The 144179-nt window shown below is 32.1% G+C and overlaps 1 long non-coding RNA gene and 1 pseudogene across 1 annotated transcript; both read left to right on the top strand.

The window, feature by feature from the left end:
• Window positions 1-38653: 38653 nt before the first annotated feature.
• On the top strand, window positions 38654-38791 carry LOC145285316 (U2 spliceosomal RNA; annotated as a pseudogene).
• Window positions 38792-61742: 22951 nt separating this feature from the next.
• Window positions 61743-120241, top strand: LOC145284992 (uncharacterized). The gene is made up of 3 exons (XR_013868923.1): window positions 61743-61857; window positions 117811-117897; window positions 119894-120241. It is a non-coding gene; the product is annotated as an uncharacterized LOC145284992 (long non-coding RNA).
• Window positions 120242-144179: the final 23938 nt, after the last annotated feature.

Genomic DNA, 144179 nt, shown 5'->3' with positions numbered 1-144179 from the left:
ATGTATCCCCTGTTCTCCCAAAAATTATCACTTTTTCTCATGTTTTTTCTTAGCTTCCCCTACCAACCTATTCTGTTGCCTCAACTTACTGGATCTGAATCCAGCTTAATCCATTCTATAATTCATATCCTCACCTGTTATAGCACTCATGAGTCCCACCTCTAAATAAGTAAGTGATGATATATTGATGATTATTTAATTATTAATAAATACCACCATTTAAGTTTGCTTTAATATTGGTTTAAATCAGACAGAATCTTTATTTTACTCTGCTATATTGAAATGCATCCTATAAATATACAGTATATAAGGTTACTGAAAGCAATGGAGAATTATTTAAATACGGCTGTTGATACAAATGATTAGTTAAATTTGAAAGGGACTTTTATTCTAATTTGATATTAAAGTGTTGTTTCAAAATGTTCTTTGAAAATGAAAACTTTCACACGAGGTTTGTTTTTTCTTCGTTTTTCTGTATTGATCAACATTCTCGTGTCATAAAATATTCCCTGCTGAGTTGCATGTCAACCAAAAGGCCATAGTTTTCATTACAAAGTTTGACGTCTGATTTTATTTTCGAAAACAAAAGTAAAATAAATGACAATAGAAAACGTTTAATAGAAAAATATGTATGAGACAATTGAAATTATTGCACTTTTCATGTTTATTCCTTGAAACTATTATATAAAAAGATGGACTCTCACCATTCAAGTTCATGATGAGTTTTATCACAAAAGAGAAAATAAAAGCAAAAGATGTTTTCAATTCATTCTTTTAGATTTTACTGAATTGATTTTTTTACATTTAAAACTTCAAAGATTATTTTTTGACGAAATTGAATTTAATCCGTCCATAAGAACTCTGTAAATTTTTATTCCAATTTTTTGGTTTTATTATTACATGGGATCAGATTTCTGAGGATAACATTTGAGACAACTAATTGCATAACATTACAGTACAGTAATCTATCTGTAAGGATTATCACTCTAATTCTGTTTTTTTTTTACAGATAAAAGGAAGATACAAATTCATGAAGATAAAAATAACTACACTAATTAGTTTTATTTGTAAAAACAAATGAATAAATAATACGAAAACATCATTCGTTAAATCCATACTGGTTTCAAATGGCATGTTTCAGGGATAAATTCGCTAAAAGATTTAATTAAAATAATTTGGAATGTGTCTTTTATAAACAATCATGGCTAAAAATGATATATTCTTTGTAAAGAAATTGTTTATTTATTTTCAAGTTTTTTGAAAAACATTTAAATTTTATATTCCTTATGGATATAATCTTCTTAATTTTCACTGAAAATTCCGCTCTCATCTCTCTTCAAATATTGATTAAGTTGCAAAACAACGGAAAAACAAAAGAAGCAAACTGCAAATCAACCTTAAATAAGTTTTAGAAAACAATAAAAAAAAGCAAGTACTTCAGATGTTTTGTGATTTTATTATGTCCATTAAAGAAATCGAAAATGATATTGTTTCGTTTTTTTCTTTCTTTTTTTTTTTTTTTTTGAGAAATATCATTTTTTAAAGTTCTGTTCTCCTTACGTTGTTGACATTCAGTGATCCCCAGTTTTGATGGAAAATAAAGATTCATTTTTTATCTTTGTTTTTTTTGTGGGGATCATCCTTCTTGTTATGGATTCCGTTATATTGTTTATATCATACTTTTATCCCCATATTCGTCTATTGTACTCTTCACTTTAAATTTCTCCTTCGGGAAGTTTCACGAGTGAGGTAATGGATATGATTGAAGACTATGGAAACTAAAATTAATTCACAATCAGATCTATTTCATTCACTGAAAAAGAATGTTTCCTCACTTCCTTCTCGTCCTTCCAATTATTTATATGGTGCAACGGATACTGATATAAATTATAGAACTAATGTTATCTACACTATTCAGAATGTTCATTTTTCTCCAACTTTGAATAAAGCTCATGGTAAATCGTTTCCAACAGATATTGTGTTTTGGCATTAAATAATTGCAAAAAGGGCTGATATGCCACAAAACTAAACCAGCACAAATGTTTTTCTGGTAAAGAAATTATATCACCTCCATTTTTACAACACCTTTTTGTCGCTTTTGTTGCCTTATTTCTTGTATTATCCTATCTAGAGACTGTCTCTTTTTCTCACTCTTTATCTCTTTATTTGTTGTATTGCTTTCTTTTTTATTTTCCCATCGGGTATCTATCTATTTATCTATTTATTTATCTATTTATTTATCTGTCTATTTATTTATTCTTATATTTCACTCTTTATTTCTGTTATCTTCCTTAGAGTGACATCTCGCATATCTACCTATTTTTTCTTTCTTGTATATCAAAACCAATAATCAATTTTCTTATACTTATATACATATAATTGTTTTTGACGTAGTTCACATCCAAAACAGTGATTTTCTTCTAAACTTACTCTCACCTATGTTAATGATGCAGACTTTGAAATCATATCTATGTGCCAAGTTTTATAATTGGAATGCGGTTGTCATTTTATTGTTTACAATCATAATATCTATGTAAGTACATGCAATAACGCCTACTACCAAGATAGAAGCAATACTTGCAAGAAAACCTTCATCAAATGATGATCCTGTGATTTCACGGCCACTTCACCTGGTTGTGATCCAGCCGTATCTCATAATACCTTCAAGCTTTTTAGGTTTGTTGCCAGAGAAAATAATCCATGTTGATCTTTCAGTTTGTTAATATCTCTTCCTTCACTTCTGCTAAGGTTAAACCATTTTCATCAATTATGCCATGCCTGAGTTGGCAACATATGCTTGGCACTCAATTTCAACAGGAAATGTATTAATCATTCAGCCATTTTGTACTCACTTTGTTGCTGACTTCCTGCTCATGAACTTATTAAATGACAAACTATTTACACGTTTCAAACTGTTTTGCTCATCTTTGTTGCTGCCATCTTCACAAAAATAATGGTGTTGGGAAAATGATATTCTACAGGGAATTCTATATTGGTGCGAGATCAATACCTAGTGGGGACACTTAAGATAAAGACTCACCTGATACGTGTATGTAAAAGACATGGAATGTGTGATTAGAGCAATCCTCCCTAGTGGATTAAATAAAGGGATTAGTTCGTAATTCTCAAACTGACTATGAGAGATAGCATACCTAAAGAGTACTATGATCATTCTTCTCTTTTGCATGTCTGTGAAGCATACAGTCACACAAGTTTCTGCCTCTTTACACAGTTCTTTGCACTGTTATTGTATTCTACAAGAGCTTTCGAACTGACACAGGCTAGGTCTACATCGTATGGTCCTCATATTTTGATCTGATATTCCCATTTTTAGGCAGTTACATGTCCTTCACTGGACCTATGTTGTTATTGAGACTTCCAATTATGATCATTATTTCGCTGTCTGATCCACAACTACTGTCAGATCTCTTCCTAAAATGTTTGGACATGATTCAGGATTTGAAACCAGAATCTCTTGCATGTGAGGCGAGCACTCTGCTACTTGAGCAATCATACCACACACAAGAAAGTCTATTAGCTAACACAGATCAAACAAACTATGGCGAAATCCAACATATGGAATGTACCTACTTCATCTCAAACAAGAAGTGTGGTCATCCAACTACGAGAACACAAGTAGGATTTTTACACTCGCTTTTTTCTTTACAAAGGAATCACCACTTATCAAGGCCAGAGGCCACTCGAGGATAAGGGTTAATAAGTGAATAAGTGTACAGTGGTCCAAGGGACAATATTATAGTAATCGTTGGGAATGTAAATTTGGTAAATTGGATTACTTAAGGGGGACAGCTCATCAAGAACGTGTTTATGTTGAACTTGAAGACGACCATATTGTAGTCAGCTGGAAAGCAGGCAAATGGAAGATAGTTCCACAGGTGTGCAGTTCTAAGAAAGAAGCTTTGTTTATGGAATCTATGTTTAGGTTTGGGCACAGATAAAGACTGGGTAAAATCATTGATAGTATTTTCAGCTAGACGAGTGTTTCTTGTGAATGTCTGGCGAGGGGGGACCATAGATTGGTGCTCAAGACAAGCACTTGCCATGAAAATAGCGATAAAGCAGAGACAGGCTCGCAACTTCTCTTCTCTGAGAAAGAGGTTGCAGGGAAGAGGAAAGGGCATCCCCCACTAGGCTACAAAGTCTATTTTGAACTCTGTCAAGGCAGGATAAGATTTTCCTAGCAGCTCCTACTCAGATGTGGCAACAATACTCCATCCTTGAACGTACCTGGCTCATAAGAGGTAGAGAATTGCATCAGTAGGTAGATATCTATTGGATCGATAGAAGGATCCCACCATTTTTCCAGCGACCTTGGCAGCGGATTTGATGTATGTGTTCCATTTCAGATCAGGAGTAAAGGTCAAGCCCAGAAGCTCGTCAAAACATGGAGCCTCCCGAAGACAAAAGCCATTCATTTCAATTATGGGGATCATAACATTGATGATGTAAAGATAGAAGCTTGGTTTTAGATATTAAACTTCTTAGTGAGTGTATTTTCACCGCAACAGCAGTGCCGACAGTGAAAACTTTGTTTGGGAAATTGGCCTTACCATGCTCATTTATATGAACACTGCTCAGCTTCTTCTGAGTATGAGCAAGTACTCTGACCATGAATGCATATTTCAGTGTCTGGATGGGAACTCTTTTGAACAGGCTGAAGAATTTCGCTAATGCAGTGTAGAACTCATCTACCAACTCGTCCGAGAGTAAAGTGTGTCTCTAAAACTGCTTGTTATCCTCGCATTGGTCATGCGCAAAAGTCTTGCGCATCTTTTATTTATGTCACATTAGTCTTATCTGCATCCGACAGTTGCTGGTAGATATCAAAGACACCCCTAATTAGTAGTAAGGCGATTATTTACTTGACCCTGTAAACTTGTAAGAATTTGCAAATCAGGTTCTTTCCAACCAGTCTATAATAGACGTCATAGTATAAATTTTAGGTCGAACCTTTCCTCAGCCGTAATGCCGAGATAGCTTGTATTGGAGGTTTCTGATCCATTGTCTTCTACTTCTTCCTTTCCTTTTGAAATGAACGATATGGTGGGATTTGCCTGACTCTGAAACCAAAATGGCACACACTTAGAAATTCACCATCTGTTGTTCCCTTGAAGCCCACATGTATGCAAATGAGTACAGGCCTCGCTTTCGGTCCAGTTAAGCACATGCAATGCCATTTCTGCATCTGCCACTATGACGTTTATCTCGTCACGCATTGTCTACAGTTTCAAATAATTGTTGTTAAATGTTTTCTCTAAAAAAGTTTATTGATAACATTTAAATATTTGTTACCTAGTTTACCTCTTAGTATTTGATTATATGGTAGAGTGAACCAAATGCTATTTCTATTCCATTTATTAGTATTATTTTTATTATCTTGTTTCATTTATTTAATTTTATTTTGGAGATGCCAACTATTTTTTAGAGCTGTACTATTATAGAGGGTGCTTAAATTCTTAAAAATGATTTTCATTTGTGGAGTTATGTGAAACTCAGATTCAAAAGAGCTAAACTTTTGTTTCTTTTAAAATATATCTATAATAGATACAGAGTGGTTGGATTTTGGGTGTATGTATACTCGCTGTTGTTAATCTTAGTATAAATCTCAATAAAATCAGATGTAAAAATTCATTCAACCTCATTGTTTTACTTCAAGGACTTCAGTGACTGCGATAGGGAAAGCAATGTTGAAATATGACTTACACAACTAAAAAGACTTTAATTTGTGAATTTAATTTGATGATTCAAATTTAGTAAAATTTACTTAATGTAATTTAATCATACTTTTTATCTAATTAGAATCATGGGTCAAATATTGTTCAGTGGATATTTTTAAATACATAAATCTGACTCTTTTAATCAATAAAGTATTATTCTTAACAGAAAAAAAAATCTGTTCGTATATTGAATAGCATAAAAGTAGTTTGTGGACAGACACACAAGCAATGTTTGTATTTTATATAGATTACTTCTTTCAGAATTGTGCAGAATTTTCGTGTTTGTCTTGTAGAAGGACATAAGTATTTCTAATTTAAGTAATGGCTTGGTTTCCTTGTGGTCAGATTTTTAAAAGTGACCAATCGTTGTATGGGCTTTGACTTATAACATATATAGTATGCAAGTATATATCATGAAGACAGAGCAACAATGGTGAGAGAGAGAGAGAGAGAAAGAGTGAGAGAGAGAGAGAGAAAGAGACAAACAGACAGACAGATAAAAAAAAGAAGCAATACTTCGAATTAGACCAACTGTGGTTGTCCATAAATAATATATAAGAATTGATGTATATGCCAGGCCTAACTGGCTGTTAAGCAAGCTCCCGTAGGCACACATGTTTCCGGTTAAAATACTATCACTTACGTTGCTAATCTACCTAACATAGTTTAAATATCATTACATATGTGCAGCTTGCTTCATGTTTATGATTATAATATTGCCTTAAGCTATGTAATCATAAGTTCCAGGTCTCAGTTAGTTTCAATCAAAATGAAGAACAGGCGTCAGTGTAAAGAAATGAGGGTAACTGTATGGGAAATTATTAGTCTTCAGAGCGTGAGGGTGGACTTCTCTCAAACTATTCCATCTATTTCGCTATTTCTGCAAAAGTCATAAAGAGTACGAAATCTTAAATAGTGGCTTTTTGGGGGGAAGAGGATGAGGAGATTCTGATTTGGTTTTGTCTGTTTATCTGATTTATAGTGGATCAATATTTTCGGACAATTTAATGACAAAACAATACATATTTATTAAACATAAACTGCTATTTTACCCATTACTGGAAGGGAATTGTGAGTTCAAACATTTTTCAGGGAAATTAGAAAGTACATACAAAAACCATATGATGCAATATAGACTCAAACCAATTATATAATCTCTCTTCAAAATTAAATCAATGAATTTAAATAAACTATGTCTTGTGTCAGATAAATTCTGGAGTACACGAATGTGTAGATATTAGAATGATCAGTAAAGAATAAATACCAATGTAGGATAAGAGAATGGTCGCAGGTTTGAGAAAGTGTTTGCTTTAAAGCGATAGAGAGAACCAATTTATGAGAAGCAGAAAGAGCAGTGGATTTAATATATGAACTCCAAGAAAGACCAAGAAGTTTTTGAGTCGATTTCTCATCGAGAGCGGATCAATCCATACGAATTTCAGGAAGAAAGGGAATGTAAATATGATTCAATATCGAAACCAGATTTTGACAACTGTTACTATTTTCTGTTTTAATTCTGAAATAAAATAAATGGATGGTAAGATATAGAAAAAAATAAGAAAAAAAGGTTTAGTTGTGTACCTTCAAACAGGAGTAAAATTAGACATAAAATCAGATTTCAATGCAAAGAAATGTAGCTTCCCTAAAAGGGGCACTCTGGAGTAAGGCAGAAATAAAAATGGCCTAAGTGTAGAAGAGTCACTCCTTCACTAACCAAGGATAGAAAATAACACATATTACACTTTGTTCATAGCCAAAAGGTCAAGGAAGTATATTAAACTGTTCTAAAAAGAGATATTTGTAATTTATAAACACTTATTCAAAATTAATTTCATTCTTTAAAGATCATCATCATCATCATCATCATCATCATCATCATCATCATCATCATTCGCTAATAATGATTCATGTGGAAACACTTAGTGAGTAAATCATAATAAATATGTATCCTATAATTATCAATATCATGATTCAAATTTATAAGGTCTAAAAACATTCTAACAATGTGATGTTTTATTTTAAAATATCACCCAAAACTGCTCAAGAAGTTTGCAGCAGGCTGGAAAAAGTCACTTGAAATAAAGACCACAAGTTGATAGAAATCAGTTCTTATTATTATCTTAAATCCGCAAAAAAAATAACAGATAATATAATGGAGAATTTGTCAACATTTTTATGGCTATACAAAGTACATATCTATTATTTAAAATCTTCAGTATTAGTATACAATTTTATATATCATCATCATCATCTGTTTAATTTCTGTTTTACATGCTAGCATGTGTTTGATGGCTTTTAGAGATTGATTTTCAAACTAATCTATCTCTGTCCAGATCTTGATTTATCTCACATTCTCTCAAGTCCATTCTCATGAAATCATCCCATGTTTTATTTAGCTTTCCCTACTAACTGATTGTTCTATATTTGCATCTGAAACCAAATGAATAGCAATACATTACATTGCAATATAAACTATTTCTACTCTATTTGTTAATATAGAATATCCATATTCGGTTTTGTTCACGACTTTTCAATCTATTTTTAATTATTCCATGTAAAAATATAATACCTATTGTCATTGATTAATTGTATAAAATTAGATAAACACAACTCACTATTTTATCCATGTTTGGAAGATAATCATGGTTCATGTTGCCTATATTTTTTAAATTAGTAAGATGCTGTAAGTACTGGGATGGGAATTGTTAATGAGTCTCACCAACCTTGTATTGGTATATACTGTGCAACGTGCTACTTTCGGTCATCAGCGAACTGTCACAAGGTCTATTTGCTAATTTAGACTATCACATACTTGTGATAATATAGTGGGATATGTGTGCATAGGGGTGGGTGGAGGTTACAAACGATTGGACACCTTCCCCACCCACTGAGCATTCCCCAACTCCCCAGTGTACCATTTAAAGAACCATGCTAGCACACTGTAGGAATGCGGATTCCATGCTCTTACAATGGATTATTATTGCCAGACACGATAATAGGATCATAATGCCTGTTTGTAGAAGTAAATCTTCAAGAAGACACCACTTTACTTCACCCCCCACTTACAAACAGGATTGTTTTGAGTTTTGAAAAAGAAAAATTTATAAAAGTCATTCATTCAAGAAAGAAAATTTCAAGAAGATTAGAATATTGATTTGTCATTTAAGTCTTATTCACAACATTTTTGAAGCCTTGAATAGAATATAAAATAGCAATAGAAAATAGTAGAAAAAAGAAAGGACAAGGAGAAAGGAGGTGAGGTAATAGATATCTTTAAAAAGAAGAAAATAAATAAGAATCTTACTTTTTCTAAAAAGTCCATCTAAAAATAAATATTTGAATATCATTTAAAATTTTAAGTATGAATGTGTTATCAACATGAGATTTATCATTGGCTGAATAGATGCCACCATAGCGTATGGAGTTGTCTATGTCAGGTTCAAATTCTGTTGGGTCTATTGTGGACACTAATAATGTTAGGAAAGATATGAACCTGCATCAACATCTATGGGTGCGATAGTATTTTGTATTCAAATTATTGTATATAAAAAATTGCTTGCAGTATGTATTGTGTTTTTACATTAGTAACCCCTCCCCAAGAGTTGATATGTCATAGAAGATATGAAACAAAACAAAATGTTTTATCAGTAAAATATATCAGCCAGAAATGATGATTACTGATTTACCTTTTCTTTTAGCTATTTTCGCCCTTTCAATAAACCTATGCTTAATCAATTCTAGAAAATGAAAGTGTGCACGATTGTTTTTTTAATGTATACTCGCGCGGACTTTAAAATCAACTCCTTAATCACACTTAAAATTGCAACTTGTATTCAATGAATCATATAAAAGTAAAATGTACAATAAGTGTTGATATGGAGTAAAACAAACATGCTAAACTAAATAAATAAGTTTAATAAAAAATATAATTATTTATATATACCAATTTTCCAAGGTTTCCTTGTGATATTCTTATTCTATTAATTTCATCCACAACATATGAAAGAAGAGTAACAGTTATGCAATCAACAATTTGACATATGATGGTACATATTAAGGTGGGGATAAAATGAACTATTATTATACTTAATCTGGATTTGTCATATGTACTGACATAAAATACATGCTAAAATACTCCTTATTTAGGGGATTAAGTTATGTTTAAAACAATAAAAATAATTTTATGTTGTTGCTTTATTTATATATTACTAAATAAGTAAATATTTCTATTTAAAATCCATTTATTATTATGCATCTAAAATTGAGAAAAGTTGACTTGAAAAGTGTCAACATTATGTGAATAACTGAAATCAGAACGACATAGTGACCGAATTTTACCTGATATCATAATTCACATAATGTTGACAATTTTCGTCGATTTTTCTCAATTTTAGATGCATAATACTCAATAGATTTTTAATGGAAATGATTGCTCATTTAGTAATATGTAACGAAAACAGCAACATAAAATTATTTTTGATGTATAGACAAATTTTTTGTTGCATCCGTCCATGGCTGTGACTTTTATATATTTCCTTTTAAATTTCATAGTTTTATTAACTTCGACTTCAAATGTATAAAGTTAAATATATATATATATATATATATATATATATATATATATATATATATATATATATATATATATATATATATATGTAGATAAAAAGAAGTTCTTAGAATCCGTTATATTTTTACTTTCAATTCTTGTAGGTATATTAACTTCCATTTGTAATGTTTGGCGTCGAATTGTACAAAGGACAAAATAATTGCAGCTTATTTTGTAAGCATTTTATTAATTACTACCATAAGTAGGTACATGGGTAGGTAGGTTGAGATAATCATGTTATTGGCATTATTAGTAATATATGTAAGCATTAAAACTGTGCAAATTGTGAGTGTCAGTAGATGCGGTTGTAGCCATAAGGCTTTGTTTTACAAGGATTTTCAATGATTTCTTATTAAAACAAATAATGAAATCACAGAGGATAATGAAAAGCACTTAACATTTAATGTTCACGCTTTAGAGTGGGAAGGGGGTGAGGAGAGTGAAGAAGAAGGAGATATAATAATAATAATAATAATAATAATAATAATAATAATAATAATAATAATAATAATAAATCGCATATGTAAAAGGAAATAAAGCTGTTAGCTTAATGCTAATGTAAAATTTGTAAAAGAAAAAAGTACGAACTACATCATCTCATAAGCCTTTAGGTTATTCTATGTTTCCAAACACCTATTAAAAATAATTTTCTTTTCGTTATTTTTGGAGAAAATGAAGAGAATGTATTCTTCAAAATAAATGGTAAAAATTAAAACTCAAAACAGCTCAATCTTCCTTTTTCCTTCTTCTTTCTACCATTTTTGCAATTCTGCGGTTTAGTTTTAATGCTTTCTTTTTGTTTGCAATATTGTCTAATTATTGGAATAATTAAGACATACAATTCATTTATTAGCTTGCATAAATGAAGGCCACTTAAGGCAATTATTATGGAAAAAAAACTAAATGACAAAAGCAGGAAATGTTTTGATTTTCATCAAGAAACATTTTTGTTTCACAATCTTTTTGTTATACAATCTTTTGTTTTTTATAATCAAGAATGTTTCATGAAATGATAGAAGAAAGAACGATTATTTCACAACAATCTAATGTTTTCTGCTGCGTATGCAATCTATTATTATAGAGAGCAAAGTTCATTATTAATCTTTTTAATCGCCATCTCATAAGATTTTAAGGACATTGGTTTCAGAAATGAATAATGTAAAAGGAAAATCTGTGTGCATTTCGAAAAATTCATAAAAGGGGCTCAATTCTAAATTTGCCATCCTACAAAAGTAGAATGTTGACTCGTTTGATGAATGTGAATGCTTGTTGGGAGCCTCACACATTCCCTTACTATTCGTGTTCGCGAATTACTTGTCAGCTCTTCAAGTGACATTACTCATTATCCATATATATAGCATGTTGGAAACAAATTTGACACGTTTTGTAAAGGAAAGAAAAGTGCCATATCTTGGTCAATAATCGACACATTCTCAAAATTTTAAATGCATCTGAAAAAAACTTTAAAAAGACGCTCTGAGTCTTCAACACAATCGCCAAGTCGAATCTGAATTTAGAACATGCAGCCTTTACTGATTCCTTCAAGAAACGCCCAAACTCCAGTTTAATCTTAGTAATCAACCTTGATATTGCAGTCGGTATGGTTGGTGTCTTTTCAACTGTTCTCCACACATTACAGTCCATGCGGTTGCAATTAAGAGGGAGCAGCAACATACATGCATGAAGTGGAGAATTTGTGGTGATATTAATTAATGATTTCTATAAACAAACACTAGAAGGAAGGTACTAATTTATAGTATTATTGTTTTATAAATAAATGATTTTCAAAGTAGTTTTAAAGAATTTCAGCATTTAACTTTTTTAAAATTATGATACGTATTTTATAAGTTATTATGAATGGAAAATATAAAAGTATTTAATGAAATATGAGTATTCTTAAAACTGTTCTCGAGATATCGAAGCACCTACGTTTGTAAGTTTTCTATTAACTGAAACATGTCTAAAACTCTTATTTTATATATTTCATGAATATGTCCTTCCATATTTGTTTTTAATAGCTTTTATTATCTCATTTATCAAGAGATGAATTTCCAATTTTAAAAACAATAAATATTTCTATAGAATAAAGTTTGATCAGTATGGAGGACGGCTCCATTACTAATTCTATTTTTATGCAAAAATTTGCTCACTCTAGAATCATGATATTGAGTGACCGGAAAAATAATATGATAAATGCTGTTAGGGGGTGAAGGAAGGTGAAGAGCAACAAAGCGCTCATTGGTCCATCAAGATCCTGAGATGTTAGAGTCAAGGATTTCAGAAATGAATAATGTAGAAGGAAAATCTGTGTGCATTTCGAAAAATTCATAAAAGGGGCTCAATTCTAAATTTGCCATCCTACAAAAGTAGAGTCAGTTGTTAAGGTAATTCAAAAGATGCACGTGATCAAACAAATATACAGGCATCCCCGAAAGATACGATTCCTCATGACCATCTGGAGATGGGAATGAACAGTTTAAAATCGTAGGAAATAATAAGAATAGCAGTTAATCGGTGGGGATTGTAATTCATATTTTTTTAATCTAAACATCTAGTTATCAATTCCTACACAAACAAATTTCAATGACGAATATGAAAGATAGAGATGATCCAATGTGCTGACAGAAAAGGATGGATGGATGGATGGATGGATGGATGGATGGATGATGATGATGATGATGATGATGATGATGATGATGATGATGATGATGATGATGATGATGATTGTCCTCTGAGTGATAGTGCTGGGGCCGCTGTGATGATGAATCCTAGCCGGAGTGGCGATTTGACAGTGAACTGTTGTTTTCGATGTAGTTTTGTAGAACTCTAGATGGCTGATTTGAGAGTAAGCTGCAGATGATGATGATGATAATAATGGGCAGTCATTTATGAGAGCTGTGGAGGGAGGAATTCGAGTTGCTGCTGATCAATGTCTTCGTCACAGTAGTGAAATGGGTCAGTAATAACTTGCAAAAGTTCATGGGGAAAAGTTGAGACAGAGACAGAGGAAACATTATATTGGATGTCGAGGTTTGACACCAGGGTCGCTATATGAGCGTCTTACACTGCCTTTAGAGTTGTTAATATTATGGCGCTTTGATTGGTTGACTTCAGCAACGATAGGTGTTGGTTTCTGTTACACAGGCTAAGATTTTCAAAGATCAAATATCCATTTTTCTTAGGAGTGCTGATTTATAAACAGGGATAATACGACAGTGTCATTTCAGAGATATCATATGAGAAAATAAATGAAATAGATAGTATTTTCTTACTGCGTAAACTGTAGATAGATAGATATTTTCTTACTGCGTAAACTGTAGCATTTTCGATGATTTACATAAGAAGGGATGCATCTTACTGAACTGTCATCTGGATTGAATAAAGATTACTTCTCATGAAATATTTTATTTCACTTATTATTTATATTGTATCTCATCTCATATATTTATCCTGTAATTTTTCTGATCAATAGATTTTGAATATGTGCAGAACAAAAGAAAAACAAACGAACTATTTCATCATCTAACACAATATTTTTGAGTAATCTGAATTTTCTGCAATCATTGCAATGTGTTCACATCAGCTGTTATAGGTCGTTCGACTATGAGAAGTGAGGAATGAATAACATCAGCATTTAAGGTTTGTTTTACACGCTGGCATGTGTTTGACAACTTTTAGAAATTGACTTCCTAACAAACCATTGAGTAACGAACAACACTTTCCCTAATTATTTGATCCTGATGTGTGTGACATTTTTTTCTTTTCTTTAAGCACAATGGGATCTTCAAAATAAATTATTTCTAATGCATGGCGGTCACCAAGATAATTGTAAGGACAGAGCTGAGGAGCATTCCGGAATAGTCCTTCCTGCAGTGATAGAAGCATGGCAGATAAGAATGGGGTAGTATATCATACTTAAGCATATATATACATATATATATATATATATATATATATATATATATATATATATATATATATATATATATATATATAATACTTAGTCATATATATAATACTTAACCAAATATATAATACTTAAGTAAGATGATTTTGAATGGGACAAACATTTGTTTGACATTTTGGATTTGTAGATCTCATTGAAATCAAACTTTTTTTTATTTTACAATATATTATTTGTATTTTATTCATTTCATCTGACTGTATACTTACGTTTAAACTTCCTCAAAATATGGTTAAAGTTAGTCGAAATCTTAAGAAATAAATTAAAAATAAAGACAAAATTATTTTTGGAATTTTCTAATTCATCCTAGAATTTGACTTACGCTTGTCAGAATTTTTGAAAAAGTGATTTACAGATCATTTGACTCAGAATGTAATCTTATATCTATAATATAAAGCTGAATGTCTGTATGTATCTGTGTGTGTGTCTGGTCACGAATAGGCTCCTATATGGTTGACTATTTTAAAAAACTGATTACATTTAATGATAGAAGATGTATCGAGACACAGGAATAGGTATGTTTGATCTGACAGAACGGTGGTTCATTAAAATTGTGGGGTCTGCGTTCGCGCCTGGTCCACAAAGTATGGAAATAAAAAATAGATAAACCCCATAATTTATTATACCATATCTGTTCCCGCTGAAACACTTATCACAATATTCTGTGGGTCTATATTAAAATACCTTGTTAAACTTTGGGACATATTTCCATTCTATGGAGGTCAGGTGCGAACGAACACCCCATAATTTTATTATAACATATTTCTTCAAACTGAAACATAATTATCAAAGTATACTTACGCAGATAGATATGAAGAGTCATTATTAAAGTTTGTGTCTATTTCCACTCTATGGAGGCCAGGCGAGAACGCAGACCCCACAATTTTATTATACCATCCCTATTTAAGTTAAAACATACTTAGCAAAGTATTCTTATGTACATCTATATAAAAAACACTTGTAAATGTTTTTTTTTAATTTTAAAATTTTTTATTTCCATACTTTGTGAACCAGGCACGAGCGCAGATCCACAATTTTAATGAACCACCGTTCTGCCAGATCAAACATACCCATTCCTGTGTCTGGTATATCTTCTATCATTATATGTAATCAGTTTTTAAAATAGTCAACCATATAAGAGCCTATTCGTGACCAGGCACACACACACACACACACACACACACACACACACACACACACACACACACACACACACACACACACACACACACACACACACAGCTTTATATATCTATCTATCTATCTATATATATATATATATATATATAAGTGAAAAAGGATCAAATTATACATACATATATATATATATATACATATATATATATATATATATATATATATATATATATATATATATATAGAGAGAGAGAGAGAGAGAGAGAGTAATCTACAGAGAGTTATTCCAATGTCTATCACTCATCATTGTTATATGTAGCAAGTGTACCACATTGGCTTAATATATAAATGGTTAATAATATCCAAGTGTGATCAAAAGTTGTGCCTAACCGTTCTTCGCAAACAAATTCGCTAGTGTCAGTAGAGAAAATTTTATCCTTATATGAAAAAGTAATGGCGCAAGTAAAAATATCCTATGGCCTAGGTGGTTACGATTACAGTTTTCAGTCACGGTGTGCAAATGGCTTGAAACTCTAATGAGTTGCAATAACAACAAAACTGCTGCTTGCAGATTGATATATATATATATATATATATATATATATATATATATATATATATATATATAGGGAGGCCAAAAAAGAAAGTTTTCAGTTACGAAACTATCGTTTATGTTCAAAGTGCAACCATCATAAAACATTCCTTAGAATGTAAACATAACTTGAATTTATACTTTTTGTCAGCAGAATGGAGCACCACCACATTGTGCGTTTAGAGTAATCGAGTTTTTATACAGCGTTGATTCGAAAGTAGTGGCAACATCGAATAGCCACCACGTTCACCTGAACTGACATTAATGGATTTCTTGCTTTGAGGATGGTGTTGTAAAGAACAAGGTCTATGAGGAGAAGCCTAAAACAGTAGATGAATTAAAAGATTGCCTTTTTGACGCATTCACAGAAACAGGTGAAAATCGTAATCTGTGCAGTACTGTATGTAAGTGTCCTGGAGAGATTGGAAAAGTGTTGCAATGTTGAAGGATGATATTTTGAGCATCTGAGAAGTGAAACAATTTATGTTTAATGCTAGAAACACACTGACGGCTTTAATATGTTTGCACGTAGAACGAATCTCTTGCTTTTCTAGCGTTAATTTTTTTTAATAAATAGTCTATGTGATAACTGCAAACGTACTTTTGAGCCAATATATATATATATATATATATATATATATATATATATATATATATATATATATATATATATATATATATAATCTCTTTATATACAAAGACATTATTGTTCCTGTTAGATTATTAGAATAATTTTTACTGCATGACTTTGGAACTTCAGAAAAATATACAAGAATTCCATAAGTCTGCTACAACTTTGAGATGCTATTTCTTTCTAAACAAAAGCATTAACGATTGACTGGCATTGACCCTTTGAAAATGCAAACCAATCTACATATTTGTGAACGATGACAATCAAACCTATACAAATACCTTTGTTGTATCATGCATCTTTAATTTTCGATATAATGTCAAATCCTTCACAAATTCTGCTTTCTAGAAATAATTACATTAAGTGAAGCCATTGTTGTTCTGGAGACAATATATGACACAGGATCATTTGAATAAATCCGAAGATGGTAACAAATTCCAAAATATAAAATTATCTCTGATCATCTCATGTGAGACGATGATAGAATTAAGATATAGAAATACATAAATACAATAATACGCATGTATATAAATAACTATATACATAAATATATATAGACATTTTGATTTTTAATGATAAAAGATAATATCTAGATGAAAAAATGGTATACAGAAATACATTTATTCAACTTTATATATATTCAAACGTATGTATATTTTATGTATGTAGGTACGTATTATGTGCGTGCGTCTTTTTTCTATCTCCCTAGCTTTCTCTTTGTACATCTTGTATCTTTATATATATATATATATATATATATATATATATATATATATATATATATATATTGTGTTCTATATATTGAATTATTTCTTACATAATATTTTCGGAATTTATATTCTTTATATTTATTTCCTTCTCCATTTCTCACACGCACTATAAATATAGATATCTGTGCATGTATGTTGGCACAATGCATGTATGGCAGTTTATTTTTAACAATGATGATAACATTAAATTAGATCATATGTGTGTGTGCATAAATTTCATTAATCCTTGCATTCTTGTAATTTTAATTCTCAAAGAATATGTTGACGACGATGATGATGATTCCATTGCCGACAAACATGTTCTGGGAAAAACAATGTCATTCTTTACAGATGTTAACACATTTAAGCTTTGTTATAAACTATAAAGCAAATAACAAAAATTATAAATATAACAATGCATTTGAAGTGGGGGGGGGGCAGCAAAAAATCACATGCGATGCTAAAGAATAATTTTTTATCAGTTTATTCATTTGGAATTCTCATGCATCTTCTTTCGAAAATAAACGATATTAGAAGAAACGCCATCTTTTTATGGAAATAATTGAGAAATTGAGAACAGGTTTTTCATAGACAAACTAACTATAAAGAAAGGTGAACTCAAGAGTTATGAGAATTGTTTAAGAAAATACCGAGAATAAAGTTAAATCTGAAAGAAAAGAAATTAAGAAAAGGCGGAATCGAAGAAAGAGAGTGCACAAAAAAAAAAAAATAATAAAAAAACAAACAGTTACATGCACCGTTATCAAATTATAGCAGACCCAATGTTAGCAAAAGTGGAGAATGGCGTATTCAGCTTGATTGGAGGATAAGTCAAACTGGTTAGTCTGATTATAATAACAGGGGTGAAAGCTGCTAAGATGCCTACTTTAGAAATGCGGATGTAGACATGAAAGCAGCGCTGATGAAACATATTTTGAAAAACAACACAATGTTTTATTAAAATTTGCTAGGAAACATTTTTAAGATATCTATTTATGTATATATGTGTGTGTGTATGTGTGTGTGTTCTTGAACATATAATAAGTACAATCAAAACGAAGTTGAAAAGTAAATTATATATAATGCCATTAACAATGTAATTTAAAGATTTTTAGTTGCTCTTCATGAACCCGACATTTTCCTTTTTTCTTAGTGATATTAATGTTAAGCACAAATAAGAAATTATATATATGCATGCATACATATATATATATATATATATATATATATATATATATATATATATATATATATATATATATATGGCTTCGTGCTCTTCAACTTTAGGAGTTGAAAAATAGGAGGTTTTAATTTTGGAACAACCCTCGTATGACAAAGTGCGCTCTAGACGACCCTGCACAGTTCATTGTTGGCAAAAGGATATTGAGAATGGTGGTAACTATATAGAAAAATAAATTTTGTAACGCAAAAGTTCACTCGTTTTAATAGTATCACTCCCGTCTTCGTAGCTTTTCAATTTTTTTAATTAAAGAAAAAAACAGGAAGCTTTACTTTTGCAACGACCCATGTATGTATTCAGGCTAATTAAAAACTAATTAAAAAATAACTTGAAAATATTATTTTTGGTGAAGGTACCCAATTTGAAAAAAGTGTCTGCTCATCGATACTCTTTTTGATAATATTTTTAAAATATATTTTATTATATATAAAATTTTCTGACTTGCATCGTTTGTAATGTTTTTTTTTACATGGTAGTCACCACTTATCAAGGCTCGGAAGCCACTCAGGGATAAGGGTTATCATATATACATTTTATAGCTTTGCATTATAAATACAAAATGGCTTGTTGTCTATGAATGGAATCTTTGATTACCTTAAATAATCAATTTCTGTAGGAAATGCATATAAAAGGTTTCTTTAGTTTTCTTAGAGAGTGGTATTTGAGGATTTTTTTCTCCGGAAGTCGTGCTGATGGTCCTCTGTTGAGCTATAAAGATAAAAGATCCTGATAATTGTATATTTATTCCAGGATATTTGTTTGTGTGTGTTTTCACGTTGCATTGAATCATTTTGAAATTCTGAAATAATAAAAAATGGTCGTTGGAATTTTAAATACGATTGTTTTCTTATATGTATGCTCTGTTGTTAAATGTCGACATTCATCAAGCTTTTACATTGAACAGTTCAAGTGAATTTTCATGAAATATATATATGAATATAAAATGGAGATGTACCAGTATGTCTATAATTACTGTACAGGGTGGAAAGATAAAATTGTGCGCCCTAAAAAAGACAACATGATTCCATTTCCATTTGAAGAAAACCAGTTTTTTTTTTTTGTTTTTTGTTTTTTTGGCAGGCCATCTACTAGTTGGCCAGTTGTGTGCAAATCACAAGAGCAATAGGAGCCTTCTATCATGTCTGAAAATGACACAATATTAAACGAGCGAAATCGGAGATGTGCCATTGTACAACTTATGTTTTCTACTAATCCAAGTTATGACAACATGACCATTGCCAGCACTCTCAAAATGCGTCGCTTGATTGCCATGAATAACAGGGACGTGCCCAGGGTGATGAAAAAAAGGTTTCCAGCCATGGTTATGGTCTTAGGGGAGGGCCACATCATGTCACCTCATATCAATGAAGTCGTCTTGAAAGTCAACACCAAAGTGTACCTGGATATGCTAATGAGTGTGGTGATCCCCTGGTGCAATCAGGTGGCCGTTGGCAGACCCTGGGTGTGGCAGCAGGACTCGCCGCTGGATTACAAGTCCAAAGAGACCCAGGCTTAGCTTCAGAAGAAGTGCTACGACTTTGTACCCTTCTCACTTCTCCCCCTCCTCTTCTCCCGACCTTAACCCATCAGATTACTTCTCTTGGTCATATGTCGAGAACATCACTAACGTGACCTCCCACAACACCAAAGCTATCCTGATCACTAGCATCCGCTGAGTATTTGCTGAGCTCCGGCTGGCACTTGTAGAAAAGGCATGATCCCTATTCCAGACCCATATCGAGGTGGTGATTGAGGCTGAAAATAGGGCTACATTGAATAAATGTCAGCTCAACTACATAATCAAGTTATCAGAATAATTTTTTAAAATAAAAATTTTTTAAAATAAAAATTTTTAAATAAAGCTGTAGTGTTATTTTTTTTAAGGCGACAACTTTATCATTTAAAGGGTCAATATAAGATTACACACTTTTAAAGGGTCAGTCAAATTACACACTTTTAAAGGGTCAGTCAGATTACACACTTTTAAAGGGTCAGTCAGATTACACACTTTTAAATGGCTACTATAAGTATTGATAATTGATAATCGAAAAATCCAGTTAAAGAACGAGCTGTTCGATTTTGACTCAAGTTAGCACTTGTATAAAGTTTAACATAACAAGTGCATTTGATAGTTTTTTTCACTGCACAAGAAAAAGGGCCAACATTAGGTTCTTTGATAAGACAGGGGCGTGTTCAAAATGAAGATTTCTGTTTAGAACATGACTAAACCATGATACTTGACTTTTGCATTTTAAACTTTGATTTATGCCATTATATAAAACTAATTTTATAAAAATCAACAGTAGGTTCTCTACAGTGCAATGTAGAATACAATGTATTGTTGATTCAGTCACTGCGGGAAGGCATGTAAAGTTTCTTATGGGTGCACTGCAGTGGATCCCCAAAGAGCAGGCATTCAATCTCTTTCTATTTCTCTCTCTCTCTCTCTCTCTCTCTCTCTCTATATATATATATATATATATATATATATATATATATATATATATATATATTAGTGTAGGGACGATTAGTTGGAGTTGGAATCGGGAATCAGAAAAATTTGGGGGCATTGGAATCAGTATTGGAATCGGAAAAATGTGCGCCTATTTTCTGATGCCAAAACCGATTCCTTTAATTATCTTTTTATTTGATTTTGGTTTAAGAAACATCTTCCACTGCTTGCAGTAATATTAAAATAATAAATATTTACCGATTTAAACTTCCAATAAGGCTAAAATCTCCAGATCATCCCCTCACGTGTGTTTTTACATTTGAGAAAATACATGCACATTTAAGATGTGTTTTTACACGAATCAAGACAAAATAACACTTTTATAGTTAAATATTTAGAGATTTATAAAGAATTGGAATCAGAATCCGTAATTGTATCAGAATCGGGAATTTAGTATGGAATCGGTAATTATATCCGGATTGGGAAAAATATCAGAATCGTCCCATCACTAATATATATATATATATATATATAATGGCGAACTTAGTGACGTGTTTAATGCTGCAACTGCAAGCGTTCAAATTTGTACACATTCAAATCCTGTCAGGGTTATTGCAAAACTTGTACCAGTACATCCGCCTCGAAAGTTATGAGCAGCTCTCAACCTACAGCTAAAGGGCGAACTATGAAGATAGCAGGACAAATAGATTAGAAGAAGGAAAACCTAAAACAACTAACTATGTTTCTGGTAGATATTTCATAGTTGCATTATTGATTTTACAAGACATTCTCTTTTACTCACCAGGAGTTCTCATATGTCATTCCTCATTAAAAATAACAAGCTGTATTGCATGAAAAAAGTGACAGCAAATATCCTGTTTTCAGTACTCTCTGCTTTTTTTCGATAACTGTTACACATCATTTTGCAACAGCTGTTTACCATTGATTTCTCACTAACAACGACCATTGGCATTCTCTGGAATTTGAGTGATGAGCACACCCAAAATTTCAGTAAACTCATTAGTTATCAGTTGACATTGAACTTCCGTCCCAGCCCAAGTAAGGTTTTCAGGGACCGATTTTTCGTGATTGCCCTGTCTAAGAATCTGGTGAAAAAGGGACTGAATTTCCTTTTTATTCCGGAAACCCTGTAGTAGTCATGATTGCTGGTTACTTGCTGATGTCATTCTTCTGAACTGTCTATAATTCAATATCTATCTATCTATCTATCTATCTCTAGATATATATATTTAAATATATGTATGTGTGTGTGCATGCATGCGTGCGTGCGTGCATGCGTGCGCATTTGTTCTTGTTCATATCTGGATGTATTTATGAAGGTGTCTATTCCTTTGTATACTATCATATATATGTTTAGATTAGTTTTTTAACAATGCACCAAAGATATATAATTTATCAATTATATATCTTTTCAGTCATTCATATCAATATATGGACAAAATCTATAGTTTATTTTTACTTTTATGCTTTCACAACAGTTTTTATCAAGCAAACCCACCTATTAGTATACTTTGAAATGTGCACCATTTATGCTTATTTCTACAGTTATATGCCTATAATTTTGAACCTGTTCAAATTTGTTCACTCTTACACGTATATATATATATATATATATATATATATATATATATACAGATTGTCATATACATATAACACATGTGGGCACACACACACATGTATATTTCAAAATTCATCCTTTTATATTTTCTATATAATTACGTAAATTTGTATATTCATTTGCATCTGAAATACCATCCTTCAATGTATATATATGTATACATCTATATTTATATATGTCTACATCCATGTATATATATATATATATATATATATATATATAAGCGTTTATAGATATATTTGTATATGCTTGCATATGTATAAGTAACTGCTTTGTATAAATATAAACTTTATAATGATGCTAAGAGAAGTAAAATCGGCCTCACAAATTGGTACCGTTTAATAATGATAAAGAATGGAAGCAAAATAATGGTGTCCATGCATTGTGCGAGCACTGATATTAAAGAAAAGTTCATATACATATTTACATCATCTGCTCCAAAGTAAATGTATGTACGTACATTAAATACTACCTACATGAGAAAGGCGTTAGCTTAGTTATCAGAATAAAAATTTATCAAGTCTCATAAAACTATGAGTCACAAAGGTTAATAATAGAGAGCGACAAGCAGTTAGTTTAGATTAGAGCCAATTTCTCGGTATATTCCGTCATGAATTGTACCTTGCAAAGGTGAGTGGAAATGTTAGGACCAGCATCAATCATGCTATTTAACTGAACGAAGAAGAATGGCTCCAAACTTAACAGATACCGAATGTTGCAAGGATATATTTAATGGGATTTCAACAAACAAATAAATAAAACAAACAAAATAAAATGAATAGACCCCCCCCCCCCAATATAAACAAAGAAAGGACAAAGCAAAAAAATCTATGATGAAATCCTGAGGGAAATCAGTTAGGAAATAAATAAATAGACAAATGAAACCAAAAGACATAAAGAAAAAAGATTGGAAAACGAACAAAAGAACTGTATATATATATATATATATATATATATATATATATATATATATATATATATATATATATATATATATATGTACATGAATTATAAGAACAAAAAGCATTGCTATCAGAATATTTTTGATGAGTGTAGCCATATTTCTAACGATAATGAAACTCCGCCCTGCTAACAAACAAACAAAAAAGAAATAAAATAAGATGGAGTAGAATGGGAAAAATGTTATCACCAAGAATTTGTGATAAAATAAGAATCTGCAATAAGGCTTATATTTATTTAAAATTGGTGACGACGGTGCAAGAAGACAGAAAGTGATCATTTCATGAAGTATACATGTACGCGATACAACATAAATATTAAGACTATTATTAGTGGCATTATCAAAATTATATGACCTAGAAAGATTATTATTTAAATAGTAAACATTAAAATAAAATTACCTACTCTTGACTTCAGTCGAAACTATATTTCAATATTTCAATTAGAGAGAGCACACAGCGTATTGATAAGAATATTTTCATACACATAACTCATCAATGGATGAATCATACATTTTTGATAAAGAGAGGCTTAATATTTTGAGGAAGCTTTTGCAAAAGAACATCATCGAAGAATATGAAATTGGTATTTCTAACCTTACAAGACTTATAATATTTAAAGTGTGGGGAATATTGCGTTTGGTAAAAATTAAGTTCAAGTTTTGTGCAAATAAAATGTTCAAATCTGACCAGTTAAGGAAATATATCAACCAGTTAAAAAAGTATGTTCTAATGTCAATATAAAATACCATAAAATATTGGCTGATGATTACATAACGGGAATAGTCTTACTTTAATAACAAACATTTTTAAATAGTTGATGCAATACTTTGAGATTGGGGTTACTAGGACTAAAAAATTATTAGTTCCATAGTAGATTGTATAGATGAAAGTTTATAGATTTTATTATACTTATTTATATACATACGATCACATACACATACACACATATATATATTAATATATATTCGCTCTCTGTCTCTGTCTGTCTTATTCTCTCTCTCTCTCTCTCTCTCTCTCTCTCTCTCTCTTCCATCTCTCAAACACACACACACACACACACACACACACACACACACACACATATATATATATATATATATATATATATATATATATATATATATATATATATATATATACAGTGGTGCCAAAAAGAAAGTCTGCGCTCGTCATTTTTTCAAAAACTGAAAATTTAAGCTAACTTGAATGTAACTGTTTCAACAACCAATACCTCATTTGATTTGCCTTTTATTCCTCTATAATTTTACCTGTTCATATTTGACTTTCGTAGTGTTCACGTCAATTTAAAAAATTAACTGAACTTAAATTGATTTGAAATCAAGAAGGCAAAAAGAAACCCCGCAGCAACAAATGAGTTTAAAACCAGCTTAAAATATCCACCTAAAGTAAGTAAAGCTTCATTATTTTTCCAAACTGTTTTTGTTTCTTTGTTTTTCGATATTTCGTCGATATTATTTAGTAAGAGTGTTTAGCAGAAAAGCCAACAAACGACTACACGAAAAAATAAATATACACGAAATAAATGTTACCATAGTCAATAAAAGTTCAGTTCATATCTTTTTTTGTTTTGAAATAGTTTTTAATGCTCTTTACTTGAAATAATTTCAGCGAACCGAAATTAAAACGAAATTTGAGGCGATAATTACTTATATGAATTTTTATATTCCTCAAGTACAAAATAACGGAAAACATTAAAATATGTTTATAAATATTCCTTACGTTGACGGAACTCTCTTAAATTGTTAACACAGAATGCTCAGGTGCCTCTCCTTCAAATTGGGAACGGGGCTGTCCATTTCAAAGTCGCTGCCATTTTGATTAATTTTTTTAAACCGGTTCGTGAATTAAAAATAATTTTTTTTTTTACAAACTACTTAAAAATACAAACCAATGAACTTTTCTACCATAAAAGTAACTTTTATTGACTATAGTAACATTTATTTCTTGTATATTTATGTTATTATATATATAACATTTTCTCTTTTTAAGGAAACATCATTTTGTTGGTCAATCTTGGCTACGAATGGAAACAAAGTTAATATAAAAAAATATATTTTCGCAAAAATTATCTTTACTTTCGTCATATTTTGCTTAGGGTAAAATTTTTGAGTATCAAAACCTATCTCTTTACAACTCTCTCCTTTTCATAACCTATCATACTTTCATCAATCACAGTCCATTTTTTGTAGGCTGTTTTTGAACCCAGTCAACGACGGGTACTTCTGCTAATATATACATATATATATATATATATATATATATATATATATATATATATATATATATATATATATCGGAAATAAACATACCAAATCACATATGCATTTACATCACACTCATGTTATTTTGTTAGTAGTAGAATTCGTTTTACACATATTTCTTTGAATGGTGAAAATTCATCAAAGAATTCATCAGAGACAGATTTATGTTTCTCAGAAAAAAAGGACGCAGTTGGAGATTTTTCAATTAAAAAAAAAAAAAATTTTAAATTTGGAAGGAACCATAAATCCTTAAAATTCATAAGGGTAAAGTTATTACTTGTTATATAATTTGTTAACACCCTATCTGGAGTTAAAAAAACACCCTTTGGAATCCTATATATATATATATATATATATATATATATATATATATATATATATATATATATATATGTTCGGCTCACCAGTGACTAGTAATTCTGCAAATTCTGATGTTCGTTTTTAAATGCAAGTCAATATAAGTCTTAATTATGGATATAGATGATTAAGGATGAACAATTTGTTTAAATATCTCAAGTGATCTTTGGCAATAAGTCCAGCCCATGACCGTCTTATAGCAGAAATCTTTGGAACAAACAGTACAACTAGCAAAGCTTGCTTGTCTGTGGTAATTGTTTTCTAGGAAATAGGACCTTGTTGATTTTAAAACCGAAGCAGATGGGACTCCTCAACCAGGTCTGTGGCAACCTATCTACAAGAGAGTAATTTTTTTGTAAATTATTTGACCAAAATAATTACTGGTCATTTGTTATTTGCATGACATCTAATCATAATCATGGAAGCTCATAGAATGATACCCGTGTTACATGAAAATTTTTCACTGCGAACAGTGTGTACAAAATAATAAAAAACTGAACTCTAAAATCGATTCAAAAAATTTATTGGTGAAACGTTAGAACCTTCTTGGATAGCAACTTGTTCACACGTTTGAGATTACGAACGGCAAACATTACAAAATAACTTCAATATGTGAATATTTACCTAACAACACTGTCAGAAACATGTGAGATAATCATCTTAGAAAGGTATTATCAGGTTTAATCATTTTATGGGTGGGCAAACCAAAAGTAGAATTGAGAGAGACTAGTATTGGTTTAATCATTTTATCATCATGAATTGTTCTTTTGGCATGAACAACCGAATTATGAAATTGGGAGTCCCTTGGTAAAAATTAAGTTCAAGTTTTGTGCAATATATGGATATATGGTCGATATGTGACAATCTCTCCTATCTATGCCCCAACCCTACGATTGCATGAATCTCTTTGTATTGAGCATACATATCTGTTGACGATATGTTGCAAGATGCAGTATTTTAATCAATAGTAGAATGACTGCAAGTAGTCTGAGTTTGTTTGAACTTTGTTTAGAACGTAAATTGACCATTTTCCATGAAAATACAAAGCTATTTATATATATATGATCACTTGCAATCTAAGTTTTAGTAATGTGTGCAGAGAGTGGTAGGTTGAACAAGTTAGGGCTGAAAATTTCAAGATGTGTAAAAATATTTCTATGAATGTAATAAAGGTGCTCATGTAAAGGTTTCTAGACTGAGATTTTAAGTCTTGATTGAATAACTGGATAAGCTTAACTTTGACAACACATAAGAGGTGAATTTTATTTAATGAAAGTTAATGAGGTTTAGTAGCATTATATATTGGTTTTAAACACTAAAGGGGACATAAAAGTGATACAAACTGTTCCGTTTGGGTAGTTAATTTTACCCGACCTGGGACGGGTATTATTCTAATTGTTTATAAAGATTACTACAAGATGATTTTGACACAAAATTACAAATTTGTGTTTACTAATTGAATACAATTAGCACAAAAGCTGACTCAGTACGTTGAATACAACAATCATGGAATTATCATAATAAAATACATAATAAAATACATAATAAAATACATAATAAAATACAATTAGTAATTTCAGGTGTGAATAGTTATATTAATATCTCAACAACAAAAAAATTATCAATGCACTTAATTTGTAGCTATAAATATTACAGTCTTACTAAGACCTGCAATACATTAGGATGGTTTTATTTTGAAAAGAGGAAGATTGTTATAATTTCATTATTTTATAATGCTAAATATAATGATCTATAATTATTTTTTTATTTGCGTTTCAGTATTGAGTCAACATTTACAGAATTTAACAGTTACTCGATGGTAAGAATTAATGAGACAGGATGATTGTTAGTCGAAAGGTGAGGTACATTATGAGAGTACATACGTTGATCAATGCTATAAAATGCATTTCATTATTTATGGTATGATTTATGACAAGACTTTGTTGAAGTTTGATTTGCAGATAAGCAACTTTTTTTTTTTTTTTTTTACAAGGTGATCACCACTTATGAAGACCGGGAAGCCACTCAGGGATAAGGGTTATTGTGAGTACAGTACGTTAGTGTGGAGATTTAAAGTGTTTACTTAAGGGGGCGGTTCATCAGGAATTTGTTTATGTTGGACTTGAAGACATTCAAGTTGTAGTCAGGAGGGAAGCAGGCAGACGTAACAGAGTTCAACAGACGTGCAGTTCTAAGAAAGAAGCTTTGTTCATGGAATCTACCTTTTGATTTAGGCATAGATAAAGAGTGGGGAAAGTTTTTGACAGTGGATTCAACTAAACGGGTGTTTTTCGTAAAAGATTCACGAGGGGGGACCAGAGATTGGAGTTCAGAAGAGCACCTGCCATGGAAATAACGATAAAACAAGGATAGGCATGCAACGTCTCTTCTGTGGGAGAGAAGTTTCAGGGAAAAGAAAAGGGCACCCCCACTAAGCCACAAAGTCTATTTTGTACTCTGTCAAGGCAGGATAGGCTGTTTTTAGCAGCTCCTGCCCAGATATGGCAGCAGTATTCCATCCTTGGACGTGCTTGGCTTTTATATAGATAGTGAATTGCATATGTAGTGAGATATCTTTTGGAGCGGTAGAAGGATCCCACCATCTTTCCAGCGACCTTGGCAACAGTGTTCCATTTCAGATCAGGAGTGAAGGTCAAGCCCAGAAGCTTGTCAAAACATGGGGCTTCTCCTAGACGAGAGCCATCCATTTCAATTGATGCCAGATGGGGATCAGAGCGTTGATGATGTAAAAATAGGTGTTTGGTTTTAGATGCATTAAAGGTAACCAGCCACATCTTCCCCCACTGAACCACTTGTTCGAGATCAGAGGAGAGAGAATCAGAGAGAGCTTTGTGATTTACAGCCTTTGATGTGTTGCCATAGATGGTCGTGTCATCAGCATAGATGTCAACGAATGATTTAAGTATGTGTTTTGGGAGATCATTGATGTAGATCAGGAAGAGAGTTGGGCCCAGGATGGACCCTTGAGGGACTCCAGCTTTAATACTGCAGACCTCTGATTTTTGTCCATCAGCCACTACTCTTATGAGCCTAATCGTAATCAGCAAAGAAGCACTCCTGTGGTAATGTCTTCCACAAGTGAAAAGCTTAATATGTGATAGTTTCTTGTCTTTGCTCATGAAGCAGTTATGGTTTTCTATCAAAAATATTATGCATGCAAGATGTACCATTCATTTGTTCTAAACACATTTCCCAATACTATCCAGATTTAATCTTTCTCTTAGATCATCAAAACTAAGCCTTTCATTTAACACTAACATGACAGATCCATCATATCATTCTCGCCAAATTTTTTTTCATGCAACGCATATCCTCAACTCTCACAGACCAGGTTTAACTTCCATATATCATCATACTGCATACACATTCCTGATAGAGCCTCTCCTTGGTCGACAACGGTATAATTTAAAAGCATACTGTCACTTGATCCTCGCTAATAAATATGCACCTCTTTATCAGGAGACAAAGCTCAATGGTAATATTAATAGAACCCCCCTCCTCCTCCAAAGACATGGCAATGATAGAAATACTGATGATAATAATAATCATATGGATTAAATTTTACCAAGACTTTCGTTAATCAAAGACTTTAAAATAATTCCCAAGGAGAAAATTAAAAAACAAAAGTTGGCAGTAAAAACGGTGTAAGTTGTGGGGTGGAATGGCGACAATAAAGCAGTGAAGCTGAGGGAAAAGCAATGAAAAAAGACCTAAAATGTTATTAAAAAATATAAAAGAAAACCTCGATGAAAACAGAGCAAAAGCATTAAAAAAAGAAGAAAATTGTGTAATGTGTTGGAGGCTATTTTTTCTCTGCAAGGCATTTATCCAAGTGAATATTTTCCCCCCATCTTTAATTCTCTCTCTACAACCTCCATTTTTCTTGTATTCATTTTTTCTGTTTTGCTTTTTTTTTTCTGTTTGCTTATTATTCGTCTTTGCCCGTTGTGTCTTGCATTACCTTTACCTCTGACCTAATTGGGAGTGGTGCTAAATTTGGTTTGCTGAACCCAGCGAGGCGCTCATCATCTCCTACCTCTGAGCAGAAGAGACGGACACCAGGACACAGTTAGGTCACATGGAAAACATGATATTTGTACATTAATTTATAGGACCAGCAATTGGCTTGATATTAGACAAGAGAGTGCAAAATGTCACCCGGTACCTCACCTTACATAGCATGGCTGTATGAAACCCAAAACCAATTACTTAAAAGAAAAAGAAATAAAAAGCAAATACATAAATAAAAAGGAACAAAAGATAAAAAGAAAGAGAAACTCCATAAAAAGAAACTGGATCTTCAAGAACATACAATTTGTTCCCTTCCAGGCAATGATAGGAATCTTTAGCTCTGTGAGCCAGGGCTGAAGAAAAAGTTGTAGAAACAGCTGAGTGATAGTGTGTAATTAGCAAAATACTTATCCGATGGCTTCTTGTGAGTAATTGAGGTGGTGTTGTATACAGCTACCGTTGCTGCTGCTGCTTCTGCCGCTTGCTCGGGCCTATCACGATTGTTAATTTGGGCCGGGCTGCTGTTCACCCTAATGAGTTTTTTTGCTATGTATCATTAGCTCTGATCACTTGGAGGAAGTCTTAGAGTATGAAAATGAGTTGTTAGGCCCCACGGCACTGGAAATAACAGGGAATACAATCAATATCAGCATCACCATCCTGTCATTCTCATCTGAAAATGTAGACAACTTTGTTTGCAGCAGTGAAAGCTGGCATTACCATTATCATAAGCATTAGCATAAGCATTACCATAAGCATTATCATAAGCATTACCATTATCATAAGCATTATAATAAGCATTATCATTATCATAAGCATTACCATTATCATAAGCATTATCATAAGCATTATCATTACCATAAGCATTATCATAAGCATTATCATTACCATAAGCATTATCATAAGCATTATCATAAGCATTACCATTATCATAAGCATTATCATTACCATAAGCATTATCATAAGCATTATCATAAGCATTATCATAAGCATTATCATTACCATAAGCATTATCATAAGCATTATCATTACCATAAGCATTATCATAAGCATTATCATAAGCATTACCATTATCATAAGCATTATCATTACCATAAGCATTATCATAAGCATTATCATAAGCATTATCATAAGCATTATCATTACCATAAGCATTATCATAAGCATTATCATAAGCATTACCATTATCATAAGCATTATCATTACCATAAGCATTATCATAAGCATTATCATAAGCATTATCATTGCCATAAACATTAGTATTTTTGAAAAGCAGAAAATATGGAACCAATGTCATCGTTACAAACACGGCGTCTTTCCTTGTTCAGAACCTTCTTTAACAGAAAGCAACGGCATTTGCAAAACGAAAATGGCCAGGTGAAAACTGCAGACATGGATGACACATGTATAAGGAGAGAAAAAAGTCACAAAGTGTTAAAAAATAAATTACCAAAAAAAGAATTTTACTTAAAATAAATAAGTTTTAAAAAGTAATTTTCATTTGAAATTAATTTAAAAAATGAAAGAGCCAAAAAAAAACTATATTTTAAAGAGAATAATCGAGTGAGTTGTGCAGAGATCAAGTAGAAGAAAGACAGGAACTGTAATTCCAAAAAAGATTTCTTGTTTAATCAAGACGAATAGTGTCAAGATCAAAATGCATAAAAATGTAAAGAGAATAATTATTAAAGAATAATTATTAAAGAATAATTATTAAAGAATAATTATTTTAATAATAATATAATTAACATTTTAATAATAATATAATTAACATTTTAATAATAATATAATTAATATTTTAATAATAATATAATTAATATTTCAATAATAATATAATTAATATTTTAATAATAATAATATAATTAATATTTTAATAATAATATAATTAATATTTTAATAATAATACAATTAATATTTTAATAATAATAATATAATTAATATGTTAATAATAATATAATTAATATTTTAATAATAATATAATTAATATTTTAATAATAATATAATTAATATTTTAATAATAATAATATAATTAATATTTTAATAATAATATAATTAATATTTTAATAATAATAATATAATTAATATTTTAATAATAATATAATTAATATTTTAATAATAATACAATTAATATTTTAATAATAATAATATAATTAACATTTTAATAATAATATAATTAATATTTTAATAATAATATAATTAATATTTTAATAATAATATAATTAATATTTCAATAATAATATAATTAATATTTTAATAATAATAATATAATTAATATTTTAATAATAATATAATTAATATTTTAATAATAATACAATTAATATTTTAATAATAATAATATAATTAATATTTTAATAATAATATAATTAATATTTTAATAATAATATAATTAATATGTTAATAATAATATAATTAATATTTTAATAATAATATAATTAATATTTAATAATAATATAATTAATATTAAAGAATAATTATTAAAGAGGTGAATGAAAACATAAGATATAAACCTGACGAGATAATGAGGATATGGTGTATTGATAATTTTGTTGCTTATTTAACTATGTTTATTGAATATGTTATACTATTGTTACATTTGAGTGTAAATAGTGAGAGTTGGGGCATACCTTTAGCAAGGGAAAACACAGTAAATTTGACAGAATTTTCTGTGCTGTAAAGATAAAGTGTATTTAAGAAGAGAAATGAATCTCAAGCAGAATATAATAAATACAAGCATGAAAATGATTTAATTATTCAATGATTATGAAATAAGTTGGCAAAAGATATTAAAATATTGAAGAATATTGGGTGAATTGATAAAAAGAAAATTCATAAATCCATTATTTTAAAGAATTACAAAATAATTTTATTACAATATCATTATATATATATATATATATATATATATATATATATATATATATATATATATATATATATATATATATATATATATGTTCATAAAATCCTGGATTTATTTTAGAATTCAAATTTGATTAACTTAAATTATTTTAATAATGCATGTTTGTTTTTAACATTTAACCATCAAGTTTATTTTCAGCAAAAGTTGTTCATTTTTTCATACAAATTCTGCTATTAATTTTGAAAACTGATGTAGAACTATGTGAGCTCCTTGTATCTCTTTCTAGTCTGTAAATATTTCAAAATTGTAACATAAAAAAATAATATTGAATATAATATTCAGAAAACAAAGTAAATGAAAGGATATGTTTTTAATTAAGCCTCAATCTAGATTTCATTTTAGATTCACATATGAATGTTATTTACTTACAAGAAGTTCTCACACAACGTATTGTTAGTGGTCGCTTACTGGTAACAACGGGCTATATTTCCTGAATGTTTGATTTACAAGTCTTTCTAAATGCCCAGTACTGTCCACTTCTCACAACAGCCGTTTACCATTGATTTCTCGATGATACAGGCTATTGTTTCCTCCTGCAACGTGATTGGCAGTTAGACTTCTCAATATTTAAGTGCCCTTTCATTATGTTTCTGAATAGTGCTCTCTCTCATCGGTATTTTTCATTCTGTCTAACTTTTCCTGTTTTTGTGGAACCAACCGTTGTTAATGTCACTGCGTTTATTTGTTTTTTGTTTTTTTTTTTTGGGGGGGGCGGGTCAGATTACGCAGTTTTTCTTATCAACTCTGGCAGTTTCAATTATCTTGATTTCTATAATTATTGAGTTTATCTGTGATTGGTTGATGTAATCTGGTTATGTGACAGGTTTGAGCACTCAAAAATGTGTCTTAATATTTCAGCTTTGTAATCCTCCCCTTGATTCTAATATCATCTAGTCTGCAATTATTGCTTATATTATTATTAATATTAAAGTTATTTTCATCACATTCCACCTTCCCTTTAGTTTCTTATAAGCTCCATGTATTTGTTTAGACTTTTGACTCTATCATCTTTTTCCTATGAATTTTGGAACTGAAATATACGATTCGGCAAGTTTTTTTGTTTTTTTCCTTCTTCTTGATTTATTGGTTGAATGCGTTTGTTTATTCAATTATACTTTTTATTTCACATATTTTTATAATGTATTGAGATTCTAGCAACGTTTAGATATTTTTCGAAAGTGAACATTTAATACCCACTTCAGATTTACTTCCTGATTACTTCTGGTGAATTAGTGTAGTCCACATTTATCTCTAAAGATTTCTTATTTCTGTTTGGCAAACTTTGAAACAAATGGCTTAGTAGGAATGCATGCTCAAACATAAAGTTTGATCAAAACATTTTGAATTTATACATTATTTACGTTATTGACATGTTTCTGGCTGTGTTCTTCATTGTGCTTGTAGCTATGTTCACAAAGTTTTGGATTTCGTACTTCATTAGGTGGATTTTGTCACCGAGAAATTTTGAATTGAATTTGTTATTAAATTGACTCATAGATTGATTTCACTTAGCATTCGACATTTATTAGTTATCTCTAACGGGGTAAAGGCTATTCGAAAATTGTCAGTTAGATGAAAAATTATATAAGCAGATTGAAAATAATGAATGGAATTGACAAACTTTGATTACTTAAGTAAATGTTGACACTGATTAAGGACGACAATGTTGTAGTTTGGAGGGAAGGAGTCTCATTTTAATGTGTTCTCCAGATGCATTTTATGTGTTTATGATTGATAGTAGATATAAATGACACAGAACATAGAACCTGAACAATATATACTAATGGGTTAAGTATAAGATCCAGTGCAAAATTCTCAGAGATTTATTTCACTATAACTTGAAGAAGGCTATCGAGTACAACTGGCGAAACGTTGTGCTCACAAAAACAATCAAGACGAGCAAACAATACAAATAATGTTCATTTATTTCATTCTATTATTTTCAAGATCTGAAACATTTAAACCTTGGAAAAGATTCAATTTTAATTCCTTCTTTTTTTATGTTTTAGAAGAGGTGAAGTATTTTTTAAGTTGCATTTTGGCCAAACAATGGAATGATCATGAGGATGATCATCATATTCAGATTTACATGTTGGCATATGTTGGACGGCTTCCAAGCTATCCTACTTCAATCCCAGTCACTCTCTCTCTCTCTCATATCCATTCTTATCGTTTCTTCCCATGTTTTCGTTGACCTTTCTCGGACAACTGACCCTTCAATCCCGACATCTACTATCTACAAACTATTACCCATTCTTTAAAAATGACCCTATCAACGAAGTTTCCTGTTTCTGCAGACAGATCTGTTGGACAACTTTTAGAAATTGACTTTTAAACTGACCTATCTCTGGTCAGGTATTTATTTATCTTTCTTTCTTTCAAATACATCATTATCACTTCCTCTCATGATTAGTTTATCCCTAGATAACACATTCTGTGAGCACAGCTGTTTTCTATCTACTAACCCAAAAACTGTAATCCATTCCTTGAATGTGGTCAAACTAAACCAATATTTAACAATTTGTATGTGTCTTTCCTCCTCCACAAAAAAGAAATGCATAAGTTTGTTGTGCAAATTCAAATGTTAAAATGTCTGACTCCTAGGCAATACTACATAATCCTGGCAGTATTCAAATATTTAAAAACCATCAAATAAATATTTTATTTTATTCTAATTCATAGCTTCGAAAATCTGAGAAAAATTAAAAGCTTTTCAATAAAAGAATAAGTAAAAAATAAATAAAAATATTTTTTAAAAAATCGAAAAGAATCTAAATGTTACACCTCAGTTGATTCATCCGGTGTGAGAAAGCTCACAGTTCATACCACTTAATCATCGTTAAGTCACTTTCGGTTTTAAAATTTTATTTTATTTTCTAATTTGCTTCAAGCAAATCTTGCTCTCTATCTTTATTCCATTGCTCTTATTTTTAATTTTATTTTCTTTTACTTCTTTAAGTCTTTCCTGTTTTTAATTCTATTTTCAGTCTGTTCACACATTTTTATCTGCCCTTATCTCACTGCTTCACAGTTTGTTAAAAAAATAAATAAAATCCCGGCTACTAAAAGAAAAAACCACAACAACCAATAATACAAAAGAAAAATCAATTAAATTAGCAATCTTCTAAACTTGAAACATTTTTTGTTGTTGTTGCGTTATATTTCTTTTAATTTTTTTGTTCTTTGCAAATCTTTTTGTGTCTTTATCTCAGGAGCTATTGTCATTCATCTATCATAAAACAATGAAAATGAAGTCAAACATTGATAGTAGCTAACCCTAGTGTACAATAATGAAATTAAAAGCATCTGCTCTAGTGCCCTGAGAACTTAATAGTTTCCTCATCACAGAGCCAACAAGGATCTTTAGTTACAAGAACAAAGGTAATTCTTGTTTGGCTTTTTTTGTTTTATAGATTTTCTTTCCTCAAACAAACCGGGTTGTCCTTTTTAACTCATTGATTGTCTGTATTTCATGGTTTCACAAAGATTTTATTAGCCAAATCAGGAGTTGTTTTGTTGTTTTGTTTTTTAAGGCTATAACTTCAAGCCAATTCTAAGGCCAGAATATTGATCTTATTACCTAACACTACATATCACTGATTTTCGGGGATCTAAGACGAGAATATCATCTGAGTTCATTTAAACATGACTTTTTCGGAATCTTTTTTTCCAGCAAGAATCCAATCAGATTGAGATAATTAATGGTGTCAAGTACTTTAAATGTTAAAAAAGACCTTATCAAAGGACTTGTGGTTAGGAACTATATACATATAGCAAAAGTTATATATTCAAATATACATATAATGTGAGATAAAACAAATTATGTGGTAAAACATAAAAGTGCTCAATATAAATAAATTACAGAGCTGATTATCGTCATATTAGGGTTTTTGATCACTCATGGAGGAGGAACAACTCCCTGGTTTCTTTTTACTTTGTTTTATTCCTGACTAAGTGTTGACAGGTAGGAACCTTTTGTCTGTTGAGACTGTCTTTCCACCAGGTTTCGAGCCTCCCTTTTGGTATTTATCATTACCCTTTGTCCATTCTGTCGCTCTAGATATTTAACTGCAGGTTTCAAAAGATGAGCTGCCCATCTTTGTCTAACTTAGTATTGTGGTGATAATTTCGTTTATTAAATTTCCATTTAATGCTGATAGTAGACTTTCTACTCATGATTATAATCACGTTTAAAAATACAGAAGACAGATTAATATTAAGAGTCTTATTCTAAAGTATAACCGAATTCAATGTGCATAATTCATGGTAGAGTTTAAATATGCATTGAAGCAGTTTCATTATTTGTGTGTGGATGGTGGTATATTAAATATTTCTTTGTTTATTTAAACTCTATTCAAGTTATTAATGCATTGTCTCTCACATTTTTAGTCGCATGCAAACGACTCTATAAGTCACTCCGTCGGTCTGTCGGTTCGTCGGTCTGTCTGTAACACTTTTGTGCTTGGCCTTTTTGGTTAAGATCAAAGGTCTGTTGTTAATAGATGCTGTTCTTAGCTTTTTAAGCTTTTTTTCGCCTTTTAGCCAAGATCAAAGTGTAGTATCTGTTCCGGCAGATACTGCACTTAAGATAATTTGTACCAGTCAATGGAGGGGAAACCCTCTATACTGGGACAATTATTATTTTTGGTAACCAGAGTGGCCCCTTTTAGGGGAGCTGGTTTTTACCTCACATTAAAAACGGCCTTGTGCCTAATTTGCTCAGTGGGGGAGCAAATAAATACCATCTGTTCCGGCAGATACTGCAAGCTATGACTAGCTATGACTAGCAAAGACCAGATGTGGGGGCAACCCCACATGCCTGACCTTTAACCAGCTCCCATTTCCCACCTCTCGGGAGCTGGTCCCCTTTTCCCTTCCCCCTCCCTTCACTCCTCACATTAAAAATTGGCTTTGTGCCTAATTTGCTCGGTGGGGGAGCAAATAAATACCATCTGTTCCGGCAGATGCTGCACTTAAGATGATTTGTACCAGTCAATGGAGGGGAAACCCTCTATACTGGGACAATTATTATTTTTGGTAACCAGAGTGCCCCCTTTTTGCCTACTTTTAGGGGAGCTGGTTTTTACCTCACATTAAAAACGGCCTTGTGCCTAATTTGCTCAGTGGGGGAGCAAATAAATACCATCTGTTCCGGCAGATACTGCAAGCAAAGACCATATGGGGGGAACCTCACATATAAGACTTTGGTAAATGTAGGGGCAACCCTTCATATCACTTGTCACTATCCAGCTCCCCTACTCCCCGGGGAGTTGGTCCCCATTTCCCCTTCACTCCTCACATTAAAAATCGGCCTTGTGCCTAATTTTCTCGGTGGGGGAGCAAATAAATACCCTTTTCTTGGCCTTTTGGCCAAGATCAAAGTGTAGTATCTATTCTTACTACATGCTGTACTTATGTTTGTAACTTTGTGATATAAAGTGGGGGATCACTTTTCTGTATTAATCTAATGTAAAATGATCACCCACTTTACAACTAGTCAGTCTCAAAGTCATTCAAGTCATTCTCCAGATCATTCAAGTTGTTTATGAAGGATTCCAGTTATCTTTTAAGCATTCAAGTCATTCTTAAGGTCATTCAATTCATCCTTAAGTTCATTAAAGTCATTCTAAGTCATTTACTTTTTATTTATTTAAGTCATTTCCATCTATTTTTCGTTTAGTTTATCTTTAAGAATTTCATGTCAATCCTACATTCACGCATTCATTCATTACACGAGAGCATGCAGCTAATAGCTATTGGCCTTGTTGGGTGAAACTGCAGTTAGTCAAGCACCTTATATACTTTTAAGTATCATTATCTATTATATAAAGGTCAGTTGCCTGTGTGCCTGTATATTTTTGTGCTTGTATGTCCTGCTAAAAGTCGAAAGACACACAAAGTTTGTATTTTCTTATATACTTTTAAACAAGATTACCTATATATATATATATATATATATATATATATATATATATATATATATATATATATGCGTTTTATTTTTTATTACCATATTTTTCTGTTAAGTTACATTATTGTTTCGGCTACACGACCGTTTTTTGGCCGTCATGTAAATTCCTCAGATTTTTACAGAAAAAATAACTTTTTTTTGTTGCCGAAACAATAATGTAACTTAACAGAAAAATATGGTAATGAAAAATAAAACGCATATTTGCTCTACAACAGTATTGAGCACTTTCTTCAGGTTTTTATTAATTACCATTTCTACTATATATATATATACAGGGTGTCCACAAAGTCTGGCTACATAATGTAGCGAGACTTTGTGGACACCCTGCATATATATATATATATATATATATATATATATATATATATATATATATATATAGAGAGAGAGAGAGAGAGAGAGAGAGAGAGAGATAGAGAGAGAGAGAAGGAGATAAAATATTCTTTTCAACATTTTATATTACAAAGACCTCTATCAGTTTATTAGACAAAAAAGAATCAAAGTGTCAGAATTTCTTCACAATTCAATTCACTGCACCAACGACTTGTGACTCAATTCACAGAATCACAACTCCTTTCAACACAATTTGCCCGCTAACTCCTTACAACTGAATCCCCTGCACCACAACTCCTTTAAAACAATTCTACATACCAACTATCCATAAATTAATTTGATGCATGTGCTATGAGTGATCTACCATGCTACTGCCAAATGAGTATCATCCTTATATTGCACCTGGATGAGTACATTCTCATACCACTAGTGGTATTCAGCGAGAGCATGCACACACTCTTCTCAGGCACTTCCACACATGCCCATTACACCCCTCGCTGATCTCAACATCACACAACTGGCAGTGAAGAAGGCCACTTCTGTCTGGTGCTCTATCTCAATGATATAATCTCAGGTACCTCTTCTGTGGCACTCTCCTCGGATATATCACTCAACACATCCTGTCCTGGTTCAATCAAATCTGAAGAATCTTCCTTCCCCAATCTTTCATACATCATCGGTGCTTCATCATCTGAGAAAATCGCATGGTCATTGATGGAATATTGGATGCACACCCTTTATGTGGCGCAGTATTAATAGTAACTGAGTATGAGCTATTAATTTTTGTCACTGTACTCTTGCTGAACTGTGTAGTATATTTTTTGCATAGATTCTTAACCCAGACAACATCTCCTGGCATATATGGATTGGAAACTGCCGTATTAGACATAAATTCTGCACCTATACTCTTAAAGTGAATCTTGTAAGTGTAAGTTGCATTAGCTGTTTTGTCATTTTTTGGCATGACATTGTGACAATATACTCCTCCAAAAATGATCACCGTCTTCTTGTAACAATCTGCTTGATCTTGTGATGGGACAGCTAGACTATCTTTCTTGATGGTATGTGGATGCATCGAAATTTTACATGTACACCTCACATTTGTGCAAATATGGAAAATCTATCTCTCTGCAAAACGCTTCACCATTATCCATAAGCAGCTCAACTGGTTGCTCCCATTCACAAACCACTATTCCCAACTGCTTGGCAAGGCCTTCCAAATAGCAAAATGGTTACGGCCACGCCAGGTATAGCCAATTTTCAAAATGGGTTACATCCATTGCAATTCTGCTCCAGTTTTCTGTGATGTCGAGCTTACAAGCCCTAATTACCGATTTTACTTTGGCTTTAGTTATCCCTGGATTGATCAACATCACAAAGTAGTGTTCTTTTTATACCAGGATGCTCACTGGACTAGTGGATGACCTGCATATGAGTAACATTCTTTCCTTCAACTACAATGCACACAGGTTATATCAACATATGGACTTCATGCAGCCACCGTTATGGTATCCTTGTGAACTGAATTTTCATGGTAACTGAACCGATCAGCTTACAAGGGTAGCACAACAATGCCTGCATGAAATCCAAATATTGACAGAACCTATGTGTGCTACAGCCGACTAGAAGAACGGAATGTGTCTCAGATATAGGCCATCCACTAATTCAGTGGGAAATCTGGTGTGAAGAGAACACTGTACTTTGTGAAGTTAACTAACCCATGGATAACTAAAGTTGAGATGAGATCAGTGATTCGTGTTTACAGTGAATGCCAGTCAACTGATCCAGCTCTGGTGCATTGAAAGCCTGGCAGGGAGTATCCAGACCCTGCACAAATTCAAGAAGAGTATGATCAGTTATCAGTTGGGATCCTAGCTCTTCTTCCGAATATGCACAAATTCAAGAAGAGTATGATCAGGAACAAGATGCACAAATTCAAGAAGAGTATGATCAGGAACAAGAGCTGTAACAGCTCTTGTTCCTGAATTTGTGCATATTCGGAAGAAGAGCTAGGATCCCATAATTGATTATTGGGAGCTAAACGAGTATGTTGAAATATACATAGCCAACGTTTTCTCACAAAAATTAATAGAATGGTGAGACCAAGGCTCAAATGTTGCTGTGAATGAGGGCGTGTGGTCTCTGGTGCAGGTTAAATAACATTTGGAGCAGTTTGGTTTGGACAGTAAGGTCCCAGAACAGCTGGGAATAGGCACATGTGCGTGTGTTGGGATTAGGTGTATTGAAGGAGTAGGGAAAACTGCCAGTAGTCCATAATAAATTTACCTGGCAAAATAGCTTATTACAAAAAAAAATAAAAAAACAAGTGGCAGAATTCTCCATAATTCAATTTGCTTGACCACTTCTTATAATGTAATTTGGCACACCAACTCCTCGTGACTAAATTTGTCTCATCACAACTTTTAACTTAATTCACCACATCTACTCTTCCTAACACAATTCACCACAAACACCTCATACCTCAATTTGTAACATCACAATTCCTCATAACTTAATTTAACACAATTCGCCACAACAATTCCTTATAACTCAATTTACCACACCATGAATCCTTTTAACAAAATTGTACACACAAACTCTTTATCATTTAATTCGCTGCATAATAACTTTTTAATGAAATTTGATGCACCAACTCCTTATAACTCAATTCACTCATATTCAATTCACTGCACCACAACTCCTTTTAATACAATTCTCTATTTTGACTCCAAATAAGTCTATAACTAAGATTGATGCACCACAACTCCTATTAATGCAATTGGCTACACCAACTCCTCATAACGCAATTCCCTGTACTAACTCTTTAATTCATTTCGCCACACCACAACTCCTTTTAATGATATATGTCATATCAACTTTCCATAAATTAATCCAGCACACCACAACTCTTTTTAATGCAATACACAGCAACAACTTCTCATAACTTAATTTGATGCATTACAACTTTTTTAGTGTGTAACTCGATTGACTGCACCACAATTTCATTTTAACGTAATTTTTTTGCACCAAATCTTTATAACTCAATTCACCAGAACACAACTCCTTTTAACACAATTTACTGCTCCAACTCCTTGCATCTCAATTTGCCGCATTACAACTTTTCTTAATGCAATTCAACACACCAACTCTTCATAGCTTAATTCACCACACCATAGCTCTTTTTAACAAAATTCTGCTGCACCAACTCGTCATAATTCAATTTGTTATACACACTACTAGAGAGTCATATTGTACTTGTACAAGTGCATTCTTGTACCCCAAGATGGGTTCATCGTGTGAATACATACACCGCTCTCAAGTACTTCTCAGGGGTCCATCCTGGGTCCAATCTCTTCCTGATCTACATCAATGATCTCCCAAAACACATACTTAAATCATTCAGTGACATCTATGCTGATGACACGACCATCTATGGCAACACATCAAAGGCCGTAAATGACAAAGTTCTCTTTAATTCTCTCTCCTCTGATCTTGAGCACGTGGTACAATGGGGGAAGAGGTAGCTGGTCACTTTTAATGCATCCAAAACCAAGCTTCTATCTTTACATCATCAACGCTCTGATCCCTATCTGGCATCAATTGAAGTGGATGGCTCTCGTCTTGGAGACGCTCCATGTTTTGACAAGCTTCTGGGTTTGACCTTTACTCCTGATCTGAAATGGAACACCTACATCAAATCTGTTGCCAGGGCTGCTGGGAAAATGGTGGGATCCTTCTACCGCTCCAGAAGATATCTCACTACTGATGCAATTCTCTATCTTTATAAAAGCCAAGTATGTCCAAGGACGGAGTACGGCTGCCACATCTGGGCAGGAGCTGCTAAAAACAGCCTATCCTGCCTTGACAGAGTACAAAATAGACTTCGTGGTTTAGTGGGAGATGCCCTTTTCTCTTCCCTGCAACCTCACTCCCACAAAAGAGACGTTGCAAGCCTGTCTTTGTTTTATCGCTATTTCCATGGCAGGTGCTCGTCTGAGCTCCAATCCCTCGTCCCCCCTCGCCAATCTTTCACGACAAACACCCATCTAGCTGAAACTACTGTCAATAATTTTCCCCACTCTTTATCTATGCCTAAATCCAAACGTAGATTCCATGAGCAAAGCTTCTTTCTTAGAACTGCACGCCAGTGGAACTCTCTGCCGCTTGCCTGTTTCCCACCTGACTACAACTTGGACGTCTTCAAGTCCAACATAAACAAACTCCTGACAAACCGCCCCCTTAAGTAAGACACTCTATAAAAAAAAACCAATACTAATGATTACTACAATACTATCTCATTGATTACTGTACACGCAATAACCCTTATCCCTGAGTGGCCTTCGGGCCTTGATAAGTGGTGACCCCCATGTAAAAAAAAAAAAAAAAACTTCTATGTATGTCTGTCAAAGTGTTTATGTTTTTTCAAATTACCAGATCAAAAATATGTAGAAATTCTCAAACATTGATGTTACTTGATTTTAGATTTTAGCTTTCCATCTTAATTTTCCAGAATTGACTTTCTGTAATGCTTTCCTAGCGTTATATTTTTTATGAATAAATGGTATTTATTTAAAAGAGATTGATTCTCTTTAGGTTTCGGAAAATTAAATTTTGCTTTAAAGAGTAGTTCGTATTTTTTTAGATTCGAAAGGTAGTTTCTATAGTTTTCACTTTAAACAATTTTTTAATCAGAAATCTAAATAATTGAATTTAAACTTTATTTAGAAAAGAGAATGAATAATTACATTTTGTATTGGCCATGTTAGTTTTCAACACCCTCCACTTCATTTTCAATATTAGTTAGCTATCAATATTTTCAGACACAAAAGTACATAATAAATATAAAATAATATTCAATTCATATTGAACATTTTAAATCCTTTCCTCTACATATGCATTTACTTTAAATTATTACTTTATTTTATAAATGTAATATTCATAAAAATGATCATGTAACTAAGAGTTTAACTACATATCCTTTCCTAGTTAATAAAGACTAACAGCATAAACTGAAACATATAAGAATAAACATTCTCACATATAAAGCTATCTTGCAGGTTTTCGAAGTCAGATTCAAATAGTAATTTATCTGTTATATTGATACTTGATACTTGATCCAAACTAGCTTATTTTTTCATTCTTCTTTCCATTATATAAATATGAATTTAATTTACTTTGAGTCACGTTGTTTCTTAAAAAGAAAGCTTTTAGAGTGTATATTTTTTCATATAATTACATTTTCATATAATTATACATTAAAGGGAAGTAAGCATGTCATGAATTATTTCCCTTGAATTCTGCAGAAATAAATATCTAAAAATACGTTTTCCATTTCTTCATAAACAAGTTCTTTAACTGGCTTATATAGCTAGTAGCTCAATAAAAAGAAATTTAAGTGAATAATATTATCAAATTGAAATATTTAATTTTATTTACTCTCACAAACGTAGCATATGTTACATGGTCGGTTAAATCTGGAGAATTATTTTTGGTGATCAGTATCATTCCTTGTTATTTCAGAATTCTTTCTATTTTGTAGTGTGCTAGGAGAAACCAAATATGGACGGAAGATACTATACTTTGATTTAAGTGATTAAATTCTACCTCTAATATTCGACAGTCTAATGTTACGTAGATGATGTATAAGAACTGTTTTGAATAAACTGGTTTTATTTTACTAATTTGGCTCACCTGAATCTGAGAAAAGTTCCTCTCTTGTTGAAAACCTCTACAATGTACAAGTCACACATCGGTTATTGTTACACATTTTACTGCAAGTTTTCTTGAAGAGAAGAATTTGTGTTAGACAGTTCTTCTTTATTTACAGTTGATTGCAAAAGGCAGCTAATCAAAGTGCTGGAGTATTTCATGCTTCTGTCAACATTAATCATTAAGCTGAGCAGATGTGTTATCATAGCTCATGAGAACTTCTGTTCAAAATTGATCCGAGAATCTTAAGCATGACCTCTCATGAATTTAGATTAAGTTACATGAGCCAAGTCTATTGTACAATAGTCTAATCATACTAGTAACTGCAAGGATTGACATTGTATCTGACGCCCATCAACCCTCTTTCCTATTCAAACGTAAACAAAAGAAAAAGAAATAATATTTTCAAATTGACTCATCTCAAAATATTGCTTTTTAATTAACGAGTAATATACGGAAAACAATCCTTTTCAAAAATTAATTATATTTATTTTCATTCCTTGCCAAAGATTGAAACTTTTCTAATTTGAAATCTTAAAAGCACAAGATCCATTCTAGTTTCACCTTCCATCAATAACATGGCATATGCAAAATCAATTTATTTTTAGTCAAAAGTCTTCTGTTCATTTTGGTTCCTATCGATTAGAACGTATGAAAAGAAAACTATTCCATAAGCGCTGTTTCTGACAAAGGGGAATAATTGTTGTTTGCTAGATCAGAATCTATCCATCTTAAACTTGACTTCCTTTTTTATCTTGATGTAATATTCTTTTTAGTTAGTTCTTTGCATCAAATGTCTTCATGCTTTATCTGGAACGATTTCCATAAAAAAAACTACACTTTTCATTTTAAAAAAGTAATCACCAGTCATCAAGGCTAGATTCTATTCGAGGTGAATATTGTCAGGGCATAAGTTCGTATACATGTAGAGACGGTTATAGATGGGAATATTTTGAAACTGATTTTTAAAGATGACTAAATTGCACGGACGCAGTCTCCTGATAATGTGTTCCAGAGAAATTCTTGTGAAGAAGTTTATGGAAATTTCACCCAATGTTAGGCATAGTAAGGAAAAAAGTTTTTCTCTGTTGTAGTAGAAGAACGAGTTCTTACTGTGAATGTCTTATATTGAGGAACCAGAGATTGGAGCTTAGTCAAGATCCTTCCATGGAAATAATCATAGAGAAAGAATTGGAAAGCATCTTCTATAATAAAAGGACCTAAAGGGACGAAAGATATCATCCTTCACTAGATTTTAAGTCGATTCTGAATTCTGCTTAGTTAACAATGCGTGCTCTCAGTGGAATCTTCCCAGATGTGGGTGGCATTTTTTTGTTTTTTTAGTGATAAAGTACTAAATTTTTCAATCAAATTTTGCTAAAGGGGAAATATTTCCTGATATTCTGTGAGATTTTCCTGCTTTCTCTATTGAAATGAGTTCGTATGAAAATTGTTATTTATGTTTACTTGATTCATTCATTTTTCCAAATTGAAACAATATATTTTTACATAAATATTTTTGCAAGAAGTGAATATATATATTGTGATTTTTGGTAACAGTGGAAAAGACAGGAAATACAGTGCCAGGCTAAACCTATATTACTGCAACCATAATTACTTTCTGATGATATGACATTTTATCTAGTTAAGAAATATGTTTGCATGTCAGAATTACATTAGAATTTGAATATGACATTTAAAAAATTCTGATTTCAACTGGGCTCATGTTCAAGATGTTAAATGATCTCAGTAGAATCACAGCAGTATAATGAAATTTTTAGTTGCAAATGTCACATTTATTTCAGATCAAATCTATGAGTGAAATAGTTATTTGTCTATTATAGTTAATTACTAAGAGTTTTCACACAGGTCATCATCCAAGATTTCTCTTTGAGAACAACCAATGGTGTTCCCTAGAGTTTGTTTCTCCAAGTCTCCCCAAGTTTCCAGTACTCAACACCTCTTTCAATAACCTTTGCAAATTATTTTGCATTATCACAATAGCTGTTTACCATTGGTTTCTCGTTGGTATCGACCATTGATTGTCACTGGAATCTGAGTGGCAATAGGCCTCCCCAAGGTCTCAGTCCTCATCACACTTATCCAGCGGAGGTCTGGTTAGTGCCCTCCCTCATCAGTCTCTCCACCCTCTTTGATCCTCCTCATTTATTTGGTGTGGCACCAGTTTATGGTGACACTAAAAAAAGGGGTTGTGGGCACGGGGAAGGGGGTAACTTACACTTTTGCAGTTTCAGTTTTCATAATTCTATGTGGTATTTCTTTATATTTTATCTCTGTGGCAGTTTCTATATGTGGATCATGCTTATTAGCCTCCACATTCAAGAGTTTCCCTTAATATTTTATTTCATTATTGTTATCCATTCTAGCTTCTCAGCAATCCTCTGATTCCAATCTCTCCCATTCTTTTTTTCAAAGTTTTTTGGTATTGTTCCTAGTGCTCCTACTATTATTGGTGTTATCTTAACTTTCTTCATCTTCCATATTATACCTTTGAGCTCTCTGCCCAGTTACGTGTATTTGCTCTGCTTCTCTGTCTTCTTCATCTATTATTATTATTATTATTATTATTATTATTATTATTATTATTATTATTATTATTACTATTATTATTACTATAAAATAACTAATTAAAAAAAACGACTATTCTTTTCAAATAGATATTGTATTACAACAAAAATAAATACAAAGTGTTGATATGCCGTAATAAATACAAACTAATTAATTTAATGCATTTTTTTCTCTCGCAAAAAACTCTGACAAAAACTGCTTAAATGTAAACACAAATTGTTCTTGATTTTCTTTATTTTCAAATATAAAACCTAATTTATGTCATTCAAAATGGGTGTGTAACTCTAGAATCACAGAATTATTACTAAGAAGCAAATCTTACTGTCGTTTTCGTCTATTTTTTCTGAAGTTCCTTTGAAGTTTCATAGCGAAGTTAATGCTGATGACTTCTTTACATTAACGCCAGCATTTCACTACTTTCTTCGCGTTTGATACAAATGTGAAGAAAGCGAAAGCAAAAAACGATGCAAGAAAATAGGAGACGCCTTGCACCATCAGCACCGGTTAATCTTCATCGTATTTTGGTGTTATTAATATCGATTAACATACATTTAAAATGGAAGCCCCGGGATGGAAAACACCCATAAAGCTGAGAGATAATTAGAGAAAGGGTGGATCATAATTGGGAGCCAAGAAAGAACACTCATAAGCTTTGTACAAACTAAACGTATTAATGTTAAAAAACAACAAAGTTTTAACATTTATCTTGTAAGGAGTATCAAAAGGGAGTATCAAAAAGCAATTTCAATTTTACTAAATATCGAATCGAAAGTAGTTACATAAAATGCAAAAAAAAGAGAAACTATATATATATATATATATATATATATATATATATATATATATAACATGTTTACATTTTTGTCTAGGTTGAACACAACGTCGGTCTCTGTTTTGTCAATCTTGCAAAATGTTGAGCATATTCTCCTTAGTAGTGTGTCATCCGTGGGTGAGTTTGGCAGCTATTAGTGAAGGATGCGAGAAAACTGCCGAAAGTATCCGGGTGTTGTGCAAAAAAGAAAACATGATCTTCATGTCTGGTTCTCTTTCACTTCAGTGGGGAATCCCAGAAGATAAATGTCGATTTTTTTTCTCTTTTCTGTTTCCAAATGCCAATCTAGTAGGATGTACATTACGATGCACAAACTCTCCTTCTGAAAAAAATATTGTTATCGATGTGAACTGATTAAATAACTATATGTTTGTGAATGTGAAGACGTTAAAGAAATGAAAAGGAGGTTATATAGAAACACGAGTAAAAATATAATGTGGATGAAAAGAAAGTGAACAAAACATTATCAAGATTAAGAATGGGATAAGGGATAGATAGAGGGAGATAAAGGGGGCAATGTGAGCGTATAAGTGACATAGAAGAGAATATCAAATAAAAACTATGTAGGTTTGTTCTCATAGAAAAAAGGAAAATATGAATGGTAAGACAGTAATAACGCAAAGAAGAAAACGAAAAAAAAAAAGAAAATGAAAATCAGGAACAGTGGGTTTTAAGTTGAAGAAAATGCGAATAATTTCTAATATAACTAAAATGGTTATGTCCGTTTTACCAACGGTATTATTTTGAAGCTAAATCAAATTTCTTGTCAGGTAATTAACACTTCGTTCACAAACCAAGATATTAATTGATTTTAAAAAGCTGAACTATATAAAAGTCTCTCCAAATTCTTTCAATGTTCTAAATTAAAAGAAATACATACGTGTAACCTTACTTAACTTTCTAGATTAATATATATATATATATATATATATATATATATATATATATATATATATATATGCACATATATTTGTGTGTATACATTAATGCATATGTAAATACACACACACATGCATATGTATACATATATCTTAGTCACCCTTCTAAAACCAGAAGTTGTACACACTCATAATGTTTTATTCAGATTTTTATGAAATACGTCTGACATGTGTTTCGTGGAAAAGCGCATGCCCACTAAACAACTCATCAAAGACAAGTATATGATATTTTAAAAAGCAGTTGGAACGATTTTTTCTTTGGAATGAAAAAGGGTTTGGTGGAGGAAAATGTAGATAAAAGGAAATGGAAATATTTGAAGTCTGCAAAAACATAAATTTATAAAAGACACTTACTTATTGTAGTGTTTATAGCCGCTTAACCCCTCCCCCAATACTTGAATTCATAGCACAAGTGGGGAAGCGGTCGAACAAACCCCTAGGAGATACTATTTCTAAAATATTCATAGTAAAATATATTAACTAAAATTATCAGCCAATCGAAAGTACTTAAAGCATAATTTACGAAACTATGATTTGGGTTTTTAAAAAAATATTATTCCTTTATTTTTGCTAAGGATGGAGCATCCTGTCAGATGCCAAATATTTACCTACTATCTCAAAGAGATTATTTTAAAATTCTAATCGCTCCTTTAAGCACAAGTATGTGTATCTCTTTTGCACTTGGCACACCAGGTATATTCGCCAGGTAGTTTTTGAAATATTTTTTTATTAACCCGGTTTCTATTATAACTAATTGAATGATAAAGACCTACCTAAGATTTCAATTTCTTTTTCACGTTGTAAATACGACAGCATATCCTAGTCTTCTCTTGTACTGACCGGTTTAGGTCAAAGTCATTAGGGACACTGACTTTAACTAGGGTTATTACTTTGTATCTCTTCATCTTCATCAAGTTTTATGTTTTCCATTTAGATATTCTTCCAAGCTCTGAGGGAATAATTGGCGCATTTGTCCAGGCCAAACTTATTCCGATATCTTTGGAGAAGGTACGTACAACCTGTAAGAGTCGATTAAAGTCAAAGTCTGAATTGGCATAAAGCTATATGTCACCAATGAAAGCAAGTAGTTGACTCTTTTGTTGTTTATAATGTCTTTCTACGTCACATTCTTCAAGGATTATACATGATAGATATTCTTAAAGATGGTTTCATTTCTAAAATGATGAGAATTATTGTATTATTTTAATATCAACATTACTGTGTGAGTTGTTTCTGCCACGTGTTTAAATATGGAGATCAGTAAAGATAAGCATTAATTAATATATATATATATATATATATATATATATATATATATATATATATATATATATATATATATATATACTAAAGTAAAGTGATAAAAAGATCTGATTTTCTTTTGACTATGTTTCTAAGAAGTAAAATTTTACTTCCAATCGATTTTACGACTTTCTATATGTTGCAATATTTTTTCATATGATTATAGGGCTATGATCTCTGAAAGTTGGGAGATTCTATTTATAAACGCTACCAATAGGAACTGACGAATCAAAGTAATTCACGTTCCGCTATCAACCAATCAGAAACCAGAATTGCTCTATAAAAATGAAATCTTTTAGCATTCCAGCACATAATGTTTTCCTATCAACACAGGAAGGATCTTTTGCTCTTTGTCTGCAAGATTATAAAGCCCGGAACCTGTACAGAACAGCTGCCCACTAAAAATTTCTCATCTCTAGGATTTGTATAGAAAAACTACCCATCGGAAACTCTTCTGAAATTAAGCATGGCTTTCAATTCAAGACTGTATTTAGTCCGATCGATACTTCATTTTAGAAGGGGCAGTGTTTCTTTGCATCAGTGTCACGCCACTAAAAACCATATTGACTTTTTTAAAAATTCTTTATTATTCTTTTTAAATAAATATGATAAAATACTTTCCTTTATATAGACATTGTACGTTCAGGCTGCCTTAAGGATCACTTGTGTTTTTTAGTCTGATTTTTGAGAGAGAGAGAGAGGGGGGGACATGGTGCAGCTTATTTTACTTACTGTGCAGTATATATGTAGTAGTAATGCTACAAACAATCTTAACTCGAAGAAACAGAAAGTGTTTTCTCTCGGCTTCTGGCACGTGAAAACCAGAAGAAAAACACGTAAGAGGTGTGACTTGTTCTAATGATAAGCCCACGTTAAGTGACGAGATTTAATGAGCATAAAAAGAACCAAACTTGAACGGTAAAAAAAACAGTATTTTGTTTATATCTGATTGGTGATTATCCATCAATTCATTTGTGTGTATAGAAACTTGACCACTGTCCGATAGGTTGATTCCACTTCGACAAAAGTTGTAAACCATACTGAATAGGCTAGATCGGCTAACAAATAACCAAATATGAATGGCAGGCAAATATATGACATTCGACTGTTTCTTGAATTTTATAGCATTTCACCCGATCACACAGTGTCTGAATCGTTGGAACTGGTGTGTGAAATGTATGGTGTTGACAACATTGAGCATGTTCTACTACTCAGGTTGAGAGGTGGGTTTCATTAGTTTATCGACAATTAACCTGTGACTAGAGGAAGGATTTAAAGCAGATGAAACAAACTCTTCTTGTTGCTTTTGCACCATATCCTTTTGTTACATTTGATAAGTTTGTATCTCATCATTTGTACCCTGAGGAAACTGTGAACAAATAATTGGGTGACTTACAGCACTGGCACGTCTAATTGAAGAAAATCCCTCTGACTGATGCCTTAGTTGCGCTTTCGTGTCAGTATTCCACAAAGCAAGAAGAGAACTCTCAGAGGCACACTGTTATCGATGCCAGCAACAAGGACATGTTGCATCGACGTGTACAGGAAACGAGACATGGAGCGAAAATCCAGCACTACTCTCTCCCCACATAAACTTAAAGGGATTAAAATGCAGTATTTTGCTTATGTCTGATTGGTTTATCAGTTTATTTGCGTGTATAGAAACTTGACCACTGTGCGATAGGTTGATTCCACTTCGACAAAAAATCTAAACCATACCTTACAATATATGGTTAAAATTACAAACTTTAGCTATAGCCCAGCAAAATGAAATAGATCTGAAAGCTTTACACTGGGGATCCCATTTCTGATTGCAGCTCTCGTATCTGCTTTTCAAAACGGGGGTAACAATGACAACAAATACATAGGGTTTTTTTCTATCAATTCGGTTCAATTATTAATTGAATTATTAATTTATTATTATTAAATTATTGATTTAAAACCAAATAATATTTACTAATCAAATTTATTTTTTTCATTTAGAAAAAATTTAACATTTTATGGTCTTTTTACACCATGAAAGTATCAGTAAAGTAATATCAGTAAGATTGTACTGTACGCCCCTCAATAATGAAGAATTCGGAACAAAACTGGTATATGTAAAACTGTACTATTACAAGAAAAGTTGTGAAGATATTGAAGCTAAATTTTTACTGTTAGCCTCAATGCTTAACACAACATCAGTATCCAGAAAATATCCAGAAAATACTCATTATTAAGTCAACAATTAATTTTAAGAAATCAATAGTTTAATGTCTATTTGATAGCCGAATTTCAAAGAGAAATAGCAACTTTTGCGTTGTAAGATATTTTAGTTTCAGAAGATAAGAGATATGTTATTCAAAACAAAACGGCAGTATCAATCCAGAGAAACTTTGAATTGTAAAAGCTGGCAGACGAAGACAAAGAATAGAGTTTCCAGTAAGTAGTCAAAGAAGTCTTGTACAAGCTGAAAGTGCAGAAATTCTAAAATTCTACATTTTTTTTAAAGGAATGTGTAGATTTCCTAAGTACTAAAGATTGTTTCTTGATCCCTTTTTTAAATAAAAAAGAATTGTTTAAATCCTTAATTGTCAATCTTGATTATTTTGTGATAATTTTTTTGTTAATATGTAACAGATATCGGGCCTTGTAGCAACCATTAAATATATAATACATAAGACTCCCTATGATTTCTCGATATAGTTTATCATCAATTATTTCAGATTATGAGTCTGTATTTTTATTTATATCATTTTCAACTGGTGTCGTGGGTTTCTTGAAATCTTGCATTCCAAACTTTAACAGGATTTTATCAATTTATCTCAATTTACTTATGAAATAGGAATTATTAAGTTGAATCAAAACTTAATAATTCCTATTTCATAAGTGAATTGTGTACCTAGAAACCATGATATCTGACGAAGATCAGCCATTTAGAACTTTTTATTTAATCCATTTGTAACAATTATAAACATTGCATCACAATTTGATGCAACTAAAGTGTCATTACCCCACAAGACTAAAATCAGTAATTTATTTTTTATAATTTTTAATGTATAAACAAGGGTCAATTGTTTGAATTGTTGTTCAATTAAATAATTACAAAATATTTGATTCCAATTTTTTCCACTTTGCTTAAAATTATGCAGTGATTTGTTAAACTTTCACACTCAATTTTATTTTTCTATTTTGAATCCCTTGGGTGGAGTAATATTTATTTTACAATCTATCGAGGCATTTAAATAAGCATTTTTACATCCATTAGATAGAGTTAAGGGTATACTGCAATGCGAGTTGCAATAAAATTCTGATTGCAGTTAAGTTTGTTATTGGCAAAATGGCTGAAGGATATTTTATCCCATAAAATTGAAAAAATCCTTTTGCAACAAAATCATGCTTTATACTGTTCAAGGCCTGGAATTGTGGCCTTTTTTGCAAAAACACATCGAGAAGAAATTACAGTTTTATCTTTTGGTGGAGGCATCAACTCATAGGTGTTATTTTCTGTTAAAGCGTCAATTTCATTTTTCATGGCCGCTTTCCACTGTTGACAAATTACTGAATTAATTGCATTAATGAAGCTTCATTAGCGTATTTTCCATGCAATAGCAATGATCTACTTGATAATTCCCGAAATTTTTGACCATTAAAAAATCTGTCCTTTTCCTATTTTTGGTTGGGTAACGTTCTAATGTTTTTTCGACTTTAACGTCAACATCAACATCAGCACTATCGTTGTAATTATTATCAGTATTTTTATCTGCGTCAACATCGACGTTGTTGTCGTTGCTTGATGCATAAAGTCCAGAAAATATTAATCCGTCTCCTTCATACAATGAACTTCGTTTTCGAAATTGAACGTGGCTGTAAATTTTACACAACAGATTCGTTTTATTGTATTTTTGTTTGAAAAAAATACTAAATAGGCAGGATTTCCTTTGTCATAGAAATATACGCTGTTTACTTTTAACAATTAATTTGCTTTCTTTTTTTATTTATAAATGCGAAGTGAGTTAAACAGAATATATGCATTCTTCTTAAATTTGTGTTTGCTTACCACAGAACGCTTCATATGGGCTTTTGAATAGTTCTTTTTATTAAAAGATCGGTTGCATATACATGCAGCCGCCATAATGCATACGTCCATAAGATTTTAAGAAGTTTATATTCCATAGTAGACATTTTGCAATTTCAAAAAGAATATGCCACGATCTTTCTTGTGGACCATGAGATTTTAAGGAGTTTAGATTCAATAAATAAACATCTTATCATTTCAAAAAGCGCCTGCCACGATCTTTCAGTGGTCCCATGAATGAGGCGCTGATTTAATACTGTAATTAATAAAAGTTTACGTCTCTTTTAAATAGTAAATTCCGTTCTATTGTCAGATCGAATTACACTTTACTGCATCGTAAGGGATGATATTGGCTAAGTATTTTTTAGTTGCTATCAGAGCATCAGATTCGTTCTTTAAGAAATAAACCAATATTAAACCGAAATAATTGTCTGCAAAATTCAATGCATACTTAAAGTTTTCTCTGTCTATCAGATCTACGGGACCGATCAAGTCAAAATGCATTGATGGGAGGATTTTGGTGACCTTTTTGTCTGGCTACTTGTTTTGATACGTTGCCACTTTTCCTTGTGAACTAACGTCACAGTTTGTGAAGTTTTTAGGTTTTGTTTTCATTCAGTCAAATTTGGCAAATGGTTTTTGATGGACTACACTTTTAAAGTAATATAATCTTCCAATTTCTTTAATATCGATTGCAGTTTACAGGATTTTTGTGTGACTTAATGTTGTTGACGTAGCCAGCTTTTGACAGAAGCACTCATTCACAAGTGTAACATTTCCGGCTCTGTGTGTTATGGTTAAAACCATCAATTAAACTTTTGTGAAGTTCTCACTTCAGATTGCTGTGGGCCTGCTTTCTTTTCTCTAGAGCATCATAACTTTCATCTACAAGTTTTTGCCACTTGACGAGTAAGTTGTTCCCACGTGTCGATGTCGATTTGCAGGACTGTCAAAGTGTTCTTTGTACAGTCCATGAACCTCTTCCTAGGCTTATGTTGATGGTGCTAGCCATTTTCCATCTCCCCATAAAAAATTTGTTTTGGCAGCCTACAATCTTTCATTTGAACCACATGGCCCACCCAACATATGTGAGATCTGATTACAAGGGTCTCAACACTAGAGAAACATGCTCTCAAAAGGACCTCAGTGTTTGCCGCTTTATGTTTAAGATACGTTTCAAGCATTTTTGGTGAAATCGTTCAAACCATTTAATGTATCTTTGATGCAATGTCCATGTCTTCAATAAATACAACAGTGTGGTTAGCACACATGTCTTGTAAATGCACATTATTGTCCTGTCTGTGATGTCACGGTTAGATCACATTCTATTCTCTAACTTTTCAAAAGCTACAGTGGCCTTCTGAATTCATTTGTGGATTTCAGTGTCAAGAGAGCCATCTCATCTACCAAGGCAGACATACGAATCGACCACTCCTAGCCTAGTACCACAGACCATGATGGTCGGTTCCATGCATGACTGGCCCGATGCAGGAGTGGACATTACCTTTGTTTTAGACTGATTTTCAGACCAAAAGCGATCCATTATATGCTGCCTATTAGCCTCAGTGTGTGACAAAAAACAGCAAAGTATGTTTATTAACAAAGACATAGTGCAGCTTGGTTCTGGCATTAAACTTTCTAAGATTAAAAATACGACCTAAAAAACTTTAAGATGACACCCTTATCACAATCCTGAAACGCATGAGCAAGTAGAGCAGCAAAAAATATAGAGAACAGAGTAGGGGCAGGAATATCACCTTGTTTGACACCATTGTCAACTGGGATTCCATCAGACAATTTTCCTTTAAAGGAGACTCGAGCTTTCATGTCCCTGTGCAGTTTGTTGACTATTCTAACAAAAGTTGGAGGACACTCTACTTTCTCTAAAATCAACCAGAGAGCATCCCTGCTGATGGTGCCATATGCACAAACACAAACACTTCATACAGCGGTATCTGTTGTTCAGTGCATTTCTCCTGGACTAGCCAGGCACAAAAAATCATATCCATAGTCCCTCTGCCAGACTTAAAACCACTTTGTGACTCTGGAATAGCATTAGGACAAACATCCTCCAGTAGCCTGTTTAATAGAAGTCGTGCAAGAACTTTCCCACCAGCTTGCAACAATGTGATCCCATGGTAGTGGTCACCAACATTCTACTGTCCTTTTCCCTTAAAGAAGGTCACCAAGACATCAATCCAGTCCTGTGGAACAGGAGCACCTACCCAGATCTCCTCACCAAAACCAAGGATAGCATCAGCAATATTCACACATTCTTAAGTTCTATCAGAAGACCATTCAAACCAAGTGCCTTGTCACTGCTAACTTGTGCTATAGCTAACTGCATCTCATACAGACTAGCCAAATGATCCATTCTGAATACGACACCACATTATGGTAGGCTATCAATTTCATAGCACCCACTCTTGAGGGATTGTGAAACACATTAGTAAAGTGTTCCTGCCATCTTTTCAAAATATTTTCTAGATTCCTAATGACAATAGAAATATCTTTTGACATTAGGGGAGATTTTTAAGAGGTAGGAGGACCAAATACTTGGTGCAGGAGTCCATAAAATTCCTTAGAATTCTTTGTGTCAAACGCCTTTTTGATCTGCTCTGTTATATTCATCCACCATTGGTTTTTCATTTTTTTTAGCTCACATTGCAATATGGCTTTTATCTCTCTGTATTGTTGCAAATTAATTGTATTATCAGAATGGTTTTCACAAAGTAAAGGTTCATAGATAGCCTGTTTATTCATCAGCAACAGATTAATTACAATATTGTTGTCATTGAACCAGCCCCTGTTCTTATTCCTTTTGAAGCCAAGAACTTCAGCACCAACAGAATAAACCTGAGTCTTGAAATACACCCATGTACCATCAAATGCAAGATTATAAAGCGTTTCCACCATACTCTTTTGAACTTCAGGCAACTTTAACTTGGCGACATCAATATGGCTAGACACCTTAGCACCACTATGACAAACTTTCTTACAGATTTATAGATTAAACTTTCCTCTCACCAACTTGTGATCGGTGTCACATTCAGCACTGTATATGACACCAACAGTTTATGCATCTCAAAGGTTGCATTTTCGAGTTATGATAAAGTCAATAAGGTGACCATGCCTTTAATGTGGATGTGTCCAAGTAGCTTTGTGCTTCAGTTTACAGTGAAAAAAAAAGTTACAGACAGTAAGATTAAATTCTGAACACAACTCTAATAGCTTAATGCCATTAGCATTTATGGTACCGATACTGCAGTGGTCAAGAGCATTCCAGATCTCATAGTCTTTCCCACACGAGCATTGAAATTACCAAGAATAACAATTTTTCATTAATTGGTGTAGATGCAACAATGGAGCGCAGAGACTCATAGAAACAGACGAGCTCATCTTCATTCACTTAAAGGGTTGGTGCATATACCGAAAGAATAGTGATGAATATGTTGTGTGAGAGAGAAACACGAAAGTTCATGATGCGGTCACAAATACTGGAAGAAAATTCCATATCAACCAAGGATTTTTTAATTGCAAAACCGACTCCACCATCTCTACAAACACCCTCCAGTTTATCAATTCAGAACAGAGTGTAACCTGATGATACCTCTGTCATTTGACTTTCTCCCAAGAGACGGGTTTCTGATAGAGCAGCCATATCTATATTAATTCTCCATAGTTCTGCAGTGACAAGCACTGTTCTGCACTCTGGACTGTTAGATGACCCTTTATCAAAGAAGAGTATGTACATTCACAACCGCATAAGTTGAGTTTTACTTCATTTTGAACATAAATCTTTGTTTTCTTCCTGCTTACATAAACCATTGAAAGCCACAGGAGACTAACCAGTAGCAGTATGACAGATAGTCTTTGGTGCACCTTTTCTAGCACTTTCCCGACAGATAAAAGATAAAAAGATATAAAATAATTTTTTAAAAAAGATAAAAAGAGAGATTCCAAGTAACATCTATACATCATTGTATTAAAGTGACAAGCGCTTGTAAGACACGAGTGCCACTCTCTGAGCCTCTGCAACAATAACCATTGCAAGATGACTGGTAATTGCTTTGGCTGCAGATTTTTCGTAAGAATTGTCCTCTCCTAAAAGGATTACCTTCAGCACGGCTTGTAGAAGCTCCTTCCACCCCCTGTCATTTGCCCATTTCTGAGACTTAGGTAACTGGGCACCAGCGCATAGTCCACACGCCGGTGGGTCATGAATGCCACAGTGAGTAGGGCCTAAGCTCCACTGGAGGTTTCTTATCCCAGTAGGTAGTGGGAGTCAAGTTTTCTAGCGCTGAACACTCTCCATTTACCAGAGATCCATTAGCAGAACTCACGACGTGCAGGTGGGAATGATTTGACTGCGAGAAGCTATATATGACGCTCGAGTATTTTTGTGCTGTTAACACATGCCAACACCAATCCTTGAGCTCCATATATATATATATATATATATATATATATATATATATATATATACATATATATACATATATATATATATATATATATATACACTTTTTATTTGTTTTATATAACCAATATAATAAACAATAGAGAATTGACTCTGTAACCACAAATACGAATCTGCATGAATCAAAATATGTGGTATTTAAGAGTATTTTATCAGAGGGCAACGCTAGGTAGCCTGCTATATACATATATATAGTAAAATTAGTGTTTAGGTGACAATATATATATATATATATATATATATATATATATATATATATATATATATATATATATATATATATATATATATATATATTGTCCCCTAAACACTAATTTTACTCGAATTTTTAAAAAACTGTTTAGACCGTTGATCTTTAACATTAATGAATTTGACTGCAACATAATTTACATTTAAGCAAACAAGATATTAATTATAGTTCATCTTATATTAAAATATTAAACACAAGCTAAATTAAAAAACCATATTAAAATGTTTAAAAATATATTTGAATTCAAAACAACTGCAAAAAGTTATACAAATTTTCATTTTCAATGTTTTTTTTATATCAATATGCATCAATTATATATATATATATATATATATATATATATATATATATATATATATATATATATATATATATATCAATAATCAATCAATATATATATATATATATTTATATGCATCAATATATATATATATATATGTATATATATATATTGAAGATATGCATATAATCATTGTGACAATTATATATAATATGTGTGTGTGTTTGAGTGTACACATAGATGTATACACAAAAGAGTTGTGATCATTTATCCCAAGTTTTATTATAGGCGTCTGTTCATTTTTTTTTTTAATTATCTTTTATTATTATTTACGTTTAGCTTTTAGATTTTATCACAAACTTACAAAAAATCGTTGGGAAGGAGAGAGAATGTTAATTTGCTGCCAATGTACTTTTTTTTCTTTGTTCCAGCCATAACTCATTTATTTCAGTGCTTTTGTGCTAATTATTTACATATTTTAATTGATCTTAACTTATTCAGCTTTCTAGTTAACCACATAACTTATTATCAGCTCTAACTTAATGAGAGAGAAGCAAAAGTAGAGAAGGAGAGACATGCAAAGAGATGAGGATACAGAGATCGTGAGAACATATAAAGTTTCAAGTTAAGGCATTTTTAGAAATACCTAAGATAAGAAAACGCATGAAAAGAAAGGTAAATTGATAAAATTTTTTTTTTTCGATTTTAATTTTACTTAAATCCAGATTACCCCATATTTAATTTTGAAATAGTGAAATATATATATATATATATATATATATATATATATATATATATATATATATATATATATTATTATTATTATTATTATTATTATTATTATTATTATTTATTTATTTATTTTACAACTCTTTTAACATCAAGCAAAAAACACAACAGCTATTTAAAGTGTATACCTAGGTAAATAATTAATTGGGGAGGAGTGAGTTTGGCTTCGTCTGATTTGTCTGTTTTATGGCATATACACCCCTTTTTTAGTTTAATATCCAAGAACATGGATCATGCTGGATCTATCTTTACTCCTCTTAAACCTGATGTGACTCTGCTCCCCCACAGTAAAAATATTCTTCTTTAATAAATAATCTATTAAGATGGATAGATGATATGTAAGGAAGTGACGAATTGTGAGAAAATGAAGAGAATCTAAAACATAAGAAAAGTAAAGGGATCCGTTTTTGTTTTTAACGAAGTAAGAAAATTTGAATAATAATAATAATAATAATAATAATAATAATAATAATAATATCTTGAGTTCCACTTTTGGGGAGCTAGTTTCCCCCCAAATTTAAAACCGACCTCATGTCTAACTCTGCCCTCGTAGAGAAGCAAGTAAACAAAAAAAAATTAATCAGAAGGGACATTTCCAGGGCATCTTATAATAAATTAGAAGAGAAATTTCCAGGGTATTTTGTAATTAAATCAGAAATAACTTTTTTCCAGTTACTTTTGTAATATCAAAACTTTGTTGCATTAAATATAGCACCTATTTACAATGCCTCCCCATGGGACAGATTTAGACACCAGGGTAGTTTTTTAACATGGAGAAAAGGAACAAAAAATTGTCTCAATCGTTAATTGGAATATTCGACTTTCCTTTAAAGGGGTGACAAGGTTTATTTGGAATATTCCACTTTCCTTTTTTAGGGATGCACAACATGATAACGATCGCAGCCAATACGGATGATGATGATGATGATGATGATGATGATGATGATGATGATGATGATGATGATAATAATAATAAGAAGAAGAAGAAGAAGAAGAAGAAGAAGAACGCTATTATCCAGTACAGTCCGTATTTCAGTTTCTTATTTAATAAATTGTTAGGTGAAAGTACAGAATAGTTTAAAGAATACCTTTCCCTTCCCATATTAAGAATGGCTTTCTAAATGTTATTATTTCAGCACGGTTCATATTTTGTATATTATTTTCCACCCCCTCCTTCTTAAAAATATATATGAATATGAAATAAATATGAGATCGTAAAATAAAAGATATATAGGCTTACAAATTCGAAGCCGCGAGTAACATTTACGTATTATTTCATTCTTTTTTTATTTAAAAAAAAAAAAGAGTTTGTGTTATCAGCTAGAATTTAAATCTAGCGTTACAGCCTAATATTGTGTTCTCTAATAAGTGTACGCATGCGTATGACCGCAAAAAATGTCTGCTCGGTGTTAATGTACATTTAACATGTAAATTTGCCGATGTCTGTACGCGTTATTCATGCATGTAAATAAAAATATTATTCGCTATAAACCATCCTTGGTGCATGAATATTATTTCCTGAAAATTTCAGTTATGTGACCAGTAGTTTATGAATTTACCTGTTAGATATTTACACACATATATGCATGTACTTATACAGAAGTAGTAAAACTACGCATCTAAAACAATAGCATGAGAGGGCGTGCAATAAGTAATGCCCCTGACCCACTTCCAGTTGTCTGATCTAGCTCAAATTTTGCATGTGCAATGATTTATATCTCTATGGGTTATGTGGCAAATTACAGCTCTGAACTAATTGTGGTTTCTGTTTTACAGGTGTTTGAACTGAGTTATGTGTGAAATGGAGCCTGTTGAATGTCGAGCAGTGATCCGGTTTTTGTATTTGAAAGGATGCACACCACAGGAAACTTTTGATGAAATGAAAGAAACTTATGGGTATAATGCCCCATCATATGACCTTGTAAAACGCTGGCATCGTGAATTCAAACATGGCCGGAAGTTGGTGGAAACAGCTCCCAGTTCTGGTCGCCTCCCTTCTGCCATTGATGAGGCATCTGTCCGTCAAGTTGAGGCTGCCATTTTGGAAGATCGGTGCATTACTATTCGCCAAATAGCCCAAGATGTCAAAATTAGTACAGGGTCTGTGGGAACTATCATTCATGACCATTTGCATATGCATAAGGTGTCTGCCAGATGGATTCTCAGGTTTCTCACACCATTCCAGAAGCGAGAACACGTTGTGTGCTCGAGGATAAATTTGGAGATGTGCCAAGATGAGTCCAAGTTTTTCAAAAGACTGATTACACAGGATGAAACCTGGGTTCATCACTATGATCCAGAGACCAAAGCCCGGTCAATGTGATGGAAGCACTTGGACTTACCACCTCCAAAGAAGGCAAGGTTGCAGCCCTCTGCTGGCAAGGTCATGCTCACAGTCTTCTGGGACCAGGACGGATGAGAGATTTCCTGGCAATTATAGGAGCCTATTATGCTTCACTTTTGAGAAAATTAAGGGAAGTTATCAAAATCAAGAGGCGGGTCAAGATCAGCAAAGGTACCCTCCTCCTGCAGGAAAACGCTCCGGTCCACAACTTGCATGTCACCAGATCAGAAGCACGGGCGTGTGATTATGAAATTATCCCCATCCTCCCTACTCTCCTGACCTTGCACCCTCTGACTTTCACCTCTTCCCAGCCATGAAGTTGTTTTTGAAAGGAAAGCGTTTCCCAGATAATGCAGCCTTGGTTTCTGAAGTCACGTCGTGGTTGTAGTACAAACTTGGGGTGTTCTACAAAAACGGTCTCCAGAGCTGCATCAAACAATGGGAGAAATGCATAACTCTGGGTGCTTCCTATGTAGAAAAAGACTAATAATTCTGCCAAGTTTCGTTACTCTACTTCTATGGGAAGTGGGTCAGGGGCATTACTTATTGCACGCCCATCATAGGTTTAAGAACCCTAAAATTCATACAAGAATTGTCTTTTAGAACCGATGGAATAACGAATATAATGGTGAGTAATAATTAGTTCTAACTGACAGTCTTCTGGGGGTTGAAAGTTCAATACTCAGTGCGGGCGATACTTAGAATACACTTACAAATCATTTAAGACTTCTATTCGACAATGGCTGTCAGAATAAGAGCAAACTAAACCTACAGATCAAATGAAGAGTTTTGTTTAAAATTTTGTAGATTCCTGGGTTTGATGGAGAGATTTTCGAGTTAAGCAAAATGCACCTGAAGAAGGTCGGAGGTTACATTGGCCAAAATATCATGAAAATAACATTCAAGATGAGAGCAGTAGTTCAAATAACCCAAATGATACACACAAAAATGATACACACAAAACTGATACACACAAAAAGTATATATATATAGTAAAAAAATTATATATATATATATATATATATATATAAATATATATATATATATATATATATATATATATATATATTTATATATCTTACAATGTTTTGCTTTATTTTGCAACTTTCCTATCCTCACATCTATTCTCACATCTGCAAATAAAATCCGCATCATCATCAGGTCATATGGCAATATTTGACATGAGTTTGCACGAGACATTTTAGATTTAGGTAAATCAATTCTTCAAAGTATGAAAACGTATAAGTCACAAATGGTTCTACAACATTAGAGCCTTAATTTCTTACCTGATTGCTGGTTAGCACATGAAATGTATCATTTCCCCAGGCATTTTGTGAATTCCTGATTTTGTCCTGAGCAAATTTGATTGGATTTATATTTGACACAGTAAAAAAAAAAAAATAGTTGAGTAGTGATTTTAGCCCAATGATATTTGAATCATTATTCAACAAGTGATTATGTTAAGAAGCCTATTAGTAAAACTTTCAGTGAACACTTTTTTATTGTTATTTCACCCCAAAAAAGGTACAGTGCCACTTAGACGTAGAGGGCTACTATTCGGGACATAATTTACAGGGATACTATGTAGGCAGTTGAGCAGTAAGATGTTTGTTTACATTACTTTTGAATTTCTATATGTCAGTACAGCCGAGAAGCAGTAACCTGGGATGGAATTCCGAAATCTAGCAATGCGAGGGAAGATACTATTAGACTAGAAGGTTTTCCAGTATCTAAGGATCTTTATTGTATATGGGTGGAATTTTTGTGCTTGTCGATTTATCGGTTTGTCAGTTGGTGTTTGTCGGGGATATTTACATCTAGGAAATTCAAGAGCTTGGAGTCTGTTGGAGCACATTCAATTAAAATGCTTGTAAAATAGGCACATGGATGCAACATTTTGTCGATGGGACAGAGGTTAGTTGACAGAGCGGGACCTATAAGGTTGGTGATTCTTTTTTGAACCCTATCTAGGAGAGAAAGACTAGTAGCAGATCCACTGGCCCAAATATGGCAACAATACTCTATACATGGCCTAATGATGGCCTTGTAGAAGTACAGAAGACTCTTAGGTGTAAGTAACTCTCTAGCATGGTAGAGAGAGCCCACCTTCTTTGCAGCAGTCTTGTCAATGCTCTCAATGTATCTTTTCTAATTCATGTTCCCTGTGAACATTAATCCGAAGAACTTTCAGGTAGTGTATCATTAGCCACGACTATAATTAGTTGAAAGGTTTATTGTAATTGTAAAGCGAAAAAAGCTTAATCTTGGCAGCATTGAATGTTACCATCTATTTCTGTCCCCATACCACTACAGATTGGAGGTCTTTCTCTAAGGTTTTAACCATTTCCTTAGAGCAATGTTACCATCAGCAAAACTTATTAAGAGATTAAAACTCTTGTTACCAGCACTTGTTGCACACAAATGTATTTTCAACAATTACAGCATGGCTTAAATACGAACTTAAATGATTAAGTGACTCCTGTAATAATTGCAGCTCAACCACAAATAGAAAGAAAATAGCGTTGCAACTCATTTTTCACTCAATAAACAGGAATGTGAAATGAAATTGGTGAATAGTTGTTAATAGCTTAAGTACCTGCCTATGCATGATGAAATATTAAAGGTTTGAATTGATTTGTCTTTTTAACAGCAGATCAACCCTTATGAGTCATTTAATGCAAAAGCAGAATACCTGTTGCAAACAATTCATAAATATGATTTTTTTACTTTGGGACTCATAACTTATCATGATCCAGAGGCCACTCTAAGATAAGGGTTAATGAGTATCGGGTAGACAGTAAGACAACATTGTGATGATCAGTAACAATAAAACGTGGGTAGGGTTTAATTATTTAGAATATCACAAGAACTTATTTACATTAAATTTGAAAACAACCATGTTATAGTCAGCTGAGAAGGAGCCCTGCAGTATTGTGTTTTAGTTCTAGGAAAGAAACTTCGCTCATGGAATTTTCATTTATAATTAGGCACAGATAAAGAGTAAGGGTAATTGTTGACAGTGGTTATAGTTGAACGAGTATTTGTTGCGAAAGTTTTACAAAGGATAGAGACCATAAATTGAAGCTCATTCGAGCACCTGTCATGAAAACAATGATAAAGCAAAGATGGACCCAAAACGACTCTTCTGTGAAAAAGAGGTGAAAAGGTTCTCGCTAATTAGATTTCAAAGACGGTTTAGTATTCTGTTAAAGCAAGAAAGGGTACTCTTGGCAGTTTTTCCTCAGATGCGGCAAAAATACTCCATCTTAGGACGTATTTGGCTCTTGTACGTTTTTTTACAAGGGAGTGATCGTTAGTAATGAGAATTGAGTAGAATTTGACTATTTAATTGGGCGGCTCAACAAAAACTTATTTATATTAGACTTGAAGACGACCGTGTTGTAGTTAGCAGGAAAACTGGACAGCTAAACAAAGTTACAAAGGCTCTAAAAAAGAAGCTTTGTTGATAAAATTTGCATTTAGCCTTTAGCACAAATAGAGAGTGAGAGAAATTGTTGGTAGTGGTTGTAGTTATACAAGGGGGACCATAGATTGAAACTCCGACTAACACTTGCCAGGAAAATGACAATAGAGCAGAGACAGGCTCTCAACGTCTCTTCTGTGGGAAAAACGTTGTAGGGAGGAGAAAAGGGTGTCACTTATCAGGCTTTGAAGCCGGTTCTGAACTCTGTAAAGGCAGGATAGAGTACTCAGAGCAACACCTCTCCAGATGTAGCAACAGTACTCTATCTTAGGACATATTTGGTTCTTATACAGGTAGAAGATTACATATTTTGGAACAATAGAATGACACAACCATTTTTTCAGCAACTTTGGCAACAGATTTGATATAAGTCAGGTCAGAAGTGAAGGTCAGGCCCAGAAGCTGGAAGCAGGGTGCTTCTTTGAGTCAAAAGCCATTCATATCAATTGGTGCCAAGTAAGGATCAGAGTATTAGTGATGAAAAGATTGAAGCTTGGTTTTGGATGCATAAAAATTAACCAGCTATCATTTTCTCCATTGCATCATGTGTTCAAGGTCAGAGGAGAGAGACTTGAAATATTGTGCTCGTTGCTGGCCCTTGAAGTGTTGCCATAAATGGTAGTGTCGTCTGTGTATATATCGATAGAATGAAAGGATGTGATTTAAGATAAGGAAGAGAGTTATGCCCAAGATGGATCCTTGAGGCATGTCAGCTTTCAGACTTTAGGCTTCAAACTTCTACACATCTACAACTACTTTTATAAACTTATTAAAGAAAAAGAATTCGAAGTTTGAGAAAACATTTCCAGATATTTCATAGATGGAAATCTTGTGTAGTAGATCTTTATGCCCAACCCTATGAAATGCCTTTGATATGTCAAGATAATGTGCTGTAGAGAGGAAACCCCCGTCGATAGAATCAGTGATCCTATGTGACATTACAGTCAGTACATCAATTGTAGATCTCACAGGACGGAAACCATATTGCTTGTCACTGAGTAGGTTATTTTTGCCGAGGTGATTGACAATTGTTCTATTTAACCCGGACTCAAGCAACTTACTCATGACAAACAGAATGTCTGTATTTAAATGCAGAAGACCAATCTCCAGTATTTTTAAATACTGAGCAGACTTATTAGGTTTTCCAAGATGTTGAGTGAGCATTTCTCCTTTACGTACTGATTGAATAACTTTGCAATGTCACTCAGATTATTTTTAGTGTCGGAAGTAAATTCGGGAGGTAGATGATTCTGATCACACGGGGTTGAGTTTGATGCAATGTTCTTGGGAAAGAGTTTGGTTTTATCAGATGCTGACGAAATCACCTGAGGCTCATTGATAATGGCTAGTACAGAGGATGCACATCTGTTCAAGACCTTGTTTGTTATTCACTCATGTGAACGAAGCCTCCTTCTACTTTGGACTAAAATGGTTGCGTTGGGACTGAGATACTTTCAGTGGCAACGGATCTGATGTAAGTCTTTCATTTCACGTTATAAGTGAAGATCGGTCCCAGATGTTTGTCAAAGCAAAATGCGTCTTCAAGGCAAGAGCCGTTCATTTCAATTAGGACTAAGAGGGGATTAGAGCGCAGGTGGTGAAAAGATAGATGTTTTGTTTTGGATGACTATTGATCGCAACTATTTATTAACTTGCAAATACAAAGTTATGGAAGGTTTGATCTACAACCAATTGTTGTAACACTCATTCTCTTAATATATTTCTGAATATTTCATCAATGCCATATTTATATGATGGAAACATTTATTTGATTTTAATTTTTCATAGGATTATTATACTTTTGAATTTAGTGATCATAGTTATCAATTTACTAACGAAAATATAGCTTGTCAGTCCTTAATTATATATATTTAACATATAAAGGTATTTTTTGAGATTATAAAAATTAAACTATATAGCATTTAAGCTGATATTGTCTTCTTTTACAATTAAAATTCTATTTCTATATATTTTATGTAAATATAGTTATATCTTGCTATGACATATTGCTGGAATAAATAAATAAATAAATATATATATATGTATATATATATATATATATATATATATATATATATATATATACATATATTCCTCATTATATATATATATATACATATATTCCTCATTATATATATATTCCTCATTATATATATATTCATCATAATATATATATATATATATATATATATATATATATATATATATATATATATATATATATATATATATATATATATATAATACTAGATACATTTAGTTTGCGATGACCTACACTTAATTCTTTGGCTTCATTAAAAGCGAATGTCTGTTTCCCTCTCAGTCGGTTAGGACAAAGAACCCTTTGAAAGTTCCTCTCACTTAATTCATTTGACATTCAGTAAATGTGTTAATGGCGCTAATTGTTATTTGTGGAAATGTTGTGGTCAAACTTGTAAATTTATCTCAGCAATAAGAGTCTGAGATTTCTGAATAAATTAGCAAGTCAATTCTAATCACTTTGACACTGGGCGATCCCAACAAGAATCAGAAATCTTGGGAAAAAATCTCTAGAGCGATACATAGTAAGTCTCTAAAATATTCTAAAACGTGATTATTAAAGAATCAGCTTACGGCAAATTATTTGTGTGAAAAGAGAAAGATATAGATAATATTTCCATATCTATAGAATGAACAGTGTGTCAAATTAATGGATCATTCGACCATAATATTTGAACAATAGAACAGACAATCTCATCATTATCAAGTATTCAACAAGTTACCAGTTATCTGCTGTCTATGTGAAACTCTCAGTGCTGAAATAATTTTTTAATTAAAAAATTTAATCAAAAAAAAGAATAATTTATTTTGTAACAGCTACTTCACTATCAGATAAAATAGAATATATATATGTATACATATATATATATATGTATACATATATATATATATACATATATATATATATATATATATATATATATATATATATATATATATATATATATATATACGTACAGCATAATCACGTTTACACACTGATTCCCATGATGGGTGACCATTTGGAAATTCTAGCGCTGTATGTGCTTCCGCTTATCTCTGCATTGTTTCCAGTCTTCCTGAACTTTCACTTGCCACTGGTATTCAACAACGTCGACTCAAAAGAGGTGTGGTTGGTGATTGCGCAACTCTTGCCACAAAAATTTCACGCACAGGCACCCTTACCGTGGGTATCCATAGTCTGTCAAGACTGAAGGAAGCCTTTCATATATATATATATATATATATATATATATACATATATATATATATATATATATATATATATATATATATGAGCAAACAGTTAATAAAATATGTTAAACACTTTGAAATGAGTTAAAAACATATTTAATCTGAAAAGGAAACACTAGATAAATGGATAGATCTTAATCCGCTGAGTTTCGAAGAAATACTCTCCTTCTATATATATATATATATATATATATATATATGTATATATATAAAGACTTCAGTTGAGTCCCGGTTTCGAATCTTGCTAGATCAGTCGTAGACGACGAAACACGTGTCACTGGATAATTGTATTTTAAAAAGAATATATATGCCGCTCCCCATATGGGTGTACCAAATTGGTTAAAGGGAAAATTATTCCCTACTCTCCTTTAGGTAAAAATGCACTTCTGTAAATAATTGAATTCATTTGCAAAAAAAAAAAAATAAATAAAATATATATATATATATATATATATATATATATATATATACACATGCATATATATATATATATATATATATATATATATATATATATATATATATATACCATAATAACATTGACACACCCGTTTTCGCCAGATCACTGAAGTTAGGCAACGAGAGCCTGGCCATTACCAGATGGGTGACCATTTGGAAAGGCTAGTCACTGTATGTACCGCGCTAAGACATAGAAATTTATAGGTTGATATCTGGAGGCATGTTAATTTACTGGGACAGATGCACCCCAGTCTTCATAAAGACATGCATCTAGGAGAAGAAAAAGCCCTGATGTTAAACATTAGGTCTTCTCTCTGCTTTATTTAGTGGCAGCCATTGTTCTGACAAAGATTAGCAGTTATACCAAAAATTATGGTTGATCTTGCACAAAGCCTTCACCAGTATAAAGAAATCATATGTGTGGATTTCTGAACCATTTGATTGTTGTGGCGGAGCTCATGTCAAAATCGACTGGAGGGTCCATCATATATATATATATATATATATATATATATATATATATATATATATATATATATATATATATATATATATATATATATATATATGTGTGTCTGTTTGTATTTATCTATCCATCAATCTATATATATTTTTTTATTTATACAAACATTATTGACAATATATATATATATATATATATATATATATATATATAGTAATTTATAAAAATATATATAGCAATTAAGCTTTTTATAACTTACTACCTAGCTCTACCTATGTATTGAGCACTGTTGAAGTAAATACTTAAAGTTTATGCATAAAATATTACTTTCGTATATTAATTTATGTGATTAAATGAAGTAGTCATATATATATATATATATGTTTGTATATATATATATATATATATATATATATATATATATATATATATATATATGTTTCAACTGTGATTTCTTTTGAAATCCATCTTTGTCAAACTAGTGGCCTGATGTTGCTAGATTTAATATTCGTATAGATAAAGAATAAAGATTCTTACTTATTAATGAGAAGATGATCGATTAGTAATCAAAGTGTTTGAAGTGCCTCCAGAGAGAAAGAGAATCCAAGTATGTTCTTTTAATTTTGACTTGGTTGATAGTACTTTTAAATTTAACACTATTTTACACTTTTTAAACTCAATTTCAACAGAAGAGGTTTACGTTACTTTTATGTTCAAGATGAAAAGTACTATCTGGACCATGCAATAGTTTCTGGTGGGGGCCTCTTGATGCCATACTAGTGAGTAATTGTTACGGCTTTACCTTATCATGTGCTACAAAAAAAAAAAAACGATTTCCTGTCTTTTTCTCTCCTGCTTTCCCTCTCTGTCCTGCTCTTACCAAGTCTGCGACCTGTTCCACAAATCCCAAATCCTCAACATAAATATCTAAAAAAAAAATCACGAATAAATCTAGAACTCCAACATAGACCCCTACTACTATGTCTCCTTCTCCAACATCAGGGGTCTACATTCCAACCTTCCAGAGGTTGAAACCCAATTACAGGAGACGAAACTGGACATATTCTTCCTAAGCGAAACTGGCATAGGGCCGACCACTTCCCTAGACGAGTTCATAATTAAAGGATACTCTAACTTAACATCTAAATATGACCCCCAAGATCGCCATAGGCATGGAATATGTGCCTACATTAAAGATGGCTTTCCGTGTGATAGGGATATCTTCAGTGAAGACACTAATTTACCTTATATGTGCTTCTGAATTGCACTTTCTTACACCAGTGCATTTATATTTGCTCTCTATCACCCCCCCCCACACACAACAGCAGAGTTACTCTCTTTAAGAGCATATCTGAGAAAATTGACCACATCCTGTCTGCTCATCCTTCGGTTAACATCCACATTTGTGGGGACTTCAATGTTCACAATTTGGAATGGCTGACCCACTCGAACAAGACAGATGATAAGGGGCGGGTTTTGTCATGATTTCGCCATTGCCTATGACCTCACCCAGATTGGTCACGAACCAACCCGTGTGCCCAATACTTCTGGTCAGTATGCTAGCCTTCTAGACCTTTTTCTCACAACTTCTTCTGAGCTATGTTCATATTCCATTCTGTCTCCTCTGGGATCTTCTGATCACTCGGTTTCATCAGTTAAGATAAAAATGAAATGCAATAAGTCTTCAGACGTACCTCTCCATTGTACTGTATATCGATACTCTACGGCTGACTGGGATAGCTTCCATACATTTATATCTGATCTACCCCTGCATTCCATGTTTAAAAAGGATGTGTCCTCCATAGTATCAAACCTGACCGAATGGTTAATTGTAGGCATAGACCGCTTCATTCCATCCAAAAAAAATTCCAACAAAAACCTAACAGCCAGCTATGGTTCTCCCCAGAATGTGCTGCTGCCATCACACACAGAAATCACTATTTCCATATCTACCAATATAATAGATGCATTGTGACTAAAGCTGCTTTCAGGACTGCCAGTAACCACTGTAAAAGACTAATAAAAAATGCAAGAGAGCTATACGCTCAGTCCGTTAAATCCAAAGTAGCTGAGCAACAGCTTGGTTCCCACCAGTTCTGGCAAATAGCAAACAGGATCCTGAACAGAAGCGTGTGTTCTATCCCAACCATCATCAATGGATCTGAGGTCATCTCGTCAGATAGGGCCAAACTATTTGCCAAGAACTTTGTAGCTAATTCTACAACTCTCCGCATTTCCTCCTATAACAGACAACATGCTACATACAAATATCTGTACGTGAGGTCACCAAGCTAATCAAGAACCTTGATTCCAGTAAAGCAACTGGCCCTGACGGCATTCCAGTTATAGTGCTGAAAAAGCTTCAACCAGAATTGCCCCCATACTTTCCAAACTGTTTAAGCGTTGCCTTAAGGAGAAGTGCTTCCCAACATCCTGGAAAACCTCATCAGTATGCCCTGTATTTAAGAATTCAGGTGATAAGTCGTCTCCCTCTCAGTACAGACCAATAAGTCTCCTGTGTGTTATGAGTAAGCTGCTGGAATCCATATTAAATAGAGAAATAGTCAACCACCTCAGCAGAAATAGCCTTCTTAGTGACATGCGATATGGTTTCTGTTCTGTAAGATCTACAGCTAATATCTCATAGGATTAGTGAATCTCTTGACAAAAGCTTCCTCTCTAGGGCAATTGCTCTTGACATATTAAAAGCCTTTAATAAGGTATGGCATAAGGGCCTACTTCACAAGATTTCCAGCTACGGTATTACTGGAAATATTCACTCTATCATTAAATCATTTCTCTCTGATAGGCTCATAAGAGTAGTGGTTGATGGGTAGAAATCAGAGACCCTCAATATTAATGCTGGAGTCCCTCAGGAGTCCATCCTGGGCCCAACTCTTTTCCTGATCTACATCAATGATCTCCCAAAACACATACTTAAATCATTCATTGACATCTATGCTGATGCCACGACCATCTATGGCAACACATCAAAAGCTGTAAATGACAAAGTTCTCTCTGATTCTCTTTTTTCTGATCTTGAGCGCATGGTACAGTGGGGGAAGAGATAGCTGGTTATTTTTAATGCATCTAAAACCAAGTTCCTATCTTTACATCATCAATGCTCTGGTCTCCATCTGGCATCAGTTGAAATGGATGGCTCTCGTCTAGGAGAAGCCCCATGTTTTGATAAGCTTCTGGGCTTGACCTTTACTCCTGACCTGAAATGGAACACGTACATCAAATCTGTTGCCAGGGATGCTGGGAAAATGGTGGGATCCTTCTACCGCTCTAGAAGATATCTCACTGCTGATACTATCTATATAAAAGCCAAGTACGTCCAAGGATGGAGTATTGCTACCACATCTGGGCAGGAGCTGCTAAAAACAGCCTATCCTGCCTTGACAGAGTACAAAATAGGCTTCATGGCTTAGTGGGGGATGCCTTTTCTCTTCCCTGCAACCTCTCTCCCATAGGAGAGACGTTGCGAGCCTGTCTTTGTTTTATCGTTATTTCCATGGCAAGTGCTCGTCTGAGCTCCAATACCTGGTTCCCCCTCGTCAATCTTTCACGAAAAACACCCATCTAGCTGAAACCACTGTCAAAAATTTTCCCCACTCTTTATCTGTGCCAAAACCAAAACGTAGATTCCATGAACAAACTTCTTTCTTAGAAGTGCACGCTTGCGGAACTCTGTTCTGTTTGCCTGTTTCCCACCTGACTACAACCTGGATGTCTTCAAGTCCAACATAAACAAATTCCTGATGACCCGCCCCCTTAAGTAAGACACTTTATCAAATCTCAACACTAACATACTGTACACGCAATAACCCTTATCCCGAGTGGCTTCCGGGCCTTGATAAGTGATGACCACCTTGTAAAAAAAAAAAATGCTATCCTTCTTCTAGTAAAATATATGTTAGATATGTATCATCTGGCATAGAAAAAGAAACATGATGAACGTATATTAATGTGATCTGATTGATCGAATGAATTACTGCACAGTTACAATCATGTTTCATCATAGATCTCTTTTTATTTATATATGATAGGATTTGTTCATCTATTCAACAAAAGCTATAAAAAAAAATTTAACACTATTTTACAATTTTTAAACTCAATTTCAACAGAAAAGTTTTACGCTACTTTTATGTTCAGGATTAATATCGAGATATAATTATACTAATGACTAATGACTAGAATCCTTATGCTAATTTTAATCAAAATCAATTATGTGTCTTTTATTTAAGCAGATATTTTAAATTTAAGGCTTAAGAAGTCTTAAGAACAAAATATAATTCAAGGAATGTTGCTTAATTGTTGTCTTATGACTCTGGATAGAATTCAAGTCTGATATTTACGAATTTTCAAATGGGAGATTGTGTCTATATTATGCCCCCCCTAAATTCATTCTTCTAAAATACTTTAGGGAATATTTATGTATTGATGTATAATACCTAATTTTTACCTGCTTTTCCAGTTGGTAATGTCGAAAAGTAAGTAAGGTTGTTGTCGTGAATTAAGCGATTATATTTTATCATAGACTTTCAGAAGATTTGCTTTCAGTATTTTATTATCTTCTATTTTAGTCTTCCATTTATAAAACCTTCCTGGAAAAAATCATAAAATTTCAATTCCAAACAAAAATTTATAAGTTTATCAATTTGTAAAAGAAACTTATAAAATATGAATATAAAAGAAATTTGTAAATTTATAAAAGAAATTTGTAAATTTATCAAATTTTAATTTATAATAGAAATTAATAAATTTATCAAATTTTTATTTATAATAGAAATTAATAAATTTATCAATTTTTTTATTTATAATAGAAATTTATTAATCTACTAAAGTAACTTACAATTTGTCAATTTCCAAAAGAAGTCTATAAAATTAAATTAATGAAATAATTTTATAACTTGAATGAAAGAAAATTATATAATTTAAATTTATAAAAGACTCATGGAAAACAATTTTTGATTTGTTTTTCATAAAATACTGTTGGATATAAATGAAAACAACAATATTATCTTTTAAGATTTTCTGTTTTATCTAAACAAAAAGCCTAGTGTGATAGAGTTAGTTTTTCACATACATAATCCGAAAGAGTCACCTGTTTAAACGCATCACAATGTTTTTCTGTTCCCCAAACAAAGTACCTGTCTCCTGATTTTCTTCACCTCTTCTTGAAGGTTATCCCCTGCAGAGTATGTGTCGTTCGTCACATCAACCTTTCATTTGTTGTTCTATTTCATTCCGAGGTGATTCGGACAGATTTTCATTAGATTATAAGGAATCGACTTGCAAAGTAATCAGGACAATTGTTCCTGTCCTATGTTCACTTCTCAATGGCTTCTTGATGATGAGTTTCCTTCTATGTTTCCATCAAAGACACTTTTTTCATCCACCCTCTATTTTGTATCTTTTTTTTAGGTTATCTACTATTTATTTCGTTTTATTTATTTTCCCTTTCCCATCTCATGCTGATCATTGTGTTTCATTGGTTCCAAAAGCTAAATTACCAAATGCCATTTTGGTCGTTGAAAACCATTCTCATTGTTGCTACGTCTGTAGGTGCTTTCAATGTCACACTTTTGGAGGACGTTCTATCTTTCCTTTAAGCCAAAATTTTTTTTTTAAAGTTGGTCGATTTTGCATGTGAATAAGGATGATACCCAATTTGACTGTCCCTACCAAATGTCATGCCATAATTCCAAAATTGATAATCCTAAAACAATTTTTATTCATGTAAGTATTTTATGTATAAGGCTATTTACAATGTGGTGTAGGCCAGAAATTTTAAAAAGGAGAAAAACAATATAAAAAATGAAGGCAATAAATGCTATATTCTTTTCAATTTTCAATATATTTCTCACTTTAGAATTTGGAATGATGGACAATATATATATATATTGATATTTCGAGGAAAACACCCCTTTTCTAAAAATAAAAGAGATGCTTTTTGTTTGCTGCTCATACAAATTTCAATGTTACTTATTTTTTAATGTTTTTCATCAACAAAATGAAACAAATTTTACTTTTGTTTAGAGAATTGTTTCTCTCCAAATATCAAAATAATATATATTTCCATCATTTAGATCTCTGTATATCAGTAATTGAGATATAAAAAAAGAAAAATATGCATTTATTGTTTTCACTTATTTGGGTGTTTTTTTTTCATCCCTTTCATCGTTGCAGCCTTTACCACAATGCAAATAGTTTTATATATAAAATACCTTCAAGCAAAATATCATACCTTTTTATTTGTTTATTTGCATATGTCTTTAAAATACTATTAGCAAAATTTGCATCTCTACGTTTTTTTGTTTCATTCAAAAGTTAATCGAAAGATAGGATTAGTATTCATTATTAACGAGTGACCAAATAAAGGCGCTAGATCCGACTTTAACCATGACTTGTTGGGGCTATTGTTATCTCCTTGAAGATAATTGGTTTCAGCACTAAATCATACCACAGTCGCGTGGTTTGGTACACTAGTATACACCATGTGACTGTAAACGAGACACTATTTCTTATTGATATGATGTTCAAATTGGAAGGCTCCGTTCCTGGAGAGCTCTATTCCTTATAATAACTTTTAAATCTAACGAGTTTTTTATTTTCTTTATGATATAAACATTTGGCAAAGATCTAAATGAACTTTGTTTGAAATTTCCTAGCAGTGAATCATAATGGGTGAGAGCTATGTTTTTAAATTTCTGTATATTTGTATAGTTTTATTCGTCTCTTTAACAACGTGGACATTTTTGCATTGTTGTGGCATATTGACTTTCTTATTTATGGTTCAGTTAGATTCTTGATTTATATTTTCATGTATCTCCCTCTCATCAGTAACATTGCTTTAATGTCTAGTCGACGTTACTAATATATGATATATAATAATATACTTATGCTTCATAACTTGTTCAATCTATAATATATACTAATTAGCCATTGTATCACTTATAGAGCTTTTAATAAATGTTACTATGTTTCTCTTGTTAAATATTAACGCTCATCATATTTTTGAATAATATATTTCATTATTCCTCTCCTTTGATCTCACTACTTCTTCGATGGATCATTTAGAATCTTAAGTTCTTCTACATTCCAAAGTCCAATTCCTTACTGATTGGGTTGTGCAGATTTCTAATGAAATCCTTTCAGAGTTCTTGTTAATCAAGAAAAGAATTTTGCCGACCGTAAGTTAAAAAGATAAACAAAATTAAGACAAAAGAGTTAATATGCACCTAGATTCTTGGTAGAACGATAATGTGTTTGCAATAATGATTACGTTTAGAGTGTGAGAAGCAGTATATGATTTTGTGATGGAATCTAAAAACTCATTGTCTATAAAATTCAAGAAGAAGAGAAGATGATAAAATTATGTTAATTTACAAAACTAACCAAGAGAAAACTGTTTGGCTAAAAAGAATGGAGACGAAAAAAAAATGGCGAATGGCTTTTCAAGAAAAAAAAAAGTAATAATGTTCGCTTATCAGTGTTCAGTTAAGACCAGAAAATGAAGACTAGTCATCCAGGTTGAAATAAAATAAAAATATAGGAAAAAGAGATGATATAATTTATATGTATATGTGTGTATGTTTGTGTGTGTATGTGTGTGTTAGATTCATCAGCAAAGTTTTGTTGATTATAACTGATTGGTTCGTGTTGTGGCTGGCAGCAATGGAGACCCTGTCTCCAAATGGGATCGGAGTTGCCTGCAGGAATTCACTTGATGTTGTGGGCTTCATGACATAAAAGTAGAAAAGCAAGAAAAACAAAATACAAAATTAGGGGAAAAATAGAAAAACAAATTAGAGAAAAAAACTAAAAAGATCTAAAAAAACTTCTGTAAACTGTAAGCAAATGAAGCATATTTCGATACGTAGGTAAGTGTGCAAATAAATATGTAGATATGAATATATGCTTTTATGTAGAACTAACACAGAGAAGAAACGCGCCTGACTAATTAATGTCTGTCAATCCAAATTTTCTTAATATCGAAGACAGAAAGGACGGAATTCTTAGAATCCAAATTCATTTTAATCATGTTTATTTCATATGAGAAATCGTATAAATTCTACAAATGAAAAGAATCGGGTAAGAGGATGAAGGAGAGAATTACTTTTTATCTATATTAGTGAGGTTCATTATCCTAGCCCTAAGTATTCACACACACACACACACACACACACACACACACACACACACACACACACACACACACACACACACACACACACGTGTGTGTATGAATGCTTGAATTTGTCCATATGCATGTCTATTCACATACAACATACACGTGAATAATATATATATATATATATATATATATATATGTGTGTGTGTGTGTGTGTGTGTATTATACAGACGATTATGCGTATGTGTATATGCTTACATATTTCTATGTATAGAGTTCATTCTGAAATTAATTATTTGATCATTATGAATCTGGAGTGTGATAAAGTAAGTTTAATTTAGTTTTATGCAAAGGATAAATAGTGGGAAGATTTTTGTGAAAATTTAAATATCTCCCATTTTTGTGAAAATTTTAAAATATGTATAAAATATACATTGATAAAATATTCCCTGCATTTCAGTTTTTAATGAGAATATATGGGCACAACCTTCCACTTGAAAATTCATATACATTAGATTTGCATTGAATATGATCTATTTTCATTATTATTAAAAACTAATTAAAAAACGGATCCTTAAGCTTAAGCCTTAAATTTTAGACATTTTTGAAGCAAATAATGTGATGAGTAAAACAAAAATTTGAATAAGGATTCCAGCTTTAAGGTTTAGTATAATTATATCATGATTTTAATCTTCATAATCATAATATATATATATATATATATATATATATATATATATATATATATATATATATATATATATATATATATATATATATATGAGAGTAAAACATTTCTTATCAATGAAATCTTTATTTACAAACAAGGAAGAAAACTTCGATTTTGATTAGAGAATTTTGCTTGAATATTTTTCCTCCCTTATCTTGTACGAGAAAGAAAATGAAACATTTGCATCAGACAACAAACTAGTGTAAACAATATCATCACCAATGAATGGTGAAACATAAATTGATATATACAAACAACAGGTGGACATTTAGAGTGATAAAATGTACCCCAAGATAATAGAAAAGACTGAGAGGAGGTACTCGTTGGAGAGACGACCTCGACAGCCAACTGGGTCCTTTATGGCCACACATAGCTAGGGACAAAACAAGGTGGAACCAGGGAAGGGTTTCTCCTTCTTCAGGAGTAGTTGAAACCCCTAATGATAATGATGATATTGTGGAAAATCACTAAAAAATTTGGTACAGTTTTTGTTTCAATGTAAAAGATAAAAAAAAACAACTTTATTCACGATTTTTAATGGCTACTTCTTTTGTTATTGCTGTTGTAACTAATGAAAAGTTGGTTAACTGCAGCAATCTAAAACTCTGTCAATGCAAGACACTAATTCTTGTATTCTATTTTGAGTTGCTTTCTATTATGAACCTGGCAAATTACACAATGGATTCAATTTATTTGCATTGGGCCTAATGTGTATTTCCACAGCAGACATACAACAATGGAGATGCAGAATCTGCCAAGAACATATTTACCTGAACTGTAAAAGACAAGAAGAACGACAACAGACAACCTATAAAAAAGAAAGATGGAAAGTTATTAAAAGAAAACAAATAAGAGAAAATCTATATTTTGATATTTCATTACTTATTGTAGGACACGGAGATTTATTGAATCATTTTAATAAAATGTATATCCAAGAGAAAATGTACAGGCAAGGAGGTTCTTCTTTAATTTTATGTTTAAAATACACACTTAGTTATTCTGTTGACTTATTGCATAGAGTCACCATGAGTCGTTATAATTAAAAAGTGCATAAGTCTTTATCAATCCACCGGAAGCTTAGAACTCATTTTGAAATGTGAATGATAAAATTTGTGATAAGTAACACAATGGTTACAGCATTGGCTTCAAATTCAGAAGGCTTAAAATGATATATCTCTTTAACGGTGCTTACATAGATATATATGTAATTTCTCTACTTATATCGGCATTGCTTTTAGTCATCTAAGACATCTACTTATTGAATTTAAGCAATGTCCATTCAGCAGAGCTATGGCTGGAGAATGTGTAATCTTTGCTTCACTATGCTTACTTTGCGAACAACACAACAAGGTTATCCATTGAAATTAATAAGATTTCACAAAATTTTTAAATTTTACAAAAGAATTTCACATCCTTTTAACCTCCTTTGCCCTGTCCGATAGAACTGTTATTTTAATGAAAGTTAATTACCTTTCTATGATAATATCTAAAATAGAAACAATAATTTCAGCACAACATATTCAGCAACACTAATAATAAATAAAAAACACATAGAAATAAATAAGTTTTTGATCATTTTAAAAATATGTCTATTTTATTTATCCGATCTCTATATAAATATTTCGTTCGGATTTTTTTTTTTCATTTTTTTTCACATGAGAAAACATTATTGCATAAAGATATGAGGTGAAATTAAGCACAACAAAGTTGACAGGAATTGAACCTAGCTTGCTAGTTCCCCAGTTCATGATGCTTACCCATATACGACTCCTACACATCTCCTTACTTACATTGCAAATGAGCCCAAGACGTAATTTAGCTCTGTAATAGATATGCATTTTACACAATAGTGAGTAATTATTTCACTGGAGTCTTTTCGGGGGTTGTAGGGTCCAACTGATAATAATAGTATTTACAGCTTATTATCAACAATGTTAAAAGTGTGTTCCAAATTTTCCAAAATTTCAAATATCATTATTCAAAAAGCTACTTGCGTTTAATATTGATTTCCACTGATTAATATAGAATGCTAAAAGAATTGTTACTATTTGTATTGATCATTTGTATTGATTTGGAATGAGTACAATTCATTATTCACCTTCTCTCTCTCTCTCTCTCTCTCTCTTTGTATGTATATATATATATATATATATATATATATATATATATATATATATATATATATATATATATATATATATGGCGATTAAGCTACACTGAATATTCTGCGTTTCATCCACTTTAGGACTCTTCAGGTTTATGCGCGGATTCTGTGGTTGTTTATCGTTTTTATATGCTCCTCTTCTATTGAGATTTTAGCCAATCAGCTTTCTAGTATCCACAGCGCCCTTCCTGGGCATGCATTTATCGGACAAAGGATCTGTTTTAAAACTAGATTAGTGTTTTTTTTTTGTTAGTTTATATATAAATATATATATGTGTATATACATATATGCACATATATATACATATATATATATATATATATATACATACATACATATATGTGTATATACATACATACATATATGTGTGATCGTTTATGTATATTCATGCTTATTTAATTTATTTGTCTATTTTCTATTGTTTTTGTTAGTTTTAAAATTATTTTGTATCGCGATCCTAGAATTGATTTTATCTTGTGAACACAGTTATTTGCTATTTCTCTTCTACAGTTTAATAGATGCTGGGGTTCTTTAAAGTACAGGATAGCAAATTTTTCATGAAGGCATAATCTACATGGGTCGTCCAGGTCCCTACACGTGGTAGCTTGTCTTATTATTTTCCATTCGACTACCGGCGAATGTCCGCTTTCTTTGAGTTCCCAGTATTTATTCGCTAGTGTTGTTTTTATACGGTATTTTTTATTGTTGAATGTACTTTTGTGGTCATAGTATCGGGTTTTGAAATCTAAGGAAGTCATACCTACGTAATATTTCTTGTTATTGGTGGGGGTTGCAAATATTGTTGCCTGATAAACTACGCTTTTGGTTAGACATTTAGTTTGCGGTGTCTACAGTTGCATTTATCTTGTTTGTTATTATTATTTTTATTTATGGTTGGTCTTGTCTGGGGTTGATTTATTATTATTATTATAATTATTATGCATATATGTGCATATATGTATGTACACATATATATATTTATATATAAACTAACACAAAAAAAAACACTAACCTAGTTTTAAAACAGGTCCTTTGTCCGATAAATGCATGCCCATTGGCTGATAGGAAGGGCGCGGTGGATACTAGAAAGCTGATTGGCTAAAATCTCAATAGAAGAGGAGCATATAAAAACGATAAACAACCACAGAATTCGCGCATAAGCCTGAAGAGTCCTAGAGTGGATGAAACGCGGAATATTCAGTGTAGCCTAATCGCCATATATATTTTATAAATTACTAACTAGCTCTACCTACGTATTGAGCACTTTTTAAGTAAATACTTGAAGTTTACACATAAATCTATACTTTCGTATATTAATTTTATGTGAGTAAATTAAGTAGTTATATATATATATATATATATATACATACATATATATATATATATATATATATACATATATATATATATATAGTGATGGGACTATTCCAATCAATATTTCTTCCAATTCTGATACAATTATTGATTCCGTACTAAATTCCTGATTCCGGTACAAATACCGATTCTGATTCTGATTCCAAATCAATCTCGAAATGTTTAATTATAAAGTGTTTATTTTTTTGTTGATTACTATAAAAACACATGTTAAATGTGCAAATATTTTCTCAAACGTAAAAACAAATTTGTGGGGGTGTATGATCTGTAGATTTTTTCTGTAGAATGATCTGTATATATATATATATATATATATATATATATATATATATATATATATATATATATATATATATATGAGAGGCTGTAGGGGGTTACATGGTATCTATGATGTTTCAGTCATTGTCTGATCCCTGGAATGTTTTTGCTGTCCAATATTTTACTCGTGTAAAACATAGTGACTGAGGCACCTGTTAAGAGAAAAATAAATGTTTCGATTTTGAAAACATTTTTGAAGTAAACACATTGTATATTTTTTTGTTGAATTATGGAAATAAATTTCACTACAAACACTAACCACTTGTTTTATAAGTAATTAAGTAATAAGCGCCAAAAATGTTTGTCATGTGTGCTTACCCACATACGCTAGTCATGCACATTACTCTGTCAAAGATGAACAAAAGACTAATTAGTGGCAATTGTTAAACATCATCATCGTTTTAGTATCAATTTAGTATCAAAATGGATCTTAGAAAGAAAGATCTGTGTAACGTTTCTAATTTTAAAATATTTTCACCCCATCTCCCCGTGGAAAAAGTCGCATTAGGTGCCGATAGAGGAATTTTTCTGTTTTGAACTTGCTTGAAATTAAATGCAAGAGATCTGAAATATCTGGGTAGAAGCTTGTTTATTTCCTCACCAGAAGAGAAGAAAATCTTACGCATTTATATCCAAACGACTTCGAATTTTATTGATTTTTGTTTACCCACTGATAATAATGAACACGATTGTCAACCGTTTTAAATACTTGGAAATTAACATTGTTTAATCCAAGAGTGCTATTCGAAAATATTAGGATGATTTCAGAACATCTAGATTGGAACCACAGTCATGATCAAGATCTTTCTGATTCTCTCTTTTCCAAACAGGAGCACATAATGGAGAAAAATAGCTGGTTAAATCTAAAACAAGGCTTCTCTCTTTTGGCCACCAATGCTCGAATCCTCACTGTTCCCCAATTGAAATTTCCTGGAAGAAACCCCTTGCTTTGATAAGCTTCTATAACTTTCATTTCAGCCTCTGATAAAATGGTGATTCAGACTGTTTGATAAATTACTGCATATCAAGATCACCGGAAGTGAATGATTATAGGGTATGTAAGGAATGGTCCTTGTCAGAAAGAAGTGATGTTTGCTTACCTATTAATCAAATGATATTAATGAAATCTCTGCATTAGATTTACATTCTAAAATGGTTGTGACAACCTTAGTAAATAATATGTTATTTATAAAGTGTTGGTGAAAAGTAAAAACAGAGCAAATATTTATTCAGTTTAAAATAAAGACAAGATAACCAAAAGAAAGAGAAGAAAATGATGAATTCTAGGATTAGAATGTAAATATTTCTCGAAAACTTCAACTTAAATAACAGAACTTTACAAACATGAAATGTTATTTTATATTACAACCGGGGCGGAGAAGGCATGTTTGAAATGTTAGGGAACAGAGATATACTTGTTTTAATTAGATATCAAAAGAATAAGCGACCTTAGTTCCAAAGATAACTAATGCCATTCATAATGAAGAATAAAAGATCACCACCTCATTATGATCTTGACATTGGCAGATCGCTTAGATGGAAAATAAGAACCTATCCAACCACCAACTAATAAATTGCATTCTCTGATGATTTGTTGATGGCAGAATTTTAGAGTAATGAACATTTTTATCAAACGTTCATCAAGATGAGTGGGGGGGGAAGGGTATAGAGAGATGGGAAAGAGGGAAAGGGGGGAGAGATTAGTTTAGTGGAACACGAGAGAAAATAATGGAACTATGATTGGTGTATCATCCAACAAGACAGACAAGAAAATCCTTTTGAGAAAAGAAACATTTTCTTCTGACTCTATTTACTCTAACAGTCTCTTCAGTTTTCATAATTTATTTCTTCATAACAATACTGCTGGCCATTTAAGATGTTATGGGGTTTTAATATATATATATATATATATATATATATATATATATACAGGGTGGAATGATAAAGTTGTCGCCTTAAACAAAACAACAGTATAGTAATAAAACTTTTTATTGAAAAAATCAATTCAGGTAACTTGATTATGTAGTAGAGCTGTTATCTATTCAATATAGCCGCCTTCTTTCTCAATCACCGCCTCGAAATGGGTCCGGAACTGGGATCATGCCTTTTTCACAAGTGCCGGTGCAAATTCAGTGAATACTCAGCGGATGGCAGCGATCAGGCTGGCTTTGGTGTTATGCGAGGTCTTGTTAGTGAAGTTCTTGACGTATGACCAAATAAAGTGGTCCAGTGGTACGATGGGGGTGGGGAGGGCAGTGAGAAGAGGCTACAAAGTCGTAGCCTTCTGAAGCCAAGCCTGGGTCTCTTTTGACCTGTGGGCCAGGGTCTGCCAGCGACCACCTGATTGCACCAGGGGATCATTATACTCTTCAGTACATCCAAGCATACTTTGGTGCTGACTTTCAAGCCGACTTCGAAGATGTGAGATGGCATGATGTCGCCCTCACTTGAAACCACACCAAAGACCATAACCGTGGTCAGAAACTGTTTTCATTACTTTGAGTGCGTCCCTATTTGTGGCAATCTAGCGATAGTCCTTGGATCGGTAGAGAGTATGAGTTATACAGTGGCGCATCTCCAATGTCACTTGTTTAACCATGTGTCACTTTCAGACATGATAAAAGACTCCTATCCTTCTTGGAATTTGTACACAACTGGCCGACTAGTACATGGTATGTAACAAAAAAAGGAAATTGATTTTTATCAAACAGAAAAGGAATCATGTCATCTTTTTGAGGGGGATAATTTTATCATTTCATCCTATATATATATATATATGTATGTAGAGAGAGAGAGAGAGAGAGAGAGAGATGAGAGAGAGAGAACAAGATGCGTTGAAGAGAAATCAATAAAGTACTAGATCGAAAGATTGAGAGCCAAAATACAAATTATTTATATAAAAACTATGCTACATATTTCTGAGATATACCATGGTTTCATTGCAATGGGTTCAAACAAATTATTACAAAATGAGATTGCATTGCAATTGATTCAAACAAATCTCACAAAATGAGAAATAAATCGATTTGTTTTTCATTTGGAAAGTCACTGATGATTTGTTTGGATTTTTAAAAGCCTTTTACAAGGCAGAACCACTGCGATGAAACTATGGTACGTCTCTGAAATTTGTTAGATATAGTTTTTTCTATAAATATTTTGTATATATATGCGTGTCTGTGCATGAAGAATGGGAGAGCCTGTGATTTTGGTCACATTGAAATAACTGATTATAATTTTAGAGTTAGCAAATGTACAATAGTTTTAGCAATAGGATCAGTTATTAGTAGAAGATCAAAGAAATATGGAAAGAAGTGATCAGAATAGATTTAAAAGAAAGAAGGATAAAGATCTGGTCAGATGGGTTAGTATCTTTTTGGACTAGTTTGTGGCATTTATTTATTATATAATTTTTCATTTCATCTCTTTGCCCATAAAGTGTACACTTAATGTGTTCCTTGGTTTTGTCTATCTAGACTTTTACATGCTGCATTGTTAAGTGCAAATATCGATTCCATTTCTCTATTCCAGTACTCTTTTTACAGCTATGTCTATATGGTTCCGGTCATCTCTTCTTTGGGCAGTCTTATAAATCGTTCATGTAGTTCTTTCTTTTCCAATTTTGCTCTTTTTGTTTTCAGTTTCGTTAATCCCTGTTTTGTTCATTTCGAAACAATTAATAAGCCTTTCCGACCATATGTGACTTTCTGGTACGATGTTATAAGCAATCCATTGATTGTAATTATTATTAAATTCAATCTTTGGGGGAAAGGGCGAATTTGTGATAAAATTTACTACAAGAAGAAATGTTTCATTGTTTAAGTATTAACACGAAAAAATATGTGTAATGTTTTGATTTTTAAACTATTTGAAAACGACACACTGGCTAGTATGCCATTCTCAATAGGATCCTAATGTATTATAGAATAATTTTATAAATCTTTATTTCGAAATTTAAAACTTTACCGATCTTTAAAAGTTCAGTTTTCAAGTTAAGACTTTACTGCTCTGCGGTAAGGCAATGTAATATAATAAATATAGACATGCAGGTAATAAATTTTCATAAATTAATGTCTAATAAGATATAGACAACCGGGTAATAAATGTTCATAAATTAATGTCTAATAAGATATAGACATGCAGGTAATAAATGTTCATAAATAAATGCCTAATAAAATATAGACATCCAGGTAATAAATGTTCATAAATTAATGTCTAATAAGATATAGACATCCAGGAAATGAATGTTCATAAATTAATGTCTGATAAGATATGGACATCCAGGTAATGAATGTTCATAAATTAATGTCTAATAAGATATAGACATCCAGGTAATAAATGTTCATAAATTAATGTCTAATAAGATATAGACATCCAGGTAATAAATGTTCATAAATTAATGTCTGATAAGATATAGACAACCGGGTAATAAATTTTCATAAATTAATGTCTAATAAGATATAGACATCCAGGTAATAAATTTTCATAAATTAATGTATAATAAGATATAGACATGCAGGTAATAAATTTTCATAAATTAATGTCTAATAAGATATAGACATCCAGGTAATAAATGTTCATAAATTAATGTCTAATAAGATATAGACATGCAGGTAATAAATGTTCATAAATAAATGCCTAATAAAATATAGACATCCAGGTAATAAATGTTCATAAATTAATGTCTAATAAGATATAGACATCCAGAAAATGAATGTTCATAAATTAATGTCTGATAAGATATGGACATCCAGGTAATGAATGTTCATAAATTAATGTCTAATAAGATATAGACATCCAGGTAATAAATGTTCATAAATTAATGTCTAATAAGATATAGACATCCAGGAAATGAATGTTCATAAATTAATGTCTGATAAGATATAGACATCCAGGTAATAAATGTTCATAAATTAATGTCTAATAAGATATAGACATCCAGGTAATAAATGTTCATAAATTAATGTCTAATAAGATATAGACATGCAGGTAAAAATGTTCATAAATTAATGTCTAATAAGATATAGACATCCAGGTAATAAATTTTCATGAATTAATGTTTAATAAGATATAGACATCCAGGTAATAAATGTTCATAAATTAATGTCTAATGAGATATAGACATCCAGGTAATAAATGTTCATAAATTAATGTCTAATAAGATACAGACATCCAGGTAATAAATGTTCATAAATTAATGTCTAATAAGATATAGACATCAAGGTAATAAATGTTCATAAATTAATGTCTAATAAGATATAGAGATGCAGGTAATAAATTTTCATAAATTAATGTCTAATAAGATATAGACATGCAGGTAATAAATATTCATAAATTAATGTCTAATAAGATATAGACATCCAGGTAATAAATGTTCATAAATTAATGTCTAATAAGATATAGACATCAAGGTAATAAATGTTCATAAATTAATGTCTAATAAGATATAGACATGCAGGTAATAAATGTTCATAAATTAATGTCTAATAAGATATAGACATCCAGGTAATAAATGTTCATAAATTAATGTCTAATAAGATATAGACATGCAGGTAATAAATGTTCATAAATTAATGTCTAATAAGATAAAGACATCCAGGTAATAAATGTTCATAAATTAATGTCTAATAAGATATAGACATGCAGGTAAAAAATGTTCATATATTAATGTCTAATAAGATATAGACATCCAGGTAATAAATTTTCATAAATTAATGTCTAATAAGATATAGACATGCGGGTAATAAATGTTCATAAATTAATGTTTAATAAGATATAGAAATCCAGGTAATAAATGTTAATAAATTAATGTCTAATAAGATATAGACATGCAGGTAATAAATGTTCATAAATTAATGTCTAATAAGATATAGACATCCAGGTAATAAATGTTCATAAATTAATGTCTAATAAGATAAAGACATGCAGGTAATAAATGTTCATAAATTAATGTCTAATAAGATATAGAGATGCAGGTAATAAATGTTCATAAATTAATGTCTAATAAGATATAGACATGCAGGTAATAAATGTTCATAAATTAATGTCTAATAAGATATAGACATCCAGGTAATAAATTTTCATAAATTAATGTCTAATAAGATATAGACATGCAGGTAATAAATTTTCATAAATTAATGTCTGATAAGATATAGACATGCAGGTAATAAATGTTCATAAATTAATGTCTAATAAGATATAGACATCCAGGTAATAAATTTTCATAAATTAATGTCTAATAAGATATAGACATCCAGGTAATAAATGTTCATGAATTTATGTCTGATAAGATATAGACATACAGGTAATAAATGTTCATAAATTAATGTCTAATAAGATACAGACATCCAGGTAATAAATTTTCATAAATTAATGTCTGATAAGATATAGACATGCAGGTAATAAATTTTCATAAATTAATGTCTAATAAGATAAAAACATGCAGGTAATAAATGTTCATAAATTAATGTCTAATAAGATATAGACATGCAGGTAATAAATGTTCATAAATTAATGTCTAATAAGATATAAACATGCAGGTAATAAATTTTCATAAATTAATGTTTAATAAGATATAGACATCCAGGTAATAAACTTTCATAAATTAATGTCTAATAAGATATAGACATCCAGATAATAAATGTTCATAAATTAATGTCTAATAAGATATAGACATCCAGGTAATAAATGTTCATAAATTAATGTCTAATAAGATATAGACATGCAGGTAATAAATTTTCATAAATAAATGTCTAATAAAATATAGACATCCAGGTAATAAATGTTCATAAATTAATGTCGAATAAGATATAGACATCCAGGAAACGAATGTTCATAAATTAATGTCTGATAAGATATAGACATCCAGGTAATAAATGTTCATAAATTAATGTCTAATAAGATATAGACATGCAGGTAATAAATGTTCATAAATTAATGTCAATAAGATATAGACATCCAGGTAATAAATTTTCATAAATTAATGTTTAATAAGATATAGACATCTAGGTAATAAATGTTCATAAATTAATGTCTAATAAGATATAGACATCAAGGTAATAAATGTTCATAAATTAATGTCTAATAAGATATAGACATCTAGGTAATCAATGTTCATAAATTAATGTCTAATAAGATATAGACATCAAGGTAATAAATGTTCATAAATTAATGTCTAATAAGATATAGAGATGCAGGTAATAAATTTTCATAAATTAATGTCTAATAAGATATAGACATCAAGGTAATAAATGTTCATAAATTAATGTCTAATAAGATATAGACATCCAGATAATAAATTTTCATAAATTAATATCTAATAAGATATAGACATCCAGGTAATAAATTTTCATAAATTAATGTATAATAAGATATAGACATCCATGTAATAAATGTTCATGAATCTATGTCTAATAAGATATAGACATACAGGTAATAAATGTTCATATATTAATGTCTAATAAGATATAGACATCCAGGTAATAAATTTTCATAAATTAATGTCTGATAAGATATAGACATGCAGGTAATAAATTTTCATAAATTAATGTCTAATAAGATATAAACATGCAGGTAATAAATGTTCATAAATTAATGTCTAATGAGATATAGACATGCAGGTAATAAATGTTCATAAATTAATGTCTAATAAGATATAAACATGCAGGTAATAAATTTTCATAAATTAATGTTTAATAAGATATAGACATCCAGGTAATAAACTTTCATAAATGAATGTCTAATAAGATATAGGCATCCAGATAACAAATGTTCATAAATTAATGTCTAATAAGATATAGACATCCAGGTAATAAATGTTCATAAATTAATGTCTAATAAGATATAGACATGCAGGTAATAAATTTTCATAAAAAAATGTCTAATAATATATAGACATCCAGGTAATAAATGTTCATAAATTAATGTCGAATAAGATATAGACATCCAGGAAACGAATGTTCATAAATTAATGTCTGATAAGATATAGACATCCAGGTAATAAATGTTCATAAATTAATGTCTAATAAGATATAGACATCAAGGTAATAAATGTTCATAAATTAATGTCTAATAAGATATAGACATCCAGGTAATAAATATTCATAAATTAATGTCTAATAAGATATAGACATGCAGGTAATAAATATTTATAAATTTATGTTTAATAAGATAGAGTAATCCAGGTAATAAATGTTCATAAATTAATGTCTAATAAGATATAGACATGCAGGTAATAAATGTTCATAAATTAATGTCTAATAAGATATAGAAATCCAGGTAACAAATGTTCATAAATTAATGTCTAATAAGATATAGACATGCAGGTAATAAATGTTCATAAATTAATGTTTAATAAGATATAGACATCCAGGTAATAAATTTTCATAAATTAATGTCTAATAAGATATAGACATGCAGGTGATAAATTTTCATAAATTAATGTCCAATAAGATATAGAAATCCAGGTAATAAATGTTCATAAATTAATGTCTAATAAGATATAGACATGCAGGTAATAAATTTTCATAAATTAATGTCCAATAAGATATAGAAATCCAGGTAACAAATGTTCATAAATTAATGTCTAATAAGATATAGACATCCAGGTAATAAATGTTCATAAATTAATGTTTAACAAGATATAGACATCCAGGTAACAAATGTTCATAAATTAATGTCTAATAAGATATAGAAATCCAGGTAATAAATGTTCATAAATTAATGTCTAATAAGATATAGACATGCAGGTAATAAATGTTCATAAATTAATGTCTAATAAGATATAGACATCCAGGTAATAAATGTTCATAAATTAATGCCCAATAAGATATAGAAATCCAGGTAACAAATGTTCATAAATTAATGTCTAATAAGATATAGACATGCAGGTAATAAATGTTCATAAATTAATGTTTAATAAGATATAGACATCCAGGTAATAAATTTTCATAAATTAATGTCCAATAAAATATAGACATGCAGGTGATAAATTTTCATAAATAAATGTCCAATAAGATATAGACATCCAGGTAATAAATGTTCATAAATTAATGTTTAATAAGATATAGAAATCCAGGTAATAAATGTTCATAAATTAATGTCTAATAAGATATAGACATGCAGGTAATTAATGTTCATAAATTAATGTTTAATAAAATATAGAAATCCAGGTAATAAATGTTCATAAATTAATGTCTAATAAGATATAGACATCCAGGTAATAAATGTTCATAAATTAATGTCTAATAAGATATAGACATCTAGGTAATAAATGTTCATAAATTAATGTCTAATAAGATATAGACATCAAGGTAATAAATGTTCATAAATTAATGTCTAATAAGATATAGAGATGCAGGTAATAAATGTTCATAAATTAATGTCTAATAAGATATAGACATTCAGGTGATAAATGTTCATAAATTAATGTCTAATAAGATATAGACATCCAGGTAATAAATTTTCATATAATAATGTCTAATAAGATAAAGACATGCAGGTAATAAATGTTCATAAAGTAATGTCTAATAAGATATAGACATGCAGGTAATAAATGTTCATAAATTAATGTCTAATAAGATATAGACATCCAGGTAATAAATGTTCATAAATTAATGTCTAATAAGATATAGACATCCAGGTAATAAATGTTCATAAATTAATGTCTAATAAGATATAGACATCCAGGTAATAAATGTTCATAAATTAATGTCTAAATAGATATAGACATCAAGGTAATAAATGTTCATAAATTAATGTCTAATAAGATATAGACATGCAGGTAATAAATGTTCATAAATTAATGTCTAATAAGATATAGACATGCAGGTAATAAATGTTCATAAATTAATGTTTAATAAGATATAGACATCCAGGTAATAAATTTTCATAAATTAATGTCGTATAAGATATAAACATGCAGGTAATAAATGTTCATATATTAATGTTTAATAAGATATAGACATCCAGGTAATAAATGTTCATAAATTAATGTCTAATAAGATATAGACATGCAGGTAATAAATATTTATAAATTAATGTTTAATAAGATAGAGTAATCCAGGTAATAAATGTTCATAAAATTATGTCTAATAAGATATAGACATGCAGGTAATAAATGTTCATAAATTAATGTCTAATAAGATATAGACATCCAGGTAACAAATATTCATAAATTAATGTCTAATAAGATATAGACATGCAGGTAATAAATGTTCATAAATTAATGTTTAATAAGATATAGACATCCAGGTAATAAATTTTCATAAATTAATGTCTAATAAGATATAGACATGCTGGTGATAAATTTTCATAAATTAATGTCCAATAAGATATAGAAATCCAGGTAATAAATGTTCATAAATTAATGTCTAATAAGATATAGACATGCAGGTAATAAATTTTCATAAATTAATGTCCAATAAGATATAGACATCCAGGTAACAAATGTTCATAAATTAATGTCTAATAAGATATAGACATCCAGGTAATAAATGTTCATAAATTAATGTCTAATAAGATATAGACATCCAGGTAATAAATGTTCATAAATTAATGTTTAATAAGATATAGACATCCAGGTAACAAATGTTCATAAATTAATGTCTAATAAGATATAGAAATCCAGGTAATAAATGTTCATAAATTAATGTCTAATAAGATATAGACATGCAGGTAATAAATGTTCATAAATTAATGTCTAATAAGATATAGACATCCAGGTAATAAATGTTCATAAATTAATGCCCAATAAGATATAGAAATCCAGGTAACAAATGTTCATAAATTAATGTCTAATAAGATATAGACATGCAGGTAATAAATGTTCATAAATTAATGTTTAATAAGATATAGACATCCAGGTAATAAATTTTCATAAATTAATGTCCAATAAAATATAGACATGCAGGTGATAAATTTTCATAAATAAATGTCCAATAAGATATAGACATCCAGGTAATAAATGTTCATAAATTAATGTTTAATAAGATATAGAAATCCAGGTAATAAATGTTCATAAATTAATGTCTAATAAGATATAGACATCCAGGTAATTAATGTTCATAAATTAATGTTTAATAAAATATAGAAATCCAGGTAATAAATGTTAATAAATTAATGTCTAATAAGATATAGACATCCAGGTAATAAATGTTCATAAATTAATGTCTAATAAGATATAGACATCTAGGTAATAAATGTTCATAAATTAATGTCTAATAAGATATAGACATCAAGGTAATAAATGTTCATAAATTAATGTCTAATAAGATATAGACATGCAGGTAATAAATGTTCATAAATTAATGTCTAATAAGATATAGACATCCAGGTAATAAATGTTCATAAATTAATGTCTTATAAGATATAGACATCCAGGTAATAAATGTTCATAAATTAATGCCCAATAAGATATAGAAATCCAGGTAAAAAATGTTCATAAAGTAATGTCTAATAAGATATAGACATCCAGGTAAGAAATGTTCATAAATTAATGCCTAATAAGATATAAACATTCAGGTAATAAATGTTCATAAATTAATGTCTAATAAGATATAGAAATCCAGGTAAAAAATTGTCATAAATTAATGTCTAATAAGATATAGACATCCAGGTAATAAATGTTCATAAATTAATGTCTAATAAGATATAAGAATCCAGGTAAGAAATGTTCATAAATTAATGTCTAATAAGATTTAGACATGCAGGTAATAAATTTTCATAAATTAATGTCTAATAAGATATAGACATCCAGGTAATAAATGTTCATAAATTAATGTCTAATAAGATATAGACATGCAGGTAATAAATGTTCATAAATTAATGTCTAATAAGATATAGACATCCAGGTAATAAATGTTCATAAATTAATGTCTAATAAGATATAGAAATCCAGGTAATAAATGTTCATAAATTAATGTCTAATAAGATATAGACATCCAGGTAATAAATTTTCATAAATTAATGTCTAATAAGATATAGACATGCAGGTAAAAAATGTTCATAAATTAATGTCTAATAAGATATAGAAATCAAGGTTAAAAATGTTCATAAATTATGTCTAATAAGATATAGAAATCCAGGTAAAAAATATTCATAAATTAATGTCTAATAAGATATAGACATCCAGGTAATAAATTTTCATAAATTAATGTCTAATAAGATATAGACATCCAGGTAAAAAATGGTCATAAATTAATGTCTAATAAGATATAGACATGCAGGTAATAAATGTTCATAAATTAATGTCTAATAAGATATAGACATCCAGGTAATAAATTTTCATAAAGTAATGTCTAATAAGATATAAACATTCAGGTAATAAATGTTCATAAATTAATGTCTAATAAGATATAGAAATCCAGGTAAAATATGGTCATAAATATATGTCTAATAAGATATAGACATCCAGGTAAAAAATGTTCATAAATTAATGTCTAATAAGATATAAACATTCAGGTAATAAATGTTCATAAATTAATGTCTAATAAGATATAGAAATTCAGGTAAAAAATGGTCATAAATTAATGTCTAATAAGATATAGACATGCAGGTAAAAAATGTTCATTAATTAATGTCTAATAAGATATAAACATTCAGGTAATAAATTTTCATAAATTAATGTCTAATAAGATATAGAAATCCAGGTAAAAAATTGTCATAAATTTATGTCTAATAAAATATAGACATCCAGGTAAAAAATGTTCATAAATTAATGTCTAATAAGATATAGACATCCGGGTAATAAATGTTCATAAATTAATGTCTAATAAGATATAGAAATCCAGGTAATAAATGTGCATAAATTAATGTCTAATAAGATATAGACATGCAGGTAATAAATGTTCATAAATTAATGTCTAATAAGATATAGACATCAAGGTAATAAATGTTCATAAATTAATGTCTAATAAGATATAGACATGCAGGTAATAAATGTTCATAAATTAATGTCTAATAAGATATAGAAGGCCAGGTAAAAAATGTTCATTAATTAATGTCTAATAAGATATAAAAATCCAGGTAATAAATGTTCATAAATTAATGTCTAATAAGATATAGAAATCCAGGTAATAAATGTTCATAAATTAATGCCTTATAAGATATAGACATCCAGGTAATAAATGTTCGTAAATGAATGTCTAATAAGATATAGAAATCCAGGTAAAAAATGGTCATAAATTAAGATCTAATAAGATATAGACATCCAGGTAATAAATGTTCATAAATTAATGTCTAATAAGGTATAGACATCCAGGTAATAAATGTTCATAAATTAATGTCTAATAAGATATAGAAATCCAGGTAAAAAAATGGTCATAAATTAATGTCTAATAAGATATAGACATCCAGGTAATAAATATTCATAAATTAATGTCTAATAAGATATAGACATGCAGGTAAAAAATGTTCATAAATTAATGTCTAATAAGATATAGAAATCCAGGTAAAAAATGTTCATAAATTATGTCTAATAAGATATAGAAATCCAGGTAAAAAATGTTCATAAATTAATGTCTAATAAGATATAGACATCCAGGTAGAAAATTTTCATAAATTTATGTCTAATAAGATATAGACATCCAGGTAATAAATGTTCATAAATTAATGTCTAATAAGATATAGACATGCAGGTAAAAATATTTTCATAAATTAATGTCTTATCAGATATAGACATTCAGGTAAAAAATGTTCATAAATTAATGTCTAATAAGATATAGACATGCAGGTAAAAAATGTTCATAAATTAATGTCTAATAAGATATAGACATGCAGGTAATAAATATTCATAAATTAATGTCTAATAAGATATAGACATCCAGGTAAAAAATTTTCATAAATTAATGTCTAAAGTTGAAAGTAGATCATTTTTCAGATCATCAAAGTTTGAGTCATAAATAGAAACGAAATTTAAAAATATTTTAACTTTCGATGATGACCATAAAAACTACTTTTTGACAAGTTTATTTCCTCAACAAAACTGTTGTGCATTTATAAAAATTATTGTCGAGAATAAAATATGACAACATCGTTTGATTATAACAAAATAAAATATATTTTTGTTATTGTAGATTTTAACAGAAAATAGAGACCAGAGGGCAACTTTTAGTCTGAATGTCTAGGTGGGATTATTTGTGCCATAATCAAGCAACATAGATATGAATAAATGAATATACTTTGGAGTTCATCTGATCAAACATTTTTTATTGAAATCCTCCGAGACAAGGCATGAAGCCAGTTGATGTAAAGAGCTAACAAGTATGAAAGACTCTTATCTCAAAGAAAGGAGATGCCTATGAACCTTAGTCTGTAAAAGACCAAAGCTGAAGGTAAAAGGAAAACAGTGAGCAGAAACAGACTTCCACAACTTTGCAGCTCAGATACATTTTTTGCAGGAAAGTTTGACCTGAGACCTCTGATGTTACTATAAGAAATAATGTGCTTGTTGTATGGATCCGTAGATAAATAAAAAAAATACAATTTCCTGAACTGCAAACAAGCTAATTAAAAAGATAACTCCTTCAAGAGATCAGTACAGAAGGAAGAGGTTACAAGGCTGGCCATTTAGAAGAACGCTACTTGTATATTCATATTATGTATTATGGGAGATTCTTTATTTTGCATTTCATATGAGATTATTAATTAAAACAAGGGATAGCCAAAAAGTCATAATACATAAATAAATAAACATTAGTAATAATTTTGTTACATTTGTAATTGAGGAGCTTATAAGTGTTAATATTTTTTTTTTTTTTTACATGGGGGTCACCACTTATTAAGGCCCGAAGGCCACTCAGGGATAAGGGTTATTTCGTGTACAGTAATCAATGAGATAGTATTGTATTAATCATTAGTATTGGGGGTTTTGATAGAGTGTCTTAATTAAGGGGCGGTTTGCCAGGAGTTTGTTTATGTTGGACTTGAAGACGTCCAAGTTGTAGTCAAGTGGGAAACAGGCAAGCGGCAGAGAGTTCCACTGGCGTGCAGTTCTAAGAAAGAAGCTTTGTTCATGGAATCTACGTTTGGATTTAGGCACAGATAAAGAGTGGGGAAAATTATTGGCAGTAGTTTCAGCCAGATGGGTGTTTCTTGTGAAAGATTGGCGAGGGGACGAGGGATTGGAGCTCAGACGAGCACCTGCCATGGAAATAGCGATAAAACAAAGACAGGCTTGCAATGTCTCTTCTGTGGGAGAGAGGTTGCAGGGAAGAAAAAAGGCATGCCCCACTAAACCACGAAATCTATTTTGTACTCTGTCAAGCCAGGATAGACTGTTTTAGCAGCTCCTGCCCAGATATGGTAGCAGTACTCCATCCTTGGACGTACTTGGCTTTTATACAGATAGAGAATTGCATCAGTAGTGAGATATCTTCTGGAGTGGTAGAAGGATCCCACCATTTTCCCAGCGTCCCTGGCAACAGATTTGATGTAGGTGTTCCATTTTAGATCAGGAGTAAAGGTGAAACCCAGAAGCTTGTCAAAACATAAAGCCTCTCCAAGACGAGAGCCATCCGTTTCAATTGATGCTAGATGAGGATCAGAGCGTTGATGATGTAAAATTAGAAGCTTGGTTTTGGACGCATTAAAAGTGACCAGCCACATCTTCCCCCACTGTACCACGTGCTCAAGATCAGAGGGGAGAGAATTAGAAAGAACTTTGTCATTTACGGCCTTTGATGTGTTGTCATAGATAGTCGTGTCATCAGCATAGATGCCAACGAATGATTTAAATATGTGTTTTGGGAGATCATTGATGTAGATCAGGAAGAGAGTTGGACCCAGGATGAACCCCTGATGGACTCCAGCATTAATACTGTGGGCCTCTGATTTTTGCCCATCAACCACTACTCTTATGAACCTATCAGAGAGAAATGATTTAATGATTGAGAAAACATTTCCAGTAATACCGTAGCTGGAAATCTTGTGAAGTAGGCCCTTATGCTATACCTTATCGAAGGCCTTCGATATGTCAAGAGCAATTGCTCTGGAAAGGAAACCTTTGTCAAGAGATTCACTAATCCTGTGTAATATAACTGTTAGCACATCTGCTGTAGATCTTCCAGAGCGGAAACCATATTGCGTGTCACTAAGAAGGTTGTTTCTGTTGAGGTGGTTGACTATTTCTCTATTTAATATGGATTCCAGCAACTTACTCATGACACACAGGAGATTTATTAGTCTGTACTGAGAGGGAGATGACTTTTCACCTGAATTCTTAAATACAGGGCATACTGATGAGGTTTTCTAGAATGTTGGAAAGCACTTCTCCTTAAGGCAACGCTTGAACAGTTTTGTAAGTATGGGGGCAAGTTCTGGTTGGAGCTTTTTCAGCACTATAACTAGAATGCCATCAGGGCCAGTTGCTTTACTGGAATCAAGGTTCTTGATTAGCTTGGCGACCTTACGCACAGATATTTGTGTGTTGCATAGCATGTTGTCTGTTATAGGAGGAAATACGGGGAGTTGATGGTCATTGTCGCATAGGGTAGAATTAGCTGCAAAGTTCTTGGCAAATAGTCTGGCCTTGTCTGATGCTGACAAGATGACCTCTGGTCTATTGATGATAGTTGGGATAGAACGCACACTTCTGTTCAAGACCCTGTTTGCTATTTGCCAGAACGAGTGGGAACCAAGCTGTTGCTCAGCTACTTTTGATTTAACAGACTGAGCATATAGCTCTCTTGAATGTTTTATTTGTCTTTTACAGTGGTTGCTGGCGTTCCTGAAAGCAGCTTTAGTCTCAGTGCATCTATTACGTTGGTAGCTATGGAAAAAGTGATTTCTGTGCGTGATGGCAGCAGCACATTCAGGGGAGAACCATGGCTGGCTGTTAGGTTTTTGTTGGAATTTTTTCGATGGTATGAATCGGTCTATGCCTATAATTAACCATTCGGTCAGGTTTGATACTATGGAGGACACATCCTTTTTAAACATGGAATTCAGAGGTAGGTCAGATATGAATGTACGGAAGCTATCCCAGTCAGCCATAGAGTATCGATATACAGTACGGTGGAGAGGTACGTCTGAAGACTTATTACATTTCATTTTTATCTTAACTGCTACAACAGAGTGGTCAGAGGATCCCAGAGGAGATAGAACGGAACATGAACACTGCTCAGGAGAAGTTGTGAGGAAAAGGTCGAGAAGGCTTGTATATTGACCGTGTGTATCGGGCACACGGGTGGGTTTGTGAACAATCTTAGTGAGGTCATAATATTAATTAATAATATTATTAGTACTAATATTTTAAATCAGATTCCTCATCTTAAATCAGATTGCTCAGTATCCTGAGAACTCTTAAAATTTAGAGAAATTCTGTCGGATGTTCAAGTAGTAGTTGTAATAATAGTAGTAGTGGTAGCATTTGGCTCACTTATAACACCCTTGCCATCCCAATATACTAAATATGTGCTAAATATATCCCTTCATACTAAATATGTGCAATTATGTCTTATTAGTTTTAGTGTTTAATGATTTAGTTATAATTGTAGTAAAAATACAGCATCTGTGTTTTTTTGTTTTTTTTGGTTTATCTAAAATAAGCTTCAAAATTACTTCTCAAAATTACATCAAATTTAATACAAAAAATTATTGTGTCATGGCCGGGTGGAGGGAAGTAAGCGCTGAATTACAATATATATTAAGCATATTTTCTTCTGACATGCAATGAGACACATATGTTTAAAATGAGTCCACCTTGCAATTTTATATTATAAAAGAGCAGCATCCGATAAATCATACTGTAATACGTTTTTTTTTTATTTTATCTTCATCAACAAAAACAAATATTAAAGTTGGTCTGAAAAAATTAACAAATTTAGCAAATTTTTTCTGCAATTTTCAACATTTTATTTTTTTTTTTTAAAGAAGTCTCTGTTTTTAACAATTATTGCTAGATTTAGAAAATGAGAAGATTTTCATATTATTCCTGTCTGTCATCTAATTTTCATCTTGCTGACAGTTCTCTATCTCTTGCCCTTTCTCTTTGTTTTTTCTCTTTCCTTCTCTCTCTCTCTTCCCTATCACAATTTCTCTGTGCTCCTTTCCTCCCCTCTTCTCTCTTTCTAATTATTTCTGTCTTGGGCTGCCCTAGGCACTACTCTATGCTTATCATTACTTATTATGTTTGTCTGTGAAAATAGTCATTTACAAATGTTTTCTGGTGAGAATATGAAGACCGATTTGAGCACCAATTCAGTTTATGTGCGAAAGTGATCAGAAACTAAAATAGAATTAAAATAGCAGAAAAATGTCCAAAAAATTGCATTGGAATTTTTTTGAATAGCCATTTGTTTCAGTTCGATTCTTATTTCGGCCACTTTTTAAAAATTCCCTTTCTTTAAACATTTTTCTTTTCTTATGTTTCTATTTTTTATTAACATGTTAATTTTCATTTTTTTTTTTTTTTTTCAGTTTTTTATTGTCTTCAGGAGTAAGGTTTCATTTGATTTATGAACTAACGTTTTGCTTATTCTGTGTTGCTACAGGACATAATATATTTTCCTTAATAATAATATATTTTATCCTTAGGATGAGAAAAACATTAATGATAGAAATTAGACCTTATTCCTGAAAATACTTTTCATCACTTTTGCATATATATATATATATATATATAATAAAACTCAGATCAGCTTGCTTGTTTGCTTGAGCTTTTAAATTGTTCATCGGGTCTGTGACTTCGGTTTCGAAGAATTTCTCTGCTTACCTATTTCATGGCCGCTCTGTCTTAAGTCCGATATTAAAAGCCACTGCCGCTATTCAAAACATACACAAGGTAAACAATATTTTTGTTTTAACTTATTTTAAGGTGGTTTCCTTACAAATAAATTTAATTTAACCTCGTTGAGTTAAAAAATTGATTTAAATATAAAATCTATCTATCTATCTATCCATCTATCTATATTATTATTATTATTATTATTATTATTATTATTATTATTATTATTATTAAACTCAAATCGTCTTGCTTGCTTGAAAGTTTAAACCGTCCATCCGGTTTGTGACTTCTGGTTTCAAAAGCTTCTTCTGTTTACCTCTTTCATGGCCGCGATTTAACCCAGCTGAGTTAAAAAAAAAATGATTTAAATATAAATATACAATATATAATCATAATAATATCTATAACCATATTTACTGCTTTTAGTTGCACTCCTGTGGATTCTGGCGTTTTTTTTTTTTTTTTCCAGGCTTTACTTAAAAATATTTTTTCTTCAAGAAGTCGGGGAGGTAGAAACTTGGTTTTAATAGTGCTTTTAGAAGAGCCTCCTTAATTTTAATTAGTGCTTGCATTAGTGCTCTGGAGACTTCCTGGGTTTTATTTTTATCACTCATTACTTAAAAAAAATGTTCTCAAGACAATAAAAGACAATATAATCTCAAAATTACTTTTTATTTTGAACATTTTTCATCTTATCCTTTAAGGGTAAACAGGTAGACTAAATAAAATCTAATGACGAAGGGGGGAGTAGACTGAACCTTTCTCAAAGTGAAAAGTCGAAAAAACAGCCAAATAATAATAATGGCGGGGAGGGGGATGAAGGCGCCAACGCCAAATCGGGGATGTAAATCGTTTTTTTTTTTTCCTTTTCTGGCAGCGACTACATTATCTATCTTTTTTATTGTTAAGCTCTATTTATTTATTTATACAATTGGGCTAGGACATTTAAACAACTCAATATGCATCATTTAACAAGAAAGAAAAAGTCTTTCCAAAAAGAAAAAGCAAACAGTTCATTCTAATACTCATCTGGTAAAACTACTTTGGTTGTAATGATGAACTCATTGGGAAAAGCTTTTAGAGATTGGAAGGGTGCATGCGCTGGTATTGATGCTGATAGCAAAGATGCACCACTAAATGCACATGCTTAGATGCATAATGAAACAAGCAACGAATCGAAAAGTAAACAAAGCACAATAAAGATGAAAACAATGATGAAATAAAAGCATGATGGTTTTTAAATTGAAGATTGTCTCACTGAATCTTTACGTTTGCAATGATAATTTTGCTGTTTATTTTGTTCATTCATTCATTTTCTTTGCACAACGCGAGGCAAGAAATTGATACATAAACAAAAGCCAAAATATTTGCTCAAGTCTCACATATGACAGGTGCCAAAATATTCAAAACTGATAACAACGGAAATCTTACTTTCAACCAAGAAGAAGTCAGAAAAGACAAACAAAAAGAAGAAATCAAAGAAAGAAAGAAAGAAAGAAGAAAGAGAAGAAGAAGAAGAAGAAGAAATATTCTGATTAGATTTCGAGAAATATCATTAAATATGTCATGGACGGCCATGCAGATAATTGGTAAGCATTAGACATCATATGATAGAGCAATACTGGATATGAGATTAATATAAAGAATGATGAAGTGGAAGAATCCATATATGATAGAAAAGAAGAAAGGGTGAAAAATATTGAGAAGAGGAAGAAACAGGACGAAGAAAAAGAAGAAAAATATGACAAAGATAAAGAAGATAATGGAGAAGAAGAGAAATATTTCAGAGAAAAGAAGATGAAAACTTTAGTATGTAGTGTAGTAGTAGTAGTAGTAGTAGAAGAAGTATATATGATATACTATGAGGATAGGAGACGAAAAGAAGAAGAAAAATTAGTAAGAAAAATAATATGAAGTAAAAGAAATGGAAAAATAAATAGAAAGGAGATCATGAAGAAGGAGATAAACTATTGAGAATAAGAATATAATGTAGAAGTAGAAAACCTATATGATGGAGGAGAAGGATGAGGAGGAAGAAAAGAAGAGCAAAGATACAAAAGAGAACAATGAATGCTACTTCTCCTACTACTAATACTACTCATGCTATTAATTTCTGAGCCCTTATTATATGAAAAGATGAAGATCAAATGCATCATTAGGATTGAGAGCAGACAGAAATAATCAACATTTCCAATTGATTGTAAATGAGAAAGACATTTTTCTTCCATTGGATAAATATATAGATGTAATTATAAGCTCTTTGCTGCTTTCCCCGTCTCAGCCCATCATATTCTTTAAATGGAGACAATAATTATGAATAATTGATACATGGCTGACCATGTCATCTCAGCATTGGTGGCTGAAAAGTCTATGGTTCAGTTTGCTGTGTCAAGCTGGTGAAGATTATTAACTCTATCTTGCATTAGGGAAAATCTTAACTGTATAATTAGTAGGTAGAGTATTCAAAAATATCTTATAGCAAGCGTTGGCTGTAGACATCTTCCCAAAGTATTTTACCAATGATAAAGAGAATACTGAAGTGATTATACAACGCTGAAGATGTATTGGTTAAGTAGCTATTAATCATGGCAGACAACTATGTCTTCATAATTAACTATGATGATAGAAGCTCAGATTGAATCATTTTGTCTGCGTGTGGGTTTTTTTTTTTACTATATTTACTAAATTCAGAAAATCATGACAAAGGGATTGAATGTAAAATTTGCATAAACTGAAACCATTTATGATATTACTTACCACAATCTTAATATTTTAATAGCACAATATAGTTCTGAACAATATAAGATTTGCCTGGCTAATTTTTATTATGCTAAATTTGAATATATTTTTTTAAATAAAAATTGCTCCAAACAAAGCATGAAACCAATCGATGTAAGGAGGTATCAAATACCACTTCAAGGTCAAAAACTAACGAATAACAATGTTTATGATCAGTAATCAATATCTGTTGGGAAATGTATGCATGACACTGAAGTTCTTGAAGAGCAATATCTTTGTTAGAAACATCGCTTATGGAATGTGAGGACTAAAGGACAAAATAAGGAAAGTGAGAGTTATGAAGCTGTCGACAGTAAATATAAGGTCCATTTTATCCTTTCATACATAATTCTAATGCAAAAATACTCTTGATTTAATTTCTGTGTTTGGTAATCTGAGACACTGCTTTGACATAATGGTTAATGTTTGCTAATAGATTAAGAGACTAGGGCTCAATTCTCGATAGACTCATAACAAAGACTCAACAATGGTACTTAATTCTTCCTAGCTAATCAACCAGCATTAGACAAGAGGATTAAGAATAACTGGAATAATCCATAGAAAATAATAACTTTCACACTACATCTTCATGTAATAATCAATGTAAAGGACATCTCCATATTAATAATCTATGTAAAGGACATCTCCATATCTCCCTCAACTAGGTTCGATCTATTTATATTATGAAAAGTGATGATACAGAAATGACATTTGTGAGAGATGATTGTTGGCAGAAAAATTTGGAATTAATAACTACTGCATTCAAATTCTTTCTGATCCCTTACTTGTACTTGTACTTGAAACGACATTCACCCTGGAGGAGTTGAGTCGGCTTCATGAAGATGCACATCTCGTACCAAGCGCGGCGATCGGAGGCAAGATCCCGAGTGAGCAATAGCCAGTCACGTCTCCAACGAGACAGGCCATAGATGAGCGGGCCCGAAATAAGCTCAGCGTCGGCTTTGATAGTCCCGAGCCACGTTCTTAGCTGGCCACCGACACGTTTTTTCCAGCCGGGTAGGGGACGTGGGGAGATAGCCTCGTGGATAAAGACCCCTGCATCACAGCGAGAGGCATGGCCGAACCATCGAAGGCGTCGGGCCCGCAGTAGGTCAGTAATTGCCTGGAGATTGCAGCGACGCCGGACTTCTTTGTTCTTTTGAGATTGTAGTGGTCGAAAACTTCTACGTGTCGCAGATCCGCTTTCCATATGGGCCACAAAAGTATTGAGCGGACGAGGGCCTGGTAGATTCGTATTTTTGTCCTCAGACGTATTTCAGGCCGTGACCATAATTGCCTTTGGAGTAGACAAAAGGCAGCTCGTGCGGCATTAATGCGCGCTTCAATCTCATTCATGCCTTGACCGGTACCAATGAACGTGCAGCCCAGGTATTTGAAGCTATCCGTCTCCTCGAGGGTTTCCCCGTTGAGAGTGACGGAGGACCTTTCTGCTTGGGGGATGCCAGCCGATAGAATCTTTGTCTTGCTGGCATTGATTCTCATGCCGATGGCAGCTGCCTTCTCCTGGATTCGGTTCAGCACCGTCTGTATGTCTCTGTAGCTCTCCCCGAGAACCGCAATATCGTCCGCGTAGTCCAAATCGGTGAGATGAAAGTTACGCCCCACCACAACGCCAGGATATCCAGGCAACGCCTGCTCCATGATCCAATCAATAGCGTAATTGAAAAGGGTGGGCGAGAGCGCGCATCCCTGGTGGACACCACTGCTGACGTTGAAGAAAGAGGAGTCCTGGCTATAACAGCGGACACGTGTGCGAGTCCGATGGTAGTAGGCCTTGATCAAGTTGAGTAGCTTCGGGGGGATACTATCTGCTTCCATCACTCTCCAAATCTCTTAAATCCAGCTGCGTCTGCCACTCTCCAAATCTCTTAAATCCAGCTGCGTCTGCCACTCTCCAAATCTCTTAAATCCAGCTGCGTCTGCCAGCCACCGGCGGCGCCTGGTGATAGTCTGCGTCTGCAAAGAACTTGCGGCAACCAGTCTTCAAACCCATGGAACGACTGTCGATAATCGGCGGCTCCATGGTCGGACTATCCCTCTGCGTCTGCTGACAATCAGCGGCAAGGATATCCGTTCCTGGGCACACACCCACAGTGTACACTTGCGACTGGCGTCCGCCTGTGGTTACTACCGCCAAGAAACTTCATGAGAAATATGCACAATTATACAACTGCGGACCCTACTACGGCGTACGTGGGAGCCGACGCGCTTGTTCACCCGATGGAACAAGTGTTAAATTTGCAAGCCGGAATGCTTCGAAGAAGACAGAACTACTTCTTCGCCTGTTGGAACGTCCGAACCCTGAGATCTGAGGCGGCACAAGCCCTAACGGTGCGCTCTCTACACCAATTTCTGATCCCTTGCATCAACTTTAATAGGAATATCATTAAGATATTCATATTACACCATTAACATGTAAGAGAAGCACTTTAATTACCTTTAGTCAAGATTTAATCAACTTGTTTAGATCTATTTAATTAATTGAAATTCATTATTGAGATGAGTAATTTGTATTATTTATTTATTATGCACTATTATCCTCATCTGTAAGTTGTTGTTTTATGACATTTTGACCAACTATTTCTCTGATCTTTGTCAGGTTGTTACCGCAATGGGATAAGAACTCTGAATCTCCTAACTGCATCTTCAGCAATTACTGCCCTCCACCACGTCTCACCACGTTCTGGCCAACTAAGCCTCTGACCGGCTTTGGGTAGGATTGAAACCACTATCTTTAGACAATGCTCATCTGAACCGTAGAGATTCAACATTCCAAAAGGGCGATCAAGGTTGGATTTTTTGGTCTTATAAATCCACATTTATTATCTGATTTTCTATTGTCGGATCCGTACTGAATGGTATATTATTTAATTAATTATTTACTATTATTTAATTAATTGGAATTCATTATTGAGATGAGTAATTTGTATTATTTATTCATCTATTTATTGCAGACTATTATCCTCATCTTTTAGTTGTTTAGATTTCTTATTAAATGTCCGACAAACATAACAAAGGGGTAAAATACTCGTTCATATTAAGAGGAAACAAATGCCCATATATAATATTACCTTTAGATTCTTAATATTTGGAATTTGGAAAAGTGTTGCTGAAATTTTAAATATAAATGATATTCTTGTTGAATTACCAAAATCCTTTTTTACCAAATCCTGAATAGACTACAGATTTGACAAGCTAATCTTTTTATAACATTATTTCATAGAAAGAAATAAACAAATAAAAAGAGTTATGTGTAGTTTGACAGATCTTGACAAAATCCGAGGGATTATATAATAAAAAGAATGTCAAGAAATGAGTCAATTCGGAAATATTTAGTGTTGAAAAAACAAATTGACAGGCGAGATCTGCAGAGAAAAGCAGATTTTGTCTCCTTTCTTCTGAGTTGCAGGCAAATGTAAATTACAAAATATTAATGAAAGCTTTTTACAAGTTTTTCTGTGTCGTATCAATTAATTTTCATTTTGGTGATGAACAAAATAGTCTATGAATTTGAAAAAGACGAAGTTCTGTGTTGCTGTCTTAAAAAAGAACGAAACATCAAGGTCAAAGCAATTTCATAGATGTTGAATTTGTAAATTCAAGCTCATCTCTTTCAATCATTAAGAGCCATAAATTGTCTTTGAACGTTTTCATTTGTTTACTTATTTTTGTTAATGAGGCACCACTTAAGCTACTCGATGATAAGGGTTAATAAGAGAGAGATTTTCAGTTGATTGATGAAGAATATTTTGAGAGGGTTGAAAATGATGAATGAAATGAAACAAACTTTGATTACTTATAATAACGGTTAATGACAAGTATACTTGTTGATATCGGATTTGAAGACGACTATTGTATAGTCAGTATGGAAATTTGGCTTGATATCAGGCATACAGAGAATGAAGGACAGTTCTTTGCAAATTCAGTAGAAGGGTGATTTCTTGCTATAAACGTTTTACAAGAAGGAAAGAGAGATCCAAAAAATGGTTGTCTTGTAATTTGGTTGACGACTGAAGTGTTGTTGTCAGTTGAGTATACATATTTCCTCATCATCTGGTAAATGCGTCTTGATTTCTTGTCTACTTTTTATTATCACTACTTTATTATTATTATTATTATTATTATTATTATTATTATTATTAATATTATTATTATTAAATTTCTATTCAGCAAAGTAGATTTATTTAGTTATTTTCCGTTGTGAACGGAACTATTGAAAACGATTTCGTTAACCATCGATACCTCATATCAAGCAATATTCTGAATGTGATCCTTTCCGTAAGACAGAGGTAATTCTGTTGCAAAATGACACTTACAGTAAGTGCCATAATATGATGGAAAACGGTGTCAGAAAAGATAGCCAAACTGGGAGATAGGTGGATTTCTTCAGGGTATCAGAAGCGTAAGTAGATAGAGTTATCAGCAGACAAGCAGGAGAGGAATAATGCCACTAGCAGGGATTAACCAGACCCCGTCCTCTGCAAAATTGACTGGCATGAGAAATGATTACTGTAAAAGATTCAGTTAAATATCATTCAAGTTTAAAAGATGTTTTTTATTATTTTGATTTTGTTAAATGTTAATAGAGAGTTTTCTAACACAAGTTTCTTTGTTTTGATTTATATATTTGGTAATTTTCGTAACTCTGTTAAAAGGTAGTGACACAGAAAAAGATCGATGAGAGGTCTAATGATTACTGACAGGGAAATATAGAATCAGCAAACTGAGTTCAAATCCTGTCAGATCCATTGCATTCACTTTATTACCGTTCAGGGAGGTATGACACCAGCTTGGGGTTATTAGCTGGTTGGATGACCGCGTCCCTTGTCGAGACGAAGTAGGTCCATTTCACAGTCGGATTTTGGCGCGGTTTGCTTGATCGGTGTTGGTTAATAGAATTTCTAGTGTGCGGAGCGTTTGCTCAGTTGTTAGAGTGCTTGCCTAGTATGCAAGAGGCTCGGGTTTCGAATCCTGAGTTCGGATGTGTCTAACTGATGAGCCCAAATGAGGGCGAAACTCGAGTCTTGGACTTCCGGTTCATTGACTGTCTTGGCTCCTGTGGGCTGCGACGTTGTTTGGCTGTGGAATCTATTATATATAATCGCACACATTTTGAAAATCATATATATATATATATATAATGTTCATACTATTTGTTTGCTTATACAAACAGTAATATGTTGCTACATATTCATGAGCATGTTTCAGTTAGCTGGTTATCAGTAACTAGAGACTTCTCCATGCGATACAGCTTATAGGAAAGCAAATTGAAAATATTAGGTCTTCCTTTTCACAGAGAGTTAATATCAGGAGGTTCAATGTTGTGAAAAATAAGATTTAGCTGTATGTAAAAAAGATACAATAGGGGTGCAGATTTGAGTCTGTGTTTCGATATAGGAATGAATGGGAAAAGATGGGGATTAAAGGTCGAGGTAGAGGTAATGGAAGACAAGAAAGGAAGGTACTTATGTGCATGTTTGATGGCCGCCCTCAATCTTAACCAATACAGGTACAAACAATAGGGGAATGTGGATTTGACGTATCTATGCTAAAGGGGGTTTCAAATTTAATCAAGACTATTCAGTTATAAAAATGCTTTTAATTTGACTAGAATTTTTATGTGGTCAGAAAATGTACAATTTACATTGCTCTCTTGTATATGCCCGCCCCACCACCACCATAACTACACACATCAGTGAAGTTAAAAGATATGGAAGAAAAGGAAAAGATGTAAGGGAGAAAAAAAGAAAAGAAAAAAGAAAGAAAGAAAGAAAGAAAGAAAGAAAAAGGGAGAATGAAAAAGGAAACCATAAATGATTTATTGGTGGTAATTCTAAGGCATGTCTTTCTCCTTCCCATTCGTCCCCCATCCGCGTCCACTCCTTCCACCCTTACTCCTATCTCTCATCATACTTTTTTCTTAATTTACTATGATAGAGCTTTGAAAGCTGTGTAGCAATAATAATAATAATAATAATAATAATAATAATAATAATAATAATAATAAAATCTCAACATGAATATAATTAATTTATCTCCATGTTTAGATATAATCATCTACTCTAATTGTCATAAGGATAGTTTATAATAGAAGGTAATGGGGATAAACACGTTGGTGAATGTGATAGTTAGGATAATTAATAATGATAATTTTTAATAATAATTATACTGATTAATAATGTTAATGATAATAGGAAAAAAGTGTTTAAAGTAAAATTCAAACATCAAAATGTAAGGAATAATTGATTTAAAACATTAGAAGATGAGGTACAAACGGCAAAAGATAAAATGAGTCAAGCTATAAGGTTATATTATATAACGGTGCATATTCTTTACTGTTTAAATTTATAATGTGCTTGGTGGTTGTGAGAAGCTGAAACTAGTCAAAGTTTAGAGTTAGCTTTTTAGAAGTTATGGTTAAGAGTGATTTAATGTATTATTCAACAATTATTTCTTACATTTTGATTTTTGAAACTTCGGTATCGAGCATTCTTGTATTAACCTCGTTAAACTTCATTGGTTTCTTAGCCTGTGGAAAACAATAACCTCAAATTATAATGGTCACAGATATATTTTCATATGATATATATGTATATTTCATAAATATATATATATATATATATATATATAAAGCTGAATGTGTGTGTGTGTGTGTGTGTGTGTGTGTGTGTGTGTGTGTGTGTGTGTGTGTGTGTGTGTGTGTGTGTGTGTGGTCACGAATAGGCTCCTACATGGTTGACTATTTAAAAAAAACTGATCACATATAATGATAGAAGATGTATCGAGACACAGGAATGGGTATATTTGATCTGGCAGAACGGTGGTTCATTAAAATTGGTGGTCTGCGCTCAAGCCTGGTTCGCAAAGTATGGAAATAAAAAATTTTAAAATGAAAAAAAAAACGTTTACAAGTGCTAGTGGAAGATGGAAGATATACCATATAAGTGTTGTCATTTTTTTTTTGTAATGAAAATTGAATGCATACAAATATCTTTTAATGAGCAAGCCTTTACCATAAATATTAGCCTCTGTATTGGGAGCGTTTATGTTCATACACTGGTGATAGCGAATAATGTTATTGTTTTAACATTTTTCTTTCGACCAGATTTTTGTTCTTGTTGTTTTTTCATTGCATTTATATATTGTTTATGATAATATTTTTATTAAGTGGACAAAAATTATAACTAACAAGACCTCTAGAGTGCAGGTGAGATTATCTGCTCTGTAAATCCTTGCGATGCTGATTAACACATAATTGTATAAAATATTATTTAAGAAAATTAAGTCAAATTAGTTTACATGCAAAATTTACAGTTCACCACGAATAAGAAAGACTAAAATATGTTTGGGTAATTTTATATTCTGCATTTACACCCAGGCAATGTCAGGTAGTGTCGCTAGTTATTGTATAAAACAAATGTAAATTGCTTGGAAAGTAAGGAAGAAACCTATTTTTGTGCAGATATTTATTTATTCGAGGTTTTTAGAAAATTATTCTCTCCTCCCTCTCTCCACTCCTTCTGTCTCCCCTTCTCCTCTTTTCTTTGTCTCATTAATTCGTTTTTTATCTTTTTTTATCCCCGTCTCTTGTTTTCACTTTGCCTATTCTCTCAGTAATGACTCGTCTGGCTTCATTTGATTGACAAATTTAACAAATACAATCAAGGTTAGGGTTGGCGACAGATGAGAATGCTGTAAAACGTGAAGATAAAAAAAACAAGAGAATAACATAAGAAGATAAGATAAATATTTAAACAATTGATAAAAACAAGTGAATGTATTAAAAGCCAGGTAAGTACACGCTACACATTCGTATAAACCTAATTGATACTTTCATAGATGTATCTATATAACTCGTATGGTGTGTTTAATCTGTCTGTCTTGTTGAACATGCGAATAGTGTTAGCTACTGCTGCAAACTCCTTCAAGACTCTAGTAATCAAACTCTGTCACCAATAAAAGTTGATGCTTAGTTAGTATCATCACAGCACACTAAGTCTGCTGCTGAGAAAAAGCTAATCACAAAAGTGTAAGAGGAAATTCAAATCAATTGTCAGATAAGCAGACCAAACTAATTCGGTTCCTGTTGCTAAATTCAAATAATTTAATTACAATGAAAAACGAAGAATTAGTTTCTAGTATCTTTTGTTCACTTATTCTTTACTTGTTTCTGTCTTCTTTTATTCAAGAGAAAAGAAATTGTTTATCGTTGGTTGTTTATTATTGTTGAAACTTATATAAGTTCCAAAATACCAGCAAGTTGTTGTGTATGAGAAAAGTGGGGTAAGCATATGTTATGTAATAACATTAAAACTATTGAAAACTAAAGAAGCAAAATCAGTTATAAAAAAACATTTTTATATAAAAATATCTCGAGAAAAGACATGAAACCCTTTAACGTAAGAAGATTACAAAAACAATTCAAGATCAAAACCTAGTTTACGATAAGTGCTATACAGATAGATTCTGACCCAGAAAACTATAAATTATACACCCTTTGGCAGAAATATCGTAAATTAAAGCAAAACAAAGAAATATCGTAAATTAAAATAGTAAAACATACATCCTTTGTCAGAAATATCGAAACAAAAAAATGGCTATTCACATTTTCAAAATGACCTGCATGACATACAAAAACAGAGGTGATTATCCCCCATGCCATGTTACAGTTGTGGAGAATTACATTTAAGACAAATTTTGTCCTTTTTGGAATAAAACTTATCAAAATTGCAGCAAGAGTAGCGTTGCTAAAACGGCTCATTTTTAAACTTTTCCGGAACGCTGGCCTGAATCAAAAAGTAAAAAATATCTTTAATAATTTTCATTGGGACGGAAGGTGTTAAAAGATAAGTTGTTTAATTGTTATGTTTTCTGTTTTATTCTCGACAAATGTTAATTATTTTTATATTTATTGCAGTTCTTTAATTGATATATTTATTATTTTGCTTGTTTTATTAAGTAACAGATTTTCTCGTCCATGCATGTATTCATTAAAATCTAGCAAATTGATTTGAAATATACCATAAATGGATTTTAAAATTCTTTCTTTTTTTTCAGTTAAAGGGTATCCTAATCACCATACATTCCCTTAAACACGTAAATTGAACTTATATTAAGTACATTACTCAATATTTTCTTTTTTTTTATTTAATGGAGAGTAGACAATGCATTGTGGATGCGTTATCGGCAGCTCACGTTACTCTTGCTTCTCCTTATTTCTCACACAATCCTCATTTTTAATCGGTGATTTTTCTGACAAAGGGAAAAGAAAAAGCTGTATTGTAGGTTTGCAGTATCTTGCATGAACAGTCGCCAGAAATTTACTGTTTCTATGTCTATCCTTGTAGTCATATCACTAGTAAGGGTGCTGGAAGTAAACGTTTTATCTGGGCTAACGTGATCCGCCTGATAGTCAGGGACCTGAACCTTGGTTTGACCACTAAGGAGGTTGTCCCATCAGCAGGTGCAAAGTACTGGGGCTACTGTATTGCGATTTGGTGAATGGATTCTCAACCATGCAGTAGCTTCTGGTGGGGCTTCTCGATGCCATATTAGTGGGTAATTGTTACGGCTTTACCATGAAAAAACACACCATTAAACCCAGATCTTCAACTTCCAACATAGACCCCCTACTACTATGTCTCCTTCTCCAACATCAAGGGTCTACGTTCCAACATTTGAGAGGTTGAAACCCAATTACAGGAAACTAAACCAAACCTATTATTCCTAAGCGAAACTGGCATTGGACAGACTATTTCCCTAAACGAGTATAGAATTAAAGGATACTCTAACTTAACATCTAAATCTGACCCCCAATATCGCCATGGGCATGGAATAAGATCCCAAATTACTCCATATGTGCTTCTAAGTTGCACTTGCTCACACAACTGTGTTTATATTAGCCCTCTATCGCCCCCACAACAGCAGAGTTACTATCTTTAAGAGCATATTTGAGAAAATTGACCACATTCTATCTGCTCATCCGTCAGCTAACATTCACGTCTGTGGAGACTCCAATGTTCAACAATGTGGAATGGTTAACCCACTCAAACAAGATAGATGATGAGGGGAGGTTCTGTCACGATTTCTTCAGTGCTTATGACTTCACTCAAATCACACCCATGGGCCCGATACTGAAGGTCAGTATGCAAGTCTCCTAGATCTTTTCCTCACAACTTGCCCTGAGATATGTTCATCTTCTGTTCCATTTCCACTGGGATCTTCCGACCACTCTGTTGTATCAGTTAAAATAAAAATAAATGTAATAAGTCCTCAGACCTACCTCTCCATTGTACAGTATATCGATACTCTATGGCTGACTGAGATAACTTCCATTCATTTATATCTGATCTACCTCTGTGTTCCATGTGTTAAAAAGGATGTGTCCTCCATATTAACAAACCTGATGAAATGGTTAATTGTAGGTATAGACCGTTTCATACCTTCAAAAAAAATTCCAGTAAAAACTTAACAGCCAGCCGTGGTTCTCTCTGGAATGTGCTGCTGCCATCGCGCACAGAAATCATTTTTTCCATTGCTTCCAACGTAACAGATGTACTGAGGCTAACACCATTTTCAGGACTGCCAGCAACCACTGCAAAAGAGTAAGGAAGAATGTGAAAGGATTGTATGTTTAGTTCGTCAAATCCAAAGTGGCTGAGCAGCGGTTTGGTTCCCACCAGTTTTGGCAAATAGCAAACAGGATCCTGAACCGAAGCATGTGCTCTATCGCAACTATCATCAATAGACCTGAGGTAATCTCGTCAGCATCAGACAAAGCCAAATTCTTTGCCAAGAACTTTGCAGATAATTTTAGTCTATGCGACTAAGGCCGCCAACTCCCTGTATTTCCTCCTGTATCAGAAAACACGCTATGCGACATATAAATATATGGGCATGATGTTGCCAAGATTATCAAAAACCTTCATTCCAGTAAAGCAACTAGCAGGGTTTTTTTGTTTTTTTTTTGCATGGTTGGTTTAACAACATACACTATGGCAGTGTTATGGAGGAGAATTGGGTCTTTTCTGTGAACTAATGCTGGGTGTTGTCAGAGTTTCTGATGCATTTCATCCATTTGTTGACAGTAATTAACCGCTGTAATAGTTTCACCTACATTCAAAACACTGTAATGGATGAGACCGCATATCATGAAGAAGTCAGCATGATCTTCTTTTGCTGCAACTCTGGCTTAGGAAAGTGTCGTGGAGCTTCGTCGGCATCTAACAACTGAGCCAATCATCACTGGTTATCGTAAAGAACCCACTTTTCATCACAAGTCAAAACCTGGTCGAAAAAGGGGTTGTTCTTGTTGCGTAAAAGAAGGGAAGATGACACTTCATAACAGCGTTACTTTTTGTTGTCATCCAATTCATTTATCAAGTTTTTTTCTTTGCCATCTCTCTCAAGTGGTTGGAAATCGTCGTATACGTTACGTCTAATTCAGAAGCAAGTTATCAAACAGTTGTGCATGGATTGGATTCGACTAAGGCTCTTAATTGATCGTTTCAACATCCGATGGCCGACCACTACTCTCATTATATTTAAGACTCTCGTCGCCGTCACAAAATTTCTTAAAACACCATTGTGCTGTGCGTTTAGTAGTAGTTCCTGGGCTAAATGCTTTGTTGATATCAGAAGCTATTTCAGCAGCTTTTTGACCTAGCTTGAATTGAAATAAGAAAATTGTGCAAATTTTCTTTTTTCTGTCTTTTATTCAACGTTCTGAAAAAAGACATGATTGTTTTTAAACGATTATAATTTAAACAGTTTAGAGCGAAAAGCACTCTTTAAAATGATATATAAAGTAAAGGTATTATAATGAAAACTTATTTAAAAATACATCATTTGAAATCAAAATTAAAAATTCCGCAAGAACTTTTTTCTCAACCTAATATTTGTAAATAAAACGTCTCATTTCCATAAATAATGCTTGTAGGATATACAGGAACCGATTCCATTTCTTACTAAACAGTGAACTGGTAGAGATATGTATTCTCTGAGAGTCAACATTGTTGTCTTCTCTGTATCACATGGAAAAATAAATTACTCTTAATTGTCGTTATAATGATTTTGCCTGATATACATACTCTCAAAATTATTTATTGCTCAAATCGTATAAAAGAAATGAATATTTTAAAAGTGTTTCTCTGAATTTAGAAAAGCTATTCTAGTCTCACTTTTATTTAGCGCTATTTTATTTTGCGTTAGAATTTTGCCGTTTTATATTGGGGAAAATATCGCCTTTCCCAGTTTTTCAGAACACGAAAACAAGTCTGATTAAACTTTATCTATATCCCCTGTTTTGTTTAGGAGGAAAAGTCTACATTTATAGATATATATTTACTTTTGTAAAAGCTTCATTCGCTATTATATATTTTATATCTTTTAAGAATTGAGTCGAATCTTTTTATAGTTATTATAAATAAAAACTAATGATGTGTGGTTATATGTTGAAAACAGAAATATTTTCAGGTAAACTGCATCACTTAATGAAGTTCTTGTGATGGCAAACAGAGTATATTTTTAATAAATTTACTGTTCCCGTTATTGACTATATTTTAAGATTATGGACATTTTTTGCGGAAACAATATGACTAGGAAGATTGTCAGAATGGAAGCATTTTTATAAATGACCAAAATAGCACCAGTCATATACGAAATTAATAAAAAAAAAAAGAAATTTTTACATTGCTCTACTTTATTTCAGATAAAACTTTTGGTGTCTCATTGAAATGATATAAGCGACTGATTATCAAAATTTGAGGAATGGATTTAAAAGGATTTCATCGTTGTGGTAAGTTTATTATTATTTATTCCATTCCCAAATGTATGATTGTTAAAATCTATTTTTTAAAAATTCTATTGAAAACGAAACTGCTTCATGTGTCTACATTGAGATATTTGCAGATTTTTTAGTCAATTAAATATTGTAAGTTTTCTTGGGGAAATATAAACGAATAATAAAAATTATGAACACATGACAATAACATCTGTCAACATATAAACACAAAATATTTAGAGATATATCAATTAAGATGGTCTCTAAGAATTAAGATTGATACAGGTCCGGAAATAGGAGCATGCCTTTTCCACAAGTGCCGGCAGGAGCTCAGCGAATACTTGGTTGATGGCGGCGATCAGACTGAGTTTGGTGTTGTGGGAAGTCATGTTGATGATGTTCTCGACATATGACCAATTGAAGTAGTCGGGTTAGGGTTAAGGTCAAGTGAGGAGGAGGAGCCAGTGAGAGAGGGGTTCACAACACTCTTTAACACATCCAGGTACACTTTGGTGTTGACTTTCAAGCCGACTTCAAAGATGTGAAGTGGCATGATGTGGCCCTCACATGAAACTACACCAAAGACCATAACCATGGCCAGAAACTTTGTTTTCATTACCCTGGGCACGTCCTTGTTATTTGTGGCAATCCAGCGATGAATTTTGAGGGTGCTGGCAATGGTCCTGTTGTCATAACTTGGATCAGTAGAGAGCATAAGTTGTACAGAGGCATCCCCGATCTTGCTCGCTTAACATTCAGACATGGTAGAAGGCTTCTATCGCTCTTGGGATTTGTACACAACTGGCTAACTAGTAGATGGTCTACAACAACAAAAAAAAAAAAAGCTTTCATCAAATGGAAATGAAATTGTGTCTTTTCTATGACGACAATTTTATCGCTCCACTTTGTATATATATGCACAAAATAGTATTTTACTTTAAATGTATACTAGCAGGGAGACCCAACGTTGTCTTGACTTGAATGAGGATCAATAAATGTTTCTCCTTTTATTGTCATCGAAATCAGTGAAATCGCCTATTTTTTAATTAAATCGATTAATTGCTGCTCTAGTTATGAAATACTCACCATGGTGTACCAGGAGGAAGCTTTATATTCCTCCTCACAGTGACTTATTCTACAATACATTGTGGTCAACATTGCACTGTAGAGAATCTATTGTTGATTTTATAAAATTACCTGTGAATAATGGCTTCACTTAAAGTTTAAAATACAAAAGTCAAGTATCATGGTTCAGTTGTGCTCTAAACAAAAACATTCACTTTAAACGCGCCCCTGTCTTATCAAAAACCAACTGTAAATTTCATTAAATTATTTTTACATAATCACTCGAATTTAAATTAAATGTACAAATGTCAATTTTTATGGTTCAGTTGTGCTCTAAAAAGAAAAATTCATTTCGAAGGCGCCCCCTTTCTTATAAAATAATCTACAGTTGATTATAAAGACTGAGTCTATTTGCTTGTGCGGCGATAAAACTTCTCAAATGCACCTGTGATTTTAATGTTTGTCAAAACAGGACTTCCTTCTTCAATCGGATTTTTTGATTATCGGTTTTCGATTCTTATCAGATGCGTTCTGCTACAAAACCTATGTAAGAACACATTCAGACACACCAAGTACATTTGTGTGAAATTAAAAAAAAAATTAGTGCAGATGTTTCAGAGTCCATAGGAAATGAACTCACGCACACACAAAATTCCTTTTATATAATAGTAAAGATAAAGATATGCTAAGAGCAAGTCTTCGTTTTAAGAATGAACGAGGAGCTACGTATACTTCTGCTCCTAGCCATGAATTCCATATTACGATTTTTATTCTTACAGAGTGATCATTACCTTTGTTATTTATAGATATCCAATATGATCGAACACTCTGCAATATTGTCGTAATGTCTTAATACAAAATGAACATCATCATTCGATTTCTTATAAAATTTTACTTTGAAAAAGTTGTGTTTTATATTGACATACAGATTTTTTTCTCCTTCCAGGACAGATGACAGACGCGGACATACTCTACATTTATTTACAAAATATGACTTAGAAGATAAAAGACATTTCCTTTCACGAAGTTGCATTCATTAATTCATGCAAAAATCCTTTCCTGCTATCAGAATAAACAAAAAGAGTTTTTTTTTTAAAAAATGATTGCTTTGAAAATTGCTTCAAATATCAACAAACTTGTAAGATAAAAGTCATATACAATGAATAAACAGGTTTTAAAAAATATTTTACAAAAACGCATCGGCTTAAAATTTACTGAAATTGACTCCGAGGTTGGAAAGAAAATAACATTTTTTGTTCAATTTGAAGAGGGTAGCATTTTCTGATCCAACAGACTGTTAGAGAAGGGCTAAGTACTTTCTTCAATGAAAAATCACTTGGAGTTTTGTTTGATAATCTCCATGAAGCTGTTTATCTCTCTCTCTCTCTCTCTCTCTCTCTCTCTCTCTCTCTCTATATATATATATATATATATATATATATATATATATATATATATATATATATATACATATATATATATATATATAAGTTTCCTTTTCTTTTTCTTTGTTACCATACTATCAGTATATATATATCTATATATATCTATATATATCTATATATATCTATATATATATATATATATATATATATATAGATAGATAGATAGATAGATAGATGTTTTCTTGATCATGGTCCATTGTTGACTTGGGATTGAGATATGAGAGTAATTGGAACTACTTCTGTGGTGGTGAACAGGGTCATCCCATTCATTTCGGACAATATCTTTCCCAACTGCTGTTCCTGGTAAGGGATTGTTCCCTCCAGAATTGCCAGAATGTATTTGAACCTTCTTTTGTTGTGGTGAACAGGGTTATGCCATTCATTTCTTTAGGTATCCTTATCGACTACAGTTCCTGGTAAGAGATGACTCCCTCCAGAATTACTGGCATGTATTTGAAATTTTTTTTTTGTGCTGAACAGAGTCATACCATTTGTGTCTTAAGGTATCCTTGTCAACCACGGTTCCTGGTGGAAGATATTTCCTTCCAGATTAGCTGGAATGTGTTGCTATCAGCTTAATTGTCTGACTACAATCATAATTTGCAACTGGACAAGAGAGAGGTCAGGTTTTGATCCTCTACTCTTGTGGGGATCTGGTGTGATGTAATCCGGCCTTGAGTTCGAATGTCATTGCTGTGATGTTCCTAGCACCTTGTTGGGTAAGAAACTGACGGTACTAAATTTAATCTAGGGGAATACACTGCCACAACACTAATCTGGACTTGAAGTAGGGAGAGGTGGAGCTATGACCGGATCATGTCTTGTTGAGGTCCCTGCTGTCACCAGAACACCACATTAACACTGCTCGTCGTTGAGTGAAAGGTTTTTGATGAATGTTAGAATTAGAAGTGAATTTTTAAATCTTTAAATTGTCATTCATAAGTTAATGTGGGGAATTAAAGGTGACTGTTAAGTCTTGAAAAGAAAAAGTAACTCATGAAACTGAAGGTAGAATTTCTCCATATCATTACAGATATGAACCTGGTCATATTAGTGTACCTAATGGAGTTGGTATGGATGACAGGAGCCCTGAAAATGGAAAAGGGTGCCATCTTTCAGTAAACCAGTGAGGTGATAATCACGCAGTCGAACCGGTTAGTGACCTTAGTGAGTGATTTGGAACCTTGTGAGAAACTGATCCGAGAGTATAGAGAAGGAATTGATGAGTTCGATGAAGCTAGGCAGCATTTAACTAGTACTTATAAGGAGGTAAAGGAACATACCTGATTATAAAACCCCTTGGAAGATGAGTTGTGGTTATGACGACACCAGTGGACTGAACACCGTAATTATCTAGGGAGGTTGGAAGGATTAGAAAACAGACCAAAGAGGATTGTGATTCCTATAATAGGCAACGCCTTAGGAGCTCTGTTCGGCATGATCTCCAAAGATGACATAGAGTTAATTAGGCCACGAATAAAAGATTTAGAAAAGGAGCAGAAAACCTTGGTCCAGCTAAATAAGGAGGGGCTTTCGATATTAAATATTACAAGGATGGAAATGGAAATAAATCGAGAAGGTGTTAATACCATAATTGGCCAATTACAAATGATGCATGAAGAAATATAGAATGTCTCCAGTAACATTGAGATGGAACTCTCGAGAGGGGAAGTGTTCTTGCAGAAATATTTCCATGTACTACATATGTTTAAGTCAGTTAAGTCTTTAATCATATGGACAGTCTTTAATCATATGAACAGTCTTTAATCATATGGACTGAACATATCAGGGCACCCTGGCTTTGGGGCACTTGTCTCCCAGTGTAATAAACTCCAATCAGTTATGGGAAGTGCTACAGAGTATAAGGCAGAAACTGCCTTCTTGCCTTCAACTACCCATGAGCCCAGAAGAAAAACTTTGGGAGTTTTATAATGTTGTTGAGCGGACAGGAGGCTAAGAAATGTCAGACCAGTGGCCTAGGGATCTATCAATCCAAAAGCGGGGATTGCTACTTCTGGCTGTATGTATGGCAGAGGGTTCATGGATAGTATATGCCCAAAGGGAACTGGAATTTTCTAGAGTGTGCAGCGATGGTGCCACTGGCATGATCAAAGTGACGCCACCATTGACCATGGTGGAATTGGACAAAGGTTGCGGAACCTACAGAAGGAGTGTAGGGTCGCCTGTGTAGTACTGGTGCGAGGAGAGGTATCTATTGAAAGCACCTGATTATGGAACCCAATTTTCTGACAAAATTTTCCACTAAACTAGAATTGCCAAAAATGGTAAAGAAAATAAAGTAAATTTGAGAGAATTGCAGACCCGGTCGGAAGGCTGTCAAAGAGTCAAGGGTCAGCTTCCATAAGGTAATAGTGGTTGGAAGTTGGATAAGCATAATAACAGTTCTGATTGCAATGTTGGTAGTGGCAATGTGGTGTGTGAGAAAGTGGGTGAGAAGGCTTGACAGCAAGAAACGACTCAAGGTTGCCTGCACCAATGGTGAGGGTAGCTCTCGTCAAAGCTCACCTGAAGCCAAAAAGACTCCAACCAGACTAGAGGCAGATTTCGACACCACCCAAGTGGAAGAAGGCATCCTGAGCACCAAGAACCCGAAGATGAACTAGTGAAGCAAATGAAATTGACTTTGATTTTTTTATGGTTTCTTTTATAGGAGAATGAACCAAGAAGTTTTCTTCAATGAATGTTAACCCCAGAAGTCTAAGGTGAAACAAGGAAAAAGAATAATAATAATAAAATTATAAAAGGTAAATGGTCGCCCCTAGATAGGTTGATTGCATATTTTTTGCAGGTAAATGAACTGGAAGAATGCCCCTAGAATAAAAAAAATATATTGACCCTAGAGGAAACCACAGTCTAAGGATAGGTAATTAAAAAAATATTGATAAACTAAGTGCATTTTTTAAAAAAATTTTTTGTAGGAACATGAACTGAATAACTATATTATAAGAACATTTTAAGGAAGTATTATTGAACTATACATTTAACCCCAGATCAGACTCGGCAATGGTTTAAGTGGAGACAACATGGAGTAAAAACTAAGCAGAAAGCAAGTAATCGCTCTTGATTAGAACTGGACTTATGCTTTCATAATGAACTAGCCAAGGACATGAACTTTGATTCTTTTGAAGGTGGACTGATAGTTGAAGAAATAGCTTGCACAAACCAGTTAATGTTATTAAGCAATGACGTATTATTGGATGTTGCCTGTCAGCGACTAAAGAAGCTATGAGGTTGATTAAGAATAGGTCAGGGACGAGCGAGAAGCGTGTGGACGGGTTAAACTCAATCATTTCCTTTGTAAGCTAAGGGGGCGAATGTGATCCAACCATCTGTGATTGGTCGAAAAAGTAACAATTTAATTAGAGCTGAATTATTTTATTATGTGAACAATCCCGGGCAACAACTGGTGGTCTTGCTGATCAAAATTTTTTGGTTATAGACACAGAATACAAGAAGAAAAAATAACTTTGGGAATGAGGAGACTGATAATAACATGAATAATAATATTGCTTTGTGACGGGATTTGTTACATGGTGTCGAATAGTATTGTTTTGTCCTAGATATGACCTTGGGTTGAAGGTTTTTAAGATTTTGCCTGTGTGAGAAACTTGTGTGGAAAAATTAAATTTATGTTAGGAATATCAATTAATTGATATGCACACGTGATTTGGTGAATTTAGCCAATCAGGGTGGATACAATGTTGATGTAATAAAGATGGATTGGCTGAATCAGACTTCTCAAACTCACACTGTCACCTCCTATAAGAGAGTGTACGGAGCGTTTTTTACCAGTCTAGTAAGTCTGGTTGAAGTTAAGAGTCGAACTTGTTCACCCCTCCACCCCTGCTCCGGCATTCACTGACCGTCATAGACAGAGAGGGGAGAGGAGACAATCGGCTGTTGAAAAACGTTCTGCTTGAGTCACCGTCTAAGCAGATTGCTTGTTTAAAAAAAGATATTGCATATATTTTTTCCCGTCTTCATAACTGTAAAATAACTTTTTTGTACCCAAGATTTATTTAATAATTAACTTTTTAAAACAAAAATCCAAAGATTTGAGTCTGGAGTCAATTATTTGTTGCGCATGGAATTCGTGACTAACTCACAAACAGATGATACCAATTGGAGTAATTTCTTTCAGGAGACAGCAAGCAAGAAGAGAAAGATGGCCAACTCAGCACCCACGAAGTACGGCCCGTGATACACATATTCTTAGAGATCTTGAGTTGTTCACCTTGTGTTTTTTAAATTATTTTATTTTTTCTTTTATTTATGTTCTTTTTCCTGCAAGCCACTGTTGAGGCAGGGAATACAGGAATCATGTATCAACCTCGTCATCATATAACTGACCAAGACCACGCTATTGAACTTTCTTAGGTGTCCGAAACTGGGACCACCTGAAACTGCACTTATGTACTCGTGAACACAACGATCTTCACCAAGTTATATTGGTGCTTTCATGGCTGGGACGTGACTCTTGGAAATTCCATAACTTGGAGACTTCATAAGGGAATGTCACCATGTTATATTGATCCCGTTTGGCAGGGAAGTGACCTTTGACTGGGAGAGATTGGAATCTTCATCATACTACAGCTTTATTTTAAAACTTTACTGAAAAAAATAAATTCAGGTAACTTGATTATGTAGTAGAGCTGACATCTATTCAATGTAGCTGCCTTCTGCCTCAATCACCGCCTCGATATGGGTCTAGAACTGGGAACATGTCCTTTCCACAAGCGCCAGCAGGAACTCAGTGAATACTCAGCAGATGGTGGGGATCAGGATGGTAATAATGTTGTGGGAGGTAATGTTAGTGATGTCCTTAAAGTATGACCAAACAAAGTAGTCCAGCAGGTTCAGGTCACAGGAGGAGGAGGGCCCAGTGAGAGAAGGGTATAAGTGTCGACCCATTAGTATAAATTTGAAGACTGGGTGGCAGCAAGTATCAATACTTATTCTATATCTCTTCATTTTATTCAATTTTATAGTGTCCTTCTAGCAGCATCGAATTAAAATTATCGTGTGTTATTCTCACTTCAGTAATCACTATATAAATTTAATTTTTATTGGTAAAATGAAGCTTAATCTTAATAATAACTGATCATAAGAAACAAGAAATAATCACATATATAAATTTAAATGTATGAACCAAGTATCTTATAATAAAAAAAATGAAAACAGAATTGCTTTCACTTTTAATAAAGATACAAAAATATTTCCTTAACGTAAACCGAAAGAAAGAAAAGAGGGTCATTTCTGTTCTTTCTTTTTTGTAATCGATTGATTTTATCTTAGTTTGTTTTTCTTATCAAAAAAGGGGGGGGAGAAAGAGAGAAAAAGAGAAAGATATGGAGTTTTGTTTTATTTTTTTTATTATTGATTAGTTTGGTTTCAAATTCAACGATTTAAAGTAATACATAACAATAGAATTGCAAAGTAATAGCGAACAAGCGAAACTTGCTAGTCAAAAATAATTAAAATAGTTACAAGTACAAAACTAACCAAATCAAAAATCAGAATTACCTTGTTTTTAAGAATTTCATTATTTTACAAAACATGAAATGAATTGCATTCAAAATATATGTAGTTCCATAGGAAAGAGGAAACTCCATTTTAATACATATTTAAATATTGCACTAAATGCTTTTAAACGATCGAATAATGATCGAAATAAATATATTAATCTCGCATGGTCCGATATAACAGCATTTAAAGCTAATACTCTATATTAATCCACTATTTGGAAATGGATCAAAATGAAGTTAACCATAATTATTTAAAAGCTTTTTACTTATATGGCAATTTAATTCTTTCAGAAATCTCAGGCATTTATACATGATATTAAAAATTTTAAATTGTCTGGAAAAGATTAACATTTACGCTTTCTAATATCACGTGAGCAAAATAAAAATAACATTAAATATGAATGTTCTAGTTTATGTTCATGTGTAGTTTGAAATATAACACACTTCATTCAATGTAGGATATAATAAAGAATGCCATAATTAGATAACAATATAAAAATGGTAGTCGATGCTACAAAAAGAAAATTATACATTTGTACAAAACTGAGTTTAAAAAATGTCATATTTTTCTCGAAAATTAATTACATGAAAATATGACGTTTTTAAATATATATATGAACAAGAAATGTGTTTTGTTCCAAAACATCATTTTAATCAGAAATGTTATTACATAAAATTTAGTATCTTCATAATAAAAATAAAAATTGTATTAAATATGCTTGTCATAGTTTACAAGCATTAGCAAACTTCCTGTTGGATATAATATAATGTGCAATAAAAAAGATATAATAACCCTGCCCATAATTATAATATATTATAGTCCCATAAAATGGCAATAGAAACCATAAAATAAAAATGATTCATTTATCAACTTAAGCTTGTTCACAAAAGTCAAATTTCTTGCCAAAATTAATTACCAAAAAGATGACATTTATTAATATATAATTATGCAGTAAAATATTAAGAGTAATAACGTAAACCATAAACTATTTTTATACTTATTACATAATTAATGACTCCATTATTTGTTTTTAAGTAATGATTAAAATTAAAATATCTTCTTTACTATATATGTAGTGTCACTTTGTGCCTCATTACACTAATGCAATAAAAACAGGCCTATTCTAAGATCAAAAACTTTTCCTAAATAAAATTATATGGTGGGATTGATTTTGTATTAGAATCTTTCACAATAATGTAGTGGAGTCTGCGTTTACACTAAACATCCATGAACGCATAGGCAATGTTTTATCTTATTAATGATTATGATTTTTTTAAGTATCCCATGATCAAAGTAGAAAAATCGTCTTTACTATATACGTGACATATTTATCTGTTTCTTTTTTCAAGTGAAGATAAAACATTTAAGATCAAAAACTTTTCGTAAGTAAAATTTTTTTATTGTCAGATTTTATAATAAATTTAATAAACAGAAAGATGATATTTAATTTTATTTTTTATTATGACTTGGAAATGAAAAATATAGAAATTAAAATAAACATTGCATATTAATATAGAATGCAGGGTTGGAAACGGGACTACACAAGGTTTCTCATTCATTCTCGGGCAACGTCAAGTAATATTTTTTATATAAAAGACAAAATGATCTGCTTGTTTATTTGTCTGGTGATTTAGGCAGACGAGGTCATCGTCTCATGGTGACCATTTTAAACATAAATAAGATCGCCTTAGGGAAATCTGCATAATTCCTATCAGATTTAAATCTTCAAGATGAATAAGGAAAACATTCAATAGCACTTGATGTCTATTTGTAGAGAAATTATATTTCAGATTATTTTGAAGGCAAGCAATTTCTGCAGTTTAATAATGTCTACATTTGTGTAATTTGTCTTGTTTTGAATGGTTACAAAAGTCTTTAAAGATGAAATTTCTCTGTTGTAAAATAAAAATGTTTTTAAGTAGAGTTTGTTTTGATTTTATGCATTTGATACATTTTTCTTTTACAAGTTTTGAATTTTTTCACCCCATGTTGCTTTAGTCAAAACTGCGAGTTTCTTTCTCACTTCCTCCCTATATATAACTATAGTACCAGGGTGAATGTGCAATTTATCTCATAGATCTGGATGATGCCCGACCATTTCTAGATTAGCACTTTTAAATTCTTCTATTTTTTCATCACTTCAAATAACCCGATCTCTCTCTCTCTCTCTCTCTCTCTCTCTCTCTCTCTCTCTCTCTCTCTCTCTCTCTCTCTCACACACACACACACACACTATATATATATATATATATATATATATATATATATATATATATATATATATATATATATATATATAGAGAGAGAGAGAGAGAGAGAGAGAGAGAGAGAGAGAGAGAGAGATTAGACGACCCATGACCGTTAGGTCAATATTTGTTAAATATTATTAAAAAGTAAAAAAGTAAAGCTCATTTTTTCATGTCATCCATTTTAAGTGAATATTTATTTCTTGATAATAATCATATATTGCTTATTCGCTCTTGCTTGCCCCCTCTCTGTCATTTCTTTCTCACTTCCTCTCACTATTTCTTTCGCGCTTTTCCACTTCTTCTCTCCATTTAATTAGTTACTTCACCAGCCTCCTCCCACCATTTTTCATATCATTCGCTCTTTACGTCATTTGTCTTTTCTGACATCATCCAGTTTGCACGATGACAAGCAAGCAAGCTCGCAAACACCATAACAAGACTCAGAGATTTTAAGTAATATAGACATTGTACTTAACTTTTTTTTTTTTTTTAATTTAGTGCTTATAAGTAGATGTTAAATATAAATATTTGTAGTTGTTTAATTTGAGAATCATTACAAGTATGGATTATTTTTTGTACATTTTAGAGTAGGATAAGAAACGTTTATGTTTTTTTTTATAAGGAAAGAGTTGTAACAATCCCTTTCTTTTAAATAGTACTTGGGAAAGAGCTAGTTTCACTTTTTAGTTATACAGCTCTAAATTTAGAGAAGTGTGTAAAGCCCTGGCCATTGTTTCAACACTCTCCTTCTCCTCCTATAATTAAACGCCGACTAACCCTTTTCCATTGACCATATACACCATGGACAAAACAAGCTTGTCAAAATGTTATATATCTGATTAATGATGAGTGTACAACTTAATTAAGCCTGACTGGCAAACATTGCTTATTATTCCAGTGTTAAAACCTGTAACGACTGCAGTTGAAGCAACAACAAAGTCGGCAAGTGTTTTAAAAAGCCATTAATCAGCCATGTTCATTAATTGAATACTAATCTGAGACTAACAAAGTTCAGCAAGCCAGAAATTCAATATTAGATCTGTTCGCGCTAATCCTACGCAGGCTATTGAAAATAAATTAAGTGACGATAAAATAATCTTACATCTTGTAACTGTCCTCTTCAAAAGGAACTGGGAGGGTGGCGGGCCAGGGTTTGGATGCTGCTCAACATATTGATAGAGTTAATAATTAATCATATTGACCCACCCCTGTATGATTGGCAAAGCTATTTTCAAGAAACATTACACAATTCGGGTTCCCAGTATCAATTCATCTAAATCCGTGTCAAGTGTAAGGATTTTCTGAAAGCTAAAATCAAAGCGTGGGATTAGCGGATCCTTATGCTTTTTCTGCCGTTAATTCAAATAATTGAAAGATGAATGGCGCTGTTTATTAATGAAGCTCTGTGATTATTCTGTTCAACAGGAAACTAAATGCGGACATATTCATATATGATTATCTATAGAATTATGTGGCATTAGAATTAATAGAATGTCTCTGCTTTAATTTCTATACTGACTAACATATCCCACCTAAGTTGGAAAATAGACTGGAGCTATACTTTTAAACGTCTCATTACTTAATCTTTTGTATAGAGATGACTATTAATCTTTTATATAGAGTTGACTATTAATCTTTTATATAGAGTTGACTATTAATCTTTTGTACAGAGTTGACTATTAATCTTTTATATAGAGTTGATTATTAATCTTTTATATAGAGTTGACTATTAATCTTTTATATAGAGTTGAATATTAATCTTTTATATAGAGTTGACTATTAATCTTTTATATAGAGTTGACTATTAATCTTTTGTATAGAGTTGACTATTAATCTTTTGTATAGAGTTGACTATTAATCTTTTGTATAGAGTTGACTATTAATCTTTTGTATAGAGTTGACTATTAATCTTTTGTATAGAGTTGACTATTAATCTTTTGTATAGAGTTGACTATTAATCTTTTATAGAAGAAATTGTAGAATGCCACGACTGATTAAAGAAAATGAATTTTTATTTTATAAGTTTTTATTAAAAAATATATTTATGTCTCCTTAGTAAAGTCATCTGCTAAAACAAAAGAAAAGCACACGACATTAAAACTCGTCATTTCAAGCAATATTTAAAAACATATTTTAAAAGTAAACTCTCATTCTCTTTTTCCCTCCCTTTCTTCCTTTCTTTCCCTTCCCCTTTCCTTCTCTCTCTCTCTCTCTCTCTCTCTCTCTCTCTCTCTCTCTCTCTCTTAATTTAACTTCTTGTCAAGGGTTCGGACATTTTCGATATCTCACAAGTGACTCTCTATTCCTTACAATTCATTGGGTCAATTGTTTCCAAATTCCACTTTCTATGGTATTATTTGATTAATTATTTTATGGAAATCTCTTTCGAGACAAGGCGCGAAGCCACTTGATGTAAGGAGCTAAAAATATGCTTTAAGGTAAAAAACTAGACAATGATAAGTGTTATATGGATAGATTCCAATCCAGAAAAGAGCAATTTTTCTTCTTTTGTCAGAAACATCGCTCATAGAATCTAAGAACTAAAAGACAAAATAAGAGAAGCAAGAGTTATGCTTCTGCAATAGTTTATCTAGGAAATAATAATCGATTCGTCCAGAAGATAACTATCTTAACATTGCACAAAATCGTTCATAAACAAAACAAAAGACAATTCGAAATACTTATTGATTTGATTTTACATTTAAATAAATAGAACTAATAATATAGTATTTTAATATATAAAAGTACTTTAATAATAATATAGTATTTTAATATATAAAAGTACTTTAAAATTGTAAATTTTATCCAGAAAAGTTTTATGATAATATTAAAGCGATACAAAAAAAGCATTCCTAAATACAATTATAAATGTTAATTAAAATAAAATTAAATATTTATGAGTACTTCTTAAATATCAATTTAATACACAAATTGAGAATTAAAATAATTTGAATGAAAAACTGAATATAATTGTTCTTTTAATGAACGAATCATTTCTCTGTAATATTTACTCTTAGCTTTATCTATTTGACTCCCTGAAAATTTCAAGGTTTAATTAGACTAACTACTAAGCATCGAAGATTATAATTTTTTTAATTATATAGCACAAGAAATAGAGAAAGAAAAGTAAACATGCATATTTGGTAGAGAAACAGACCGAAAAGCAAACTGCAAGACGGAGGAAACAAAAATATAAGCATGCTAAATTTGTTCCGTTCAACTGCTAACATATTAAAAGTACTGAAAATACACTAGGTATACATAATTATATCCAATTAAAATATAAACCATAGTTTAAATTATTTTACAAAAAATTTAAAAATTGATAAATATCAATATATAAAAAAAGACAAATATCCATACTAAGGTATTAAGAGAAAGGGCAAATAACATACATAATAGAACTACTGTGGAAGGGGCCAGATTTAGGTCTGTGTAGCTAGTTAATATGTGATATAAAAGATGTCAGTTGTTACAAGATTTTTATAAAAAACATTATTTTAATGCATCAGCAGCAGCAGCAATATCAGCAGCAGCAAATCGTCTGTTTTACATGCTGGCATGTGATGAAAGGCTTTAAGAAATTTACTTCCAAATTAATCTATATCTGGCCAGGTTCTTATTTATTCCGTTATCTCTCAAATCTATCCTTATTACTTCATTTTATGTTTCCCTTGATCTTTCCTTACCTGTTACTTCTACTGTTTTAAATCTAGTTACTCAAGCAGTCTTTTCTAATTTTTTTTTTAAATCTAAGCACATCTCTATAATGATTTAATCCTGTATTTAAGATTTTACATTAAACATTCATTGTATCATTATCATATCATTTCTCTTCAGGCAATATGAGTCAATCTTCAATATATAATCACATTGTTACATACATGCCTGAAAAACTTTTCTTTTATTAGACAGTGGTAATGCTCTGCTGGTTAATAATGACAGAATTTTTCTTGAACTTATTTCGTACATTCCTAACAGCAGCACCAACTTTTTTTTCCTGAAGATTGAAAGTAACATAAATTGTCTACGATGCATATCAACTGTGAGTACATACTACTTTGTTTTTACGGTGAGTATTGTCTGAAGATAGCGGTTTCGATTCCACCCAAGAAGGCTTGGTGATTAGTTGGCCAAAACGTGGTGAGACAACGACTATGGAAGGCAGTAATTACTGGGGATTAGTTACGAGACTCAGCATTCTTATCTCGTCATGGTTAATCACCTGAAGAAGGCCAGTGTTGAAGCAACAACAACCATGAAGATGAGAATAACAATTCGCTAAAAGAATAAATGGAAAAAATATATTTGACAGTTTTGTTAGCTTGATGATACCATAGAAACACAGTGTAGTAGGTGCTAATATCATTAAAGGACAGGTGTGCGGGATACAAGACCTCAATGGCATGAAAACATTGGCAGATTAGATGAGAGCTTTTCTGTGAGTGAATGTGGAACAGTTGAGGATGGAGAAATTTATACAAAATGGAGTGAGAAGAAGCGATAAATAAAAATCTAGCAAGAGATAGGCTAGTTTGAAAGTCAATTTCCAAAAGTCGCCCAACACGTGACAGTATATTAAACGACGTTAAATCGAATATAATGCTGGTGAAGCTGATGTTTGGATTTATATACTGGTGAAATTCTGCTGATGTTGTCATTTTGTTTGCTTGGTTGTCATTGTGAACATTTCATATGTAAATGAATGTTTTAGATATCAGGAGAAAGGGCAAATAACATACATGATAGTGTCGATAAAGATTTTAAGTTAAGAAAGTGATGAGAGCAACGGAATGATCAAAGTAGGTAAAAGAGAAAGAAAGAAAAGGGGAAAATATAGAAGGGAGAAACAGAAGTGAGATAACGGAAGAGAAAGGAACAAGAAAGAAAAATGGGGAAATGAATGGAAAAGAGAAAGAAAAGAAAAATGGGATACAGATTAAAGAGTGTGAGGAGAATAATAAATAGAGAGAGAATGTTTATTATAATATTGCAATGTAAACCTATGTTTCAACACATCTAGATTTATATATTTCTAAATATTTATAAAAACATTTTGGAATTATGAAAAGGTTTCGGAAATATTCACAAATTCTAAAATATTTTGTATAAATATGGAAAATTTCCAAATAAAGCAAATACTGACCTAACGGGCCTCGGGCGTCTAATATTTATTAAATCTAAAAAGATATTTGAATAAAGTAAAATGCATTGTTTATCTACTTGTCTGTTTATATAGATGCAGAAACTACAACCGAAATTGAGTGTCATAGGCTATGCACCTCTGTCAACCCTGGGGTCAGGAAAACTTAAAGAAAAAGGTCAAAGAAGCATTTTCTCATGGAAGTGGGTCTCTAATCAAAATGATGCATTAAAAAAAACCTGCTTATATAACATTTGCTAAAATGTCCCTCCTTGAACATATGAAAACAAAATTGTACAGACATTAAAATAATGAAAGTCATCATTAAGTGTTTGTAAAATAAGTAGCCAAAAAATAACATTGTCTAATTATTTTCGGAGGGGGGTATGCAAATTTATAAATCTGGAAACATATAATCATTTTCCCCCTTCATTTTCTTCCTTTCTTTTATTTCTTTCATTAAAGCAAAAAATGTTTTTATTTTTTTTTTTAAATAAGGTTAATGGGGTAAAGGGTAATGAGGGAGAAACAAAGAAAGCATTTGAATTCACTTATCTTCATACTAGTCTGACCCCCTGACTCGCATACCCCCCTTCCAATGGAAAAAGGTCAGAAAGAGGCTGTGCCACTTAAGCACATTTTGTATCACCATAGCTTTTCCTCCTACTTAATTTCCTTCCTACTTAACACGCCCATTTTCAAACAATTTATTCAAAAAAGAAGACATGTTGATATATTCACATTTTAATATTTCAAATTTTATTGTAAACGTTTAAAAAAAATTAATAAAATATCCAACATCCTACTACTTACCTTCCTCTAAGAAAACAATATGTGCTGTGATTAAAAATATAAGAACCACTGTGATAGAGGCCAGGTTTAGATGTGTGTAGCTAATTAATATATGATTTAAATATCAGAAGAAAATTAAAGTTTCTAAAAACAACAAAAAGTGAAAAACATTCACTGTATATTTTTGAACAACGTCTATTCTATCATAGGTTGGAAATAAAGATGATATCTCGGAACTTTTGTAGGGAGGCTGGTATATGCATGAAGAAATAGATGGCAGCAATCTTATTTGAAAATATATTGCATTTATTTAAAAGTAATGAAGCTCCATTAGTTAATAACAAGTTCTAAATGGACCACCTTCATGGAAGGATTTAATGCCACAAACTATATATAAAGTTTTGTTCACTAAATATTTTGCAACATCTCCAACTTCAAATCTTTTCTACATTACATGTAAAAGTTAATGTATCATATACAAGACTCCAGTAGATCGTAAGGTCATCCTCTATCAATCATTCTGTACCTCGATCTTCATACCACAACTGCCTCTATCAATGTTGCATCACACTGGAGACCATGGTGAGTGAACTTTACTCTATGAGCACCTATCCATTACTATTATTCTAGAGAGAACTTTGAACATACTCTCGGTCTAACAAGTCAGTAGAACTTCTGATCAAACTTACTGGTGTTTTGAATTTATTCATCCAGACTTTTTAACTTAGCAGTTTTAAATAGGATGGCAGCAAATTTTGATTTTTACTCATATTAATGCCAAACAAGGCCTTTATTAATTATGATTGAAGAAAACTTGAACTGACCATTTCATAATAAAATAATTTTTATTCAAGATACACAAAAAAGCATGAATATGCTATGTTTCGTTCGGATCTTTGACACCATAAGAATGGCTACTAGAGCTTGTTCTTTCAATAAATTCTGCAAAAACTATATTCCAATCCATTGTTTGTCTTTTTGGTCCCATTTTACAACAGTGGAACTTCTCAGAAATCAAGGGGCCTCTTTCTGAAGCTTACATTTTATCTTTTTATGAAACGCATAAATATTCGAATATTCCATTAAAGTTCTTCTTTATATCTCAAACATTGAATTAGTAAATATAATTTTCCTTTCCTCAATTGATCATTTAAATATGTTATAGTATACATTTCTTGTGGTCTCTTGGTCTTACTAGATTCCAAGACAAGAATTCATTTTGTCTGGTTGAGTATCCGGTTTCGTGCTATTACTTGAGGTAACATCACTTGGAGACGATGCACCGTTCCTTGTAAAAGCCGATGTTGGTTAGCCATACGGAGGAGATCTTATAACCCAGAATATGTCTGCTTAATCCATGGTCTAAGTACGCATGTTATCTAGCCTTTCGCCAGATTGCATACTGAACAGATAACAGACAATATGATGGCTAGCGTAATTGAGAAATGACAGACAATGCGAAGAACTACATATTGAACAAGTTCCAAACAAGAGCTATCACCCATGAAAAAGCACTCTAAAATAACGTTGTATGCTCAGCACTTGAAAAAGACTGTTCGTATAGTGACTTATATTGTAGTACATTGTGAGGTATAGCTGAAATAGTTTTTTATTCTTTCTCGTAATGGACATGCACCCACACGCATTCAGCACCATTTTCTTTCTGCAGATTATTTATGAAAGTTGTTCAGAATGAATTATTTATAATATTCTTGTGCAATTAACCCTTACTTTCAGAGAATGTTTATATTTGGTACTGTATTTCGGCATTAAATAACCAATCAAATGTTATAAACCATATCACATACAAACGGAAAGCGTTTGTTCCACTATTTTGAACTGATTTTGAGCTGATTTTTCTTTTAAACCGTCTTTTCAATTCAATTCAATTTGTATTAAAAACAGTCCACAGAATTCAATTTGTATTAAAAACAGTCTACAGAATTTAATTCATATTAAAAACAGTCCACAGAATTTAATTCATATTAAAAACAGTCACAGAATTTAATTCATATTAAAAACAGTCTACAGAACATTCATAATTAAAATAATAGTGAGGCACCATAGAAATTCTATGGTGCCTTCTTTATCTATATAATTTACAGTTAATAATAATATTTATGTCAATACAATAAATGTATGTCAAGATCAATGCTATTAAGAAAAATTACTCTTCTTCCATAAAAATAATTTTTATTGCCAGCGAAATACTCTAAATAATAAAACAAATATGTACTTTTATTGGAAATATAATTGTTAGCAAAATATCCTTAAAATCAATATTGAAAAATGTTTCTATTTTAAACGAATTTAGTTAAAATTATACCGTTTTAGTTGAGTTTGGAACAATTCATTTTAAAATTATTAATATTATTAATCTCAAAGTTTATTTTCCTTAGTGACATCGTTTACTTTTTTGAATGTGTGTGAAACGTTATAATGTACATACGAATATGAATTGCTCGAGCATTTTATAATATACAATTTTGTTAAATATCTCATCTGATAGTTCCTAAAACTGCTTTTTTATTTCTCTTTTCTAAACATTATTTCTGAATTTATCTAATTCTATGTTCTGTGCTTTTGTTGTCAATAATCTGATCTGGCAACTTGTTACAAAATATGTTAGCCTATCAGCAAAATAAAATTTAATATTTGGGAAGATTGAGAAGAAATAATAGAAAAGTAAACATAAAATAATAACCATTTTGGAATATAATCGGAGTAAAAACAGTTGAAAAAAATTAAGGTAAATGAAAAAAACTTTAATACGTTTTTAAAGAGTTCTTCATGGGTTTTATACAAGAAAATTTATATACATATATCTCCTGAAAAAACATAATTTCACAATATATATATATATATATATATATATATATATATATATATATATATATATATATATATATATACATACATACATATTGTGAAATTATGTTGATGTGTGTGTGTGTGTGTGTGTGTGTGTGTGTGTGTGTGTGTGTGTGTGTGTGTGTGTGTGTGTGTGTGTGTGAACTTTTAATCTGTTGTTTTTCTAGCATTACTCTTTTCTCCTAAATGTCTGGATTGATTGAAACATCATAAAGTGCTGGGAGGTGGGGGCAAAAACAGAAGGTGGTGTTTCCACACTTAGTGGCTAGCTATTTCCTGTAATACATCAACCTGTCTCCTTTCTATTTCGCCCTCTCACCTCCCCAATTCCTAGACCATCGTTTCAGTTCCTATCAACAACTATCTTAACAACAACTGGATATTATCTGTGACTAGTTAATGTGAAAACTGGCTGGTCCATCACAAATGATTCTTCAAGAATGATCAAGTACAGTTTCAAAAATCCATCTTGAGTTTGAAAAGAGAGAGAGAGAGGGGAGGAAGGGGTGGCTAGACACAGAAAAAGTTATATTCTTTTAGCACTGGTCTGCACCAGAGGTGGGCCCAGTAGACCCTACCCTGTTCTCTCCTTTATTGCTGATTTAAGTCTAAAGACTTTCTCTCCTAGTCACCTTTGACCTATCATACATTCTGATTAAGAACATTTCCAGTCTTGTTGAAAAGACCATTTCTGCTGCCTAATGACTAAAATCTGATATGGAAGTATTTTTCCTTTTTGTTTATTCCTTGCTCTAACAATTTCTTTATCACCTCAAGAAAAGACAAGGGAAGTGAGAATATATATATATATATATATATATATATATATATATATATATATATATATATATATATATATATATATATATATAAGCGCGTTTCTGTTATGTTTTTGTCAGCAGGCCTTTACCTCTTTAAAGAACCTTAGGACAGTTCAAGTCAGATAAGGCAAACTTGAAAGGGGAGATAATAAATATATGAAAAAAAGTCATTCATCATTGCTTCTCTGTTAATGCATAGCACAGTAGCTCCACCGCCACACATTTTATTTTTTCGTACAGCCATCTCTCTGGAAACATACACTTGACACTTCTCCAATACTTACCACAGGCAAATTCCAAGGAATTCCAATTCAAACCGCCATTCCTACCTTAATTATACATACACTTATTTTTTTTCTCTTCACGTTTCCATGGAAACAAACCTTTTTAACATGTTAAAAAAATCAAGGAAGATAATCTAATTTTTTACTCACTGGTTTGAAAAGAGAAAAAATTCCTGTTTCTTATTTTTTCCTTTTTTATTCTTCGATTTTCTGACAGAATATCTCAAATAGATAAATTAGTGATTAAAAAGTATATAAACTGTTCTGCTTATAATTTAATTTAATTCGTTTTATGATTTTATAAAATGCATATTTTTAACTCGTATATGTGAATGTAACAAATTGAAAATGCATGCAATTAATTAAAAAAAAAAATGAATCTTAATAGCCTCAATATATATATATGACGAGTTTAGGCTATCCTTTCAAAAAGTGCTCACTACTAAATTAGTTATGAGTAGAGTTGATGTGTGTCTTTTTCATTTACATGAAGAAGTCGATTTGATCTTCAGAATCTTTCCATGTTTGCTCCCTTATTCAGATTAGATGAATAATGACTTGAACCTAGATCTGTTAAGGTATGCCGAACACACACACACACACACACACACACACACACACACACACACACACACACACACACACACACATATATATAATGTTTAATTCAGTTCAAGTATATTAATAACTTAAACTAAAAACCAATATATATTTTCAAAAATGCTCAATACATGAGTAGAGCTTTATAAACAAAAATAAATTTGGAAATTATAATGAGTCTATGCAGATTGGCCAATGTTTTATCATTAACATGCCATCATCGGAACTCCAAAATGATTTTACTTAGACGAAAGTCACAGAAAATGCTCAGATTTACAGGGAGGTTGTTTCAGTGTGTTGATGCTATTTTTATTCGTTGTTTGATGTTTAACATGTGTCCCTGGATGCTCATAGCTAAACAATCTGAATAAGCAAGTGAAACAAAACTATGTGATACAAATGCTCTAAGAAAGCAAACACTACACTTATAAACTACCAACATTTCATATTATATGATAACAGTATCTTTAACAATTTTTTTCATAATTTCAGTTGTATATTAAAACTTTATTGTGTACGCGTGCTATGCACTGATTTGTAAGGGTTGAGTTAAGATCATTAAAAAATCGAGATTGACAGCAAGTATTATTATTATTATTATTATTATTATTATTATTATTATTATTATAATTTTAATTATTTTATTATTTTTTATTATTTTATTGGAGCTTTCACACAGGTCATAAAGGATCTTTCCATGAGAATAACCTGTGGTGTTCCCTGGAATTTAAGTGGCAATAAGTCTCCCTAAGTTCCCAGTTCTCTTGACACTTCTCCACTGGAGGCATGGTCAATGCTCTCTCCTCGATTTTTTCCATCCTCGATGACCCTTCTTGGCTATTTGGCATCATTTTCTTTGGGAGGGGGTGAGGACGGTGATTAGGTAATGGGAGAGGATAGTGAGTTTATCGGTATGCAGCTTCATTGTTTTTGGTTCCATGTAAAATTTCATGTTTTGTGTCTTCCAGCAGCCCGTCTGACCTGCATATCTGGCTCGTGTATTAGTCTCTACATTCGAGGGTTTTCTTTAACACTTTAGCTGTTTTCATTATTGCTATTCGTTGTATCTTTTCAGCCATTCCTTGGATCGAAATTGTTCCTAGTGCTCCTACTATCATGGTTATTGTTGTGATTTTATTCATCATCCATATCCCGTTTAGCTCTTTGTATTTGCTTCGTTTCTCCTTTTCTTTGATATTCACCATGCGGTCAGCTAACATAGCATTATTATTATTGGCTCACAAGGAGCTTTCACACAGGACACCAAAGATCTCATTGGAAACAGCTTGTGGTGTTCCCTGGAAGCTGAGTGACAACAAGTGTCTCTCAGATATCTAGTACTTTCCACTTCTTTCGGTAACATTTGTAAATAAATTTGTAATAAATTTGTAAATAAATTTGCATTATCGCAACAGTTGCTTGCCATTGATATCTCATTGGCAGCAGCCATTAGTCTTCACTGGAATTTGAGCAGCAATAAGCCTCCCCAATCGCCCTTATACAGCGGAGGTCTGGTCAGTGCTCACTCCTCGGTCTTTTCTTCCTCCTTGACTCTACTTGGCTATTCGGTTTCACTCTTTTTGTTGGGGTGGGTATTCTTGTTGTTGTTGCTGTTGTCATTTCTATTATTATTTTTATTGTCATATAATTTTATAAACACAAACAATGACATACAACTGAACATTGCCTAAATACTGTTATTACTATTACTATTATTAGTATTGTTATTTGTGTTACTATTATTTATGGTTAGTATTCGTGTTCAGTAAATACGAAGCATAGGCCACTAAGACTGGTGTCGGTTGAACATCGCTTACTAAACCGGATTACCTATTTTAGTCTGAAATCACCTGCAGCCATGTTCAAGTGTTTTCTTCATTTACACCAAAGGGTTTTTGCTTTAAATATTTCTAAATAAACAAAAAATGTTCACACATAAGTAATATATAGTGTTAATAATAAAACAGTTTAAAAAATTAAACAGTAAAATGCAACATTTTTTTATTTTATGCAAAATACAATCAAGTATTATTTAATTGTGTGCAAAAGTTTTACATATGTTTATTATTATTATTATTATTATTATTATTATTATTAGTGTTATTGTTATTATTTATATTTTTATTATTATTATTATTATTATTATTATTATTATTATTATTATTATTATTATTAGCATGGATTGATTACAGAAAGGCTTATGACATGATTCCTCATTCATGGATACGGGAAACACTATTGATGATGAAGGTTGCTGAGAATGTGGTAGGGCTTTTGGAGACAAGTATGGCTCAATGGAAAACGGTGCTGACAGCAAACAAAGAGGAGACGGGGCAGGTTGGCATTAAACGTGGGATATTTCAAGGAGATTCGTTATCGCCACTTCTTTTTGTAATGATAATGATGCCACTGAGCATCCTCTTGAAGAGAGAAAAACTGGGATATAACTTTGGATTTGGTGACAGACGCCTCAACCATCTACTGTTTATGGATGATTTGAAAATATTCGGTAGAAATGAAAACGAAATGGAGAGACTAGTAGAACTTGTGGGAACATACTCAGAAGACATTGGGATGGAATTTGGGATTAGTAAATGTGCGGTGCTGGTGATGAAAAGAGGAGTAAAGGTTCATTCGAATGGAATAGTGCTGCCAAATGGAGAAATCATGAAAAAAATAGAAGATACAGGATATAAGTATTTTGGAGTGTTGGAGGGTGTAGGCATCATGAACAGAGAAATGAAGGAAAAAGTCAGGAAGGAGTATCTTAGAAAGTGAAACTAATTGCAAAGTCGAAACTATGTGGAGGAAAAAATGCATGTCAGTGTTTTGAGATACAGTGCAGGAATTTTAGAATGGTCTGACAAGGATTTGCATACCATGGATATCAAAACAAGGAAAGTTTTAGCAATGTTTGGTATATTTCACATTCAAAGTAGCGTAGCAAGGCTGTATCAAAAGAGGAAATATGGTGGGAGAGGATTGAAAATTGTAAAAGATTGTGTTAGAACCGAGGAGATGTTGTTGAAGGAGCATGTGTTTAGAAGTGAGGAGTGGATGCTTAAGGTTGTGGCCAATGAAGTGGAGGTATGGGAGACCAAGGCTCATTATGTGAAACATATGGATAGAGAAAGGGTAGAGGAACTGGCTAGGAAGAAAATGCATGGAAAGTTCTTCCAGGATATAGCAGAAGTGGCTTATGAAGGATCATGGCAATGGCTTAGAGCTGGGTATCTGGCTAAGAGTACTGAATCTTTTGTTTGTGCAGCACAAGAGCAGGCATTAGGAACACGATTGTTCAAAAAAGTGGTTCTAGGAGAGGAAGTTGCTGCAGAATGCCGGATTTGTGGTAAGACCTCAGAGTCAATTGCGCACCTTGCAGCAGGGTGTAGTGGACTGGCCCAGAGAGAGAGTACCGCAAAAGACACGATCGCATTGGACTCCGGATATATTGGGAGGTGTGTAAGAGGGTTGGGGTGAAGTGTGCTAGAAAATGGTTTGAGGAGGTGCCTGATGAAGTGAGAACAAGTGAGGATGGCAAAATAGAGGTATGGTGGGACAAAAGTGTCATAACGACCAAGCAATTGGAACATAATTGTCCTGCTGTGGTCGTCATTGACAAAGTCTGAAAAAACTGGCAGATTGTAGACTTCTCAGTACCCTGAGACAAGAATGTGAGAGAGAAGGAGAATGAGAAGTGGAGCAATTATGCTCCATTGGCCTTGAAGATAAGGCATATACACATGGTTAAAACACAAATAATCCCGGTTGTAGTTGGTACACTAGGAGTAGTATCAAGTCGTCTGGAAGGACAATTAAAAAAACGACAAATCCCTGATGTTTCAGGCGGCCTTCAAACCTCTGCAATTACAGGTTCCACCAACATCCTTAGGAAAACCCTTGATCTTTGAAGCTCCTGGTTTAAATCCGGGATTAAGGGAAATCCTCTGGAAATTAATCTCATCCCTATCCAGAGAGACGTTCATAAACGAAATCAGAATGATTATTATTATTATTATTATTATTATTATTATTATTATTATTATTATTACATTCGTAATAATGATAGTGAGGATGATAATGAAATTTCTAGATTTGCCAAATAAAATGAACATATGTCTTTACAAACGTAAATAAGCACACAGTTTTCATTGCATTCTCAAAATACACAGTTATACTCCTGTATGATAGCTTGTACACCACGGATAGCAACATAGTCGAATGTAAATATGCAAATACTGTACAAATGGGGCATAGCATTATACGAAAAAATAAAACCAAAAAACTTAAACTACTCCCCATTAGAACACTAACTGAAGAATGAAGAACGTGGCATTTTTTTTTAGTTCAACTGCAAATATTTCCCATGTGGATTGAACTGCAAGTATCAATGGATAATCAAAATATTACTGCATTTAGTAAATATATTATTAGGTTGATGAGAAAGTTCTTGCAGAATTTCTTATTTTGATTTCGAATAATGCATTTTCAAATAAGTTTTCGTTATAATTCCTTTACTTTATATATCATTTTAAAGAGCGTTTTTCGCTTTATCTAAACATTTTAATTACAACCATTTTAAAACAATTATGTTTTCTTTTCAGAACGTTGAATACAAGATGGAAAAAAGCAAATTCGCATAATTTTCTCATCTAATTTTCAATTTAAGCTAGGCCGAAAAGCTGCTGAAACAGCTCGCAGTAGTAACAAAGCATTTGGCCTAGGAACCATTACTTAATGCACGACACAATAGTGGTTTGAGAAATTTCGTGGTGGCAATGAGATTCTTAAGATGATGAGCATAGTGGTCGGTCATCTGATGTTGACAATGATTAATTAAGAGCCTTAGTCAAAGCCAATCCAAACACAACTGTTCGAGAACTTGCTTCTGAATTAGATGTAACATATAGGATAATTTCCAACCATATGAGAGAGACTGCAAAGACAAAAAACTTGATAAATGGGTGCCTTACGAATTGAACAACAACCAAAAGAAACACTTTTATGAAGTGTCATCTTCCCTTCTTTTACGCAGCAATAACGACTCGACTTGTGAGAAACAGTGGGTTCTTTATGACAATCTGCGATGCTCAGCACAGTGGTTAAACACTGATGAAGCTGCATGACACTTCCTGAAACCAGAATTGCACCAAAAGAAGGTCATGCTGACAGTTTGATGGTCTGCGACCGGTTTAATCCATTACAATTTTTTTAATACAGGCGAAACCATTACGTTGGTAAAGTAGTCAACAAACGGATGAAATTCATCAGAAACTTTGACAACAACACTCAGCATTAGTCAACTGCACATTGCTTAATCGCCCCTGTAGAAGTTGAACGAATTGAGCTATGAAACTCTGCCTTATCCATCATACTATCCAGACCTCTCACCTACCGACTACTACTTTTTCAAGCATCTTGACAACTTTCTGTGTAAGAAATACTTCAAAAACCTTAACAATATCAAAAACGCCTTCAGC

This window comes from Euprymna scolopes, chromosome 9 (assembly GCF_053919585.1).
Source record: "Euprymna scolopes isolate OS-2025 chromosome 9, ASM5391958v1, whole genome shotgun sequence".
Classification (NCBI taxonomy): domain Eukaryota; kingdom Metazoa; phylum Mollusca; class Cephalopoda; order Sepiida; family Sepiolidae; genus Euprymna; species Euprymna scolopes.
The sequence above is the reverse complement of the archived record's forward strand: the minus strand, read 5'-3'. Positions and strand labels throughout refer to the sequence as shown.